The sequence below is a fragment of the Daphnia carinata genome, chromosome 7 (assembly GCF_022539665.2).
Source record: "Daphnia carinata strain CSIRO-1 chromosome 7, CSIRO_AGI_Dcar_HiC_V3, whole genome shotgun sequence".
Taxonomy (NCBI): domain Eukaryota; kingdom Metazoa; phylum Arthropoda; class Branchiopoda; order Diplostraca; family Daphniidae; genus Daphnia; species Daphnia carinata.
Genome location: NC_081337.1, coordinates 1,137,769 through 1,276,455, shown reverse-complemented (window position 1 = coordinate 1,276,455; position 138,687 = coordinate 1,137,769). Strand labels below are relative to the sequence as shown.

The 138,687-nt window shown below is 41.5% G+C and overlaps 3 protein-coding genes and 58 non-coding genes across 61 annotated transcripts; 16 read left to right on the top strand and 45 right to left on the bottom strand.

Annotated features, from left to right (window-relative positions):
- Positions 1 to 44,491: 44,491 nt before the first annotated feature.
- On the top strand, positions 44,492 to 45,559 carry LOC130698699 (uncharacterized). The gene has a single exon (XM_057521384.1). It carries the CDS (start codon positions 44,492 to 44,494, stop codon positions 45,557 to 45,559), a length of 1,068 nt encoding a protein of 355 aa, XP_057377367.1.
- A 19,927-nt stretch (positions 45,560 to 65,486) lies between these two features.
- On the bottom strand, positions 65,487 to 65,558 carry Trnad-guc (transfer RNA aspartic acid (anticodon GUC)). The gene has a single exon. It is a non-coding gene; the product is annotated as a tRNA-Asp (tRNA).
- An 866-nt stretch (positions 65,559 to 66,424) lies between these two features.
- Positions 66,425 to 66,496, bottom strand: Trnad-guc (transfer RNA aspartic acid (anticodon GUC)). Its single transcript has one exon. It is a non-coding gene; the product is annotated as a tRNA-Asp (tRNA).
- A 7,204-nt stretch (positions 66,497 to 73,700) lies between these two features.
- Trnad-guc (transfer RNA aspartic acid (anticodon GUC)) lies at positions 73,701 to 73,772 on the bottom strand. The gene has a single exon. It is a non-coding gene; the product is annotated as a tRNA-Asp (tRNA).
- An 860-nt stretch (positions 73,773 to 74,632) lies between these two features.
- On the bottom strand, positions 74,633 to 74,704 carry Trnad-guc (transfer RNA aspartic acid (anticodon GUC)). The gene has a single exon. It is a non-coding gene; the product is annotated as a tRNA-Asp (tRNA).
- A 7,775-nt stretch (positions 74,705 to 82,479) lies between these two features.
- Positions 82,480 to 83,790, top strand: LOC130698700 (serine/threonine-protein phosphatase 6 regulatory ankyrin repeat subunit C-like). The gene has a single exon (XM_057521385.1). It carries the CDS (start codon positions 82,480 to 82,482, stop codon positions 83,788 to 83,790), a length of 1,311 nt encoding a protein of 436 aa, XP_057377368.1.
- Positions 83,791 to 85,059: 1,269 nt separating this feature from the next.
- On the bottom strand, positions 85,060 to 85,131 carry Trnad-guc (transfer RNA aspartic acid (anticodon GUC)). The gene has a single exon. It is a non-coding gene; the product is annotated as a tRNA-Asp (tRNA).
- An 867-nt stretch (positions 85,132 to 85,998) lies between these two features.
- Positions 85,999 to 86,069, bottom strand: Trnad-guc (transfer RNA aspartic acid (anticodon GUC)). Its single transcript has one exon. It is a non-coding gene; the product is annotated as a tRNA-Asp (tRNA).
- Positions 86,070 to 86,936: 867 nt separating this feature from the next.
- On the bottom strand, positions 86,937 to 87,008 carry Trnad-guc (transfer RNA aspartic acid (anticodon GUC)). The gene has a single exon. It is a non-coding gene; the product is annotated as a tRNA-Asp (tRNA).
- An 868-nt stretch (positions 87,009 to 87,876) lies between these two features.
- Trnad-guc (transfer RNA aspartic acid (anticodon GUC)) lies at positions 87,877 to 87,948 on the bottom strand. The gene has a single exon. It is a non-coding gene; the product is annotated as a tRNA-Asp (tRNA).
- An 867-nt stretch (positions 87,949 to 88,815) lies between these two features.
- Trnad-guc (transfer RNA aspartic acid (anticodon GUC)) lies at positions 88,816 to 88,887 on the bottom strand. The gene has a single exon. It is a non-coding gene; the product is annotated as a tRNA-Asp (tRNA).
- An 869-nt stretch (positions 88,888 to 89,756) lies between these two features.
- On the bottom strand, positions 89,757 to 89,828 carry Trnad-guc (transfer RNA aspartic acid (anticodon GUC)). Its single transcript has one exon. It is a non-coding gene; the product is annotated as a tRNA-Asp (tRNA).
- An 867-nt stretch (positions 89,829 to 90,695) lies between these two features.
- Trnad-guc (transfer RNA aspartic acid (anticodon GUC)) lies at positions 90,696 to 90,767 on the bottom strand. The gene has a single exon. It is a non-coding gene; the product is annotated as a tRNA-Asp (tRNA).
- Positions 90,768 to 91,634: 867 nt separating this feature from the next.
- On the bottom strand, positions 91,635 to 91,706 carry Trnad-guc (transfer RNA aspartic acid (anticodon GUC)). The gene has a single exon. It is a non-coding gene; the product is annotated as a tRNA-Asp (tRNA).
- An 867-nt stretch (positions 91,707 to 92,573) lies between these two features.
- On the bottom strand, positions 92,574 to 92,645 carry Trnad-guc (transfer RNA aspartic acid (anticodon GUC)). Its single transcript has one exon. It is a non-coding gene; the product is annotated as a tRNA-Asp (tRNA).
- An 868-nt stretch (positions 92,646 to 93,513) lies between these two features.
- On the bottom strand, positions 93,514 to 93,585 carry Trnad-guc (transfer RNA aspartic acid (anticodon GUC)). Its single transcript has one exon. It is a non-coding gene; the product is annotated as a tRNA-Asp (tRNA).
- An 867-nt stretch (positions 93,586 to 94,452) lies between these two features.
- Positions 94,453 to 94,524, bottom strand: Trnad-guc (transfer RNA aspartic acid (anticodon GUC)). Its single transcript has one exon. It is a non-coding gene; the product is annotated as a tRNA-Asp (tRNA).
- Positions 94,525 to 95,391: 867 nt separating this feature from the next.
- Trnad-guc (transfer RNA aspartic acid (anticodon GUC)) lies at positions 95,392 to 95,463 on the bottom strand. Its single transcript has one exon. It is a non-coding gene; the product is annotated as a tRNA-Asp (tRNA).
- A 2,862-nt stretch (positions 95,464 to 98,325) lies between these two features.
- On the top strand, positions 98,326 to 98,397 carry Trnae-cuc (transfer RNA glutamic acid (anticodon CUC)). The gene has a single exon. It is a non-coding gene; the product is annotated as a tRNA-Glu (tRNA).
- A 203-nt stretch (positions 98,398 to 98,600) lies between these two features.
- Positions 98,601 to 98,672, bottom strand: Trnag-ucc (transfer RNA glycine (anticodon UCC)). The gene has a single exon. It is a non-coding gene; the product is annotated as a tRNA-Gly (tRNA).
- Positions 98,673 to 98,737: 65 nt separating this feature from the next.
- Positions 98,738 to 98,855, bottom strand: Trnal-caa (transfer RNA leucine (anticodon CAA)). The gene is made up of 2 exons: positions 98,818 to 98,855; positions 98,738 to 98,782 (listed from the first exon to the last, which is right to left on the bottom strand). It is a non-coding gene; the product is annotated as a tRNA-Leu (tRNA).
- A 548-nt stretch (positions 98,856 to 99,403) lies between these two features.
- Trnae-cuc (transfer RNA glutamic acid (anticodon CUC)) lies at positions 99,404 to 99,475 on the top strand. The gene has a single exon. It is a non-coding gene; the product is annotated as a tRNA-Glu (tRNA).
- A 203-nt stretch (positions 99,476 to 99,678) lies between these two features.
- Trnag-ucc (transfer RNA glycine (anticodon UCC)) lies at positions 99,679 to 99,750 on the bottom strand. Its single transcript has one exon. It is a non-coding gene; the product is annotated as a tRNA-Gly (tRNA).
- Positions 99,751 to 99,815: 65 nt separating this feature from the next.
- Positions 99,816 to 99,933, bottom strand: Trnal-caa (transfer RNA leucine (anticodon CAA)). The gene is made up of 2 exons: positions 99,896 to 99,933; positions 99,816 to 99,860 (listed from the first exon to the last, which is right to left on the bottom strand). It is a non-coding gene; the product is annotated as a tRNA-Leu (tRNA).
- A 548-nt stretch (positions 99,934 to 100,481) lies between these two features.
- Positions 100,482 to 100,553, top strand: Trnae-cuc (transfer RNA glutamic acid (anticodon CUC)). The gene has a single exon. It is a non-coding gene; the product is annotated as a tRNA-Glu (tRNA).
- Positions 100,554 to 100,756: 203 nt separating this feature from the next.
- Trnag-ucc (transfer RNA glycine (anticodon UCC)) lies at positions 100,757 to 100,828 on the bottom strand. Its single transcript has one exon. It is a non-coding gene; the product is annotated as a tRNA-Gly (tRNA).
- Positions 100,829 to 100,893: 65 nt separating this feature from the next.
- On the bottom strand, positions 100,894 to 101,011 carry Trnal-caa (transfer RNA leucine (anticodon CAA)). Its single transcript has 2 exons — positions 100,974 to 101,011; positions 100,894 to 100,938 (listed from the first exon to the last, which is right to left on the bottom strand). It is a non-coding gene; the product is annotated as a tRNA-Leu (tRNA).
- A 548-nt stretch (positions 101,012 to 101,559) lies between these two features.
- Trnae-cuc (transfer RNA glutamic acid (anticodon CUC)) lies at positions 101,560 to 101,631 on the top strand. The gene has a single exon. It is a non-coding gene; the product is annotated as a tRNA-Glu (tRNA).
- Positions 101,632 to 101,834: 203 nt separating this feature from the next.
- Positions 101,835 to 101,906, bottom strand: Trnag-ucc (transfer RNA glycine (anticodon UCC)). The gene has a single exon. It is a non-coding gene; the product is annotated as a tRNA-Gly (tRNA).
- A 65-nt stretch (positions 101,907 to 101,971) lies between these two features.
- On the bottom strand, positions 101,972 to 102,089 carry Trnal-caa (transfer RNA leucine (anticodon CAA)). Its single transcript has 2 exons — positions 102,052 to 102,089; positions 101,972 to 102,016 (listed from the first exon to the last, which is right to left on the bottom strand). It is a non-coding gene; the product is annotated as a tRNA-Leu (tRNA).
- A 548-nt stretch (positions 102,090 to 102,637) lies between these two features.
- Trnae-cuc (transfer RNA glutamic acid (anticodon CUC)) lies at positions 102,638 to 102,709 on the top strand. Its single transcript has one exon. It is a non-coding gene; the product is annotated as a tRNA-Glu (tRNA).
- Positions 102,710 to 102,912: 203 nt separating this feature from the next.
- Trnag-ucc (transfer RNA glycine (anticodon UCC)) lies at positions 102,913 to 102,984 on the bottom strand. Its single transcript has one exon. It is a non-coding gene; the product is annotated as a tRNA-Gly (tRNA).
- Positions 102,985 to 103,049: 65 nt separating this feature from the next.
- On the bottom strand, positions 103,050 to 103,167 carry Trnal-caa (transfer RNA leucine (anticodon CAA)). Its single transcript has 2 exons — positions 103,130 to 103,167; positions 103,050 to 103,094 (listed from the first exon to the last, which is right to left on the bottom strand). It is a non-coding gene; the product is annotated as a tRNA-Leu (tRNA).
- A 548-nt stretch (positions 103,168 to 103,715) lies between these two features.
- Trnae-cuc (transfer RNA glutamic acid (anticodon CUC)) lies at positions 103,716 to 103,787 on the top strand. Its single transcript has one exon. It is a non-coding gene; the product is annotated as a tRNA-Glu (tRNA).
- A 203-nt stretch (positions 103,788 to 103,990) lies between these two features.
- Trnag-ucc (transfer RNA glycine (anticodon UCC)) lies at positions 103,991 to 104,062 on the bottom strand. Its single transcript has one exon. It is a non-coding gene; the product is annotated as a tRNA-Gly (tRNA).
- A 65-nt stretch (positions 104,063 to 104,127) lies between these two features.
- Trnal-caa (transfer RNA leucine (anticodon CAA)) lies at positions 104,128 to 104,245 on the bottom strand. Its single transcript has 2 exons — positions 104,208 to 104,245; positions 104,128 to 104,172 (listed from the first exon to the last, which is right to left on the bottom strand). It is a non-coding gene; the product is annotated as a tRNA-Leu (tRNA).
- Positions 104,246 to 104,793: 548 nt separating this feature from the next.
- Trnae-cuc (transfer RNA glutamic acid (anticodon CUC)) lies at positions 104,794 to 104,865 on the top strand. Its single transcript has one exon. It is a non-coding gene; the product is annotated as a tRNA-Glu (tRNA).
- A 199-nt stretch (positions 104,866 to 105,064) lies between these two features.
- On the bottom strand, positions 105,065 to 105,136 carry Trnag-ucc (transfer RNA glycine (anticodon UCC)). The gene has a single exon. It is a non-coding gene; the product is annotated as a tRNA-Gly (tRNA).
- Positions 105,137 to 105,201: 65 nt separating this feature from the next.
- Trnal-caa (transfer RNA leucine (anticodon CAA)) lies at positions 105,202 to 105,319 on the bottom strand. Its single transcript has 2 exons — positions 105,282 to 105,319; positions 105,202 to 105,246 (listed from the first exon to the last, which is right to left on the bottom strand). It is a non-coding gene; the product is annotated as a tRNA-Leu (tRNA).
- Positions 105,320 to 105,867: 548 nt separating this feature from the next.
- On the top strand, positions 105,868 to 105,939 carry Trnae-cuc (transfer RNA glutamic acid (anticodon CUC)). The gene has a single exon. It is a non-coding gene; the product is annotated as a tRNA-Glu (tRNA).
- Positions 105,940 to 106,142: 203 nt separating this feature from the next.
- Positions 106,143 to 106,214, bottom strand: Trnag-ucc (transfer RNA glycine (anticodon UCC)). Its single transcript has one exon. It is a non-coding gene; the product is annotated as a tRNA-Gly (tRNA).
- Positions 106,215 to 106,279: 65 nt separating this feature from the next.
- Positions 106,280 to 106,397, bottom strand: Trnal-caa (transfer RNA leucine (anticodon CAA)). Its single transcript has 2 exons — positions 106,360 to 106,397; positions 106,280 to 106,324 (listed from the first exon to the last, which is right to left on the bottom strand). It is a non-coding gene; the product is annotated as a tRNA-Leu (tRNA).
- A 546-nt stretch (positions 106,398 to 106,943) lies between these two features.
- On the top strand, positions 106,944 to 107,015 carry Trnae-cuc (transfer RNA glutamic acid (anticodon CUC)). The gene has a single exon. It is a non-coding gene; the product is annotated as a tRNA-Glu (tRNA).
- A 203-nt stretch (positions 107,016 to 107,218) lies between these two features.
- On the bottom strand, positions 107,219 to 107,290 carry Trnag-ucc (transfer RNA glycine (anticodon UCC)). Its single transcript has one exon. It is a non-coding gene; the product is annotated as a tRNA-Gly (tRNA).
- Positions 107,291 to 107,355: 65 nt separating this feature from the next.
- Trnal-caa (transfer RNA leucine (anticodon CAA)) lies at positions 107,356 to 107,473 on the bottom strand. The gene is made up of 2 exons: positions 107,436 to 107,473; positions 107,356 to 107,400 (listed from the first exon to the last, which is right to left on the bottom strand). It is a non-coding gene; the product is annotated as a tRNA-Leu (tRNA).
- Positions 107,474 to 108,021: 548 nt separating this feature from the next.
- Trnae-cuc (transfer RNA glutamic acid (anticodon CUC)) lies at positions 108,022 to 108,093 on the top strand. The gene has a single exon. It is a non-coding gene; the product is annotated as a tRNA-Glu (tRNA).
- A 340-nt stretch (positions 108,094 to 108,433) lies between these two features.
- Positions 108,434 to 108,551, bottom strand: Trnal-caa (transfer RNA leucine (anticodon CAA)). The gene is made up of 2 exons: positions 108,514 to 108,551; positions 108,434 to 108,478 (listed from the first exon to the last, which is right to left on the bottom strand). It is a non-coding gene; the product is annotated as a tRNA-Leu (tRNA).
- Positions 108,552 to 109,126: 575 nt separating this feature from the next.
- Trnae-cuc (transfer RNA glutamic acid (anticodon CUC)) lies at positions 109,127 to 109,198 on the top strand. The gene has a single exon. It is a non-coding gene; the product is annotated as a tRNA-Glu (tRNA).
- Positions 109,199 to 109,401: 203 nt separating this feature from the next.
- Trnag-ucc (transfer RNA glycine (anticodon UCC)) lies at positions 109,402 to 109,473 on the bottom strand. The gene has a single exon. It is a non-coding gene; the product is annotated as a tRNA-Gly (tRNA).
- A 65-nt stretch (positions 109,474 to 109,538) lies between these two features.
- Trnal-caa (transfer RNA leucine (anticodon CAA)) lies at positions 109,539 to 109,656 on the bottom strand. The gene is made up of 2 exons: positions 109,619 to 109,656; positions 109,539 to 109,583 (listed from the first exon to the last, which is right to left on the bottom strand). It is a non-coding gene; the product is annotated as a tRNA-Leu (tRNA).
- A 548-nt stretch (positions 109,657 to 110,204) lies between these two features.
- Positions 110,205 to 110,276, top strand: Trnae-cuc (transfer RNA glutamic acid (anticodon CUC)). The gene has a single exon. It is a non-coding gene; the product is annotated as a tRNA-Glu (tRNA).
- Positions 110,277 to 111,975: 1,699 nt separating this feature from the next.
- On the bottom strand, positions 111,976 to 112,047 carry Trnag-ucc (transfer RNA glycine (anticodon UCC)). The gene has a single exon. It is a non-coding gene; the product is annotated as a tRNA-Gly (tRNA).
- A 65-nt stretch (positions 112,048 to 112,112) lies between these two features.
- Trnal-caa (transfer RNA leucine (anticodon CAA)) lies at positions 112,113 to 112,230 on the bottom strand. Its single transcript has 2 exons — positions 112,193 to 112,230; positions 112,113 to 112,157 (listed from the first exon to the last, which is right to left on the bottom strand). It is a non-coding gene; the product is annotated as a tRNA-Leu (tRNA).
- Positions 112,231 to 112,779: 549 nt separating this feature from the next.
- On the top strand, positions 112,780 to 112,851 carry Trnae-cuc (transfer RNA glutamic acid (anticodon CUC)). Its single transcript has one exon. It is a non-coding gene; the product is annotated as a tRNA-Glu (tRNA).
- A 203-nt stretch (positions 112,852 to 113,054) lies between these two features.
- On the bottom strand, positions 113,055 to 113,126 carry Trnag-ucc (transfer RNA glycine (anticodon UCC)). The gene has a single exon. It is a non-coding gene; the product is annotated as a tRNA-Gly (tRNA).
- A 6,082-nt stretch (positions 113,127 to 119,208) lies between these two features.
- On the bottom strand, positions 119,209 to 120,859 carry LOC130698702 (uncharacterized). Its single transcript, XM_057521386.1, has 2 exons — positions 120,716 to 120,859; positions 119,209 to 119,976 (listed from the first exon to the last, which is right to left on the bottom strand). The coding sequence occupies exons 1-2, from the start codon at positions 120,857 to 120,859 to the stop codon at positions 119,209 to 119,211; spliced, it is 912 nt and encodes a 303-aa protein (XP_057377369.1).
- Positions 120,860 to 122,573: 1,714 nt separating this feature from the next.
- Positions 122,574 to 122,691, bottom strand: Trnal-caa (transfer RNA leucine (anticodon CAA)). The gene is made up of 2 exons: positions 122,654 to 122,691; positions 122,574 to 122,618 (listed from the first exon to the last, which is right to left on the bottom strand). It is a non-coding gene; the product is annotated as a tRNA-Leu (tRNA).
- A 549-nt stretch (positions 122,692 to 123,240) lies between these two features.
- Trnae-cuc (transfer RNA glutamic acid (anticodon CUC)) lies at positions 123,241 to 123,312 on the top strand. The gene has a single exon. It is a non-coding gene; the product is annotated as a tRNA-Glu (tRNA).
- A 203-nt stretch (positions 123,313 to 123,515) lies between these two features.
- Trnag-acc (transfer RNA glycine (anticodon ACC)) lies at positions 123,516 to 123,587 on the bottom strand. Its single transcript has one exon. It is a non-coding gene; the product is annotated as a tRNA-Gly (tRNA).
- Positions 123,588 to 123,652: 65 nt separating this feature from the next.
- Trnal-caa (transfer RNA leucine (anticodon CAA)) lies at positions 123,653 to 123,770 on the bottom strand. The gene is made up of 2 exons: positions 123,733 to 123,770; positions 123,653 to 123,697 (listed from the first exon to the last, which is right to left on the bottom strand). It is a non-coding gene; the product is annotated as a tRNA-Leu (tRNA).
- Positions 123,771 to 128,824: 5,054 nt separating this feature from the next.
- On the bottom strand, positions 128,825 to 128,896 carry Trnag-ucc (transfer RNA glycine (anticodon UCC)). The gene has a single exon. It is a non-coding gene; the product is annotated as a tRNA-Gly (tRNA).
- Positions 128,897 to 138,687: the final 9,791 nt, after the last annotated feature.

Sequence of the window (138,687 nt, the reverse complement as noted above, 5' to 3'; positions counted from 1 at the left end):
TTAGCGATGTTAACATCTTCTTTTTCCATCTTCACGACGTTCGAGGGAATAGCCCATTCCTTCCCTGGTTTGGAACACGAATTAAATTTCACTACTTCCGTACCCGAAATCCCTTCCGAAACCCTTCCTTTCAAAAACACAAGCGAATTTCGCGGAATAGCTTGAAGTCCGTCTACTTTTACCGGAACCCAACTACGTTGCTTGAAAGGTGATTGTTCTGCTGGGGACCCTAAAAGCTCTTCGCTGACTTCCAGCACATCTTCTATCTTCTTCTCCCTGTCTAAAGTACTTCCGTCTACCTCTTCTTCTTGCATACTAACATTACTATCTTTGACCTTCTCTTTTTCCATAGCGACTACACTTCTTCCGACCTCCTCTTCTTCCATACCGACTTCACTTTCTTCGACCTCCTTTTCGTCCGTACCGACTATGTTTCTTGCTTCACCCATTCGACAAACGTTTTCCTCTTCTTTTTTTCTTCCTCTTCTTCTTTTAAGACTTTCTTCCTCCCTTCCCGCAACTATTTCAATTCTCCCTTCCCTTATTATTATACTAGTTTTACTTTTAACAATCCAATCTACTCCTACTATTAGTGCACATGGTACCTTTCTCAGAACGTTACTTTCTCTAGTTTTACAAATTGGCCTCCCCTTCCATTGAATATTTAGAATATAGAATAATATTTGAATATTAGAAGCGCTATGACTTCACCATTTTTTTCGATCCATACCTTGATTAGGGATAAAGCGGGGCGATGTTCGGAACAAAAATATCCCTGACGTGCCTTTGCGTCTTTTTTTTTTTGTCTTTATATTATGGGACAATCACGCGCAATATGTCCCATTCTATTGCAGCCATGACGTGTTTGCGGTGGATCTCTTGGAAATGTTGTTCCGCTACCCCTAGAATATGCCGGTCCAGCGTAACGAGTACCATTGCTCGAGCCCAATGTAAGTTGTGACATTGACGAGGATATCTGGCTTACCAAATGACCCCCTAGATTTTGAAAGAGCGCCGCGAAATCTGGCGTTGCTGGAATAGTCGTTGTAGGTGGTGGGTGTCCTTAAAAAATCAATTTCTGGAGTTGGAGCAAACAAGACGTGTTTCGATGGCGACGGCAATTCCAACTGATCTAAGTCTCGGATCCGTGTAAAAAAATCAGCAAAAGTGGCTGGTAAATTAGCAGTCAATGCGGCTATATGAATAGGGTTTGCGAGTCCCCTAATAAGGCCCTAACTACGTCGGCTTCTGGGAGTTGGACTGGACACCGAAGACAAACTCTGCGCTTGCTAAGAGCGTATTCCATGCAGGACTCCCCAGGCTTGTGAACACGTGCTTCAACCTGTAGGCTCGATTCCAGGAACGAAAGAGGGCGTGCGAAATTCGCTACTAGGACTGCCGACCAAAGAGGCCAAGTTGTATAGTTGTGACACTGTTGAATGTGCCACTTCGAAGCTGTTTCGTCAAGACGTGTTACGGCTACTAATAATCGATTGTTGTCATTCCAATTTTCAAGAACTGTGACTCGGCTGATATTGTCGATGAACCCCTGGACGTCTTCTTCTACTCCCCCCCTCCCAAAGCGTGGAATTGAATTCACCGCAATCGTCGACGGACTACCCGTGCGATCTGAGCGATTGGTGCAGCAGCAGCTAGTGCTTGTAGAGCAGTGTTGTTTTGTTGCTGTTGCATGTTTATGACTTCTACTAGCTGCGTGATTTGATTTTGCATAGCTTCGCTGTCAGTTCTTGTTGCGTCAGTAAAGTTCCCTATTGCTACGATCAAGTCATTGTTAGCCATGTTTGCTGTCGTTAGTGGTTTCGGTGACGAAAGCTTAAATTCTGTTTTAGTGCTCTTCCCTACTTTCAGTGGTGGTCTAGTCACGGGACGCACTATACGAGCTCTTACTAGGGCTGGCGGTGTCTTCCTGTTTCGATCCCTTAAATTATATTGGTGCTCAAACCTGTAACGAGCACGGCTAACTAAAGGAAGCTCCGCCCCTTACATCCCTCAAGCATCCAACAAGTTAAAGTGAATGTAATCCCTCCCATTTTACCTTGATATTTGTGTCTTGTTCTGGTATAAATGCCGCATGTTTGTACCCTGTAATTCGGAGTTGTTTTGGCAACCCACTGACAATACACGGGAACTGAAACAATTAGAGGTCCCAACGAGATTAACACTTGTTGTCCAGTAAAAAGTTTCTTACCCGTACGATATTTCAGTGTTGTGCTCTAAACTTCCCCAACGAGTCTCCAACAATACTACCACACCCGAATGCCGTTTGATTATCTTACACCGGAGACTACTCGTGAAGAGAATACTTTATACCTAAACATTGTCGACGAACTATCTCCACCTTTGTACCCCATACTACCCGAATTCGACACAACCAACAAAAATCCCAACAGTCTCCGAGAAAAATTTTGGAGCACTGGAAAACTCTCGTGGACTTACAATTTGAACAAGAGTCAGACCGGAACAAGCCCTATCAAACCATCTCGACAAAAGCGAACATCCAACAAATAAGAGTCAAAGAAACAAGAAGTTAGCAAGGAGGCACGTAACGCATTGCAATTGTATTCATATTTACTGTTAGAACAAACGTTGCAAGTACCAAGTGGTATAACAGCAGACACTATTACAAGTACCACAAAGACACTTAAAGATCACGTAGAATCCCTCGATGGCAACATCGAAAACCTTGACAGTTTATTGCAACAGATAAGCATTGAGCCTGGTAAAGAGAAAGAATTTCTGTTCTGAACCATCAGTGTTTTGCAAAAAGAAGTAGTACTTGCGCAGATTGAAGAGAAAAAAATTCGTTTGACCTCAACTCTGAGCTACAGAACTTGTGAAAACAGCTAGATAGCAACAAGAAAAAGGCAAAAAATTCCAAATACACCTTAAGTAGTTCACTTGAGCAACTCCAAGAAAGTAACGAAGCCCTCCAGAACTCTTTTGAGAAAAAGAGAAGACAACAACGCAGCTGTTGAGAGAGAAGGGAAAGAAATAATTAGTGTAAAGGAGGACACGACGTTGTCATGTTGCCTCCAATACTGAAAAATAAAGCTAAATGCGGCGCTGCTACTCACAATGTCGTGCATAAGTAAGCGTAAGACACTACGTGTATGATAGAATAATCCTGTATTAAAATACCACAAGTAGTCAACCGAATGGACAGATCAGAAGATAAAGAGCCTACAAGTTACTTGGGCATATGCTACGAAGAGCGACTAAGGCAAGCTTCGAAGTGACATTAAGAGGGGAACTTACGCTTCAGCTGGCGAAGATGAGGTAGCGGCTCGAAAGGAACATCAAAGGTCTACTCAAGATAGTTCTCTCAGGGGTCAACTAACTACTGCGAGTTGTCGATGGCTTCTTATGTTAGCCATCGACCGTGAGAGCCATACGGCACAGTGTTAAAGGATAGGCGGCAAATTCGGGCGGTATCGAATGAATTTGGACGATAGTTAAAAATCGGTCGGACGGTTTTAGACCATTTCGAGCAATCTCAGACCAACCGAAATAAATCTATTCTTAGCCAGCGTGCCTAGACATGTCTTCGTTGTTTATTATATTCTTAAGGGAGTTTTAAAACCAGGTTAGTAAATGAAGGCTGTGAGTAACAAGGGGCTACAGGTATAAGATTCTAGTCTATTTGAGAAAGAAGGTAAGAAGGGGCTTCGCTAGACGATTCGTTACATTAGCAAGCTTGAAGGTGAAAGAAAACAACTGATTGCAAGGTTAGAAACCGCAGAACACCAGACAAAGGTAGCCTTGGAAACAAGCAATCAATTTCAGAAAGAAACAAAGGAAACAAAAGAAATCCTTGAAGAAACCTTAACTGAAAATGACGGGTTACGGAGAAGCCTGATAGATATTACTACAAAGAATGAAAATCTTGAAAAGGAATTGCAGGAGATCCACATACAGGTTGGAGACCGAGAAGAAAAAATTAAGTATCTAGAGAACGAAATAAAAGAATATAGGAAGCAACAAATAACATTCACCGAAACTGAAGATTTAGACGTCTCCAACGAACGAGGAGAAACAACGAAGCTAGTGAGCTAACGGTTGTAGGAGACAAATCCCTCCACTACGAGTTGGAATCAGAAGAAATCGCTGAGCTACAGAAACTCAACGACGAGCTAAAAAACCAAATCGAGATAAAAAACGATAACCTCCTTCAACTAGAACAGGAGTATCAGACTCACAAACAAAAAATCAAAATGGGATTTCACACAAGGAAACTTCGAGAATTGACGCGACACAACAGATATCGATAACATCGATACAACCACAACCCAATCAATTGTAAAAGCGTTAGGAGAATTATTCTCAACAGAAGACAAAAAGTCAATTCCTATTTTCAAAGGGAAAAGTACTGGTAAACTAATAACAGAATGACTGAAGGACGCAGAACATGTAGCACTTAACAACGACTGGGATGACAACCAAAGAATGCGATTCTTCTACGACAGACTAAGAGGCGATACCCTAGTATGGCACGGAAACTACGTAGAAGAGCAGGCTGACGAGTTAAACTATGATGAGTGGAAAACCGCAAACATTGCAAGGTTCCAGGATGCATATGACATAGCAGCACTAAGAAAAAAATTGCTAACGCTGAAACAGAAACCTGAAGAAAAATGCAAAGCCTTTATCTCAAGAATCAATAGCCTATACGATTCCATTGAAGGCAAAGAAGAAAGGTCGGACCAAAACCAAACCTTCGTTTTTACAGTACCAATGAGAGATCAAACTGCCCAAACAATTGCTATAGCCTTGGTTAATGATATTTTTACCAAATATGGATCCCATGAAGTCGTCCCAACAGATCAAGGGACTAACTTTCTGTTGAGCCTAATCCTACAAATTTGCAAATTATTCGATATCAAGCAAATAAGAACTGCATACCATCTCCGGGTTAGTAGAACGATTCAACACAGTGAAGCAATCACCACTACAAAACAGCCCATTCTTCCTATTTTTCGTGAGACAACCAGTGCTCCCAAACGACATCAAAATAGTCAGACGATAAGAAACATACGAAGACACCAGTGAAATGTACTCACATCAATGGAAGACGGCTCAGCAACTAGCGAAAGAACACCTATTGCGAGCACAGACAGATAAACAAAAAAGATATTACGACGAGGGAACAAAAGCAATCAAATACAACATTGGCGACTTTTTGCTATTGAAAGCCCCACCAACTGCCGGTAAATTCATCAACAGGTGGAATGGACCATTCAAAATCACCGGAAATTTCTCAGGTCTCACTTACGAAATCCAACACGCCAACAATGAAAAACAAAAATCGGTAGTGCACGTCAACCGCCTAAAATTTTACGTCCCAGGAAACTTAGAAACAGAAGGAACAGCACAAGCACCACACCCACCTAAAACTGAAACAACACGACGAGGACCAGGAAGGCCGAAAAAACAATTCAATACCAACCAAAGACCGTTTTCCACTGGAACGTGTGAAAATCGAGCAACCGGAAACAGAGAAGAGGCATATACACACGTCGTACCAGATTCTACCTTTCCCATTCCAAATGAACCTGCATACACTAGAATGACGAATCCACGATACAACTTACGGCAACGCCTCGAAGTATCGGGATTCTAAAAAACCTTCAAATTTTCTTTCTCACAGATGGAACTGATACTATTATTCATCCACCTACTCACCATGATTCCATCCACGTACTCCATTTATTCAACCGTATGCGACTGTAACAATGTAAAGATAAGAGGGATTTTAGATATAGAGGCACCATACTACTGCACCAACAAGGAAACTGATACATCACACTTACCCAGAATATCCATTTTATACACTTTGAAGAAAACGCAGAAACCAGCAGCTTCTCGGAAAGATTGGACATGTAAGCAATGGACAAAAACGAAGAAGATAACAGGATCATTTTGGATCGGATCCTTGGACACAGTAATTCACAAGAAACTAAACTGATAACTCCCCTGGAATGCTGGAGAATGGTAAACGACAAGAAGTGTGGCGATAAAAACATGCAGACCGGACCATCGGGCCTTAGTTTCACAGTTACCCCGACAGGCGAAGAGAAATGGTATGCCATAAAAAAATACCATACCCTCAACTGTGTAGCAGAACAGGTCCCGCTACGACAGGAAAAACCAGACGAACCCAATTGAAAGCCTTTTCGGACCGTTCAATACCACCCAGCAAGAAGGACACTTCATCCAGAACCCGAACACAATTGTGTGGGGAGATAGAACAACGAACAATTAATACACACAAACGTTGTTAAAAGGAAACGGACACTTAGTACTTTTTACAATTTACATTTTTGCTAAACACTCCTCTCGAAGATTCAGACACCGGTAAACGCCTATACAGCATCTCGTACGCCTGGGGACCAATAAGAATGGGATATCAACAAGCAATCGGAATCGAGGAAAAAGGACGGTTAATAATACACAACGCCACGATATACGTAATCTACACACCTGGAGAAAGCAACCATTTAACTGCTCACTTTCATCTAAAAAACGATGATCCACTTCCAGACTTGCCGCGCCGATCAATTTTCCGATCTCGATCTCCGATCCGATCTTTTGAGTTTGATCGGATCGGAGATCGAGATCGGCCGATCATTTTTAGCGATCGTTTCGGTGCGACATCTAATGGTGAAAATTGATACTTTTTATGCCAACTACGCGAATTTCGCAAATTGGCAACGTTTAAGCAAAGCGTCACCCTTTGTTCTCAGTGTTCCTTGTCGTTTAGTTGAGTTGAGAACTCCATTTTTGTGCTCCTGTTTTCGGGATATTTTTTAGGAATATCTCTGTTGAAAATTTTAATAGGAAGCCATCGAATGAAGAGCTGATGCTGTCATGTCGCTTAAAGACAAATTAATGATGAATGTATTTGATGGATGGGGTCTTAGCCTTTTGAATCTGAAATGAAAAATCAACAAGTTAGAATCCTTTGATTATTTCATTGTCTACCGAACACTTAAGTGTTTTGAAACACAATCTGCAAATTGAAAAGGCGCAATTGCGCTTTTTAGCACATCGAAAAGATGAAAAGGACTGTCCCGTTGGGCAATAGCCTATATATAGGCATCTGATATACTGAAAGAGACGAGATATTTTTCTATTCACTAGTCGGTCGATTCTAGAAGAAACGGAACAGACGGAAGAGTGAAACGAATAGTTGAGACAATCAAGCCCATAATGACGAAGGCGTTTCGAGGGACCTGATTCAAGAACACCAACTGCTCCTTGCTCCAGAACGCATTCTCATTAATGTTGGATAACAACAGCGAATCGTTGAAATCGAATTTCGTCGAGTTTCCCATACCGTCGATGCTATTGGCGACTTTCCTGCTGAAATTCATTTGTTCGGCAGCTGAAATTTGTCTCGAATTGTAAGCCGCGGAAAACCTGCTCCTTCTGTGAAAAAGGTATCAGATAGTCCATTTGTGTAATTCATATGGTTCTTATCTAAGATAATCCTTATTTGACGAATGAATACCACTTCGTGATTTAGATGTAAAGTACCAGAAAGGCAAAAAAAAGGAAGACGTAGTTACGGTTTTGCCTTGCTGCTGTCCATAGCTAGTCCATAGCTATCCAGTTGAAAAGTTTGTAGAAGCTTTACAAGAGCGGCTTTGTCACCGCCTGAAATCAATCGTGAATGGTAGCGTATAATTCGCATCGAGTTTGAAAGGTTTCATTTATTTCGGTTGATGAATATATATCAGATTGGCATGAATGCATTCATGCCAATATGATAATTATTCAACGTTTCAATGCAATTCGTATTGTGAAAGTCCATGAAGCCTATACAGTAAATTATTATCACTTCATAGTTGAAAAAGAAATGAAGGTTATTTTAAATCAGCTATAGTACCTTCATAAACAAGTATGGAGTTCTTGATATTTTTCATACCAGCAGTCAGATTTAATGATTTCATAATTTTTTTAGGTTAAAGTTTTTAAAGATGAAACACGAGAACACTGGTGGAGGCTCGTTGTCAACTGTGGGAAGTGTATTTTGCGACTAACTGCCCCTTGCCCTCTCTTGCGAGACGGCCAGTAGGCCTAGGGCGGGGCTTACATACAGAAAAAAGGGGAGAAAAATGTACAATGGTGGCCCTCTAACGAGGACCACCCAATTCAAATACGCTGAAACGGCTGGGCAGCCTCGTGCGGCGTCCAGACCGCGTCGTCTGCTGTTGGGAACCCAATATATTCCCAACAGTTAAAGCAAGCCTGACTCTCTACGTCTGTGTACAGTTAGTTATTTTAGAAATGTAAATAAGTATTTAGAAATTTACGTTTTACGTGTTATGTATTTCGACTGAAAAGTTTAATTTAAAAATGAGTCACCATTCATTAAATACAGACGCATTTACTTTTAAAAATAGCAACATCTCGAAGTGTTTGTCGGTTAATTTTAATCTCTTAGCTGAATAAATTAGACCACCCTTACTAAATAGCCTCTCCACAGTTGCGGAAGAAGGAAGGTTCACATAATGGAATAGATGGAAGATAGATGGAAGATCCCCTGGAAATAAGGATATCACATTATTTGAGCGGAACGTTTTTAACATTAAGTAAATTAAAGTAGTAAATATAATAATAAAAAAGTAAAACTTACTTGGAAATTAATTGAATGGTTGAATATTCGCTTAACTGCTCTAAATTATGACAGAACTTTAGATAATTTTCTACTTCATCTTAAGTTTGTTTTTTATTAATTTTTTTTGTAATGGAAGAGAAGAAGTTGTTCTTTTTTCTTTTTTGTGGGCTTGGGTCGGATCGAGATGATAATGTACCATCGCTGCTTTCTTCTGAACTGTAAAAAAATGAAATGTTATTCGACTTAGATTAAATTTACACAAAAGGTATCTAGTTACTTACGAGTCAGATGTGTCCGCAACACCCTGTAAGCGTTGATATTCGCACTTTAATAATGATTTGGCTCTTTTCATTTCTTCATCATTTTCAAGCCACGATAGTTTGAATATCGGATTAGATACTGTAGCAAATCGCAGTTCATTATCGGAAAACATTTTCTCAAACCTAAAGATAGTATAAGCAGTTTTTATAATAAACAATTAGTAAGCTTAGAAATTAAATACCGAAAGTTACTGGAATCCAACAGGTTGGTTACTAAAGTCTGGCAGTGAATGATAGAGGCATCATCTTTAAGCAATTTCAAGTTGTTTTTCAAAACTGAAACAGTTGGTAACAAAAATCCCATGCCAATATTTTTTTTGGCTTGAAGAATATCAAGGGCTTCAGCGATGGACTTCATTACGGTAACACATTCTTTCAAAAATTGCTCTTCGTTTGGAGTAAGAGGGATAATGCCTGTCTGAATTTAGGGAATTGGAATTTTGTTTATTCCAAATTTTCTGAAGCTTCTCCATGGAACTTGTCCTCAGTTGCTGGAACATATAATCTTGAATCTTCTGTACGTCAACTTTAGAAACTTTTTGTGTCCAACAAACTGGTAAAAAATGTTCGCCCACGTAATTGTAAATGCGCCACCAAACTCAAACAAGGGTTTTAAAACCAATTTTCTCAACAATATGCAAGGGTAAAACGTCTTGTATTAGAAAATTCTGTTTCACAAAACCATAATTGGTGAACAACTCTGAGTTTTTAATTAATAATACATATTACCATAACCCAAAGTCCGTTTGGGTGGCAATACGTTTTACAGTTGGATTATTATTTTTAGTTGGAGTCTCACAATTTCCCTTCAATTTGTCCACAGCAGCTCTCCATTTCTCTATATGGCCAAGTGAATTATCAGGATCGTGAGACCATAAAAATTTTAAAAAATTAATGAATGAAAATGGTATAGTTAAATGATTACATAGTACATACCAAGTAGTGTCTTTTGGCATTAAATCTTGTATCATGAAAACTAATAGGGGTTTCGGTGTGCCATCTTTTTTCCACTTCAGTTTGCAACCTTCCAATAGGCACCTGTACATCCTTGCATTCTTTCTCTCAGCATCGCCCACTAATTCAAAGAATTCAGTTGGCAAATCCAATTTGTTTCCATAAACCCTGTAAAAAAAAATTCTAGTGAAATGAAATCATTTACTGCAGTAGCGTAAAGGTAGGTACTTTGTTGTAATTACATGGAAAGAATAACAATTTATTGTTAAAGCGATTATACCTTGTATTTCCAGAAGCTTCCTTCGGGTCTACATTTTCAAGCGAGCCACAATCTGACATCTTCAGTCTCTATAGCTCTATATTGTTAAAGTAAAGAAAACCTGTTAAAAAAATGTTCCGACAGTGTATACAACAAAAAAAATTCATACCTTGTTCGATGTAATTTCAAATTCTTATGTCACTTGACCAACTAAAGGAACAGTGGCTAAGTAACGCAGCAGTAATGGGACGAAAACCTACAGTAACCAAAATAATTATAGTAAGTTAATTTTAATAAGATTATTATTGTGTGTAATACCTTTGTTATGTATTGTAAGTTGTTTTAATGCCTTTTCACTGCCTATAAATAGAATTCAGTTGAACAAGACAAAGGACAGTCAGACACTAGGTTCGCAATCCTATTCAAAAATACTAATAGAAAATAAATAAATTCTAAAATTATTGTAGTCTACATATGACAAAATAATTTAGAAAACCACTACATATACCTTACCTTTAGATAAACTACCTTTCAATTTCGAGTTAGATGTTAATAGTATAATAAAAAAAAAGCCACTGACAAGTGACAGCTGGAAGTCACAACGACAATCAATGACAGCCAATGAGGGTCAATACTAAAATATTTTCCCTCAATTGACATTTGACAGAAATAGAAGTAAAAGACATCCAAGCGATTGCAAAATCGACAGCTAGATGGCGAAAAGTTTGATCGCTCAAAAAGATCGGATCGCCGATCCGATCTCCAATCTTTCTCAAAAGATCGGATCGCCGATCAATTTTTGATCGCGATCGCGGCAAGTCTGTCCACTTCCACAAGGATCAGAATTCGAATACATTGTTGACCAAACGATACGATTACAGAACAGCGATATCTGTATCACGGAAAGAGAAGCAGGCCGACTGGTTGTAGCCACATGTTTGTAATATTCAATACGATGGATCCTCCATCAACAAAATTATCAATTAATTTCACAAGAATCGTATCTATGCATTACACTAGGACCAAACCGAGTTATCGTACTGGCAGAATGCAGAGACGAAGAAAACAGCACAAAACAACAATGGATCTTCAAAACATTAAACACCAATCCTGAAATCCTAGAAAATTTTCCAGATACAACATTAGCAGAAATGCAGGAACTTCAGCAAGAACATCGAAGGGCAATCACAACCACAATTAATTCACCGCTATTCGGGGGAATTTTAAAAACTAATCACGGCAGCGGAAATATAATCTGGGACATGATTGCCTGGGGATTATTGGAAAATGGTAATGCGCCGAATGAAAACTGTCTAACACACCACGGAGTAAACAAAAAAATGACACTGAGCGGATGAAATGTCAAGAAGAACTAAGAAAACTGGTAAGCAGTAATGGTCCATTAATGCAAACACAAACTGCGGTAGCCAACTGTATAAAAACAACGGAATGAGGACAAGCTTACGAATATAGGTCTGACTTTACCATCAGACCCTTCAACACAAACACCTGTGTCAAAGCCAACACGACAATGCTAGTCCTTCAGGAATGTGCTAACACTAGCTCAATCTCGGGCACATTCGAACACACAGGACAGCTCATGGCAACAGACAGAGCTGGGTTACACTCACCTGCATCAGATAGAAAGTGTCTAACACAAAGAGTAGGTCGAGTGAGCCTGGGTTATTGTCACGGCTCCAGCCAGAAACAACATTTTAGCTTCGAGTATCGGAATCCACATCAGCCAAGAACACTTTCAGCGGCAGCCATCATAGCACTACACACTCAAGAGTCATTGGACGGGAAAACAGTCCCATCTCCAACATCCATCCCAACCAATATCAACATTGCGATGATGGGTGGAGAAACCGTCTTACATTACCTGGCCCAGTATGGCTTAGAAGATTTAGCCATCCAAATTTGTGCGCAACAAACAACCAACATAAACAAACAAGACAAACTTGGCCACACCGCCCTACACGTTGCAGTTGTATACAACCGTGTTGATATGATAGAGCTATTTCTTCGACATGGAGCAGATGAAAGAATCAAAGATTCCCTAGGACGCACGCCTCAATCAGGTAAACTAAATAAAAAAGTGCATGCCATATTTCAAGAATGGGAACGAAACAAAGAATAAAGAAGGAGACACCCTAATAACTACAGTATGAGGGGTAATTTCCTAACCAAAAGCAACTCTTACTGATTTCATCATTTTACCCGGTGAAGGAAAATACAAACTCTTTCGGTGGAGGATCAACTCACATTATTCGTCCGTAGCAGCAACTGTAGCCGGTGATAGAGAAACAAAATACAAATTGGAGGACCAATTCTTTTTCATCGAAGAGGGTAAGGAATGTAACGAGCCCAAAGGCTAACTAAAGGAAGCTCCGCCCCTTACATCCCTCAAGCATTCAACAAGTAAAAGTGATTGTAATCCCACCCATTTTATCTTGATATTTGTGTCTTGTTCTGGTATAAATACCGCGTTTGTACCTTGTAACTCGGAGTTCTTTTGGAAACCCACTGACAACAAAAATTCCCAAAAAAACGTTCGTTCCGTGTCCACACTGGAGCAGTCAACAATAAAAATGAGGACGCGAGAACGACAAAGCCAGGAAAAACAAAACAAAAATTGATGAAGCCAATCAATGGCTGACCACGGAAAAACATTTTTAGCACGAGTTGTGCAAAAGAAAGAAAAAAAACTTATAATGAAACTATATGAATGGCGTAGGCCAAAGAGGCAGAGGATAAGAATCCCCCCAAAAAAACGACCAGCACACCCAAAAAAAAAGAAAGAAAAAAAAAAAAGTAGCCCTCAAGTAGACCACTCGTCAAAGCAACACACACACACTAAAAAAAATCTAACTACTGTACAGTGCCGGTCCACTTATAGAACCGCCTAGCTATGGAACCGGCTCGGTTATCGAACCGATTTTCCTATGCCGTGTTTCAGCGCCGCCATTGGCTGTATTTTTTAACTAAATCTATATTTTTTGGTGGGAATGAATGGATTACGCACTTTAAAACGTACAAACACATGTTACTGAAATTGGTTTTAGCAATTTTAGACAATAGTACAAATTGGTTTAATGACTCTACGTTAAATAATAGCCTTCCAAACGAATTCAGGCGGAAAACAATAGAACAAAATGGTTTATTGTGCTACTATTTCCTTTGCCTTTTAATGTTATCAGAATTTTTAAATATACTTTTCGTGTCGTTTTGCTCGTCGTGTCGTTTTTTCCCATTTATTAATTATGGGCACTGAAACACGGCAAAGAAAAATCGGTTCGATAACCGAGCCGGTTTCATAGCTAAGGGTTTCTCGAAGTGGACCAGCACTGTATCTAATATATTGACCAATCTTTGATGGGGCATCCTCTTTGTGGTAGAACCCGATTGTTGGTAAAAATAATGCAGGAATTGTTGAGGTATTAAATTCTAATATGATAATGCCCTTCCCCCTATTCTGGGTAGTTGCATAGAGATCAGCACTATCCCTATGTTATTTGCTTTTACATTCCCATACTGTCAAAATTTGTGTGATGAAAGAACCGACGATAAGTGGCTCTGAGATCGGCTGCTCGGTTATAGAACCATTCAGTTATAGAACCGCTCACAGGCCGGTTCTATAACTGGACCGGTACTGTAGAAGAAAGAGAAAAAAAACGAGCACGGCGGAGAAAGAAAAAAAACCGCGCGAACACACAAAAAATGAACTGTACTGTTCCACGCCGAACGAGAGCGAGAGATTGACGGAGGAGCAGCGAAGACGCGGTCTTCAGCTCTTACCGAGGTTTGATCACTGTTTCGCGATATCTGGGACAAGTTGATATCGCTGCCCATACCATTGACACTGGTAACGCTCGACCAACATACCAACCGCCATATGCTAGCTCATTTAAGCAAGGGGAGTTAGTAAGGGACGAGGTCGAGGAGATGCTTCGAAACAACGAAATAGAGCCAGCCTTCGGTCCATGGGCCTCACCGGCCCATGGGTGAGGTGGTCTTAGTCAAGAAATCGGATGGTACATCGCGATCTTGCGGGGATTACCGTAAGATCAATCAGGTAACTGTGGAGGATCGATCTGTTGGAAAGTTCCACCTATTTCACGTCCTTCGATATGCAGTAAGGTTTTTGGCAAATCAAAGTTAAAGAGGGGGATAGGCCCAAAACCGCTTTCATAACTACGGATAGGTTATTTCAATTCAAGGTCTTGCTGTTTGGGTTGGTAACAAGCCGAGGACCTTCCAACGCATTATGGACGTTTTGCTAGCAGGTTTGAAATGGTGCACTTGCCTAGTCTACATCGACGACATCGTAATTTTGGCCCGTACGTTTGAAGAGCATTTCCAAAGATTAGAGCTAGTATTGCGTTGTGTATCTGAGGCGAAGGTTAAATTAAAGTTCAAAAAATGTTACTTTTTCGAGCCGAAGTTGCTAATATTAGGTCACATAGTAAGGAGAAGATTAAGGCCGTATCCGAATTCCCGACGCCAACTAACTTGAAGGAGGTGCAACGGTTTATTGGCACATGCTCTTATTATAGACGCTTTATCCCATGATTTTCGGAAATTGCGTGGCCGATGAGCAACTTGTCGAAGAAGGGGGTAAAGTTCAGGTGGGGACCCGAAACAACGCAATAGCTTTGAGCATCTAAAGAGAGCCCTGAGTACCGAGCCTGTCCTCTGACATCCCGATTACAATTTGCCAATGGAGATATATACATAGTGATGCGTCGAGGGAAGGGTTAGGTGCCGTGTTAGTTCAGCGCGTGGAAGGGAAAGAACATGCAATTGCGTACGCCTCACGATTGTTAAAGGAATGCGAGAAGAATTACTCGATAACTGAATTGGAATGCCTAGCTCTAGTTTTCTCAGTACGTCGTTTCCAAGCGTTTGTCTGGGGAATGCGAGTTCGTGTGGTCATTGAACACATGCTTTATGTTGGCTCCAGAAGGAGAGAGACTCAACAGGGCCATTTGTGCGATGGAGTTTGAGTCTACAGGATTTAGACATAGAGATTGTTCATAAGAATGGGAGGTTGCATCGGGACGCTGATGCCCTATCGAGAGGCCTTGTCGATGAGCTGGAGGATGAGGCGGACGCTCCGCTTTATTCTGCCCAGCTATTAAACACTAGGGATACAACTCAAGTTGAGATAGAGAACGCGCAAGAGAATTATCCGTTCTGTAGGGCAATTAGACAGGCATTAGAAAAATGACCGGTACCGGAGAACGAGGCCAAGGTAAGACGACAGTATGTAGTTCAGGATAGGTTATTATACGTCGCACAATTAGAAAGGGAAGGGAGAGACTACAGCTCTGTGTACCCAGGACTTTGGTAAGACAAGTGCTACTAGCCTGTCATGAGGATATAACCGCAGGACATTTAGGGATTGGTCGAACGGTAGATAAAATCACTAGTAGGTACTACTGGCCAAAAATGTTATCTATGATTATCAAAATATGTGAAGAGCTTGGCGATTGTCAGATGAAAAAGCGACCACAAACGAAAGGGGTAGGATTCCTAAAATCAACCAACATCAACCATCCTTTCAAAATGGTGGGAATGGATGTCCTATGGCCTTTCCTTTGAGCGACTTTGGCAATCGCTATATTCTTCGTAGTTGTAGACTATTTCACGAAATGGGTTACTGTTAAAGCCATACCCAAAATAGTAAGCGAAGAAATAGTAAAATTTTTCATCGAGAGCGTAGTCTTACAACACGGTGTACCATCGAAACTATTGACAGATGTTGGGCGATACGTTACTTCCAAATTTTCCAAGCAGCTATTTTCCGATTTGAGAAGCAAGCATATCACGACAACCGCATATCATCCACTATGTAACGGCTCAGTGGAGCGCTATAACCGAACCCTCGCCCAAATGCTATCAATGTACGTCTACACTAACCAAAAGGAACTGGGGCCAATTATTAGCGTACGTAACTTTCGGGTATAATACCAGCCTCCAGGACTCGATTGGTTGTAGCCCCTTCTATTTATTGTACGGACGTGAGGCAAATCTACCGATACACGTGGAGTTAAGAAATCGTTTCAATTAATTTGACCATCACCCCGATGTCCCTTCGATATTTCGGTACGCCACCCGAATACAGTCCCTACAGGAAGACGTGCACCGTAAGTTAGCGATCGTCCGTGCAAAACAGCGCCACCACTATAATCAAAAACGTATACCGATGTCCTATGATCCTGAGGAATTAGTATTAGTTTTCACTCCACTCGGACGGAAGGGTCGTTCCGAGAAGCTAATGAGTCAGTATTTTGGCCCACTTAGGGTAGTTAGATTTAAATTATTTCTTAACAAGTTGCCGCAGGAAGGAGGGATTATGTGACGTTGTCCACGTTAGTCGAATGAAAAGATTTTTTGTTAGAAACGACCTCGGAGCCGGTTCTGTTGTCAGCCCCCATAGTAGCAAAAAAATGTCTGTAACCGGGGATCGCGGTCGGGTTCGACGGCAAGGGGGTACAATGGACCCGCTCGTGGATACGCAGACGTCTGTGGGATATAGTTCTGGTGTCGCGGAGGGAGAAGGACCCGTAAGGTCAGTCGGATCACGGAGCGATATGCCGGAGAGTCTGGGTGCTGGGTGGAGTAGCGCCAGCTATGATCAAAGTTTCGGGCAGGCAACGGACGGCGAGAGCAAAAATAAACGGCAACTGTGAAAAATAATCCCTACTACCTGCGGAGCCATGAAAAATGTACTAAGTATTGTCGGTGATCGGGTCGATCACTTTGTGGGGCGGGAATATTTGTAACGATGTTAAATTACATAACCCAGAAAGGATAAATAAAGAAATTAAAGGAATGACGTTGCTCGTATGTCGCCCTAAAACCCCCGAGACTAGACGAGACTATTCTTGAATGACCTACTCAAGACTGGTGCAGGGATGATTCTTGCATCAGCCAATCGTGAGTCTTAGGAAATTCAGTACTAAAAGAGAAAAGGGAGTAGCAGAGGAGTAAGTCAGTTAGTTAGTAAGTCAATTAGTCAGTCAGTAGGTCAGCTAGTGAGTTACCCCACACGGCACATCTCCTTCCTGGGAACCTCCTAAAAGGCTCTTAGCCTCCCCAAGGCATCAATCATACCGTTGAGATGTACTGAGGAGGGCCACAAGAGGCTGGAAAATTAGGGAGAAACATGCCAATATTTTCAATTCAAGAAATCGTTGGTGATATGCTCAGGTGTGCTTTAGGAGATCCCTTCTTGAAAGTAAGACTCGTGAGTTTTAAAGTATCACGAAGACATTTGGCTCAAGTAGAATTGTTAGATAATGTAAATTTTTGGGTTTACCATTTCAAATTAGAATTAAAAATTAAAATTTAGAATTAGGTAACGATAGAAGTATGAAATAGTAAAAAATTTATGAAATTGGAAAAGTTTGTTATGACCACTATAAAGTGCAATACAAGTAATAAGTATTTCTGATTTTGCTCTAATAGTATTTTGTTAAATGAACACTATTAAATACAATATAGTTCATGTTCTCCTGTAATTTTAATTAAAATAGCATAAGAAAAAATGGTTTTGTGAACCATTTAAATAATGGGTAAACACCATCGGTATTTTAAAAAGGAAAATACATATAAACCGACGTTTTTTACGCGATATATTGCCTACCAAATTGGAAGGTCATCGTTCCAATTGGAACAATTTTTGAAAATATTCCTATCTCTATATAGAAATAGAGCTAATGCCTTGGTTAAATAGGACTGACCTAAAATATTTTAAGAGTCAATCGTATTTCATCTAGGGCTCGGCCCCGATCGTCGTTGATTGGGGGCAAACCGCGGTTTTTCATTTAAAAATCGTTAAACCGTCGGTTTGGTTTAGCCATTTTTGACTGCGGTTCGGTTTTCGGTTTGCAACTGGGCCAAACCGGTATGAACCGCTATTAAATTTTTTTTTTTGAAATTTTGCTAAAATTACAAATCAAGTAATTATCACTAATTGATATGAACGTAATGGCGGTCTGAAACTTGCTTGAAATAAAATTTCCGATCAGACTTGTAAGTATCGCGATCGAAAATTGGTTCGATCTTTCCGCCATCTAGCGGCAAACTCTATTACTGATGTATTGTCCTATGCAAACTGGAAATTCATAGTGCAAACCCTGCAAAACCGTAAAGGGATACAAATTTCGTGTCAAACCGCGGTTCAATCGGTTTGGAAAAATTGGCAAACCGAACCGCACCGGTTTGTCCTTTAAAAAAAAAAACCGCGCGGGTCGGCCAAAATCGTGCCCGATCGTCGTGGGGCCGAGCCCTAATTTCATCGCCAATTCCAATTAAAGATCAAGCTTTTGAATGTGAATAAACCATTTCAAATATTCTATTGTCCTTTAATTTTCTTTTTTATTTTAATTACATTTAAAGGCTTGGTTCTATAATTGGTTCTGTATTGGTTCTATTCTATATGCTAATACCATGGGAGTTTATTGGTACTACCTGAGGATGATGCAAGAGGGACTGAGGAGGCTGCCTGGCAGCTACCAGGTAACCAAAAAGAAGGCTGTAAGAGGAATCGAGGACGGTTATGGGGAAGACTGGGGAGGATAGCAGGATATTCTGCGGAGGTAGGTACCTAGGAGCCAGTTGTGCCGTGTGGGACTTGTGAAGTGTATTATAACCCTATTGTGGAAAAAAGGCTTGTGGTGGTTGTAATTATTCGGTGGTGACGGTGTGTGAAGACATAACCTAACTCTAGTGCCCTGTGTGAGTGTGATTGGGTTAGTGATTGTGCCGCGGCCCGGCGGCCTGACGCGTTAGCCTACGGATCTGTGTTGGTGCATGGCCAGACCGAGGGCTAACTACTAAGACCAACTGGTGGCCTAGTGCTTCAGCCCTGTTACATATTTACCGACCCCATGCGATAGTGCTTGCATGCTAGTGCTACAGTGTTACTGGTTCTTGTGTGTCCAATGTTACTGCTACAATATGTTTCGCATAAAATGCCCTATAACACTCACCACATTATATTATTTTTTTGACTCCTTATTTTTCCATGTCCACCCTGGTAGAGTACGTCCTTCAGTGGCATATTTGTTTATACACTTAAATGTATAGAAAGTGGGGAGACAAAAATTCCAGCAGCCACACTAGATCTCTCTATTTGATCTTCTTATTAAAGCCAGTTTCCTTATGTTACATGTTTTTTTATTAATCAAGATATGTTAAACTGTTTGTAATTCACTTCATTCGAAGCGCATTTATCGAAATTCAGAAGTAAATTTTCAATAAATTTTCAATACCAAGAAATGCACCCCCGCCCCTTGCTCTATGTTACATGTTGCAAAGGGCAACCAAGAAATTTTAGTTTTTTTTGTATTTGACAATAACGAGTAAACAGTAATGCTTCTTTCAAACTACACCTTTTTCGCGCGTATATTAAAAATAAAAAAAGCTGGTAAAATAGTAGGATAAAAAGTTGGAAAGAGGTTTAATATGGTGGAATAGATGGAATGATATGATGGAAATAGAAGGAATATAGTAGTGTATGTTCCCTGGTAGTATGGTCTAACAATGCGAAATTTTCGGTTGGTAGACGTATTAGTAACGGCTCTTCTTTTCTCCACCTTTTCTCTACTGTATAAAAATCGACGGCTTTTCTACCAAATGGTAGCAAGTACTACAATTTGGTAGCATGTTTCATTCCACCACCAAATGGTAGCCGAAAGTAGTGAAAAAGTAGATCACATATTGAGAATGTATTTAAGGCATGAAGGCAGTGACATAGGCCTATTCTTCACTCAACCATCAAACCATAATATTGTGCAATATCATCGTTTGCAATAAACGTAGGGGATTAATGCCGTGATTTAAATTAGAAGTTTATTTGAGTATGAACCGTAATTCTTAATGTTGGATGTGACATCCCCATTTTTTAAACAAAGGTAAACAAGGGAACCTGTCTTTGCTTAAAGTGTTTGCTCCAGATAAAAGTCGCTGCTGTTTGAGAAAACTTATATAATCTAACGTCATCATCACATTTAAAAACCATTAAAATGAGTTTATCTGAAAGTGCGGAAAAGAAACCCACCACAAACGTATTTGAAAGCACAACGCTTGAAATTTGTTCTTATTAACATGTTAAACAGGGCATGGGCCCATCACACGGTTGGGGAACCATTTTCTTCTTTTTTGTAGAAAGCTTTTCTCGGTTACGCATAACCAGTCTTAGCACGTGTGGGCGGTGGAAGCTGATTGTTGTTCAGGTGAACAAATTAAACAAGACGTAGTCGTTTCACACCGTTGCGGAGCCAAAATAACGTTTTTTCGATTACGCTACAGAACGAGCCTTAGTACGTATGGACGGTGGAAGCTGCGTAATGCTTTCACTAGCAAATTCAACAAGGGATGGTCGTGCCATACGGTTCAGGAGCCATTTTGTGATTAAATATAAGATTTCAAAGACAATTCATACTTCCAGTGGTGGAAGTGGTTGGTGCTCAGCGTGGCAGGTCAGGTCACGACGGACGTCGGAAATATCCGCACAGCGGTTTGAAGGCTTTCACCGTGATCAGGAGCTCCTTCTACACCTTATGATGGCAATTTGTCATATCGATTTTAGCCGAAAAGGCAGACCGCTAGATAGCCATTTTAAATGGCACGATCCGTCTACGAACACCCTGTGACTAATCGTAACTTTGTTTGCTGAGTTCGAATATGCATAGCTCGACGCCCCTTAATGAGCATGAAAACGCTACATAGATGCCCAGAATGACCGCACAGCGGGTTGAAGGCTATCACCTTGATGGGGAATTCCTTCAACATCCTTCAACGGCCAACATGACCTACTCCGATCTGCCACCTAGTACAATTTTATACGCCAAACCCAAATAGGTCAACGCCTCTTAACGAGCACCTCCCTTGTTTTTTGCTATTTTTGGCCTGGCAGAAACTTAAAAATCAGTATAAAATAGAAGAAGTGAGCCTTCGCTTCATGGTTTTGCGGGTTTCTCCCTACTCTTTAAAGACAAAAACCCCTGATCTTCTCGCTGAGCTAAGCCTTACCAAGGTGGCACCGCTCCAGGGGAACCACCACCCGATGCCGACGGGCGTATTCCGGCAGCGGGTTCACCCTTTTCGTCTAAACGCAGCCGATGCGCACAAAGGGCCACACGGTGCGCCCTTTCCTCTCACTCCACCGAATCCGGCGCAGCCCACAGATCGGTTCGTTGCCACGGTCGGCCCGAGCGAGCGCTGCCATGTCCCGTACGCTATGGCATATATCCCGCAGCCCCCAGGGTAAACGGTAATGCTGGGTCACTCAGGCAATCTCCACCTGTATCCTCGCGGCTGATCGGAGCTCCACGCAATATATCCTGAAATGGTATCTTAGACGAAGATACGAATTTCGCAAATGGTAACCGGGCGATGAGCGTACTCATCCCCCGGTGCCACCGTGCAATTCGGGCTGCGTATTTGTCGGCAGGCAAAGTCCCGAATAACGGACACACTTCGGTAACGGAATTACCCCCGACCCTCATAGTGGTAGCAGTGGTTACCCGAGATGTCTATCCACATCCGGGACCCGAAAAGGTCCTGAATGCTGGTAAACTCCCCGCCGTCCTCCTCCGCGTGGTCCGGTTCCTCGTCCGAACTCATGCCGTAAGTTTAGAAACTTTTTCTGAAAAAGTACGGGAGTAAGACTGAGCACCTCCACCCTGTTGGAACGATTTGAAGCGACTGACAACAGATCGAATTCGCTAATCACTTAAATAAATTTTGAACTTCACATGTTCTTGTACAGCTTTCACTACGAATGGACACTAAGTTCATAATTTCCTTCACCCAAAAGGGGCAGGACCTCGGATCGCCATACTTATATAACGGATTATGATATAGAATATCGCACCGAATTGTTAAGGCCGGTTCCGACGAAGGAGCATATTCCCAATTAAATTTGTTTGTATGCATAAATCGATAAGGCTGATGTCGGCGAATGGGTACACTTCCAATGACATTGCGTATACGCGTGGACTGTTAAAGCCCTAACAAATTCACACACACAAGTTCAATTTGAGCTATGCTTATTTGCCGACACTGGCCTTAACAATACATACATATACACCGACAGAATGCATACCCACCGACAACGGCCTTAACGATCCATACACATACGCAGATATAATTGATAATATTCCTACTCGCCGACACCGGCCTTAACGATTCATGATATACGTAATGTTAATTGGGAATATGCACATTCGCTGAAAACAGCCTCAACAAATCTATGCATACAAACGATGTTAATTGGAAAAACGTCTCTCCGCCGACACCGGTCTCAACAAATCTATGCATACACATGAGGTTAAGTTTAATATCTATTCACCGACTCCGGTCTTAACACTTGATGCATATATGCAAAACAAATTGGGAATATGATCATACGCCGACCCTGGCTTTACCATTATGCGCCTATTTCCTGCCGGTCTGACTCTGGCCTTAACGATATTATGTACAGTATGTCCTCCAGAAAAAAGAGGCACCCCTGGTCGCCGATAATAAAATAATATATTATTAGCGCTAGATGGTATTTTATTTTTGCAACATACAAACAAAGAAAGAATGCGTCTTTTTTGTTCGTTTGTTTTGACGGCAAAATTCCAGACGGTTGCCGATTTCCGAAGTTTTTTTAAATTTTGCTTCGAGAAAAATAAAGAAAACGGAAAAGTTGAGAAGTCTGGAGAAAGGCACACATTGTCTGAATCGTAACCTTTCCCCACACTTTTTTTTCCAAATTTTCCATTGTCGTATTTTTACCCGCAGGAAATATTAGGAAAACTTATTGGCCAAAGGCGATTTTAGAATGCAGACAGTATTATTATAGGTTTTTTCAATGAATCTAAATTAGAATTCAACAGAAAATTTTTAAGAAGACTATTATTTAATTTAAGCAAACTGGCGAACGAAATAAGATTTAGTATTTCGTTCATCAGCCATTATCATCAATTCATAATTGAAGGCTTTTTGTAATCGATAGATTTGAGCTTAAATTAGATGGAAAACTCCTGTTTAATTCTAATTTAGATTCATTGAACAAAACCTAAAATAGTCGCTTATTTATAAAATGTTTCTTTTCTTTGCGATAATCTCTTCTGCCATACCGTCAAGATTTTCACATTTCAAGAGCTCTGTTTCCGTCAAAGGTACTGTAACGTATGAATGCATTGTATAAAAGTATTGAATTTCTGAAAACAGGGCATTTTATTTTCCGATTCTCCTTCAAAATGAGCGTCTTTACAGAAATCAAGGGAAAGGTTGTTAATTCATCAACAAACAACAGCAGAAGTATAAGTACGTAGATATTGCTACCTATTCCCTGCATGCAATCACTGCATTGCGATAGCTTTGGTCTGGAATGAAGCCATAGTTAACCATCGAAGGACGGTGATCATCGCTTTCAAAAGTTGGTTGAAGAAATGACACACCCTTTTCTGTCGGCTACATAAACTCGTTTGATGTTGATTTAAGACATTAGCTGTTCAGCTCACCAAAAGTACACAACATGAAACGAGTAAAAGGCATTTCTATTAAATTTATCGGCCTACAATGCCACTTATTGAAAAATTTCGATTTCTTTTTGTAGTTTTTCATCGCCGGCTATCACTGCAGCTGCACCTTCCAGTCACAAACCGGAATACAAAGTTCCCAGTTACCCTACATCAAGCTATATCGCACAAAAGTATCCTACACCTAGCTGCACCGCACCAGCCTACCCTACCCCCAGCTACAACAAGGATAACAAGTACGATGGTATTACTATCACCTACAATCTGATGAGCGAAACCTCGATGGCAGCAACCAATGGAAGTAATTGAATTGAATTTTTTACATCAAAACCAAAGGGATTAATAATAGTGAGATTTAAAAAATATTTATTTGTTCAGCCTGCAGGTTTGACCAGCCTGACTACACTACCCGTGAGGAGTCTGAGGTCCAGAAGAAGATGCAAGGAATTACCTATGATTCTTACGCAAAGAATCATACAGTGAAGACCTAGGCAACACCAATAAAGGATCTGTTACGACTTGTAGTCGATCTCGATTAACCAAATCTTTGTATTTACTTCAGTGCTTGAGACGTGCACTCAACTACACAGCAGGATGTGTTGGGGTGAACTGCCCTGCAATCTGGAGAGGGCGCCGTAGGGCAAAACAAGAAGGGATAGACGTTGCTGTGACGTCATTACATGCCATTTTTATTTTTTTTTCTTTCTTTCTTTGTAAATGCATTTCGGCTGGGGAAACACAGGTTTGAGGGAACAATCAACAAACAACATTATTTTTGACACTGCTGTGTCATTTTGTCCAGTTGTAGGCTGGATACTTCGGTGATGGTTTTTGCGTCGGTGTGAGCGTCTTGGGATCTCGGGCTGATCAGCAACAGGGATTTCGGCTATCGGTTGTTCAGGGCCACGGCTTGTGGCAATGGGCCTTGGTGGCGGTCCGCCAGGCATTACAGTGGTTCGGCAGCGAAGGAAACGGCGGTTTCGACGGAAAATGCGACCAGCTGGTCTCTGGATGAGGTAGTCCCGATGTTGACCCATTTCCACCACCACACCAGGGGTTTCCAAGCACTTGGTGATCGCATGTTGGGTGAGGATATGATTTCCTACAGCTAATGGCGAAGGAGGATGGGCTTTTCGATTGTAGTTTTCCGTGCAGAGGTCTGATGTGCGGCGTGCTCTCTTTTTCAGCACGTCAGCTGCGCGTTGCCATTCTGGGGCGAAAGAACAGCGGTAAGCTGGTAGGCAATCTCGAACTGGACGTTGAAAGATGAGCTGGGCTGGGGAGAACGCTCCAGAGCGGGGAGCATTTCTGAAGAGAAGGATAGCTTTGGCGAACTTGTCTTCGTCTAAAGATCCATCTATCCATGATCCTGCAATTAATTTTTTCGTTGATTTGATGCCTGTTCGGTGATTCCATCGGATTGGGGATAGTGCGGCGATGACGTGCCAGCTGATATGCCCCAGTCGGAGAGAAAATTTGTGAATTCTGCTGCAGCAAACTGTGGTCCGTTGTCAAACCAAAACTTTACGGGCGAACCTACGTTCGAGGAATACGCGCGTACAACGTCAATGACACTGCAGGTGGAAGTGTTACTGTTGGGAAATGCGACGACATGTGGCCATCCTCTGAACTGGTCGACGAGTACTAAAAATTGTCTGCCCCTGACGGAAGCCAGATCAGCGTGGATCTGCTCGAAAGGGAGCTGAGCGGGTTCGTGCGGGCGAAGGGGTTCAGGGGGGTGAGACGGCAGACGAGCCGTACATTCATCACAAGTTTTTGCCGCGTTCTCTATGTCTACGTCCATGGGCGGCCAGCACAAGGAAACGATGAGCTACAATATTTTATAAAAAAACGGAAATTTTTTTTTCGAAGCATTTAGAGTGTTAGAGGTGGGCGCGTTGACGGAGCTTAGTAGCTCCTTGATGCATCCGGAGGAGGTCTTTAAGTATGTCCTTGCGATTTGCTTTAGGGATGACTATGCGTGATCCGACTACGATCATGCCGTCGGTGTCATCGATAGCTAGTCGATCGCGTACGCACCAGGAGGGCCTAAAGAAGGGTGAAAGGTTGCATTTGTTGGGCGGAAAACCTTGCATGATGGTTTCGCGTAACTCTGTGTGAGTCGGGTCTGATGCTGCAACTTTTTTAACTCGTTCGAGTACTGGGTCCAGAATGGTGGTGTCTGAACCACCGATTGTGTTAATGATGGCAAGGCGAGCGGAGTTTGATGGAACGCCTTCATCGATTTCGTCAGATGGTCTGGCTCTGTCGACTGGTGCCCGGCTGAGCGCATCAAACTCGAGGTTAGTTTTCCCAGGGATCCATCTGGTTCGGAAGTGGTATCGTTGCATTTTTAGACGGAGACGCAACAGGCGCGGATTATCCACTTTGTCCAAGCTGTATTCGTTCAGGATGCGGACAAGTGGCTGGTGGTCGGTCACTAGCTCAAATTGGCAGGTCTTCAAGGAACTGCCTGCATTTTTGCATGGCCTATGCGGCCCCCAAGCATTCAAGCTCGATCATTGCGTATCGGGCTTCCGTGTCTGATAAAAATCGCGATCCAGCTTGCATCATCTTCTAGCTGCTGTCGGTTCTTCGTTGTTTCAGGACGAATCCAATGCCCTTGAGACGGCATGCGTCAATATGCAGTGCTGTTGGACGGGAGGGATCGTAAAAATGTAGATCAGGAACGACCGAGAGAGCGGATCTCGCCTCTTTGAAGGCCTGGTCATGGGTCGCAGTCCATTCCCATTGAAAACCCATTTTTATTAGTGGAAAGAGATGGGCTAGTGAGGTGGCTATTTTGTCGGAAAAGTTGCCAACTTGTTGACAGAGGCCGAAAAATGATCTCAAATCGGTGACGTTTCCTGGTTTCGGGAATTGACTAATGGATCTCGTCAGCTCAGAATCAGGTCGGAATCAACTGCCATCAACTATATATCCGCCGAACTTTACAGAAGGTTGGGCGAATATTAGTTTTTTCTTATTCAGTGCCACTTTGTGTTCAGCAGCGCGAGCGAATAATGTGCGCACCAGTTCTAGGTGCTCTTCGTAAGTGGCGGAAAATACAAGAATGTCTTCAACGACCCGACGGGTATTTGGGATGTCGTCAAAACGTCTGACACACGGCGAGAGTAGTCATCACCTGCACAGGTCACGCCGAATGGTAACCGTAGGTATTGGTACCGGCCAAATGGGGTGGAAAAGGTCGTGAGTTCGATCGACTCCTCGTCCAGTAACACTTGGTGGTAGCCTTTCAACGCGTCCACCACAGTAAAAAATTTCATTCCAGTTGGCTTTGTACGGACGGCTTGAAACAGTGTCACGGTCTCCAATCGCGGGCGGATAATGCACTTGTTTAGATTCCTGACGACTACACAAGGGAGGATGTTTCCGTCTGGCTTGATGACTGGGACCAGTTTTGCCGCGATCGCGATCATCGATCACCGATTACGATTTAAAAAATGATCGCCGATCAAATCTTTTGATTTTGATTTGGATTTGATCGGCGATCAAGAAACTCGGTGATCGGCAGCGAACTTTTTTTTCGATTGAATTTCGCGCCACCAAACGTAGGAGTTTAGAACTCATATAAATTTTTGTGAAACGTTTTCCCTGAGGAAGCTGTTTAGCCCTCATTCACAGTACTAGAGCTTGTAAAATTTAGTTGGTGATGACGCTACTTCACATCTTGAAGGTAATTATGCAATAATTTTGATAGTGTATATATAATTTACTAAATTTTAAGTTTGCTAGGAAGTTTAAAGAATATTATAGTTGCTTACTAGAGGTGGTGACTGACTAGGCTGTTCAGTGCCATTCAATGTTCGTTTTTTAAAATTTATTTCATCAGGATTCTTTCTAAGGTAATAGAATACAATTATTACATTATTACAGTATCAAAGCTTATATTTTAACTATGTGGCAGTGGGACGTTGTATCATTAACTTCTCTGACGGCTACCTACCAATTCTGAAGAGCGAAGTAGTAAGCACTTCTGCGGTGGTTACTACACTTATACAATGTCAGAACGTCACCTTGAAGAAGTTATTAGTTCTATCACAAGTTTGGATTACAATAAAAGGTAAAACCAACAATTTTAAGAATAACATAGATAAACTTCTAATGAGTATTAAATTTAAGGTCTTCATACCTGTTTATTTACAAGTAGCTCTTCCAACATTCTTTTTTGTTTGTCTTTCCCTATAGCAGAAGAGAAAAAAGACTTGAGCTGCCTAGTGAGTATTTTGAGCTTGTAGGAGTGGCACATGGAAAAAAGGCCAGTATGTATAAATGCGTAATCGAGTGCTGCAAGGAGAAGATAAGAAAAGATGGATCTCGAAAACTACTTTTGGTTTACCATAACACAAGATGCAATGCGAAAAGGCATTTCCTGGTATTGTATTGAGTAGGTATTTTGAAGTGTTTTATTACATCTAATAATATTTTTCTAGTCCCATGATCCGGACAATAAACTTGGCCACGAAGAAAAGTGGAGCGCAGCTGTTAACAACTTAAAAGAAAAGGAAAACTTGGATAACTCAAACATACATCGCGGTTATTCGTTCACATAATTAAATTTTGAACTTTTCACTAATTTTCTCTCTTACACAGAATTTCCGCATCGTAGACGTGTGCCCGCTTCACATAGTCGAAAAACAAGGATTTCAGCTACTTATCTCAAGCTTGGCCCCGCAATTGAAATTGCGGAGAAGAACATTTTTCACTGATATGCTTTAAACTAAATACTATACAATGAAACTGCAGCTAAAGGATGCGCTGTTAAACTGAACTGATGCGGCCACGACGGTGGACGCGTGGACCTGTAGAAGGAAATCCTACCTTGGCGAAACTGTCCATTGGTACGATAGTAAATGCCTAATCGCATTATTGGGCATCACACGTTTGATGTGTTGTCGAAACCAATAGAATCCATTCACGAGGAATAACAAGTGAAAGGAAAATTACGAGGATTGACAACCGACAATGGATCGAATTTCATCAAATGTTTTAAAGAAAAGAGAGCAAGATGAACTCTTCCCAACTACGTATGCCAAACTCCCGAGGAAGAAGAAGATGAATTCCTTAATGGTGAATCCGAAAATGAAGAAATGATTTTCTTGGAACTCGGTGAAATATTGGACGACCATTTTCTCGACTCGGAGGAATCATTTTTTGAAATCACGACCTTGCCTGTTCACAGAAGATGCGTTTGTCATCTACTGAATCTTGTTTCTAAAGTAGATGTCCAAAAAATTCAAGACTACCATTTCCAGAAACTAAAAACCGGCGTATTCGAAAAATTGCACTAGCTGTGGAACAAACAGAGTTCAAGTTCTTTGAATTCTGACACTGTCATTCGCCACTTGGGTAGGCTATTAGTGCTAAAAAACGAAACGCGATGGAATTCCCAGTATTCTGCAATCTGCTGCTTTGTTGGACTTCACAACAAAAAAGGTCGTGCAATGCGAAAATTATTTATCAATCATGGATCGTTACAATATTATGTACGCACCATACATCTGAACGAAAAGATTTTTATAACTAAACAGCTAAGTGAAGTCTAGAATACTGATCTCCCGATCCGCAAGCCGATACTCACCGCTAACGCTGGTGACAATGTGTTTATTAGCTATTTTTCATCTTGGCCTGGGAAAGGGGGTTGGCGGTCCAACAAAAAAGAGTATACACTACTTTTTTCGTAACACCTGGGGCATTAACAAAAGGTGTCTGGACTTAAACTACCCTTCCCAACTTATAGCGTTTTTGCGCCAAACTGTCGCCTGAGAAGCTACGCAGCATCATCGACATATCCAATAATTTCACTTCATAAATCTTTTTCACGAAAATTGACAAGAGTCAAAACCAGCTACTACTCGTGGCAGACACTAGTCCATCAACCAACGTTAGCAAATTTTGTTTGCGGGTTCCGAACTCGTATTTCCGGAATTCAGCTCAGCAGTTATCTGCTCCTATCGTACGTTATCCCCCCCCAGTTATTTATAAAAAACATGAATTAATATTACTACTGCGTTCTCACACACTCCCAATTTCTGCTTTCTACTTTTTCTAACCTTGCGTCTACCATGTGTGGTAGAACTGAAAAGATAAAAGAAAAAGATCTGGGAAGAACAAAATACCCTAGTATGACTATTGTCCGCCACAAAAACAAATTGGCCCAGAATGAGATGTGGTCAGGGTCTTAAAACATAATTGGAACAAATCATAATACTTACAAGAGAAAACTATACAATGTTCTCTGAAAAGAAAAGACATCGAAACCGATCGCAACAAACGTAAACCGTTTTTCTGAGCAGCTGCCTTTATTGAAACGCGTTACCACGGAAACCCTGACAGCTACGAGTTTGGACCAGTTCAACAATTGTTACGCCACTTAATTTAAAAAGTAGTATACAAAATTGTATTCCCACTTATGTTATTTTCAACGGTCTACTTTATTGTATCAAATCGTTCTTGGCTTGAGCTACTTTAAAATATTGCAATGCAATTATTGTTATAGTGCTGCCCTCTGTCACTATTATTTGTCCCCATGCTGTTCCCGTCTTACTCTGTAGATGACTGGTCAGTAGTAGCGGGCAAGCAGACGTTTTGAGCCTTGCAGAGGCAGTCTATTTTTGCGCCCGTCTACGGCGCTTTACTTTCATTTTGTGGCATTTAGTCCTTTTTTTCGTTTTTTTTGCATTTTATGGTGGTTCTGCAAGTCGGATTTGAATTCCGACATTATAGACCCCTTTTACGGTTTCGAACCCGAATACTATCTTCGGACCCTGAGAGGAACTGCTCGTGATCCATCCGCAAGAGCTCGTATCGTCCGCCCAATGCCGCGTCCGCCTACAACGAAAACGAGTTGTCAGAAATCCGAATTTGTTCTCACGAGAGCAGAGCCGCCACCGATAAACATAGCAGACAATGCAGAGCTGACTGTAGCTCTCAATCGGTTTGCGGAAGTCGCAGGGGCTGATGGTGCGGCGAGGAAAGATCAAGTTGCCGAAATCGTCGGCATCATCCACGCACAACAACAACAAAACAACGAGGCTATCCAAGCCCTTGCTGCCGCGATACCAGCTGCGTCAAATGCCCTCCGGTCGACAATTGCTGTCGGTTTGGTACCGCGCTTTTCGGGTGCTGTAGGTGAGTAGGTACAGGGCTTCATCGACCATGTCAGAAGGGTAGGCGGTCTAGCAGGCTGGACTGAGGAGAATCGTCTCCTAGTGGCTGTGACCCGCCTTGAGGGTACCGCCTTCCAATGGCATGTATAGACGGGCCATCTTTATGCTACCTGGGGGTATTGGTCGGCCGCTTTGGTGACCAATTTCGCACGTGCACTCTCGTTTTTAGAGTGGAGCTCGCTTGTGGAAGCAAGAACGCAAAAATTGGAAGAGTCGTGTCTTGAGTACGCGTTGGACAAGCGTCGGCTTTGCCTTCGTTGACCCGTCCCACTACCTGAGGGGAATGTCATCAAGTTGTTGTTCGGGGTCTCGCACACCCCATCCACGTCGCAGCCCTAGCGTCACCGGTACCGGTAAGCTTCACGGCTTTCCTAGCGCGACTCCAGGACCTCGAGCAACTTGGTTTGACCCCCGCAATGCCAAGCGTACCCGCCCAATGTTGATGACGGGTGTGCAAACAACGCGGCCTGTTTTGTCAGTGCCATTATCCGCGGCCCCTACCATTATCCATCAAATGGAAAGACAATTTTGTAACTCTACAGTCCGTAACCGTTCTAAGGACCGCTCCTTTCGCAATAATCTTGGATGTCCACTGGATTGTAAATAGTAAAACCAACATGGTAGTAAGGGGAGGGAGAATTGAATTAGTCGGGGAAGTGTTCCGTGAAGAGGAAAATAAGGAATCGAAGGCGCAGGAAATTAGAGAGGGATGTAAAATAGGGGAGAAAAGTAATGTAGAAGAAAAAGATGTAAAAAAGGAGGATATAGATTTAGTTGACGGAGTTGTACATAAACGCTGCGGGACAATCGAAGAGATTGAGGTGGTGGAGCCGTGGTCGGAAGAAGTGTATATAATTAAAGAATATCTTGACGTCAGCGATGGCCTCATAGAGTCCTTCGCGGAGAAATCGCCATGGTTCAATTCCCCGCCGGGGAGAGGATGGGTTGCGGTGCTCTATTGCCAACGATTTTGTTTCAGACACCTTTAAAATTAAGAGAGGGAAACCAAGCACGCTTTTCTCCTACATGCAGTTTTAATGGTCTTGCTCTCGTGGAAACAACTATACACGATTGAGCATTGGTTTCTTAAATTTCGACAATTACACACGTTCTTCTCGCCCACGAAACATAAGATTTTCACTCGTCGAATCTTGTATGACGCGCCACCTGCTGTTTGCTTTTTGAATCCTGCGGTGCAGATGATTGATATAGAGCCTAGCCTACGCCATCTGCTATTTGTTTCGCTTACTAAAAGTGAAAAGAAGTGTGAGAGGGAGCGGATAAAAGTCAACGAAGAAAATCTCTCCTCACTTGCTGCGAAGTGTTTGAATAGCTTCAGTGTTCAAAAGGAAGGGAAAGTGAAAAGAAGTGGGAAACGAAGTTGATGAAAGTCAAGCGTTTGCGATACCACTAGTGAAGAAAATATAGAAAGAGAGGGACGTTGGCGTGTGAGGAAAAAGAAGTTTTGTGTGTGAAAAACAATTTTGTGCATCTATAAGAAAAGTTTTGTTTCTACAATATTGATAGTTTTTATGTTTTGTGTTATTGTTGCTAATGTAATTCAGTGAGATGAAGGTATAATAAAATGTTCTAAACTACTTTAAGTACGACGTTAATGGTTGTTAATAATGTTATATTTTAATAAAAATGGAACACGGAATTTCACAGTATATAATTTCGAAGAAACACATATTGCAAAACATTACTTTTATAACATTGTATAATATGGGTGAAAACATATTTCAGGTTAATACCCCTTTTTTTAACATTGGTGTATGAGACAGAAAACAAAAGTGAGTAGTAGAAGTATAAAGATTATTAAAGAATATTACATTGATAATATTAAAACAAAACAACGTAAAACATGCATAATAGCAATAATGTAGTTATCATTCTCTTATCCTTTCTCTTTTTTTTAACAGGTGATTTTTTTATATATATACATACGTCATGACGTATGACCATCTTTATGTTTGTTCTCTCTTTTTTTCCAATGATTGAGAGAATTAAGACAACACAAATGCAAAGATCAAAAGTTTATATATAATGGTTAACAAAACTACAAAAGAAAACACAAGTGCATTTACAACAGAAAACACAAAGTAGTTTTAGTCCGATGGATTCAGAAATCTTGGTCCTTGAGGGCACCTTCCCGTTCGTTCGCAGGTAGGGCATACGTCCTGCACCCAGCATTTGGATAGAACCCACTATTGTGGTGGAGGCATGCGATTCTGAGGATCAAGCTCCAGAATTTCTTGTAGTTTTTCTACAGGTTTTTCCCAATTTTTTTCATTTAGAACTTTGTTTAGCTCTAACTTCAAGATCGCTGTGCGAACATCGAGTTCGCGTTCGTGGAGGGCATGTCGAGTCGGCCAGGTTGGGTCCGGGTAAGAAAAAACAGGTTCCGGAGAAGTAGAGAAGAAGAGAAGTAAGAAAACCCTTTTATCATTACCGTAATGTAATAACAAAATTAACAATAAAAAAATTATACCAAATTCGGAAAATTAAATGGTAAATATATTGTTTGTCGGACAAGCGAATACAAGAGATGCCATAACATATAAGTTGGACAAGGATAACAAGAATAAAACATGAATATAAGAAAATATGACCACAAAAACACAAAAACAAGAGGATAATATGACACATAACACGAAAGCACTACAATAAAGAAATAAATTGTAAAGACGATAAAAATTTCAGGCGTCTTTTTTCTTCAATCCTTTTTGCAGAATCGCCAGCGATAATCTGGATTCCAATCCTCAGGGAACCATCCATAGAGAGGTGGGCTCCTATTTTCTGGGTCCAGATCCAGAATTCTTTTTAGTTTCATCACTGCTTTCTTCCAGTTCTCTTGACGAATGTGTACCTGGAGCTCTTCGGCCATATCCCTTGTTCTCCTCCTCATCTCCCTGTTGAAGCGCCTCTTCTCCTTACGCCAGGCGTGTTCCTGATCCGAATCCTCAGAATGGGGTCCTGGGCTCCTGTAGTTATCCCAGATCACGTAGTACCTTTCCATGTCGTCGTCTCGCTTCTTTTGTTCTTCCTTGGTAAATGTGGGTTGGTGCACCCACTCGTCGATGGCCTTTTCCAATTCTTTTTAGCTTCCTCATCGGTGCTTTCCAACTCTCCTTCTTCGAGCTTACGTCGTTTGTTTGCCGGTTCTTCCTTTTCGATGAGCGATTGCGATGTCGTCGCCACTTCAATGTTTTGAGCGACGTCCCACACGTTCAATTCAACCGTGTCTTCGGAGTCCATGTTAGAACAAAACCAACAAATACGAACTGTTGAATATCTGCCACTATGTGTCGTGAGCTTATATGGTCCCTTCTTTCCATAATTACAGCAAAGACGAAAAGTTTCAAATTAAAATCCAGCGGTGTATCGAATAGGTTTTCTGCGATTCCTTTGTGGACGTCCGGTGTTCGCGACTGTTTCATGATCATCCTTTTTCAAATTTTCATGCTAAGTTTCAGGTTGTATTTCGATTGGCGGACACATTTCTGGCGTGTCCTTCGTGCAATGTTCAGAATCTTGTAAATTCATATCGGAATTAAAATGGGTAGAGCCAGTGATTTAACAGTGCTAGAGAAATATAAAATTATTGACATGTGACAAGGTGGTTCCAGTCTCCGTGATATTGCTAAAACTTTGGGCCGCAGTGCAACAGCTGTCAAACGTGTAGTGGACCGTTTAAAATCTGAAGAAGTTAACTTAGTCCGGAAAAGAAAATACAATAAAAAGCCAAAAATTTCTACGACAACTGAACGGAATTTGCACATTTTATCTAAAAGAGATCGGCGTAAGACATTGCCAGTGTTAGCGGAAGAAATCAATCTTGCTGTCGATTCACCCGTCTCGTTGTCAACAGTCAGAAGATCTTTAATTAATAGTGGTATCAATGGACGAGTGGCCTGCAAAAAACCTTTACTTCGGAAAGCCAACATTGAGAAGCGTTTAAAATTTGCGAAGGAACATGTTCAATGGACAGTCAGCCAATGGAGTAAAGTGTTGTTTACCGATGAAACAAAAATAGAAATTTTCGGCTCTCACAGGGGCACGTTTGTTAGACGGAAATTGGACGAACGCTTTAGAAAAGAATGTTTTGTTCCTACAGTAAAGTTTGGCGGGGGTTCTGTTATGTGTTGGGGGGCAATATCATCAAAGGGAGCTCTACCTTTGCATGAAATTGAAGGAAAGATGACAAAAGAAACCTACCATCAAATTCTTATTCGCAAAGTATTTATGAAGTTAAATATTTCTGTGACAGTTATCTAATTTTTAAATTCTTAGGCAGTTCCCGGTGGTGTCTCTTTGCTTGGAGAAGGGTTCACCTTTCAGGAAGATAATGATCCCAAGCATTCTTCTAGTCTGTGTCGCTCTTATTTAGACAAAAAAGAAAAATTAGGTATTGATTGATTCTTTCGTATTTTTGGAATAAAAATTGACTTTTATAGCGTTCGTTAAAAAGGAATTTTAAAAAGAATGATTTGGCCACCACAAAGCCCGGACCTTAACCCAATTGAGCAAGTTTGGGATTTCGTAAAATCAAGATTGGAAGAATCTCATAAAATAACCAAGCGTACGATATGGAGAGAATTAGAAAACGCGTGGCATCAAATAACACCTGAGCTTTTGCAGAAATACATCGACACAATGCAAGATCCTTGTAAAGCAGTAATTTTAGCCAAGGGTGGCCATACTAGATATTAATTTTTTTATTGCTTGAACACCATGCATTTAACACAGGATCTAAATTCTTTGTGATATTTATTTTCTTTCTAAGAATTCTTAATAAACAAATAAACAATAAAGAGTGAATAAAACTTCGTCTGCTCTTATTGATAGCCGTTATGTTTTTTAAACACCCCCCCTCCCAATTTCAAACATTAACGGCAAAAAGGTGCATTGCAGCGCCTCTGGTGACCAAGTGTGAACTACACTTTCCGTCCAAAAAATGAAAAGAGAGTTAACTTCAAGGGATAGGGAGGGGTATTGAGAAAATTTATTTTTGAAAAAATAACATCAAATCTAAATTAAGTAAGGAATGCTATATCTTTTGGGAAAAAAGAATTTTTTTAGCTAAACTCTAAGTATTTTATTTAAAATTTTAAAAAACCTAGTCTTAGCATTACGCTTATGGGGAAAAACCGGGTGTGCCTATTTCGTGAACGAGGACCTACAGCCTTAGCGGTAAGTTTTACAAAAAAACTAAGTGTTAGTGAATTGTAGATCACGACCTAATCTGATCGGCAAAAATTTTTTAAAAAATCTAGCTGTATCCATTATATAGCAATGGGAGTTTAAAAAACACCGTAGCGCCATAAGAATACACGTAAATGGGGGAGGTGTGCCTAATAATTTGGTGGGTACTGTACGTCTGTGAAAAGTAAAAATTTTTCATTGAAATTGGGTAAACTAATACTAGAGAGGTTCGCAATTTTTCAAAGGCAGCTTGTTCCTTAGTACCCCAAACAAAAGGTTTTTGCTAAGGTCCTTATGAGTTAATCTGGTCAATGGCATCGCTATTGATCCAAAATTTTGAATAAATCTTCTATAATATCCGACTAATCCCAAAAATGATCTCACTTCGTCTACAGAAGAAGGTGTATTATAATTCACTATTTTATCGATTTTCTCTGGGTCTGGCTTAATCCCTTCGGTCGAAATAACATGGCCTAAACAATTTACCGATTGTTTAATAAACTGGCATTTTTTAAGTTTTAATTTTAAATTTGTATCCTTTAGCAATTGAAAAATTTCCCGAATATCCCTCAAATGTTCCTCGAAATTATCGGAAAAGATTATCACATCATCCAAATAAACTAATGCCTTACTTCCCAAAACGTATTTCAGTACATAATTCATTAGTCTTTGAAAGGTAGCAGGTGCAGTGCACAAGCCAAATGCCATACGCTTCAATTAGTAAAGATTATTTTCTACAACAAATGCTGTTTTTTCAATAGCTGGCTCATCTACCTGAATTGGCCAATAACCAGAAGCTAAATCGAGAGTAGTGAAAAATTTCTTCCCATACAATTTATCCAATGTTTCATCTATCCTTGGCATAGGAAACGAATCTTTCTTTGTGATACTATCTAATTTTCGATAATCTACGCAAAATCTGACTTCTCCACTTTTCTTCTCAACGAAAACCACAGGTGAAGCCCATGACGAATGCGAATACCGAATTACGCCTGCATTGAGCATTTCTTGTATTTCATCCTCCAATAATTGTCTTTGATTATTTGTAACTCTGTAAGGGCGTTGTCGAATAGGGCCTCGTCCTTGTGTATCAATTGTATGTTTTATGAGATCTGTGTTGCCTAATTCTGAATCTTTTGCAGCGAACAAGTCGTGAAAGTCATTTAATAATGTAGCGAGCTGTGTTTGAAATTCATGGTCGACTTCCGGAATTACAATAGGCTCTTTTACTGCGTTAGGCCTGTCCTCAACTTTACTTAAAGCAATTTTCCCAATCACTCGAGTAGTAATTTAGATGCCACCTAACTTAGTGTCCCTAGGAATTTTAACTTGATTTAACGAATGATTTTTAACCAGGATGTTATATGTTAATATATATATCTCCCGATACATTTCCAACAAACTCCTCAATAAAAACGCATACCGGCAAATCTTCTGCTGGGGTAAATATAAAAGGTGTATTAGGTGGAACAAACGGAAATGACCCTTTCATTTGCGTTGCAATTACTAGCGACGTCTGACGAGATAACGTCGTCTTTTTGACCGTTGTAATTGCCATGTCTGGTATGCTAGAAATAGCTGATCCCAGCCTATCTCTTGCTAAATAAATACTCTTGGCTTCTCCATCAAGGCGAAATCCGTGTTTCTGGATTGCGTCCCATCCAAGGAGACAGTCCTCAGAAACACCATTTGTAACAATAAACTCCTGTTTCAAAACTGACTCTCCGTATCGTACGGGTAAAGTAACTCTTCCCAGCGTATGTTATTTTTTTCTCCCCTACATCGTATTAATCAAAATCAAGTTGACTGCAGATCACTTGACCTTTTTGGGGTAACTTCCTAAATAATCTCTCGTGAATAATACTTTTAGACGCGCCTGTATCGAATAATGCTTGAAATGGGAACTGAAAAATTTTCAACGGAATTCTCGGTGTCGATTCATTTGTTATAGTTGTTAATTTTGCGACTTGTCGGGAATTAAACGGAGGCTCCCTATCAACTGACGTTACAGTTGATACCTATTGGTTTCCCTGACGCGGAGGAGGACCTGGAATGTTAGGCCTATTCGGGTTTTTTGCCTTTGGACAGTTGTTTGATTTATGGCCAATTTCCCGACATGCATAGCATATTGGTGGCTGAGCTTGTTCCAAACTTTGCCGTTGATATTTACGACAATCAACCTGAGAATGAACCCGAATTCCACAAAAATTGCAAGTCAGGTGTGGCGATGTAGGCCTATAGTTATAGTCCCCAGCTGGTTTTGAAAAAGAGGGTCTAGGAGCTGTAGGCCTATTTGGAAATTTATTGCAAGATTGTGCGCCGTTGTAAGTATTAACCTGCGAAGGAGGTCTCCAATTTCTATTCTGGTTACTGTTACTAGCTTGGAACGAAACCTGTTTCTTATAGGGTGCACTCGACACGTTATCTTTTTTATCAAATTGCAATTGCCGTACCGCTTGCGTTAGCTCGAGAAGGGCGCTCTTGATTTCCCCCTTCTCAGTTTTAGGGTCATCTACTTGTTTGCTTTCCTGTCTAATATTTCCTACGGCATTATTGGCGAATTCTATTTGCCCCCTTAGTATTTCTTTGAGTTCTTTTAATTCTGCGTCCTTGGTGTGAGACGGCTCAGTCACTGCCCTAATAAAATCGTGTTTTTCCATATCCGTTTCCATGGCTTCCAGTCGCAATGCATACACTCGTGTTGCAGCAATAAGATCATTGAAATTCTTGAATGCTTTTCTATTTAACTTTCAATTGTAATTTGGAATCTAATCCCTCTATACATTTTTGCATAAGGATTATAGCAAACGATGCTTCCGAATAGCCTATAGGATACGCGCGTTTAAAGATTTCCTGCAATCGATGGGCATATTCTCTGTTCTTTTCCCCTGGCTTACGCTTAGCTTTATTAATTTTCTTTTGATAAAGATCTGCATTTTCGTCCCCATGAAATTATCAAGTATAGCTTCTTTAATTAAAGCATAAACATGCGGATGAGCTTTTAAAATTGCCTGAATAACCGAGAAAGCTTTGTCTACTAATTTGGCCCTGAACATCTGGATAGTTTTCTCTTCTGACCAACCTGAGCCATCTACAATACTTTCGAAAGATTTTAACCAGGAGTCAAAACGTGCAAGGGGATTTCCAGAAAAAGAAGGAAGTAGCTGTAAACGGGAAAAGGTGTGTTGATTATTTTGGAAATCGTTCAAATCATTGACCGTTGCCGCTCTTGAAGGAGATAAACCTTCCGCCATGTTTAGATTAAATCTGGAAAAACTTAAAGTTCTTCCCTGTGGATTCTGAGGGTGTTCTGAAATGTCGTTCGTAATTGCCTTAGATTCTCTAGCGTTATATCCGATTGGCTGAATGGGTGGGCTCGAGGACAGTGTAGAGTGTGTGACTGATTGGAACGATGTTATCTTCTGCGTGTCCGTCTCCTCTTCAGAATGCTTCTCGACAGGGGCGATGTTTGTTGGCTTAGCGTGCTTTGCTGCTGTGTTGGTCTCGTTTGTATGAATGTCAGCGATTGTCTCAATCTTATTTCCGTTTGCGTGATTATTGGCTTGACGTCGCTCGCCTGCTGTGCGAAAAATGGGTTGTTGGCTTCTGGAAAATTGTTCAGTTTATCCAAAAGGAATAAAATTTCCGGCTGTAGCACCTCCAAATTGCTGATCAACTGTAGTTTCTTTAGGTATGACGTTAGGTTGGCTACTTCCTTCAGGAACGTTCGTTGCGACGCCAGCAAGACCTCTTCCAAATGAATTGATGTATCACTCACCACTGTGATTATTTCCACGTATCTCCCGTCCTCGTCTCTGTCGGTTATGTCCCGTCTTGGAACGAACCCGAATAGTTCCCGCTTTCCTGTTGGTGTGATCTCTTGCAGGTATATTATGTTCTAAATTTGTCCGTGCAGGCAAGTCAGAACCTGTCTCGCGTGTCGTGTGAAAATTTCCTTGAGCTTCGTCACGATTACCTCCGTCGGGTTCTTCGTCTTCTTCGTGATCGGTCCACTGGCTTTCACTTCCCTAATGGATGTCAGGTACTTCAGAAGCGTCTTCGGTTGTTTCCAATCCGTCTGTGTTGGCTGTTCGACGTCGTAATTCCTCTGTATGTCGCGCATCAACTCAACAAGGTGATCCCAGATTTTCGGGTCGCTCGATTGGAAATCCTTCTCCCTCTCCTTGAGGTTCTTGATGGCTAGCAGTAATAACGGTAGCTGGTTGCTCGGTAGCTAGAAGATGCTGTCCTCTTTCTTCTTGACCTCTTGAAACAGATGCTGGAGGCTGACGTTGAGCTGGTCTTCCATTGGTTGTCTTCTTTTTTTGAAAAGACTCGAAACGGTGTTCGAAAAAACGTTTGTTGGGGAAGAGGTTGTGGAAGCGGTTTTCTTAAGTGAAAGTTGGAACACTAATTTGGCTAGGAAGGAAGGAGAGTTTCTTACAGTCGAGGTGTTAGCTTTACTTTGGGCTCGTGGTTTGCGAACGTTTGAAAGGTCAACTCCCGTTACCAACTCATACACAGAGTTTGATCTTAACTTTCTTAACTGGGAATTATCTGGAATTGCACTAGGCTTCAAAACAGGAGAAGCAGATTTCCTAATAGCTTATGTTGCCCTTTTCGAAGTCTTACAACCCGTAAACGTATCAGATCCAGCAAGATTTGAAGTGGAAGTCTTATCAAAATTAATAGATTTGGCTACAGCTTCGTCAATTTGTATAGCTGACTCAATAGGACTTTTAGTAGCGGATACAGAGGTACGAGAAAGTTTAGGCCTACAAGCAAAAATATTATTCGTCATTGTGGGTGAGTTTGATAGATTGCTGCCACCATTATGTAAAGCATTCTTCTTGTAGAAAGAATGACTTTACGTTATTAACACAAATAGTAAAAAAATGAACTCGGAAGGCGTTACCACAATGTCATATATATTGTTACGTTTCAGTCCTCTTGATTGTCTGTATTACTTAGCATTTAAATTCTAAGAAACAAATAGCGAGCCTAGTCGGACGTCTTGACCAACGTCCTGCTCTGTCCACCTTGGTTACCAGTACCATGAACAGGTACAACCAAGAAACAATACCCAGATCGTCCGTACCAACAACATACATACCCGGACGACCTGTACAAACAACATAACACGATCCACCAGACCGTCCGTCCCAACGACATAAATACCCGGACGGTCTGAACACTAACACAATACAATAGAATAATAGTAACAATAGAAATACAGGTTTAACCTTTAAGATTACAAGGGACTTCTTTGGGACATCCAGACTCAACACTCTACTACCATGAACTAACTAACTCTCCCTTAAGTCTTCAACAATTCCCTCTCGGTCTTCCTCGATACGGAAGCTATTCGTTGATATCGTCGGTTAATCGACGATTCCGTAACAATATTTCATTCTAATAGGCCAAATGGATAACAAAGGAATACACAGTTATAGGGTATAAATGGGAACCAGAAATAGAAAATAGAGTTATGCGAAATCAATCTTACCGTCACCGCTGTGGCGAAGATGGAATAAGGATGTCAAACGTTGGAGAAAAATATAAAGATAGTAGAGCTTGTCGGTCGCACAAGAAGCGATAAGAAGCACTCACAATAGTTATTAAATGAGATTAAGAAAAACAAAAACAAAAACAAAAACAAAAACAAAAACAAAAACAAAAACAAAAACAAAAACAAAAACAAAAACAAAAACAAAAAAAAAAACAAAAACAAAAACAAAAACAAAAACAAAAAAAAAAACAAAAAAAAAAACAAAAACAAAAACAAAAACAAAAACAAAAACAAAAACAAAAACAAAAACAAAAACAAAAACAAAAACAAAAACAAAAACAAAAAAAAAAACAAAAACAAAAACAAAAACAAAAACAAAAACAAAAACAAAAACAAAAACAAAAACAAAAACAAAAACAAAAACAAAAACAAAAACAAAAACAAAAACAAAAACAAAAACAAAAACAAAAACAAAAACAAAACCAAAAACAAAAACAAAAACAAAAACAAAAACAAAAACAAAAACAAAAACAAAAACAAAAACAAAAACAAAAACAAAAACAAAAACAAAAACAAAAACAAAAACAAAAACAAAAACAAAAACAAAAACAAAAACAAAAACAAAAACAAAAACAAAAACAAAAACAAAAACAAAAACAAAAACAAAAACAAAAACAAAAACAAAAACAAAAACAAAAACAAAAACAAAAACAAAAACAAAAACTTTGTAACTAATTAGTTCAATCTGTTGCCAAAAGGTGGCGCGATTTTCAATTATATTATTTTTTATTGCAAGATATGAGTTTTGATTTGTATATACCTTCCTTAACTTATTCAGTTATTTATTTCTTATGATTGATTACTACACCATCTACATGTATTGTTTAATTCCCCGATTCTGTAATAACTGCATGACAACCCCTGTAAAACACACACCTATACCAATAACACGAACACAAGACATAGTCAGGGTTCCTTTACCTCTCCCTCCATCCATTCGGTGTGGAAATCACTCTTGCAAAGGAAAAAGGGGGAGCGGGCCATGGACAGGAGAAGACCGAAAGAAAAACCTTTTCGACCACCTCAAGATTCAGCATCCTGGGAAAGGTGCTCTTACTCCGGTTTTCTTCTGCACCAAATGTCGCCTGGAATTTAACAATTTCATTACTGCCGGGAGACACGGAAGAAAATGCTCTGGGGAAGCCAATTCAACATCGTTCTCCCTTGATCTGACTCTCAGGTCAGTGGGCGCGTTTTCTATGTCTTCCGATAGGCGAAGTTCTACTCGCAGAGTGTTTCCTATTCCGGAAATATTTGGTGACAAACTCATCCTGTTCTACCCTGGGGTGCCGTCTCAGTGCCCTAGGTGTGGTTGGGTAACACTTGCAAGCTACTGCAACACCATGCACTCGATGACGCGCCATCTGGAGACAAAACATTCACTTCGACTTGAGAAGTTTTGGAGATGCTCGAAGTGCGGGATTATTGATCGTCAATTGATCGTCAAAGGAAAAAGTCAACACCCGAAGAGGCAAGCCGTATTCAAAGGCTCTTCAACATCTATCCAAGGAGAGCCGTTAGGCAGGTACTTGGCGAAAAGTTTTCCCTCTCTACTGGCACCACTGAGGCTGCGGACCGACACCTTCAACGTACATACGTCCGTCCTCATCTGCCGGCAGAAGAATGCACTAGGGCTAGACGACTCTTCGACGCCTGCAACTGGTCAAGCCCGACAGAAGATCAGTTAAGTTTTTTGAATCGGCCACCATCCAGGGAGGAAATTGAACAAAAACTGTGGCGCGCTACCAATTCTGCCCCGGGAGCTGACGGTATCGAGTATCGTCACATAAGAGCCCTCGATCCTCAAGGCCATCTACTCGAAGTTATCTATGAAAAGGTGTGGCAGTTTGGGATTCCAAGTGCTTGGCGGAAATCTCGAACGGTTCCCATTTTCAAAAAAGGCGACCCCAGTGACTTCTAATTTCAGGCCAATCTCCTTTCTGTCTACACTCTACATGATCTACTCTGGCATCCTTAGCCATGGAATTACCACCATCGCAGTAGAGTTAGGCTGGTTATCCCGGGCGCAAAAAGGATTTCTACTAGGCGTTCATGGCATCTAAGAACACACACAGCTTCTTCAGACTGCCGTGGAAGAAACAATGTCCAAGCGCAAGCGCCAGTGCACGTCCATGGCTTGGCTGGATTTGTGCAATGCGTTTGGTTTAGTTCCACATGAGGTACTGTTTGAGTGGTTTCTCTCCCTTCCACTGCCGAATGATCTGAAACGCATGCTTTCCTATATATACTCTGGAAACATCATGAACTTCGTTGTCGGAAAGGAGTCTATATCTATATCACCTTCAGCGGGAGTTCGGTAAAGTGATTCTCTCAGCAGCACCGCCTTCAACCTTGCCGCCGAACAGCTGATTAGAGCAGCTCTGTCGGAGAGGAACCCTGTAATCGAAGTCTTCGGAAAAATTGTCAAGGCTACAGCCTACGCCGATGATTTAGCGGTAGTGTCCAATACAGCCCAAGCACTTCAAGAGACACTTCACCACTTATCACGGGTAGCTAAAATGCTGGGGCTTAAGTTCAATGCCGAAAAGTGTGCCAGTCTGTTGATATTAAATAAATATGACAAACCATTATTTTATCTTCTTATTTTATTTTACCAATATTGCGCATTAGCAACGGGGCGCTGTTTAGCCTCGGTATCTTTTATGTCGTCTGCTTGAGTCAATTGTAAAGAGCTTCTCATCACTCACTTCTCTTTATATAATCTTTGCAGCAAGTGGTAAGTTATAGCGTGGGTAATATATAATGACATTAAATATAATGTATTAATTCATGAGCTCTAAATAATAATGTAATGAATGCATGTTTGAATAGTGCATCTCAACTTTGTTTTCAACACAGTCTCAACTTCAACAGTGAGAAAGCTTTTCAAGTAGACCTTTTTGTTGAGGGGAGACCAATTATATCTTTGGGTCAAGAGGATCAAGAGGTCTATTTCGGCACTACAGTCGGTGCTAAACTTTGGAACTACCCTCCAAATCAGCTCACCAGTAATCTCGACAAGATCGCTACATCACTACTAGCACCATGGCAGAAACTTGAGGTATATCGGAGTCATCTTGTTCCATCGCTGTCTCATCATTTAGCGTGTGAAAGAGTCCTAAAGGATGCTCTCACCTCCCTCGACACCGACTGCAGCAAGTTTCTTGGACACATTTCCATGGTTCCGAACACTGCCACGACACCGTTTTTCTACGCTGATCGGCGAATAGGTGACCTCGGTACTTTCAGTCTTACTGATGATGTTGACATCTGGACCCTCGCAAGAGCTCTTTACCTGCTCACTAGCAAGGACCAGTTGGTGAAGGACATCTTCACGGAACAGCTTAAGGATACCATTCTGCAAGGGTTTAGAGAGGAAGCCCCAGCAACTATCCTGATTGGGGAATACCTTTCCGGGTCTACGGAGGACGGTCTCTACAGACTTCGCTATAAACCGGCTGGTACCAACCTGTGGACCCTCGCTCGTGGCGCTGCCAAACGCCTAAGAGCACAGATAGATGTATCCGGCGACGGAACCTTTAGAATTATCGCCGACGACGTCTTTGTGCTCCCTGCAAAGGCAGTTCGTGGACTTCGACAGGTGGTACGAAAACGCCACACCCGGAAATTTACATGTGGAAAACATCAAGGAAGAGTTGCTCAAGCCTTGGCAATGGACACAACATCCAAAGACATTGCCCGCCTCACCTCCTGCAGGACTAATCTACTACATGACGACTGGAGATACCTCCATCGAGCAAGGCTTGACCTTCTACTTCTACGTGGGTACGCCTTGTCGTCTTCCCACAAGTCCGGTTGCCACTGCGGTGAAAGCTCAGAGAACGGTTTTCATGTCCTCAAGTTTCAGGTTCTCGTCTGATGATTGACGTCGTGGTTTCCTACGACCTAACTGAAAATCTCGAAGCAGCATACAATCGGAAAGCCAACGACGACATCCGATCTCTTCGAGGTATTGACCAACGCAGCTGATCGTCATTCAGGAGAAAATCCAGATTGGCGGCGATTAAAGGATCCATGGAGATGGTAAAGGAACACCTGGCTAACACAATTGATCCCGACACAGAAATATAACACGCTATCTCCGTTTAACGCTCTGTAAATATTATTGAAAACTGTACACTGAACTGTATTGTATTCTATTTTACATCTTATATTTTACATTTTATAGCGTTTTCATGTATGTAATCCTATCATCTACTTGTATATCTGTTTTATGTGCAATATTCTTTATGGCAGTCTTTGCCCTTCTTATGTTACATGTGCTATATACGGTTGTTCTAGGAAGGAAAACAAAAATAAGTCATTACCACTTTACCACCATCGCCTGATATTGATCAAAAGTTTTGTATCACAAATCCATTTCATAATCACATCGCCTTAGAGAAATTCACCAACCAAATGTTTAATATTCTGCGATGGCCGAGAATCGAACTCGGGTCGACTGCTTGGAAGGCAGCCATGCTAACCACTATACTGCCTTCGCGTTGTACTACTCAACAGATTTGAATAATAAATCCATTCACAAGGACTTCGCCCAAGAAAAAAATTTGCCAGAAGTGCGATTTGAACACACGCCTTCATTGAAGACCAGAAATCTTATGCTTGTCTCGGAGAAGTTAAAAGTTTGATGCCAACAGCATATCGTATTCCCAAGCGGTAAACCATCTAGTGACTAACGGAACCCAACGTAGCTTAACCTCTTTTTTGTTTTTTTCCCCGCTAGGTGGCATTATTTAAATCTGGTTTGTTTTAATTATAAGCTATTCCGTTTTTCACAAGGTTGTACTACCTAAGTTTAGTTTGTTTTAATTATAAACGATTCCATTTTTCACTAGGGGACACTTCCTAAATTAATTTCTTATAAATATTATTGTTTACTCTTCAAACCATTTTTCTTAATTAGGATGTTTTCTTATTTCATTTTTTGATTTCTTTAATGAATTGATAAAATTATGAATAAAATTTGGTTTCTTCCTTTTTTTCACTTCTATTAGACTAAGATTTGCAGCTAAAAACATAGCTAGATTTTGACATTTTTTAGGTTTAGCAGGAAAATCAAATAAATAAAGTTGTTTTGTCGTGGGAGAAAAGGTATTCTGGTAAAGTTTGGAAATTCTTCTGGTAATTATTTTCAATACAGGTATTGTTATATTACAATTGTATAAGTGATTTATATTTTCTGGCTCATCACACTGGTCGAATTTTGGGTTTATATCTTGTTTACATTTTATTAATCTGTCTTTTGTTGGTAAAACGTTATGTATTTGTAAAAACATGTGTTCCTTTAGCTGCGGGGATAAAAATGGTTTTGTTATGGCTCTAAAACTAGGTTTGAAGTCAGTATTTGGAAATTTTAAAATAATCTTACGAGTTTATTGTTCTTTAGATATTTGACTATTATAAATTTCTTTGGTTGTAATATCCTTTATTAACTTTATCTTCCCTTTTAAATGTTTTATAGATTCTATAGATTGCAATAAAAGTGATGGAGTTATTTCAGAATTCGGGCCTGGATTCACCGGGAAAATTATCCTTAACCTTAGCCCAATCCAATACTTTAAAACTTTACCATCTTCGATACTAATTGTTTCTGACAGATTATACAAAATGATTTTTTTAAAATAAGGAGTTACACGTCACTTGAGCACTGATAAGATTTAATCCTCCTTCTTGTTTCGGCACATAAAGCTGAGTTTTTGCTATTTTTTCTAGTTGATGTCGCCATATTAAATTGTGTCCTAATTGCTGAACTCTATCTGTATATTTTTCTGGTAAAGATAAAATTTTTGCTACATGTGAGAATTTTGGAATAATAAAATTGTTGAAAAAAATTACTTTTTGTTGGATCGTAAGTAATCTGTTAAAAGGGTTTTGAACGCTTTGTTGTATTTTGTTAATTATGCTAATGCAATTCTGGTCAATGGTTTTAAAAGTATTTTCATGCCAATGAATTCCGAGCGCTTTTATAGATACTGCTGATTTTATCCAAGTGGCTGGACATTGACGTTCTTCTCTCCATCTCTCAAATTTGAACAGTTGTGATTTTGCTCTATTTACTTTTGAGTTTGTTGCATGTTCAAGTAAATCAATACAGCGTTCGAGTTCTAGGATGTCTTGCGTATTTGCAATAAAAATTGAAACGTCGTCTACAAAGGCACTGATGTGATAATTTGTTTGGAATATTGTAATAGGTTGGATTCGATTTTTTATTAGTGTAAAAAAAGGTTCAATAAAAATTATGTACAAGTACAGCGCTAATGGGCACCCTTGCCTTACCCCTCTTTTTTAAATAGATGTCTCTTCCAAAGGCATTATTTTAAAAACTTTTACCATCATTTTCCGTCCGTCATTTTCATATAAAATTTTTATATAATTGATAAATTTTTTATCTAAACCCAGTTTATCAAAGACTTCGTATAAAAACATCCTATCAACCATATCATAAGCTTTTTCAAAATCAAGACTTACTATTGCTATTCCTCTGGTTTTGTTTCCCCAATAAAATTCGTTCACTCGTTTGTTCTCATATTCTTCTTGTGTTGAGAAATGTTCAATTACGTTTCTGTAAGCTATTAAGTTCTGGGTTATATCTCTATTTTGTATTCCACCTGTTTGTTCTTCACTTATATAATACTCATTCTCATAATATTGGGTAAAATATTTTTTAGTCTGATGGTTAAAATTTTGGCTAGGATTTTGTAGTCAGAACATGAAAGACTAATCGGTCTATAGTTTCGAAGTATCTTTTTGCTACCTCCCTTGCGTAAAAGGGTTATGATTCCGGTGGACTGGGTTTTACTAAGATTTTGCGAGTTTAAAATAAATCTATACGTGTTTGTTATTTCCTGCTTTAAAAGTGGCCATATCTTTTCATGAAATTCGATGGGTAATCCATCGATACCAGGAGACTTTTTTTTCCTGGAGTGAGTTAATTGCATTAAAAACTTCTTCTTCTGAAATGTCCTTTACAAGTTCTTGGTTTATTTCTTTACTTAAGACTGAGTTGATATTTTCTAAAATTATTTCTCTTTGTTCTTGAGTATGGGTTCTAAGTGTGTATAATTTTTCGTAAAATTGACATTGACTTTCTCTTTAATTAAATTCGCTACTGTGAATAGTTCGTTATTTATCGAGTATTACAATTTTCCCCGAATTTGCTTTCCTTCTTCCTCTGCCTTATGAATACTTTTTAGTTCATATTTAAAAAAATAGTATTCATCCATGTTTTTCTTTCCTTTTTCTATTTCTTCCTTGGATTGATCCAGGCATGTGTTGTAAAATTTTCCCATTGCATTTATTTCTCTAGATTTCATCTTGCAATGTTTTTTACATAGTTTTTTTTAAATTCCCTTTAATTTCACACTCCCAACAATATATTATAGAATTATATTCTTCCAATTTTTTTTTGGCAGATAAGATAAAACTTTCTAATTCTTCTTCAAAATCTGGGTTATCAAGGACACCGGTATTGAGTTTCCATGGTTTGTTTGTTTTTACTAGCCTACAAACAGGCCCCTCTAGTTCTAACAGTAACGCTGCATGGTCGCTGAATGGGAAATTAATATTGGTGCAATTTTTAATATTGCCTGAGTGTTTTACAGAGATATAAATTCTATCTATCCTGGATTTCCCATTCGGACTGATAAAAGTATATGAGCTTATATCTGGGTTAAGTGTTCTAAAAGCATCAGTATATTTTAATCTGTCAATCAAATTTTTTTAGCTGGAGGTTAATTTTCTTCTTAGTTCCTTCCCTATCTCTTGCATCTATTATGCAGTTAAAATCTCCTAATATAATTGTATTGTCGTCTTCTGCTTTTAAATATTTTGGTAAGACGTGGAGAAAGAACAAGTGTCTGTTTGCTGCTGCTTCATTTTGTGTTGGGGCATAAATATTAACAATGGTCATATTTTTAAAATGTGCTCTAATTAATCTTTCTGATTCTTCTTTTCCCATTTTAATTATATTTATTTCTTTTTTGTATATTATTATTGTCCCAGATCTTTGGTTTTCAATATTGTTATTAATTATTGCTAGGTAATCCTTGTGAAGTTATTAAAATGGTTAATGTTTGTTTCTTGTAAGGATAAGAAATCTGGGTTATACTGGTATAAGAATTTATTTAAAAATTCTTGTTTGCTTTTATCTTTAATCCCATTTATATTAAGCGTTATAATTTTTACCATATTAAATTAACCACGAATTAAAAAACTTAAAGTATTGGCATAAAATATGTATTTTGATTGATTGGTTCTTTTTCTTCTATTTCAACGTCTGGAGGTATGTCAAATTTATTTTTACTATTGCAAACTATGGCGTCTTCTTTGGAGCATTCCAAAAAAATTTGGTTTTCTTCCTCCTCCATCAAATCCTTCTTGTCATTCCACTTTGTGGGTTTTTGCTTTTCAGAATTCATTGTGTCAGGAAATATTTCAGTAACTCCATTTTCAGCCTGTGATAATTCTTTATTTAGAACTTCAGGCCATTCATTGTTTATCTCGTTTTCTGTTGGGGAGTTCGCCTTCTCCTCTTGTGGTCGAGAATTTGGTGTCATATTCCCATTTTTCCGTTTACCATGATGAACCCTTGCTGCATTAATGTTAGGTTTTGTTCACTTCTTGAATCTTTTTAATTGGTCATCTTTTTTTATTTTATCTGAATCCGCTGATCCTTTCCTTTCTCTTTTCTTTTGACGTCGATCTTCTTCTTCACCCTCTGATTCTGATGTTTCACTTAAATTTCCTGTTTCAGCCTCATTTACAATTTCTTTCAGTGTCAATTGCCAATGTGATTGCAGGGCTACTTCCCACTGGTTGACTATAGGATTTTCTTCCAAGCTCGCACTGTCTGGCTTTGCAATTTTCGAATCCCATTTTGTGCAGGTTTTTATTTGCCTTGGGTAAGACACAGCAAATCTGTTGCCCATAATTGGAATGAAAGAAGGGATGTTTTTCGTTACAACCATTTCAATTGTAAGTTTTTTCTTTTTGTCTTAAGAAGATAACGCTGACGTTTCATACTCAACTTTCTTAATTTTCCCATAAGGTTCTAAAATCTTTTTGAAGAGATTTGTATGCATTTCGCCCGGAACGTATTTAATTTGAATTTTTTCCATGTACTTCCTGGCATGAAAATTGGAATGATATGTATCTTCCCATTTTTCTCAAAAGGCATTTCTTGGAAGTGTCGTTTAAAGAAACTTTCAAATTGATTTTGGTACTTAAACTGTGCTACTACATTTTTGGTATGGTAATGGAGGTCTATGACAGTGAGCTGCTCATCAATAATGCCTAATTTCCTAAACCACCTGTGTACTTCAATTTCTGGTGGGACAAAATCAACTTCTATGAAGCTGAAAAACAGCGTCCTTTCCCTTTTTATTTCCATTTTCGTTCAGGTTTGAGTAGAATGATATTGTGCAATTTTTCTGATCGAAAACATAATTAAATGTGGAGATGACAATAGGGTAAAAGGTGAGTAATAATTAAAGATAAAGTGCTATTTTAATGGAGAAGTTTGGAATATGTGTAAGGGATAACAAAAAATACAATTGTGCAAAGTGAATTATTTTTTTATAAGTGCAAGAAAATCTGAGTAGTAACAGAAGCAGGGTTGGATTACCGCGATAAAAAAATACCGCGATAGTACCGCGGTAATGCGGTATTACCGCTACCGCTACCGCTACCGCGATATTTTTTCCCAATGGTTACCGCTACCGTTACCGCTAGTAGTAAATACCAAAAATCGGTAACGGTACTTTTACGCCATCTAGCGATATGACTATTAATTTTTTCCTGTTTTTAGCAGACTGCATTTCAAGTAAATATTTCAAAACGTTTTTTATTCCTATTTCCCTAGTTGTTCACAGGGTTTGAAGGACCTCGATCAATCAAATACGTTTAAATTTCGGACAAATGCTTCTATGGTACCCTTCACAAGTTGCATTCTCACTTTTGCAGGTTTATCTAGGCTAGTACTAGGAATGTTTTATGGCTGCTATTGCAGCAGTATTTAAAATTTTGAAGTATTGCAGCCATCCATAGAATATTGTAAGAAATGTTGCTATTATTTTGTGTGTACTTCAAGTTATTAAAGAGAGATAGAGGCTATGATGGTCTAGTTTATTTTAGCCTTATGTTTAATCAATTTTTGATGACCAATGATAATTATATATCCGAAGTTGATTCAAGTATGGATATTGTCTCTGAACCATCTCTTGACATATCCACCAACATTGCTGAGGCGAAAACTAGTTCTACACGTTCAAAAACAAAAGGGAAAAAATTAAATTAATTCACATCATAAATCCAAGTTCAATTTTAGATGGCAAAAAACGTATCATTCTCTATCTTGAAACGCTTATCAAATAAGTTGGACCAGGCAAGAGAAGGGGAACTTCGTATGATGAATGCCTTATTGGACAGTGCAAAGTAAAGCCAAAGGCACTATCAGCAGTAGACAATTTAAGAGGCAACATCACAAAACATCTTTCAATCAAACATAACAAAGAATATTTTGAAAATTTCAATTTTCTATGCAAAGAAACTGACATTACCAAGTGAAACGAATTTCAAAGTGAAACGCAGTAGTTCTTTCCTGAAAACACAAGGAACTGCAGCAACATTAAAAGAAACTCAAACAAAACTATCGTAAAGTGGCAACCTACGAATTTTAGGTCTTAATTACATTACGAGACCGAAATTTAAATTTTTCTTGTGCATGCTATGCACTCGTCTTGGAGTCAAAACAAAGCGATACTGTGAGAAGTGCGATCAGTGTTTCCTTCGAAAGAAAAAGATAAGGCTCAAAGGAAACCTGAATGAAGCAAATTGGCTCTGCAGTATGACTGGTTTAAGGGCAAACAGTTCGTTATAGTAAAATCACGTCAATACAGAAGCAATTTTCATGAAGTTTGATCGTATTATGCAAAAGAAAATTTTACCGCTACCGTTACCGTGCGTTACTTTATAAAAGTACCGCTTCCAGCCCTGAACAGAAGAGAAAAAAAACTTGACAAGAGAAATTATAATGCTATTTTCACTATTTCTATTGAAAATGGAAAAAAATGAAATGGATTTGTGAGAGAAAAAACTAAAGAGGGGATTTAGGGGGTGCTAAATGTAAATGACAGACGATGAAAAATATCAAAATTAATAAAATTTTCACTTGAAAAGTAAAAATAATATTTCAAACACATAATATTCCAAAAAGGGGGCTAAGTGTAGCTAATTACTGTTAAACGGGTTAATGTTAAGTTATGCAGATCGTTGCAACAATAAATTACTTAATGCCATTTGGTCTAGTGGTAAGTTTTTAAAAGGGTTTTCCAGTTGAAAGTAAACTTGTCTCGGGCTGGTGCTTTTAAAATAAGTAAAAATAATCAAAAGGCATTACAATGCAAGAAAAGAGAAATAGATATTTAAAAGGGCATGCCAATCTACTGGGTAAGAGGTAAATACGTGGAGAGAGGGTTTTCCTCGTCTTTAGGGTTTGGGTGCACCGTAGTGGAAGTGGGCAAATACCGTTTCCGTAGATCCCCTCATTGCCCTCTAGGGGAAAAAGCGCGTAAATGTTAAATTATGCAGTTTTGTGGCACAATAAGATAGAATTCGCATATTACCGAGTGGTTAGGATTCCTGGTTTTCACCCAGGAGACCCGGGTTCAATTCCCGGTATGGGAACGTCTATAAGATATCTTCATTAATGCTATATAAGTAATAGATGGATTTCTATGAATTTTCGACATGATTGCAAATTCGTAATACGCACAACATAATACTCTAATTTCCTCTTTGATTTTTCATTTCATTGCTTCCTCTGCGTTTGTGTAACTTTGGACAAAAGTTAATAGTTGTTACTGATTTCGCTAATTAAATATTTAATATTATGCGCGAGAAAAAGCTCTTATGTTAACTCGGTGTTAATTTCAGCGCCGTTGACGGTGATTCGGAAATGTAAGTTTTCGTTTAAGTATATTGTGATTTTCTGCTAATTCGAAGCGGCTGTGTTATGATTTCTAATAATTTTTATTAACTTGTTTTGTTTAAGGATCGCATGGGAGCATCGAAGAAACTTCGTCTTCAAAGTCCAATATCAGTCCTGCCAAACATACAAAACCTGTGAAAAATTTCTTTGCAGTGGTTGATGTGTTCTTGAAAGACTGTTCAAGCTTAGGGGAGCTGCAGAAGTACCCAAGATCCTTACAATTTAGAAGTCTTTAATTCTTAAAAGGTTTTGAAATAACAATATCATTATCATCGGCTTTTTGGATTGGCATTGTTCACTTAAACGTTTTGACGCGGCGCTTCCATCTTCTGCTTCAGTAGAGAGACTTTTTAGTCAAGGGGGCCTCTTATTTACTCCAAAACGACCAAGCTTAAGTGGTACGCATTTTGAAATGCTATTATTTTTAGAAGTGATCAATCCCGTTTTTATAACTTGGTACAGCGCTGATTTTTTATTAACAACTGGTTCTTGTTGGGAAATGCATTTCTTGGATAACTTTACTCTTTTCGTGTATGAGAAATTTTGTTAACGGATCATTTTATAATAACATGTATTTGCATTCCATTCTTATTAATTTGTTTTTATTCCTTATTGTGTTTTTATTCCATGCCGTTTATAACGTGCTTGCCATGATAAGTTATTTTCTTACTGCTAGATGGCGTCTAAAAACAGAAAAACAATCGGTAAAAAAAATAATGGAAAATCAAATTTTTTCAATAGACGAATGATCGCCGATTATTTTCTATCCTATTATCGGCGGTTGCCGATAATCTCCCAAGAAATAATCGAACGGGAAGCCTGGCTTTAATGTTTACAGGTAGGTGGAAGAGAGAAAGCAATGGGTGTTTAATGGATGACTTAATTCTAGGCTTAATTGCTACGGTGTTGATGCGTCTAAGCTTATCTTGGTACCATTAAGCATGAGCCACGGGATTGTGGTATGGGTATTTATACCAAACGGTGAAAGCATTTTTTCTCTATTACGCTTAGAAACGACCCTTACGGACGAGGAATGTACGGGCGATGGAGGCCGAGTGTTGTTCTTATTCACAAATTGAACAGAGCATGGGCGCTTTATACGGTTGGGGAGCAACTGTGCCTATAGGAAGCGTTTCTCGTTTACGCATAATAATCCTTAGTACGTACGGACGGTTGAGGCCGAGTGTTGTTTTTGCGAACAAACTGAACAAGGCATAGTCGTTTCACACGGATGGGGAGCCAAAATAGCTTTTGGTCGATTACGCTAAAAGAACGAGCCTTAGTACGTATGGACAGTGGAAGCCGAGTATTGCTTTCACTAGCAAGTTCAACAAGGCATAGTCGTACCATACGGTTGGGAAGCCATTTCGTGCTTAAATCTAAGATTTCAAAGACAACTCACATTTCCAGCGGTGGCGGTGTTTGATGTTCAGCACAGCAGGTCAGGTCACGAAGGAGGTCAAACGAGGAAAGGGGCTGACGCTTTCCTGCTGCTGTCTTATAAAGGCTATATCTGTTGTCAGTTTTCCGAATTATTTTTTCATTCGCACAGTTTTTCAAGGTGGCAGCCTTGCTTGCTTTCCATTTCATTGCCCGGATTCTGTTGAAATCGAGCGTTTAGTTACGTATTTTCAGATTGTAGTTCTAACGAAGGCTTCCAGCCGCCATTTTTTTTTCTTTTGAAGGCGGTCGCCATTTGATATTAAGGTCGGGGTCGGCTGGTAGGTTTTATATATTGTGATTGGGTCGGCGAAAAGGCATATGCCCATTGGTGATGCGTATATGCAAAATGATGTTTGAGTCCCGGTCGGTTAATGGGTATATCTTGGTGTGGCCAGGGTCGGCAGATATGCATGTTTCCAATGGCGTTTTTTGCATATATGCATAAAGTCATAAGGCCAGGGTCGGCGGATAGGTGAAATACCTTGTGCCCGGGGTCGGATTGGCACTAAATTATAATTCTGGGGTCGGATTTGTATTTTAATACCAGGCCCGAGATCGGCGAGTAAGCAAATTTTCTGTGGTGATTTGCATATATGCATATATGTGATGAGGCCCGGGTCGACCGAAAGAGTTATCGATCTAATAGCCAGAGTAAGATAGATGTCAGCCCGTAGGGCCGAGGGCGGAGCGGCATTAACTCCGAAGGCCAGGGTCGACGAATATGCATATTTCTATTGGCGGTTTGCATATATGCATAATATCGTTAAGGCCGGGTCGGCTGATAGGTCAAAAATCGTACAACAGAGGTCGGATCCTAAGTCCAGGTCGAGTAGGTATTTTGTCGTTAGGCCGAGGTGGGTCGATATGCCCCTCTTTTTAAAACCGATTAGCATATATGCATGATTTCTTAAGGTTGGGGTCGGCAGAAAATAGGCGTATTACGGTAGAGTCGGGCTCGGCGTATGAGCATATTTCCAATTTGTTTTGCATGTATGCATCAATTGTTAAGGCGGGAGTCTGTGAATAGGCATTTTTCAACTTAACCTTATGTGTATGCATAGATTTGTTGAGACGGTGTCGGCGGATAGGCGTTTTTCCAATTAATATTGTGTGTGTGCATAGATTTGTTGCGGCCGATGTCAACGAATGTGCATTAAAATTAAAATTGCGTATATCGCGAATCATTAAGGCCAGGGTCGGCGACTAGGCATATTACCAATTATATTTGCGTATATGTATGGAACGTTAAGTCCCGTGTCGGCGGATATGCATAGCTCAAATCGACCTTGTTTGTGTGTATGAACTTGTTAAGGCCGTCGGCGGGGATGCGTCGACACCAGCTCATGTCGCAGAAGTTCATCATGTTTCGTCAAGAACTTCGTGCTTGTGTCTTCTCAACAAAGTTTGTGCTGTTTCTCTGGTGTTTCCGGTGTTGTGTTCGTGACGCCGCCCCTGTTTTCTATTCCCTAGTTTAACCTACATGAAACGCTTAGTTTGGCAGCGATTGCGTGTGACTCTCGTGTACACCCCCTTCGTATGTGTCCCTATCCATAGTTTCCGTTGGCAGACAACCAACGGTTACGTATCCTAATACATCCGTTCACCATAATTTAATCTAACATTTGTTTTTCGCTTATATTTTCCCTTTTTCACCCCGCATGAAGAGCCTACATTTGGTGCATCGACCGGGAATTCGAAACCCGGCACGGCGAAATCCCCACGCAGTCGGCATTGATTCTTAACCACGTTTACTAAGACGCTGCTAACCTACCAGGCCTTTTATCCCAAATTGATCAATCTCATCCGTAGAAAAAGTCCCGCATAGCAGACGACCGATGGGAGCAATAGACCGTCCGGGCGCAGCTAACCGAAAACCTGGTCCAGCAACCGAGCAACCTGAACACGTGCTCCCATTCATATTACTTTACATTATTACATTTACCTTTGATTTGAGTGCGTGCAATATAAAACAATTGTTGTATTGTATGTCGATTCGTTGTTCTGCTCTCAGTTGAGCGGCCGCAAATTTCTGTTCGCCCGTGTTGAACCTCGTTGGACTGCTCTTAGTAGAGCGTCCACGAATCCCTTGTCTTCCATTACCAGCTGCCCAGCCTTACTGGACCATCAGCTGGGCCTCCCTACACCAGCTGTCCAGTTTGTCCAGCGGTACTGGCCCGACAGCTGAGCTTTCCTACACTAACTGCTCAGTCTACCCAACCTTTACTGGCCCATCAGATGATTCTTCTTTATTCGTCACTGCTCGTCTAGTATGTTCAACGTTCCCGACCCGTCATGTGATCCTTCATCACCAGTTGCCCAGTCAGACTGGTCTTCGTGACCAGTAAGCGTCCAACCAGCAACTTTCCAGGCAAGTTAAACACCGCTAAGAGGCAGAGGGTGGATAAGTTATTACGTAGTAAAAGAAGGGTTGCGGAAGCCCTTCAACGTTCACACGGTGAATCCCGACCCCGTTTAGTAGACTGCGTACCGCCATCAAAACCTAGGCAGTTTTTTTTCGTCTGTACGGTCCGTGGCCAGTTCCACCAGTAATTTATCCACCTAAACCCCGGCTCAACCGGAAACCAAAGAAGACGATTTCATCTCGAACCTCTCCGATTATGAAGTCATCAGTTAGGTTCGGCCTTCTTCAGAGGACTAAGCACCTCCACCGGAACCGGCGCCACTCTCGCATCCCTCTAGACTGGTTTGGGTACGGAACACTAAGAGGAACGGAACGCGTTACATTGGTTTGAATCAATTTTTCCACCCCCTAAAGGGGGGCTGTTTTGAGTTGACCTCCTACATAGGAGACGAAAAAATGAATCACGTATACGTATACGTATACGTCCCAGCGTTCTATCATAGCGGCAATGGGACAAACTTCATTGGAGCGCAGCGGGAATTGGCAAATATTCTAAAATTTTAACTAGGATGCTATGCTACAACTTTTAAGCCGGGAATCGTCCAAATGCGTGTTTAATCCTCCAACTGCCCCACATTTCGGAGGTATCTCGGAGGGAATTGTAAGAGCCGCAAAGATCGCGTTGTGAACTGTCTTAGGAAACCAACGCTCCAACGACGAATTCTTGTTGACCGCCCTCACTCTAACCGAAAAAATTCTCAACAGCCGTAAGCTTACACCGATAAGCAATGATCCGAACAATACAGATTGTCTGACCCCCAACCAATTACGGCTTGGTCGCGCAACTCCGAATCTCTCACCCGATGTCTTTACAAAGGCTTATTTAACAGCCAAGCAGAGGTGGCGCATAGCACAAGCGGTCGCAAGACCAGTTCTGGCGTCGCTGGATAAAGGAGGTACTTCCGAGGCTCACTAAACGGGGTAAATGGTATCCTAAACAGCCCAACCTCAAGGTAGGAGATATCGTCGTCATCATTGACCCAGCTATTCCACTTAGGAACGCCGACTGGGAGGATTATTCAAACCTTTCAAGGCAACGATGGAGTCGTCCATTCCGATGATTTACAAACAAACGGCACTGAACGTCACTGCCCAGGTAATGTGTTATTCCTTCTCGAATCTGTTACAGTAGCTACAAAACCGAGGTGAAACAGTCGATTGGTTTACTTCTTTGTAGTAACTTTATTTGGAATTCGCAGACAACAGATCTGATCAGTGGTACCACAGCGGTCCAACAGGAGTGAACCAACCATAAACATTCACAAAAAAGAATGAGATTGAAACAGGCAAATATCCAATATTTTAACACTCCCCCTCAATTAATACTTCACAAGACAAAAATTCTTTTCTTTTTTTTTCACTCCGATTGCTTCTCGTGTCATATTAAATCTTTGAACGGGGAGTGGTTTGGTGAAGAAATCTGCCAATTGTTTGGCGGTACTGATGTACGTAGTACCGATAACTTGACGGCGTTGTTTCTCGCTGAGGTAACGTAGCTTTACGTAAAAAAAAAAATGAATGCCTGGTTCGTCTATGTGACTCAAGGTAAAGAGAGAGCTTCATCGCTCACTGGTTCTCGCAATTAAGAGTAGTAGGCCTTTCTTGCGATATTCTGATTTCATTGAGGAAACCCTTCATCCAAACGGCTTCTTTTGAAGTTTCAAACAGCAGTGTACTCGGCCTCTGGAGTGGATGTGGTCACAATTCCTTGAAGGCGACTGCGCTACCCCATGGGTCCATTCAGTTGAAGGAAGCACCCAGTAATGGAACGTCGGGTGTCGGCACACCTGGCGAAGTCGGCGTCGCTGTAGGCCCAAAATCTCTGCGTTGTCTCCTTAGAAGACAATGCCATAATCGACGGTCACTTTGATGTAAGCCAGAATCCACTTGACCGCCTTCCACTTCACGGGACCACGGATCGAGAAATTGCGAGACTTGCCCAAACAAGTAAGCAATATCTGGGCGAGTCGTAATTGTAGCATACAGCAGAGCCCCTACTGCTTCTCAATAGGGTAATTTTTCCATCGAAATTTTCTTCTCCGTTATCACTTCTCAATACCTTGATATCTTGGCCAGTGTCGCCTTTCAGTTTATGGAGAAAAGTTTTGAAGTGCGCTGGAACTTCCGGTTTCCTTTTCATAAAGTACAGAAATTGCTGTAATCGTCTTTGAAAAGAGCGTAGTAGAGGCAGCCTCCTAGGGACGGACGATCCATCGGACCACATACATCTGCATGTATAATTCCACCAATTACTGACGCTCTTTCACGACCACACTATGGAAAGGGAATTATATGGTTCTTACCCAGTTCACACCCAGTACATGGTTTCTTGAAAGAGAGTTTCCACGCTTACACCGCATACCGGCTTATCAGTCATCATTTTTTCATTGTGTGACCGAGTTGACATTGACAAGTCTACGGTGCCAGATTTCAAGCGGCTTTTTCGTAGCCGATACAAGAGCAAACGTCGATTGGATTTTCCTCTTTGGAAGTAATGGGACTTAACAATCCTTTGATGAAAAAAAAGATCATGATTAATTTTTAGCAGACTTTGTCTGGGGCCATAACCTCTAAAAGTAGATGCAAAACCGAGACGAAACTGTCGATTGGTTTTTTTCTTTTTAGTAACTTTATTCGGAATTCGTACACACAGAAAAGTACGCTGGTTTTCATTAAAAAAAGAATGTAGAGCAAACGACACATCTCATCAGTGGTAGCACCCCGGTTCAACAGGAGTGCACCAACCATAAACACACAGAAAAAAGAATGAGATTGAAACAGGCACCTATCCAGTATTTTAACGAATCCGTGCAGATACGGGAAGGTGCGCTAAGCACGGCAAACTACAGGGCCAGCGATGTTGGCGAGATAGAGCTCACTAAAATGGTTTCCATTAAATCCGATCTGGCAACGCCGCACCAGGAGTTAGGGAATTGGGAACGAAAGGGGGGGGGACTTCAAGGTCTCGATCTTACTCTCGACCTCGCTGGCAAGTGAAACACACATCAACTCCGTTTCATCCTGTTTCTTCCTCCGTACATCGAATGTCGCACAAGTTCATCGTGTTGCGGCAAAAACTTCGTGCTTGTGTCTTCTCGACAAAGTTTGTGTTGTTTCCCCAGTGTTTTCGGTGTGTGTTCCTGACGAAGCCCCAGTTTTCAATTTCTTAATTTTTCCTACACGAGACGCTTGATTTTGCCGCCTTTGCGTATTGCTCTCGTGTAGACCACCCCTTTTCGTGTTTTTTACCCCCCTTTTTCTTTTCATCCGCGTGAAGAGGCAACATTTACCTTTGAATTGTTAGGAAAAATCCGTTCGGCTCACAAAAAAAAAAAACGTGAACTTGCACGACCCCCCAAAAAATCCAGTAGGTTTTTTTTCACTAAATTGGAACTCAAATTAAGCATCTCGGAAAAAAAAGAACTCCATCCACAATCAACAATCATGCAAATTTAGAAAACGCACACGCTTTTAGTTGCAAAATGCAGAACACATCAAACACTCGTTAATATACAAAACTTGAGTCACGAGCGACAGTAGTTCCTTTTAAAAACTTAATGACTAATGAAAACTAATTTAAAAAACCGTTATCAGGTTGACCATACATATCCCCTAGTTCTACGTCAAACACAATCTAAATCTTTTATACGTAAATATTTTACACAATAATGTTGTATGTTGGGAGGCTCGCACTCAATAAAAATAAGACGGCCCGAGCGGCGAGTTCGAATCACAATATGTATATTTTACACACACTCACGCACACACAGTTTAACACGCGAAAACAATAGGGTACAAACACACGATGCGCGAAGGGAAGCCCGCTTACGCAAGGCACCTTCTTGTAGGTCTTCCTGTAGAAGGGCGCCAAAGTAGACTGCCTCGGCTAGGCTCAAAATATCTGCTTGCCCGCTACTATCGACCTGCCATCTACAGAGTAGGATGGGAACAACATGGGGACAAAAAATAGTGACAGGTGGCAGCACTGTAACACTCGGCCCTTCCTGACTCGAAGTTACTCGTGCCAGGGCAGAACAGAGCGAAACAATACCAAAAGAAGAAACTTCGAAAAGACAAAACACACAAACAAACAAAAAAAAAAGAAATTCGTATCAAAAGAAATCGGAGAGGCACACGAAAACTGGGAATGTGGGCAACCTTAAGCTTAAACTTACTCTCTGATTAACCTTACATACTAATAAAATACAAACAGACACATAAAGAAATAAAAACAAACAAAAAATAATTTGTCAGTGAAAGAAGGTGTGTTATGGTCAAGGGTAGTAGTCCTTCAACCACCCCGGGCGTTTTCTCCTTCTCCCCACTCTTGTCGTGGTAGTGGGCGTAGTTGGCTTGGGCTACTCTTCCGAGTTTGAGAGGGTGGGTCGCTCGAGGAAGACGGCGATGATGATTCATCGGCTTCCACGCTGCTTGACCCATCCCACTCAGCATTAGCCCTACCGTGAAAGCGACGCAACTGGCAGCTATGCGCGTTGAAGCTTCTGTACGTAAGTCGTGTTTGCTGGTAGGTCTTCGACGAGATAGGTTGTGTCGAACACTCTCTGTACAATTTGGAAGAGACCAACGAACATGGGGAGGAATCTCTTCGTTGCATTCTTCTTTCTGGGTTTCGACGCACGAGAACGAGGACGCAGCGGTGAAGCTCAGGTTCTGGCCTTCGGGTAGGATCAACTCGTTCTTTCGTCTTGCGGTGCTTCTTCAATATGCACAGCCGTACCCACATTCTCAAATATAAGACACGCGATATAAAAACATTGTGTGCCTCTTGCTGCTCCACTGGCCACGGAAAAAGATTTTCGATGGCTAAGACAGGGGCGCGACCATTCACCAACTCGAACGGAGGGGTTTCGGTTGTGGCTTGGCGAGCGGTGGTGCTAGGTTCGAATCCCAGTCATTATGGTCCGCGTTGACAAAGACACAAAAAGCTAGAGTTAGGGTGCGGTTTGCTCGCTCAATCAGTCCATTCGTCTCCGGGTGTTCTGCAGTGGCCAAAATGTGCTTAACGTTCCACCGGGCTATCCATTCGGCAAACCTCTGTGATGTGAAGGCCGATCTTGGTCACTGATGAGGCGCCGCGGTGTTCCATGTCGAAAAACGACGTTCGTTTCGAGGAACGAAGTGACAAATTTCGTCTTAGTCGCTGATACGAAGACGTATCCGGAACGGCAGCGACTTCGACCCACATGGATAAATAGTCGATCGCGACCATGATGTGGTGATGCCCTGAAGCAGTAGGCTTAAACGGTCTAAGTGGTCGATTCCAATCAGCTCGAATGGCGAAGATGGTGGTTCGATAGGTTGGAGTTTGCCAACCAACTAACCGATCACCTGTTTATGTGTTCGGCGGAAAGAACAAGACATCACGAAAATTTTTACACTATTTCTCAGCCGTGCCCACCAAAACCTACTCTTAATTTTTCCTAAAGTTCTTTCAATACCCTGGTGCCCAGATGGGGGGAATCATGGCACGCTTCTAAAACTGTCTACGGAGGATGATGGGAACGACAAGGAGGAATTTTTTGCCAGAGCGCTTATTTCTCTTAAATAAAACTCTACCGCGTATAACGAACTCTTGGGAAATTTTACAGGGGGTTGGGGTGTCTAGTGCTACAAAAATTTTTCTCAGCTGGCCGTCTTGGTTCTGCAAGAGGGCGAGCTCACGTGAGGCAAAGCCCACTTTGGGCTCTCTTACGGTAGCACAGAGTGTCTCGGAATCACGGGCTGCTGGCAGGACTTCGACCGGACTTCTAGACAGCGTGTCTGCGACAATATTGTTGGTCCCTTTCAGGTGTTCGGTCGTGAAATTGAAATCCTGTAGTTCGAGAACCCACTTCGCAAACTTCCCCTTCAAATCTTTCTTCCCCATCATCCATTTGACGGCGGAGCTATCCGTCTTGACCAAAAAGTGTCTGCCATAGACATACGTGCGCAACTTTTTCAGCGCCCACATCACCGCCAAGCACTCCAACTCATTGGCGTGATAGCGCGTTTCGGTATCCGACAGCCTTCTACTAATAAAGGTCACTGGTCGGTGTCCTTCACCAGCATCTTGCGTCCATACTTCTCCAAGTCCAGTCTGACTTGCGTCGGTCTTAATGATGACTTCCAGAGTTTCATCGAAATGAGCCAGAACAGGGGCAGTCGTGAGAAGCTCAATAATTTCTGTTCTTTGCGCCTTAGTGACGCTCCGTCCACCTCCACTCAGAATTCTTTTTGATGAGTGCGTGCAAAGGTTGAGCCAATGACGCAAAATTTAAGACCAAACGCCGATAGTACAACGCGAGTCCGAGGAATCCTCGTAGTGACTTTAAATTCGAAACGGGGCATACACGTCACGGCGCGCACCTTCTCTCCTTCAGGACGAATTCCTTCCGCATCGATAACATGTCCTAAATAGTTTATCTTGGGGGCTCCAAAAACGCATTTTTCGATGTTGAGGGTCAAATTTGCTCGCTCTAGGGCGGTTAATTCCAGCTCTAGGCGTGCCAAGTGCTCCTGTAACGTTCGGTCAAACGCCAAGATGTCGTCTAGATAAACTAGACACATGGGCCACTTCAAGCTGGTCAAAGTACGATCCATCAAGCGTTGGAACGTCGCGGGAGTGTTGCTCAAACCAAACGACAAGCGCGTAAATTGGTAGAGACCATCGGGAGTGACAAACGCTGTCCTCTCCCGGTTCTCTAAGGCTACGAGCACCTGCCAATATCCAATGGCTAGTTCAAACACGTGAAAAATTGAGCGCCGGCGAGTCTGTCCAAGACGTCCTCAATCCGAGGCATTGGATAGACCTCGGTGGTGTGACCAATTTCCTTTTTGGACGGCGGGAAGCAAGCTCGCTTACGCTCGAGCATTTTCAGCAACGCATTCCGTAGGGAAGGATCTAATCCTACCCCAACTCTCACTTGCGAGGCGAGTTCCACATCTCGCTCTTCCGGATGCACGGTGGCGCATTCCTCCGATACCCTGTCTGTAATTGTAGACAGCACAGCGTCTTCATCCACCTCAACGGCACAAAAGAAATGCCGTCTTTTCAGGCGTAATTCCACGGGGGAATAATTGACAAGGGGAATTTCCGTCAGCCGACTATTGACAGAGGCAGCGCTCGCGGGTGTCACCCATTCCTTCCCGGGTTTTGCGAAGCAGTTAAATTTAACATATGCTGTCCCGGAGATATCCGCAGATAACCTCCCCCTTACGAAATCGAGCGAGTTCGGTGGGACTACCAGGAGTCCATCAGGTTTTACAGGAATATAGCCCCGTTGTTTGGATGGTCTCCCGCGTGACAGGCGAGGATACTGACCACTATACTACCGAGGACGTGATGAGTTATCACCAATCCCTCGCATTATCTCCAAGCAGCATAAAGCGAATACTTGTATATACTTGTAGTGTGTGGTTTCGAAGCGCTTTTAATATATTTTCCGTTTGTTCTCAGACATGGTTACATAGCGTTCTATCGCAAGAGAAAGAATAGGTATCAGAACACTATGATGCCGAAGGCGACCTTAGAGATCAAACGATAATCATTGGCGTTGAAAGCGATATCGCTATCAGCCGGTTCATAGGTCGGCAAAGGAATTTTTAAGTCAAATGTCCTATATAGTAAGCGAAACAAATAGCAGATGGCGTAGGCTAGGCTCTATATCAATCATCTGCACCGCAGGATTCAAGAAGCAAACAGCAGGTGGCGCGTCATACAAGATTCGACGAGTGAAAATCTTATGTTTCGTGGGCGAGAAGAACGTGTGTAATTGTCGAAATTTAAGAAACCAATGCTCAATCGTGTATAGTTGTTTCCACGAGAGCACGACCATTAAAACTGCATGTAGGAGAAAAGCGTGCTTGGTTTCCCTCTCTTAATTTTAAAGGTGTCTGAAACAAAATCGTTGGCAATTGAGCACCGCAACCCATCCTCTCCCCGGCGGGGAATTGAACCCCGGTCTCCCGCGTGACAGGCGGGGATACTGACCACTATACTACCGAGGAAGTGATGAGTTATCACCAATCCCTCGCTTTATCTCCAAGCAGCATAAAGCGAACACTTGTCAAGTACCAACTGCTAGTCATTGACCACTGTAGTTGGTCTACATTCAGGAGCGAATCAAAATAGGCAGTGATCCACGTGTAGACTGAAATGGCAAGGAAACACCCTACTGACCCTACAGATTAAACACAACAAACGAACGTGAATATGTCGTTCTTATTTCCGAATTCTAGTTTTGGTTTTATCTAACGTATTACGTGATTTTCTGGTATTTGATATTTAATACGTATATAGTCCCCTTGGTAATGTTGTCGTGTTTTAGCTCTTTTTTATATACTTGTAGTGTGTGGTTTCGAAGCGCTTTTAATATATTTTCCGTTTGTTCTCAGACATGGTCACACAGCGTTCTATCGCAAGAGAAAGAATAGGTATCAGAACACTATGATGCCGAAGGCGACCTTAGAGATCAAACGATAATCATTGGCGTTGAAAGCGATATCGCTATCAGCCGGTTCATAGGTCGGCAAAGGAATTTTTAAGTCAAATGTCCTATATAGTAAGCGAAACAAATAGCAGATGGCGTAGGCTAGGCTCTATATCAATCATCTGCACCGCAGGATTCAAGAAGCAAACAGCAGGTGGCGCGTCATACAAGATTCGACGAGTGAAAATCTTATGTTTCGTGGGCGAGAAGAACGTGTGTAATTGTCGAAATTTAAGAAACCAATGCTCAATCGTGTATAGTTGTTTCCACGAGAGCACGACCATTAAAACTGCATGTAGGAGAAAAGCGTGCTTGGTTTCCCTCTCTTAATTTTAAAGGTGTCTGAAACAAAATCGTTGGCAATTGAGCACCGCAACCCATCCTCTCCCCGGCGGGGAATTGAACCCCGGTCTCCCGCGTGACAGGCGGGGATACTGACCACTATACTACCGAGGACGTGATGAGTTATCACCAATCCCTCGCATTATCTCCAAGCAGCATAAAGCGAACACTTGTCGAGTACCAACTGCTAGTCATTGACCACTGTAGTTGGTCTACATTCAGGAGCGAATCAAAATAGGCAGTGATCCACGTGTAGACTGAAATGGCAAGGAAACACCCTACTGACCCTACAGATTAAACACAACAAACGAACGTGAATATGTCGTTCTTATTTCCGAATTCTAGTTTTGGTCGAGCATTAAGCGATGCCCCGATTTAAGCCACAACAGTATTTAAAACTTGATCACTGACGACACTATTTCCGAGGGTCACTTTCATAGCTCTTTTGCACGATTGCACGAGCCTCTCCCACACTCCCCCGAAGTGAGGTCCACTTGGCGGAGAGAAACGCCACTCGATGTGTCGACAAGTTAACTGTGCTTCCAGGTAGTCTTTGCTGTTGTTCAATTCTTCAACTGCCTCGTTCAACTCCTTTTCTCCAGCTTCAAAATTTGTGCCGTTGTCGCTATATACAACGACTGGCTTTCCCCTCATGCTGGAGAATCGGGAAAAGGCCATTAAGAATGCCTCGGCGCTGAGGCTTGCAGTCACTTCTAGATGGACTGCTCGGGTTGTGAGACACGTAAAAAGGCAAATCCACCTTTTCTCGTCTCGTCGCCCTCTCCCTCCTACTTTGACAGTCAGTGGACCAAAATAGTCGACTCCTGTATGGGCGAATGGAGGCAAGAACGGCGTTATGCGATGGACTGGTAGCTGAGCCATGAGTGGTGCAACTGGTTGTGCATCTCTCCGCTTGCAGGGAATGCACTTGTTGAGTATAGACTTGATTGTCCTTCGTCCAGAGGTTATCCAATACATTTTTCGAAGTTCGCACAATAGGCGGTCGGCCATCATGTGGTAATTTCGAACGTGAGCATCCCAGACGATCAGGCTTGTGATGCGTTCCTCTGGAGATAAAATCACTGGGTGTCTTGTGACGTAGTCAATAGGTGCTTGTCCAATTCGCCCGCCCACTCGCATCAGGTGTTGTTCATCGATGAATGGTCGAAACTGCTTGAGTTTTGACCGGTTTGGCAGCTCTTTCCCCTTTTTTAAGAACAACACATCTTCGGGGTATGCCACTTCTTGTGCACGTTGAATGCACCTGTTAGAGCCTTTTCAGTTTCGACTGGCGTCAGTTCTCCTGAAGTTAGTTTCACCCTTTTTACTTTGGCACAACAGTTTGCAATAAACCGCAAACACCATGCAAGCACTCGTTCCAGGCGCACTTTGTTCGAATAATATTCCACGCACTGGTCGATCACATTGTCACTGGGCTCCGTTTTCACTTTGTAGACGTGAATGGCTTCGGGATCTTGATGGTCATCTTGATCAATCTGGTTCCACTTTCGCCATGATGGGGGTTCCAACAACAGGAAGGCTGGTCCTTGATGGAACTGCTGCAATTCCTTGAGGTTGCTGGGATCCAATCCTCTGCTGCAAACGTCTGCTGGGTTCATGACTCCTGGGACGTGACGCCATTGCCGACAGTCGGTGTTCATTAGAATCTTTCCGATTCTGTTGCCCACAAACACTTCGTATTTGACGTTTGCAGAATGGATCCATCGAAGTACGGTTTGGGAGTCGACGTGAAACGTGATTTGGCTCAGATCCAGGTTCATCTCATGGCAAACCAGTATGGCCAAGTGTAACGCTTCGACGGCTTCTTGGAGTTCAAGCCGAGGGATCGAGAGCTGTTTCAACGGTGCGACGTGCGTTTTGGCTATGATAAAAGACACGTCGATCCTTTCACTGGCGTACGTTGTTCTCGCGTACGCGACTGCTCCAAAACCTAGTTGACTGGCGTCGGCAAAGATGTGTACTTGCTGTGTTGTTGGGCGCTCTTCGTTTACTAAGCATCGCGGAACTGTGATGCTTGCTAGGTTCGACAAGCTTTGACACCACTTTTGGAATGGGTATTTCATAGGTTCGGGCAACTCTTCATCTCAGTCTAGCTTAGCTCGCCATACTTCCTGAATTAGCACCTTCATGGCGAACACCATTGGAGCAACGAATCCTAGCGGATCGTATACTGTAGCTACCACACTTACGAGATTTCTTTTCGTAGGTGTGGTGTGTGACTGGACCTTTTCTCCCACCTTGAACGTGAACGCGTCGATTTCACTGTCCCAAAGAATCCCTAGAGCTCGATCCATAGGCAATTTGTCCAGGTCTAGATCCAGTTTTGGATTGGCCAAGCCTAAAGGTTTGAGTGCTGTTAGGACCTTTCTTGACGACGACGACCACTTAGTGAGATTAAAACCCCCCAGCTGCAACAAGTCTTTTAGCTGGCGGGCCCGTTCGATTGCCTCGTCTTCCGACTCGAACGAATCCAGATAGTTGTCGACGTAGAAGCTTGTTTTTACGCTGGCAGCTGCATCTGGAAATTTCGTCTTGTGGTCTTCAGCTGTTTTGTTTAAGGCAAACAAACAAGTTGACGGCGACGAGACGGCCTCAAAGACATGGACTGTCATCCTGTAGGTGAGCGGGGATGTCGTGCAGTTGGGTAACCGGTACAAAAATCGGAAGGCATCTTGGTCCTCTTCTGGAACTAAAACCTGGTGATACATCTTCTCGATGTCACTACTGATGGGAATTTGGTGTTTGCGAAAGCGCAAGATTATTCCAAGTAGGTTTAGGAGGTAGTTCGGGCCACGAAGAAGATTTTTGTTCAAGGAAGTACCTTCGCATTCTGCTGAACCGTCGAAGACCACTCTGGTTTTTGTCGTCAGACTGGTCGCACTTTGAACACCATGATGAGGCATGTAATTTGTCTTTGGTGTTCTCCCTTTAGCTTCTTCTGTTGATAACAGATGAGCATGGCCAAGGTTGATGTACTCTTGAATGACGTCGTCGTAAGGTCTGGCGTAGCTGGGGTCTCTTTTGAAGCGACGTTCAATTTGAAAAAGGCGGCTAAGCGCCATACTTCGGTTATCCGGCAATTCCGGATTGTCGACCTTCCACATTAGACCAATTTGATGGTGATTTCTGATGTATCTGGAGGTCCTCTTTAAAATCTTTTCTCCCCGTCGGTCTTCTGCTGACATGAGTGTAGGAGGCTGTACAGAGTCTTTCGACTCCAGCCTCCAAAACCGCTCGACGATTTCAGAAAGGTTCTTTTCCTCTTCTCCCGATGTGATGTGGGCTACATAATGGCTTGGTCGCTCCTGTTCGCTTTGCGGGCCCACTTTACCTCCCAGGCACCATCCAAATGGCGTGTTGAAAGCTACCGGTCCGGTCGACCCATCCATCGGTTTGCGTGATTCGCTATGGTCGTGAGCGTCTGCTACATCCAGGCCAATTAAATTCGTAACTTGGTCGGATTGGACTTCTGGGAGATTCAGGCCTTGTAGATGAGGGAATGCCTTTGCTTGTACGTCCGAAAAGGTCGGGTTTTGAGCGACTTGTAGGTTTTCTACTGCGTACGCTCTTCTTGCTTGGAATGAAGTCGACCCGTCTCGCGAACTGATGACGAAGTCCACGATGTGAGCATTGACTGGAGTAACTCCCCCGTCATAAGATGTCACGTTGATCTTCGTTGTTGGCCCTGCCAAACCTAGTTGAGTTTTGGCCACGTCACTTCGGATTAAGGTGGAGTCGCTTCCGCTGTCTAAGAATCCAAAAGTATCGAAGACCTTTTCTCCATGGTGTAGACGGACAGGAACGATTTTGAAAAGCACTCGACGTGGTGTGTCCAGTCCAGTGCGTGATACTGCGCCAAGGAAGGCTTCATCGACTTTGTCGTCGAAAGTCAATCGACGCGGTGGTTTCGATTCTGGTGTGGTCTTGTAGTCACTAGAGGTGCTTGCATTGTTTCTTGTGGAAAACTCGGAACCATGAAGCAACGTCGAGTGTCCTGGATACTTGCATCCTTCGACCATACATCGAATCGATTTGACTCTGCAAGCTCGGCTGGTGTGCTTTCCTGTAAGGCATCGGAGACACCTGCCTGCTTTGAAGACTGTCTCCGCTCTTTGCATTGGAGACATCTGCTTGAATGCGTTACACTCCTCGATTTTGTGTATCGCCCCTCTGCAAACAAAGCACGTTGAGTTGCCTCTTGTTTGGCTAAACGAGGTTGTATTGGGTGGGCTCACCCGCAAACCTCCTCCTTTTGATTGCGGCAAGATTGTTTCAGGCGTCGAGGTGGTGACGTGGTTGATGGTAGAGACATAGGAAGTTGGATATCCTTTCCCATTTCTCTTGGGCACGACTTGTGGAATAGTTAGAAGTGTTGACGGCCCCGCCATTAATTTAGCAAAATCAGAACCCTTCGACTGGAGGGTTAACCAGTCATCCAGATCGACAATTGAAGGTACAGCGGGATGCATCTTCATCACCCTTCCTCCCCATCATTCCCTCAAGGTCTTCGGCAGTTTGGTGACAACATGCATGAGGTTGCCCAGCGACTCTAATTCGCTCGCTAGTCCAGAAGTTGACAGAGCAGAGACCGCACCGTGAAGCTTGTTGGAAAATGTTTTCAAGCTGGCGCTGTCGTTTGGCTGCATAGATAGAAGTCGAAGGAGATTATTCAGATGGGTTTGGGCCATGATAGTGGTGTGGCCATATTCTTGATCAAGTCGATGCCAGACCACTTCGTATTTACTTGGGTCGTGAACACAATCAGCTACCGAGTTGAGAACATGAGCCGAAAGTAGCTCCTGCAGATGCGCTAGCCGAATTCCATTGTCGCTGCACCGGTTGTGATACAGCGTCATGAACTTCGACTTAAACATCTGGTAGTTCAGAGGGTTCCCGTCGAACTTGGTGATGGTGAGAGGTGGAAGTGATGACATTGTCAAAGAATTGACAAGTTTGCAGATGAGACTAGAATCAGATTTTAGATCGCCCTTTGGCTGTTGCTGGCAGCTAAACGATGGATCGTTAGACATGTCGATAGTTGCCCCTATGCTGTCCATTTGCTCGCCCGTTGTCCCGGCTCTTCTGCATTGCTCCAATAGGTTGGCTGCCTGTGGCGGTGAGGATGGGGTAATGCCTTGCGGCCATCCTAAAGCTTCGCGGCGTTGAGACAACATGCTTTGTATCGACGTGTCTAGACGAACTTGGGATGAGACATTTTCACCCTCGGGCCATTTTCTAGACATTTTTGCACACGTCTGTTGTACAAGGCATTTTAACCTTTCGAGTTCTTTGGACTGCGACTCACTATTTTTCTGAATAGCTTCTAGTTTCTCCTCAACTTTCTTAGAACTGGACTCGTTTTCTTCCACCATTTGGCCCATCGCAGACTTGAGTCAAATGTCCATCTTCTTTTCTACGGTTACTAAAGATTTCTCGTTGACCTCGTGGATCGATTGTAGAATTTGCTCGATCGCAAATAACGCCTCACTTTGCCGTTTGGCTTGCAGAGATGACTTCTTGATGTCATTTACAATGTCTGATAAAAGCTCCCCATGTCGATTTAGGACATCTTGAGTCTGGCGAGCTTGAGTTTCAAGCTGTTGGATCCTTAAAGATACAGTCGAATTTTCTTTTACACTTGCTTTCGCCACTGTTGAATTGATAGTGACTGACGATGCAAGTGATGATGATGCAATCGACCGCGATGCTAGGTGTTGGTCGATTTCTGACACTACACTTTGGTGGTCTGTCGTGAACTGCACTTCCCAGCGTTCACACTCGGCTCGGCGTTTACCAGGCAGATTGGTAACTGTCTCCACGTATTTCTCGTGGAGTTCCATGGTGCTATCGAACAGGCGGACGAGTTCGATGCGCCAGATGCTCAATTGGCCCTTGCTGAGACGAATGCCTTGACGATGTTGGCGGATACATTCGTGGATCCTGGTCGACAGCGTGGTATGCTCCCTCTTCCGTAGACCTCGTGATTGAGTGAGATTGGGAATTGATGGGTCGTGACTCAAATTTCCACCATGGTGATTGGGCCCCGCCTCGGCGATTTGTAAGGCCATTTCAGCTTCTTCCTTGGTGGGTCTTGAGATGACTCCTATACTTCCTCCATCATGAACCGGCCCCGACTCAGCGGTTTTTATGGCCGTTGTAGGTTCCCTTTTGGTAGGATCTTCGATGATTCCTTGGGTCTCACTCATCTTGCAATTGAAGTAAGGTAGCACAAATGCTTAACAGACGCAGGATGTAGACGATATCAACGGATACAGTTCGAACGGTTGGTCGACCAGCGTGGTTACGGAACGTGAACAACACGAGGTCGCTAAAGTACAAAGTTGGACAGCTGGAAATGGAAATTTACACTATTCGATTTCCAGAGTCCCGGGTTTCGGCACCATTTGTTGCTTATCTCAAATTAGAGAGTAGCAATAGCTTTTATTTTGTCAGTCTCTTTACCTTTGCTTTCTTGTCTTGTCCAAAATTATAACTGACGAAGTTTGCTATACTTGTATTGACTGAACAAGGAACACTTCGACGGACAAGAGGGTATTTCGACGTGATTGTCGACTTGAAAGGAGGTACAAAGGGAAGACAACGAGACAGAAAACAGACTCGTAGAGACTGTATATCAGACTTAAACTTACTGCTCCGGTTCGACCCGCTCGGGCAACCAAGAAAACAAAAAAAAGGGGAAGGGAAACAAAATAGAGTGTGGCGAACAGGGAGCCCTCTACCGGGTTCTAACCCCACCGATCAAATCGGTGACAGTGTGGTTTCGAAGCGCTTTTAATATATTTTCCGTTTGTTCTCAGACATGGTCACATAGCATTCTATCGCAAGAGAAAGAATAGGTATCAGAACACTATGATGCCGAAGGCGACCTTAGAGATCATACGATAATCATTGGCGTTGAAAGCGATATCGCTATCAGCCGGTTCATAGGTCGACAAAGGAATTTTTAAGTCAAATGTCCTATATAGTAAGCGAAACAAATAGCAGATGGCGTAGGCTAGGCTCTATATCAATCATCTGCACCGCAGGATTCAAGAAGCAAACAGCAGGTGGCGCGTCATACAAGATTCGACGAGTGAAAATCTTATGTTTCGTGGGCGAGAAGAACGTGTGTAATTGTCGAAATTTAAGAAACCAATGCTCAATCGTGTATAGTTGTTTCCACGAGAGCACGACCATTAAAACTGCATGTAGGAGAAAAGCGTGCTTGGTTTCCTTCTCTTTATTTTAAAGGTGTCTGAAACAAAATCGTTGGCAATTGAGCACCGCAACCCATCCTCTCCCCGGCGGGGAATTGAACCCCGGTCTCCCGCGTGACAAGCGGGGATACTGACCACTATACTACCGAGGACGTGATGAGTTATCACCAATCCCTCGCATTATCTCCAAGCAGCATAAAGCGAACACTTGTCGAGTACCAACTGCTAGTCATTGACCACTGTGGTTGGTCTACATTCAGGAGCGAATCAAAATAGGCAGTGATCCACGTGTAGACTGAAATGGCAAGGAAATACCCTACTGACCCTACAGATTAAACACGCACAAACGAACGTGAATATGTCGTTCTTATTTCCGAATTCTAGTTTTGGTTTTATCTAACGTATTACGTGATTTTCTGGTATTTGATATTTAATACGTATATAGTCCCCTTTGGTAATGTTGTCGTGTTTTAGCTCTTTTTTATATACTTGTAGTGTGTGCTTTCGAAGCGCTTTTAATATATTTTCCGTTTGTTCTCAGACATGGTCACATAGCGTTCTATCGCAAGAGAATATCAGAACACTATGATGCCGAAGGCGACCTTAGAGATCAAACGATAATCATTGGCGTTGAAAGCGATATCGCTATCAGCCGGTTCATAGGTCGGCAAAGGAATTTTTAAGTCAAATGTCCTATATAGTAAGCGAAACAAATAGCAGATGGTGTAGGCTAGGCTCTATATCAATCATCTGCACCGCAGGATTCAAGAAGCAAACAGCAGGTGGCGCGTCATACAAGATTCGACGAGTGAAAATCTTATGTTTCGTGGGCGAGAAGAACGTGTGTAATTGTCGAAATTTAAGAAACCAATGCTCAATCGTGTATAATTGTTTCCACGAGAGCACGACCATTAAAACTGCATGTAGGAGAAAAGCGTGCTTGGTTTCCCTCTCTTAATTTTAAAGGTGTCTGAAACAAAATCGTTGGCAATTGAGCACCGCAACCCATCCTCTCCCCGGCGGGGAATTGAACCCAGGTCTCCCGCGTGACAGGCGGGGATACTGACCACTATACTACCGAGGACGTGATGAGTTATAACCAATCCCTCGCATTATCTCCAAGCAGCATAAAGCGAACACTTGTCGAGTACCAACTGCTAGTCATTGACCACTGTAGTTGGTCTACATTCAGGAGCGAATCAAAATAGGCAGTGATCCACGTGTAGACTGAAATGGCAAGGAAACAGCCTACTGTAATGAGTCAATATACACTTTCATGTATACTTGACGGTAGCCTATGCTATCCTTGTCGTAGGTGCGACGCGTAGTGTACACACTACGTCACCACCTATCGAATAGGAGCCGCTCTGAGTATGTTTAGCGCAGCGCCTCCATGACACGGAATTGGGTATGGCGCGTGGTATACAGCCATCGCGCCATGATCTTGTCACGCTCCCGCCGTCTAAGCGTGATGCTAATTATCACCATGACGTGCGCTGCTGTAGCCCCTTACTGGTATATAAACCCGTGTTTCTTAATCATTAATCGGAGTTGCCTTTGCTCTGTCACTGTGTGCACTTGTACTGGGGTATAATAAACGGTTATGAGAACCTTACATTTAGAGGTCCCAACGAGACATTCAGATATATAAAAGGTTCACCGTAATAAACCCTAAAAGTACATGCGTACCACATGAAGTAAGAGCAAAATATACGAGTCCGAAGTTGACGTAGACGAGGTAAGCGAATGTATAGCACTTTTAAAGATATACAAGTAGTGGCAACTCTCGAAACCAACCCGATCTACCCAGACTTACCCGTCGTAACATACCTCCACTATATCCTACCTTACCAACACAAAACTCTGAGACACAAACCCTCAAAGAAAATTTTGCTATAAAGTGGAAAGAGCTCGTAGAGCTAGAATATAACTATCTCCTCGAGAAAAATAAAACATACCAAACAACTTCAACAACAACAAATATAAAACAATTGGAAGAAAGGAGAAAACTCTCCCACAGAGAGCTAAACAACGCTCTACAACTATACACTCACTCACTAATAAAGCAAAATCTCGAGACAAAAGACGACACCACCTCACACGAGTCAATCAGCAAGACCACTGAAGCCTTAAAAAGTCAACTAGAGAAATCTGGCGAAGAAAATAATTTCGTCGACACTCTTATCCACCAGTTAAAAACAGTCCACGGCAAAGAAAAAGAATTCCTCAGCAAAACGTTAGCTGTCCTTCAAAGTGAAACTCTACACCAGCAAGTAGAAGAGCAGCAAGCAAAAGATCAGATTACCGCAGAAAATACCAATCTACGAAAACAGATCGAGAGCAACAAGAAAAAGGCAAAGAGTTCAAAGTACACGCTCAGCAGTTCCCTAGAGCACCTGCAAGAAAACAACGAGTCCTTGAAAAATTCACTTGAAAAAGCAAATACCCGAATTGCAGAATTGGAGAGTGACTTACAAAAATCACAAGAAGCTGAAAAATATTTCGAAGACCGGCTGAAAAAGAGAGAAGAAATTACCGAAAACGTTGAAAGAGAGGGTCAAGAGACAATTAATAAACTCGAAGCAGAAAATATCCAACTACAAGAAAAACTAAACAGTACCAGAAAACAGATAGCAGTAAACGTTGAAAGGATAAAAGAATTAGAAGCAGCTACAAACGAAATAAAAACTCAGCTAGACAAGTCAAAAGCAGAAAAAGTCACGCTAACTAAGACGCAAGCAGAAACTGTTCTTAAAAATAAAGACCTTGATCGAGCACTTCAGCAAATAAAAAAGCAGACAGCAGAACAAGAAAATAAAATATCCCGCCTGGAGAATCGTGCGCTGAAGAAAAAACTAATGAAGCTAAAGCAGAAACCTGAAGAAAATTGCAGAGCTTTCGTGTCAAGATTAAACAGCCTATACGACACCATAGAGGGAAAGGAAGAAAAACTCGACCACGACAAAACAATAATAGAGGATCAACTATTTAATAAAGTAAAGAAGATGAGAGATACGACAAAGATAAAAATATTACTTCAAGGGATCTTACCCAAAGTAAAAGCGGAGCTATACCTCAGAATGCCAGAAAAATCCGACGACTTCGATTCGCTTTGCAAACAACTGTTCATATCAGAACATATATTGCACGAAAAGGAAAATAATGAAGATAGAGAAATAACGGCGGTAATTGCTGGAATTACAGACCGTGAGAAAGAACAAGATCACGAATTGTCTAAACAAAAAACTGAACTAGAACAACTTAGCCAGAGATTATTAGAGTTGGAATGTTTTAATAAAGATCGTGAATCATCACAGGAAAACAGTGTACAGATTGCAGCCACCGACCGTTACGGCAACAGCGGACGGCAGTCGAACATACGCCAAGGTAGACCAGGTTACTCCAGAGAACAGTACCCAGGCAGAGTCCGTTTCCGAGATACCTTAGACCGCAGCAGAGCGTCAAGTTATTCACGCAGTAGAGAACCGAGTTTTTCAAAAAGCAGAGAAGCGAGCCCGTTTAGGAGAAACGAACCTACACAACGTTGGAGGCATAACGCACCAATAAGGGATCGTGAGCCAACATATACAACAGGCTTCCGACACCAACGAAACCACCCCTATACACATCAACCGGGAAGATACCAACAACCTTTCAGGACTAACAACCACGCAGATATCAGGTACCCGCAGCAAAACGATAGCAATCGCCAATATCGCAGTACAGGAGTCCGTACCCCAGTAAACAGAGATATAATTTGTCATAAGTGTAACAAAAAGGGACACATAGCAAGAGAATGTTGGACCAATATGGCACTTATGAATTATGCGAATCACCAACAAATAGAATAGATAAGGCACTAACCCGCAGTAGCATAAAATCGGATAAATTAGATTCTAACATACCCCAACTAATACGCATACCCATTAGAATTTATGGAATAGTACTTAGAGCTTTGATAGACACTGGAGCAGCAGCCAGTCTAGTTTCCGCGGATACCTTACTCAGCATAAATGAAAAAGAACTAAAACAAATAAAAAATAAAAATACACCCACGTTTAGGACCGTATCCGGTCAGACACTAAAATCAATAGGGCAATATGAACTAACAATTACCATAAATAATAATCATTTAATCAATCATTACTTCTATGCCATAGAAAAGCTGAACGAAGATTGCATTTAAGTAAAGTTAATAAAATTAAAACGCTAAGTTCTTTTTTTTGGGTGAAATTTATATAAAAGAACAAATAATCTTGTGGCTTAGATTTTCTATCTAATAATAACGTGAAAATTAATACTAGAAATAGAGAAATATGCTATGACCATTTAGGCGTAGAACATAGCTATAGGCAGAATATACCGTTATATAACCTAACCTTCGAGAATGCGGGAATTAACATACCAATAATACCAGTACTTACTAACAATCAAGAGGGAAAACTAACAACAAAAGATCGCCGTAACTTAGGACCTTTTAGCCAGTGTGATATCTCGAAACAGGACAAGACGAAAGCGCTAGATAGCCAACCACCACAATTCAATATCCCAGAATTTGAAACTGAAGTCTTAACAAAAGTAAAAAACTTACTTAACAAACATGAGCAATTATTTGCGGACAAGGAATCAGACCTTGGTCTCGTATCACGAGTAAAACATTTTATAAATACCGGACATGACATCCCGATTAATCAACGACTCCGTAGAACACCCGAAGCACTGAAAGAAACCGTAAAATCTAAAATTGAAGTAATGCTAAAAAATAAGATAATAAGGGAGAGCCACAGCCCGTTTGCCGCAGCCATCGTAATGGTACCCAAAAAGGATGGAGAGATGCGTATGTGCATCGACTATAGGCCGCTAAATAAAATAACAATTAAAGATAAATACCCTTTACCAAGAATTGACGATACTGTGGATGCATTGTGCGGGTCTATGTATTTTTCATCATTGGATCTTTTGAGCGGATACTGGCAAATCGAGATTGAAGAAAAGGATAAATATAAAACAGCTTTCATTTGCGAATTTGGACAGTACGAATTTAACAGAATGCCATTTGGGTTAACAAACGCACCAAGTACGTTCCAAAGAGCAATGAATAACATTCTGAAAGACGTGCTGTACAAATTCGCCCTAGTATACTTAGACGATATAATTATATTTAGTAAATCGATTAAGGAACATCTATCGCACCTAGATAAAGTTTTCGAGCTTCTGGAAATTGCGGGACTTAAGCTAAAAAGAAAGAAGTGTGAATTTTTTAAAGAAGAATTGGACTATCTCGGATACATCGTTTCTAGAAAAGGGATAACACCAAATTTGAAAAAATTAAAAGCAATTATAGATTACCCCGCTCCCAAAAATACAAAAGAATTGAGTTCATTCTTAGGTTTGGCTAGTTACTACAGGAAATTTATCAGAGCTTTTGCTGATAAAGCTCATCCATTAACTGCACTTACGAAAAAGTCAGCAGAATGGAAATGGGGAGAGTCAGAAGGGGACGCCTTTAATTGTATAAAGAACTGTCTCATCACTAGACCTATCCTGAGTTATCCGGATTTTTCGCGCGACTTTATCATCTATACGGATGCCTCTGGGTACGGGATAGGTGCAGTCTTGGCACAAATACAATCTCTACCTCAATCAGCGGATTCAGGTGAGACTAACGAACCAGTTCTCAGTGAATCAGACGACACAGAAGTCGTCATTGCATACAGCTCCAAACATCTGAATGACCGCGAAGCCAAGTGGTCCACCACAGAGAAGGAAGCTTATGCGATCGTTCATGCAATCAACGTATTTCGAACCTACCTATACGGACGTAAATTTACAGTATACACCGACCACCGACCGTTAGAATGGTTAATGAGTAAAGCGGAACCAGCAGGACGACTAGCTAGATGGGCACTCAAAATCCAAGAATATGATATCGTAATTGGATATCGACCAGGTAAATCGCACCAAAATGCGGATACCCTTAGTCGTACCCCAGTAGCAACTATAGCTAGTGTAGACGCAAGAGCGATTAAAAGCGAAATTAAAGAGGAAGAAAGCGAATGGGTTCGACTACAGCATAACGATATAAATTGCAGAAGAATTATAGGTAATTTAATGAAAAAAAAAGAAACAGGGAACCAGAAAGGAAGAGAATATAAATGGATATAAGATAAACGAAAAAGGTGAATTAGTAGACAAATATGGAAGACTAGTGGTACCAGGAAATACAATAAGAGAAATAATGAAAGAAAATCATGATCACATGTTAGCAGGACATTTAGGAATAGCGAAGACTTTAGCGAGACTACAAAGACAATATTTTTGGCCAAACATGAGAACAGATGTTACGACATACGTTAACAGTTGCTTAAGATGTGCAAGGCGTAAAGCCTTCGGCGCAACGATAGCACCATTGCAACCTCTGCCACCAGTTGACAGAGTATGGCAACGCATTGCAATGGATATAGTAGGACCAATTCAAGAAAGTGTTAAGGGATATAAATATGTTCTAGTTCTGTCTGATTATTCCAGTCATTCCGTTTTTGCATTTCCAATGAAAAACCAGACCGCCCAAACAATCGCATCCATTATGGTAAATAAAGTGATAACGAAATATGGAGCACCCGAGATTGTGCTAACCGACCAAGGAACGAATTTCCTTTCGAGTCTTGTTCAAGAAATGTGTAAACTTTTTAAAATCAAGCAGATAAGAACTACCGCCTACCATCCGCAAACCGACAGACTAGTAGAAAGATTCAACAGAACTCTGTGTGATATTCTAGCTTGCTACGTAGTAGATGAACCAGAAGAGTGGGACAAATACCTACCATTTGTCACCTTGGCGTACAACACATCACAACAAGCTACGCTAAAGGACACCCCATTTTACCTTTTTTTCGGAAGAGAACCAATTCTACCTAACGACATAAAAATAAATCGGAACCTCGAGCACGACGAAGGCAGTAGTGGATTATACTATCAAAAATGGAGAAACGCTCAAGACCTGGCAAGAAGTCACCTCTTCAAAGCACAAACTAAACAGAAAGTACTACGATGAAAGAGCAAAAGGAATTGCGTATAAAATTGGTGACTTAGTAATGCTAAAAGCTCCACCATCAGCAGGTAAATTCATTAACAGATGGAACGGACCGTTCCGAATCACACGAAACTTCTCAGACATAACTTACGAGGTCGAAACATTGAAAACAAAAAACAAAAAGCAACAGTTAACTCTAATCGCCTGAAACTCTATATCCCTCGAGAAAGTGTACCAAACACCACAGAAATACTAAATCCAAACGTGAAAATCGAAAGTAAAATCAAAAGAGGCCCTGGAAGACCACGTAAAAATGTAACAACAGAGATTGGCTCATTAAATTTGAAAACAGAAAAAAACTCCACGAATCCTGTACCCCTGATCAAAAACCAAAGAATGTCCTATGCCGAACCAAACACCCCAACCAATTCGGGAAATGCCCGCTATAATCTTAGGAAAAGAACTAATTAAGCAAAACTAAATAAAAAAAAAAACAAAAAAACCTGTAGTAATAAAATTACTATTTTTTTTATGTAACAGATGGAGATAATCCTACTAGTAATTTGCATGTTAGCTACCCTTGAAACTTCCCAAACGATTTACGTGTCCGTATGCGATTGTAAGAATGTGAAAACAAGAGGCATACTGGATATAAATTCACCCTATTATTGCGATAAAGAAAATGTCGGAACCAGGCTACATTTCCCACGTTTCCCCACTAGTTATACCCTAATGACAAAACAAAAACCCATTAAAACATGGAAAGGATGGACTTGTAAACAATGGATAAAAACAAAAAAAATTACAGGATCCTTTTGGGTTGGATCATTCGACACGGTTTTCTCCCAAGAAACAAAACTGATTTCACCGTTAGAATGTTGGGAAATGGTTAACGATAAGAAATGCGGAGGCAATATTATGCAGGCCACCCCAACCTCATTAAGTTTCACAGCAACCCCAACGGGAGAGGGTGCGTGGTATGCCATTAAAGAATATCGCGTCCTAAATTGCCTTGCAGAAGAGATAACATTAAGACAGGAAACCCTTGAAAGCCCAATTGAAAGCCCTTTTGGATATTTAAATGCTACCCAACAAGACGGTCAAATCATTCAAAATCATAATACAATAGTATGGGGAGATAAATCTAGTAATGTTTCCAATTCCCAAATAATCCTTAAAGGTATAGGATATCTAGAATTGACCCAAACCACAGAAATCGTAAATACCAGTAGACTCTTAGATACCAGTAGACAAATTGAAATATCATTCTTTAACACCCCTGATAATAATAATAAAGAACTAGCTCAACCCAGCTTTAAAGTAAACAAAAGAAATACAAACACAGCAAGTCAAACAGTAATAGACAAAAACAATAAATAAAGCTTATAGTAGGATAGTTCTGCTCTAATAGACACCTAATATGATACCCCATTTAAAAGATAACCCAAATAAAAGGCCGAGCTAATGATGAAAAGCCGACAAACCAAATGGGTTCTATAAAAGATGATGTACACTAACACTAACTTCAGTTTGGAAACAAATCTTAACAAGAGTCAACAGACACTTCAAACAACTCCTGACTTTCTATCCCTAAAACCAAGATGTCGTCTACAATCAACAACGAACGGGATCCAATCAAACAGGAACGCCAGTGCTGGGTTGAAGATCTAGTAAACGACTGGATAGGAACCGATGAAACTCAACAAGCCATAAAAATCGAGAAAGGTCCGACGTCTGACATAGGGCCTGAATTGTGCACCGAAGTAGAAATCGCGAAACACGAAATAGAGGAAAGTGGTGACGATGACCCAAATTAGCTAAGAAAAATGATTGAGCAGATCAAGAAGGACGGAGATATCGCGGACAGCGACGCAACGACAGTAGAACTGCCAGACATGCACCGCAATCGGGACGAGAAACAGTCAAATTGCAATCACAGTAAAGGTGAACTGCCCCAAGAAAACACAAGTGAAGGTGAAGAATCCATTAGTAGCGAATACGATGATGGACACTACACCACGTCAATGGAAGACAGTAGCAGCGACAACGACGACGTGTATCATACGACCGGAAGCTTTGAAAGTACTTCAAACGCTGGGCCGTACGAATATGACGACGAAGAAAGTGTGTTTCACAGTGACGACGATCGGAGTAAGATGGGACACAGAGGTGATTACTACGACACACCCGCAAGCAACGAAGAAGGAGGACTAAACCACGCCCAAAAAGAGCACATCACTCGCAGTTGCCGTAACTGCATGCTAAAGACCTTCCCTCCTTTAGTGGCCGGCGATGCAGCCAATCAACGCATCGAGAGGCTAGCCACCATAGCAGCCGAACGAGGACAGTTCGTCTTCGAAATAATCAACGCCCCTCGAGAAACGCTTAGAAAATTTCTGAAAGGAAAAGAAGAGGAGGGAAGTGCAACAGGAAGGAGCGTGGGAAGCCTGTTGGATACGAAATTCCCAAATGGAAGAACCATGCTCCACGAAAGTGTAAATAAGAAAAGATACGACGTCACGGAACTATTATTGACTTTCGGCGCAAACATCGACATCACAGAAAAGTCTGAAACAATAGCTCACCGAGCCGCCGCAGACAACAACGAACACATACTCGGAACGCTGTCATTCCACAGGTGTCAGTTTAGCGAATGGAACTGTCTAGGGGAAACTCCCCTAATGGTGGCCATCGCATTAAAAAACGAAGAAAGCATCGGTTTTCTGTGGATAACTCCACTGATAAAACAGTTAAGTCGCGATGGAGAAACGATCTTACACTATGCAGCGAGATTCAACAGCAAGAAAGAATATGTCAACAGTGCATGCATGCACGGTGTAAACGTCAACCAAAAATCTCTGACGCGCCGTGAAACGGCCCTTATTGCAGCCGTACGATATGGGAACCCCGAGATAGTTGAAGTGCTGTTAAGGAACGGCGCAAGATATGACGAACCAGACTATCTTGGAAATTATGCCACGGATTACATCGGCGAGAGAGAAGAAATAGCTAAAGTATTCCTTAACAGAAATATAAAACCGAGAAGAAAAGGCCAGAAAACGCTGATAATTCACTACGACCGAGAAAGGAGCTGCAAGAGGAGGAGAGGAGCCGGTTCACCATCGGAAGAAGATTAACTACAAGAATCGCCGCACCCACCAAGTAGAACTCAGAGTACAATATTAAAATAAATACATCCTAGATATCTTGGAACGTTCGGGACCCTAGATTAAGCCTCAAGAAAAAATGTAACCCAAGAAAGCTTATTCGTATAAACAATGTTGAAGTGTGTAGTTCCATTTGTACACGCCTAGGGCATAAGTAATATCTAGTGTGTAGTATGGAGTTGGAGGACCTACTCTTATCGATAAAGGGGGGAGGAATGTAATGAGTCAATATACACTTTCATGTATACTTGACGGTAGCCTATGCTATCCTTGACGTAGGTGTTACGCGTAGTGTACACACTACGTCACCACCTATCGAATAGGAGCCGCTCTGAGTATGTTTAGCGCAGCGCCTCCATGACACGGAGTTGGGTATGGCGCGTGGTATACAGCCATCGCGCCATGACCTTGTCACGCTCCCGCCGTCTAAGCGTGATGCTAATTATCACCATGACGTGCGCTGCTGTAGCCCCTTACTGGTATATAAACCCGTGTTTCTTAATCATTAACGGAGTTGCCTTTGCTCTGTCACTGTGTGCACTTGTACTGGGGTATAATAAACGGTTATGACGTGAATATGTCGTTCTTATTTCCGAATTCTAGTTTTGGTTTTATCTAACGTATTACGTGATTTTCTGGTATTTGATATTTAATACGTATATAGTCCCCTTTGGTAATGTTGTCGTGTTTTAGCTCTTTTTTATATACTTGTAGTGTGTGCTTTCGAAGCGCTTTTAATATATTTTCCGTTTGTTCTCAGACATGGTCACATAGCGTTCTATCGCAAGAGAAAGAATAGGTATCAGAACACTATGATGCCGAAGGCGACCTTAGAGATCAAACGATAATCATTGGCGTTGAAAGCGATATCGCTATCAGCCGGTTCATAGGTCGGCAAAGGAATTTTTAAGTCAAATGTCCTATATAGTAAGCGAAACAAATAGCAGATGGCGTAGGCTAGGCTCTATATCAATCATCTGCACCGCAGGATTCAAGAAGCAAACAGCAGGTGGCGCGTCATACAAGATTCGACGAGTGAAAATCTTATGTTTCGTGGGCGAGAAGAACGTGTGTAATTGTCGAAATTTAAGAAACCAATGCTCAATCGTGTATAGTTGTTTCCACGAGAGCACGACCATTAAAACTGCATGTAGGAGAAAAGCGTGCTTGGTTTCCCTCTCTTAATTTTAAAGGTGTCTGAAACAAAATCGTTGGCAATTGAGCACCGCAACCCATCCTCTCCCCGGCGGGGAATTGAACCCCGGTCTCCCGCGTGACAGGCGGGGATACTGACCACTATACTACCGAGGACGTGATGAGTTATCACCAATCCCTCGCATTATCTCCAAGCAGCATAAAGCGAACACTTGTCGAGTACCAACTGCTAGTCATTGACCACTGTAGTTGGTCTACATTCAGGAGCGAATCAAAATAGGCAGTGATCCACGTGTAGACTGAAATGGCAAGGAAACACCCTACTGACCCTACAGATTAAACACAACAAACGAACGTGAATATGTCGTTCTTATTTCCGAATTCTAGTTTTGGTTTTATCTAACGTATTACGTGATTTTCTGGTATTTGATATTTAATACGTATATAGTCCCCTTTGGTAATGTTGTCGTGTTTTAGCTCTTTTTTATATACTTGTAGTGTGTGCTTTCGAAGCGCTTTTAATATATTTTCCGTTTGTTCTCAGACATGGTCACATAGCGTTCTATCGCAAGAGAAAGAATAGGTATCAGAACACTATGATGCCGAAGGCGACCTTAGAGATCAAACGATAATCATTGGCGTTGAAAGCGATATCGCTATCAGCCGGTTCATAGGTCGGCAAAGGAATTTTTAAGTCAAATGTCCTATATAGTAAGCGAAACAAATAGCAGATGGCGTAGGCTAGGCTCTATATCAATCATCTGCACCGCAGGATTCAAGAAGCAAACAGCAGGTGGCGCGTCATACAAGATTCGACGAGTGAAAATCTTATGTTTCGTGGGCGAGAAGAACGTGTGTAATTGTCGAAATTTAAGAAACCAATGCTCAATCGTGTATAGTTGTTTCCACGAGAGCACGACCATTAAAACTGCATGTAGGAGAAAAGCGTGCTTGGTTTCCCTCTCTTAATTTTAAAGGTGTCTGAAACAAAATCGTTGGCAATTGAGCACCGCAACCCATCCTCTCCCCGGCGGGGAATTGAACCCCGGTCTCCGCGTGACAGGCGGGGATACTGACCACTATACTACCGAGGACGTGATGAGTTATCACCAATCCCTCGCATTATCTCCAAGCAGCATAAAGCGAACACTTGTCGAGTACCAACTGCTAGTCATTGACCACTGTAGTTGGTCTACATTCAGGAGCGAATCAAAATAGGCAGTGATCCACGTGTAGACTGAAATGGCAAGGAAACACCCTACTGACCCTACAGATTAAACACAACAAACGAACGTGAATATGTCGTTCTTATTTCCGAATTCTAGTTTTGGTTTTATCTAACGTATTACGTGATTTTCTGGTATTTGATATTTAATACGTATATAGTCCCCTTTGGTAATGTTGTCGTGTTTTAGCTCTTTTTTATATACTTGTAGTGTGTGCTTTCGAAGCGCTTTTAATATATTTTCCGTTTGTTCTCAGACATGGTCACATAGCGTTCTATCGCAAGAGAAAGAATAGGTATCAGAACACTATGATGCCGAAGGCGACCTTAGAGATCAAACGATAATCATTGGCGTTGAAAGCGATATCGCTATCAGCCGGTTCATAGGTCGGCAAAGGAATTTTTAAGTCAAATGTCCTATATAGTAAGCGAAACAAATAGCAGATGGCGTAGGCTAGGCTCTATATCAATCATCTGCACCGCAGGATTCAAGAAGCAAACAGCAGGTGGCGCGTCATACAAGATTCGACGAGTGAAAATCTTATGTTTCGTGGGCGAGAAGAACGTGTGTAATTGTCGAAATTTAAGAAACCAATGCTCAATCGTGTATAGTTGTTTCCACGAGAGCACGACCATTAAAACTGCATGTAGGAGAAAAGCGTGCTTGGTTTCCCTCTCTTAATTTTAAAGGTGTCTGAAACAAAATCGTTGGCAATTGAGCACCGCAACCCATCCTCTCCCCGGCGGGGAATTGAACCCCGGTCTCCCGCGTGACAGGCGGGGATACTGACCACTATACTACCGAGGACGTGATGAGTTATCACCAATCCCTCGCATTATCTCCAAGCAGCATAAAGCGAACACTTGTCGAGTACCAACTGCTAGTCATTGACCACTGTAGTTGGTCTACATTCAGGAGCGAATCAAAATAGGCAGTGATCCACGTGTAGACTGAAATGGCAAGGAAACACCCTACTGACCCTACAGATTAAACACAACAAACGAACGTGAATATGTCGTTCTTATTTCCGAATTCTAGTTTTGGTTTTATCTAACGTATTACGTGATTTTCTGGTATTTGATATTTAATACGTATATAGTCCCCTTTGGTAATGTTGTCGTGTTTTAGCTCTTTTTTATATACTTGTAGTGTGTGCTTTCGAAGCGCTTTTAATATAATTTTCCGTTTGTTCTCAGACATGGTCACATAGCGTTCTATCGCAAGAGAAAGAATAGGTATCAGAACACTATGATGCCGAAGGCGACCTTAGAGATCAAACGATAATCATTGGCGTTGAAAGCGATATCGCTATCAGCCGGTTCATAGGTCGGCAAAGGAATTTTTAAGTCAAATGTCCTATATAGTAAGCGAAACAAATAGCAGATGGCGTAGGCTAGGCTCTATATCAATCATCTGCACCGCAGGATTCAAGAAGCAAACAGCAGGTGGCGCGTCATACAAGATTCGACGAGTGAAAATCTTATGTTTCGTGGGCGAGAAGAACGTGTGTAATTGTCGAAATTTAAGAAACCAATGCTCAATCGTGTATAGTTGTTTCCACGAGAGCACGACCATTAAAACTGCATGTAGGAGAAAAGCGTGCTTGGTTTCCCTCTCTTAATTTTAAAGGTGTCTGAAACAAAATCGTTGGCAATTGAGCACCGCAACCCATCCTCTCCCCGGCGGGGAATTGAACCCCGGTCTCCCGCGTGACAGGCGGGGATACTGACCACTATACTACCGAGGACGTGATGAGTTATCACCAATCCCTCGCATTATCTCCAAGCAGCATAAAGCGAACACTTGTCGAGTACCAACTGCTAGTCATTGACCACTGTAGTTGGTCTACATTCAGGAGCGAATCAAAATAGGCAGTGATCCACGTGTAGACTGAAATGGCAAGGAAACACCCTACTGACCCTACAGATTAAACACAACAAACGAACGTGAATATGTCGTTCTTATTTCCGAATTCTAGTTTTGGTTTTATCTAACGTATTACGTGATTTTCTGGTATTTGATATTTAATACGTATATAGTCCCCTTTGGTAATGTTGTCGTGTTTTAGCTCTTTTTTATATACTTGTAGTGTGTGCTTTCGAAGCGCTTTTAATATATTTTCCGTTTGTTCTCAGACATGGTCACATAGCGTTCTATCGCAAGAGAAAGAATAGGTATCAGAACACTATGATGCCGAAGGCGACCTTAGAGATCAAACGATAATCATTGGCGTTGAAAGCGATATCGCTATCAGCCGGTTCATAGGTCGGCAAAGGAATTTTTAAGTCAAATGTCCTATATAGTAAGCGAAACAAATAGCAGATGGCGTCGGCTAGGCTCTATATCAATCATCTGCACCGCAGGATTCAAGAAGCAAACAGCAGGTGGCGCGTCATACAAGATTCGACGAGTGAAAATCTTATGTTTCGTGGGCGAGAAGAACGTGTGTAATTGTCGAAATTTAAGAAACCAATGCTCAATCGTGTATAGTTGTTTCCACGAGAGCACGACCATTAAAACTGCATGTAGGAGAAAAGCGTGCTTGGTTTCCCTCTCTTAATTTTAAAGGTGTCTGAAACAAAATCGTTGGCAATTGAGCACCGCAACCCATCCTCTCCTCGGCGGGGAATTGAACCCCGGTCTCCCGCGTGACAGGCGGGGATACTGACCACTATACTACCGAGGACGTGATGAGTTATCACCAATCCCTCGCATTATCTCCAAGCAGCATAAAGCGAACACTTGTCGAGTACCAACTGCTAGTCATTGACCACTGTAGTTGGTCTACATTCAGGAGCGAATCAAAATAGGCAGTGATCCACGTGTAGACTGAAATGGCAAGGAAACACCCTACTGACCCTACAGATTAAACACAACAAACGAACGTGAATATGTCGTTCTTATTTCCGAATTCTAGTTTTGGTTTTATCTAACGTATTACGTGATTTTCTGGTATTTGATATTTAATACGTATATAGTCCCCTTTGGTAATGTTGTCGTGTTTTAGCTCTTTTTTATATACTTGTAGTGTGTGCTTTCGAAGCGCTTTTAATATATTTTCCGTTTGTTCTCAGACATGGTCACATAGCGTTCTATCGCAAGAGAAAGAATAGGTATCAGAACACTATGATGCCGAAGGCGACCTTAGAGATCAAACGATAATCATTGGCGTTGAAAGCGATATCGCTATCAGCCGGTTCATAGGTCGGCAAAGGAATTTTTAAGTCAAATGTCCTATATAGTAAGCGAAACAAATAGCAGATGGCGTAGGCTAGGCTCTATATCAATCATCTGCACCGCAGGATTCAAGAAGCAAACACAGCAGGTGGCGCGTCATACAAGATTCGACGAGTGAAAATCTTATGTTTCGTGGGCGAGAAGAACGTGTGTAATTGTCGAAATTTAAGAAACCAATGCTCAATCGTGTATAGTTGTTTCCACGAGAGCACGACCATTAAAACTGCATGTAGGAGAAAAGCGTGCTTGGTTTCCCTCTCTTAATTTTAAAGGTGTCTGAAACAAAATCGTTGGCAATTGAGCACCGCAACCCATCCTCTCCCCGGCGGGGAATTGAACCCCGGTCTCCCGCGTGACAGGCGGGGATACTGACCACTATACTACCGAGGACGTGATGAGTTATCACCAATCCCTCGCATTATCTCCAAGCAGCATAAAGCGAACACTTGTCGAGTACCAACTGCTAGTCATTGACCACTGTAGTTGGTCTACATTCAGGAGCGAATCAAAATAGGCAGTGATCCACGTGTAGACTGAAATGGCAAGGAAACACCCTACTGACCCTACAGATTAAACACAACAAACGAACGTGAATATGTCGTTCTTATTTCCGAATTCTAGTTTTGGTTTTATCTAACGTATTACGTGATTTTCTGGTATTTGATATTTAATACGTATATAGTCCCCTTTGGTAATGTTGTCGTGTTTTAGCTCTTTTTTATATACTTGTAGTGTGTGCTTTCGAAGCGCTTTTAATATATTTTCCGTTTGTTCTCAGACATGGTCACATAGCGTTCTATCGCAAGAGAAAGAATAGGTATCAGAACACTATGATGCCGAAGGCGACCTTAGAGATCAAACGATAATCATTGGCGTTGAAAGCGATATCGCTATCAGCCGGTTCATAGGTCGGCAAAGGAATTTTTAAGTCAAATGTCCTATATAGTAAGCGAAACAAATAGCAGATGGCGTAGGCTAGGCTCTATATCAATCATCTGCACCGCAGGATTCAAGAAGCAAACAGCAGGTGGCGCGTCATACAAGATTCGACGAGTGAAAATCTTATGTTTCGTGGGCGAGAAGAACGTGTGTAATTGTCGAAATTTAAGAAACCAATGCTCAATCGTGTATAGTTGTTTCCACGAGAGCACGACCATTAAAACTGCATGTAGGAGAAAAGCGTGCTTGGTTTCCCTCTCTTAATTTTAAAGGTGTCTGAAACAAAATCGTTGGCAATTGAGCACCGCAACCCATCCTCTCCCCGGCGGGGAATTGAACCCCGGTCTCCCGCGTGACAGGCGGGGATACTGACCACTATACTACCGAGGACGTGATGAGTTATCACCAATCCCTCGCATTATCTCCAAGCAGCATAAAGCGAACACTTGTCGAGTACCAACTGCTAGTCATTGACCACTGTAGTTGGTCTACATTCAGGAGCGAATCAAAATAGGCAGTGATCCACGTGTAGACTGAAATGGCAAGGAAACACCCTACTGACCCTACAGATTAAACACAACAAACGAACGTGAATATGTCGTTCTTATTTCCGAATTCTAGTTTTGGTTTTATCTAACGTATTACGTGATTTTCTGGTATTTGATATTTAATACGTATATAGTCCCCTTTGGTAATGTTGTCGTGTTTTAGCTCTTTTTTATATACTTGTAGTGTGTGCTTTCGAAGCGCTTTTAATATATTTTCCGTTTGTTCTCAGACATGGTCACATAGCGTTCTATCGCAAGAGAAAGAATAGGTATCAGAACACTATGATGCCGAAGGCGACCTTAGAGATCAAACGATAATCATTGGCGTTGAAAGCGATATCGCTATCAGCCGGTTCATAGGTCGGCAAAGGAATTTTTAAGTCAAATGTCCTATATAGTAAGCGAAACAAATAGCAGATGGCGTAGGCTAGGCTCTATATCAATCATCTGCACCGCAGGATTCAAGAAGCAAACAGCAGGTGGCGCGTCATACAAGATTCGACGAGTGAAAATCTTATGTTTCGTGGGCGAGAAGAACGTGTGTAATTGTCGAAATTTAAGAAACCAATGCTCAATCGTGTATAGTTGTTTCCACGAGAGCACGACCATTAAAACTGCATGTAGGAGAAAAGCGTGCTTGGTTTCCCTCTCTTAATTTTAAAGGTGTCTGAAACAAAATCGTTGGCAATTGAGCACCGCAACCCATCCTCTCCCCGACGGGGAATTGAACCCCGGTCTCCCGCGTGACAGGCGGGGATACTGACCACTATACTACCGAGGACGTGATGAGTTATCACCAATCCCTCGCATTATCTCCAAGCAGCATAAAGCGAACACTTGTCGAGTACCAACTGCTAGTCATTGACCACTGTAGTTGGTCTACATTCAGGAGCGAATCAAAATAGGCAGTGATCCACGTGTAGACTGAAATGGCAAGGAAACACCCTACTGACCCTACAGATTAAACACAACAAACGAACGTGAATATGTCGTTCTTATTTCCGAATTCTAGTTTTGGTTTTATCTAACGTATTACGTGATTTTCTGGTATTTGATATTTAATACGTATATAGTCCCCTTTGGTAATGTTGTCGTGTTTTAGCTCTTTTTTATATACTTGTAGTGTGTGCTTTCGAAGCGCTTTTAATATATTTTCCGTTTGTTCTCAGACATGGTCACATAGCGTTCTATCGCAAGAGAAAGAATAGGTATCAGAACACTATGATGCCGAAGGCGACCTTAGAGATCAAACGATAATCATTGGCGTTGAAAGCGATATCGCTATCAGCCGGTTCATAGGTCGGCAAAGGAATTTTTAAGTCAAATGTCCTATATAGTAAGCGAAACAAATAGCAGATGGCGTAGGCTAGGCTCTATATCAATCATCTGCACCGCAGGATTCAAGAAGCAAACAGCAGGTGGCGCGTCATACAAGATTCGACGAGTGAAAATCTTATGTTTCGTGGGCGAGAAGAACGTGTGTAATTGTCGAAATTTAAGAAACCAATGCTCAATCGTGTATAGTTGTTTCCACGAGAGCACGACCATTAAAACTGCATGTAGGAGAAAAGCGTGCTTGGTTTCCCTCTCTTAATTTTAAAGGTGTCTGAAACAAAATCGTTGGCAATTGAGCACCGCAACCCATCCTCTCCCCGGCGGGGAATTGAACCCCGGTCTCCCGCGTGACAGGCGGGGATACTGACCACTATACTACCGAGGACGTGATGAGTTATCACCAATCCCTCGCATTATCTCCAAGCAGCATAAAGCGAACACTTGTCGAGTACCAACTGCTAGTCATTGACCACTGTAGTTGGTCTACATTCAGGAGCGAATCAAAATAGGCAGTGATCCACGTGTAGACTGAAATGGCAAGGAAACACCCTACTGACCCTACAGATTAAACACAACAAACGAACGTGAATATGTCGTTCTTATTTCCGAATTCTAGTTTTTGGTTTTATCTAACGTATTACGTGATTTTCTGGTATTTGATATTTAATACGTATATAGTCCCCTTTGGTAATGTTGTCGTGTTTTAGCTCTTTTTTATATACTTGTAGTGTGTGCTTTCGAAGCGCTTTTAATATATTTTCCGTTTGTTCTCAGACATGGTCACATAGCGTTCTATCGCAAGAGAAAGAATAGGTATCAGAACACTATGATGCCGAAGGCGACCTTAGAGATCAAACGATAATCATTGGCGTTGAAAGCGATATCGCTATCAGCCGGTTCATAGGTCGGCAAAGGAATTTTTAAGTCAAATGTCCTATATAGTAAGCGAAACAAATAGCAGATGGCGTAGGCTAGGCTCTATATCAATCATCTGCACCGCAGGATTCAAGAAGCAAACAGCAGGTGGCGCGTCATACAAGATTCGACGAGTGAAAATCTTATGTTTCGTGGGCGAGAAGAACGTGTGTAATTGTCGAAATTTAAGAAACCAATGCTCAATCGTGTATAGTTGTTTCCACGAGAGCACGACCATTAAAACTGCATGTAGGAGAAAAGCGTGCTTGGTTTCCCTCTCTTAATTTTAAAGGTGTCTGAAACAAAATCGTTGGCAATTGAGCACCGCAACCCATCCTCTCCCCGGCGGGGAATTGAACCCCGGTCTCCCGCGTGACAGGCGGGGATACTGACCACTATACTACCGAGGACGTGATGAGTTATCACCAATCCCTCGCATTATCTCCAAGCAGCATAAAGCGAACACTTGTCGAGTACCAACTGCTAGTCATTGACCACTGTAGTTGGTCTACATTCAGGAGCGAATCAAAATAGGCAGTGATCCACGTGTAGACTGAAATGGCAAGGAAACACCCTACTGACCCTACAGATTAAACACAACAAACGAACGTGAATATGTCGTTCTTATTTCCGAATTCTAGTTTTGGTTTTATCTAACGTATTACGTGATTTTCTGGTATTTGATATTTAATACGTATATAGTCCCCTTTGGTAATGTTGTCGTGTTTTAGCTCTTTTTTATATACTTGTAGTGTGTGCTTTCGAAGCGCTTTTAATATATTTTCCGTTTGTTCTCAGACATGGTCACATAGCGTTCTATCGCAAGAGAAAGAATAGGTATCAGAACACTATGATGCCGAAGGCGACCTTAGAGATCAAACGATAATCATTGGCGTTGAAAGCGATATCGCTATCAGCCGGTTCATAGGTCGGCAAAGGAATTTTTAAGTCAAATGTCCTATATAGTAAGCGAAACAAATAGCAGATGGCGTAGGCTAGGCTCTATATCAATCATCTGCACCGCAGGATTCAAGAAGCAAACAGCAGGTGGCGCGTCATACAAGATTCGACGAGTGAAAATCTTATGTTTCGTGGGCGAGAAGAACGTGTGTAATTGTCGAAATTTAAGAAACCAATGCTCAATCGTGTATAGTTGTTTCCACGAGAGCACGACCATTAAAACTGCATGTAGGAGAAAAGCGTGCTTGGTTTCCCTCTCTTAATTTTAAAGGTGTCTGAAACAAAATCGTTGGCAATTGAGCACCGCAACCCATCCTCTCCCCGGCGGGGAATTGAACCCCGGTCTCCCGCGTGACAGGCGGGGATACTGACCACTATACTACCGAGGACGTGATGAGTTATCACCAATCCCTCGCATTATCTCCAAGCAGCATAAAGCGAACACTTGTCGAGTACCAACTGCTAGTCATTGACCACTGTAGTTGGTCTACATTCAGGAGCGAATCAAAATAGGCAGTGATCCACGTGTAGACTGAAATGGCAAGGAAACACCCTACTGACCCTACAGATTAAACACAACAAACGAACGTGAATATGTCGTTCTTATTTCCGAATTCTAGTTTTGGTTTTATCTAACGTATTACGTGATTTTCTGGTATTTGATATTTAATACGTATATAGTCCCCTTTGGTAATGTTGTCGTGTTTTAGCTCTTTTTTATATACTTGTAGTGTGTGCTTTCGAAGCGCTTTTAATATATTTTCCGTTTGTTCTCAGACATGGTCACATAGCGTTCTATCGCAAGAGAAAGAATAGGTATCAGAACACTATGATGCCGAAGGCGACCTTAGAGATCAAACGATAATCATTGGCGTTGAAAGCGATATCGCTATCAGCCGGTTCATAGGTCGGCAAAGGAATTTTTAAGTCAAATGTCCTATATAGTAAGCGAAACAAATAGCAGATGGCGTAGGCTAGGCTCTATATCAATCATCTGCACCGCAGGATTCAAGAAGCAAACAGCAGGTGGCGCGTCATACAAGATTCGACGAGTGAAAATCTTATGTTTCGTGGGCGAGAAGAACGTGTGTAATTGTCGAAATTTAAGAAACCAATGCTCAATCGTGTATAGTTGTTTCCACGAGAGCACGACCATTAAAACTGCATGTAGGAGAAAAGCGTGCTTGGTTTCCCTCTCTTAATTTTAAAGGTGTCTGAAACAAAATCGTTGGCAATTGAGCACCGCAACCCATCCTCTCCCCGGCGGGGAATTGAACCCCGGTCTCCCGCGTGACAGGCGGGGATACTGACCACTATACTACCGAGGACGTGATGAGTTATCACCAATCCCTCGCATTATCTCCAAGCAGCATAAAGCGAACACTTGTCGAGTACCAACTGCTAGTCATTGACCACTGTAGTTGGTCTACATTCAGGAGCGAATCAAAATAGGCAGTGATCCACGTGTAGACTGAAATGGCAAGGAAACACCCTACTGACCCTACAGATTAAACACAACAAACGAACGTGAATATGTCGTTCTTATTTCCGAATTCTAGTTTTGGTTTTATCTAACGTATTACGTGATTTTCTGGTATTTGATATTTAATACGTATATAGTCCCCTTTGGTAATGTTGTCGTGTTTTAGCTCTTTTTTATATACTTGTAGTGTGTGCTTTCGAAGCGCTTTTAATATATTTTCCGTTTGTTCTCAGACATGGTCACATAGCGTTCTATCGCAAGAGAAAGAATAGGTATCAGAACACTATGATGCCGAAGGCGACCTTAGAGATCAAACGATAATCATTGGCGTTGAAAGCGATATCGCTATCAGCCGGTTCATAGGTCAAATAGCAGATGGCGTAGGCTAGGCTCTATATCAATCATCTGCACCGCAGGATTCAAGAAGCAAACAGCAGGTGGCGCGTCATACAAGATTCGACGAGTGAAAATCTTATGTTTCGTGGGCGAGAAGAACGTGTGTAATTGTCGAAATTTAAGAAACCAATGCTCAATCGTGTATAGTTGTTTCCACGAGAGCACGACCATTAAAACTGCATGTAGGAGAAAAGCGTGCTTGGTTTCCCTCTCTTAATTTTAAAGGTGTCTGAAACAAAATCGTTGGCAATTAAACAAAACAAAACAAAACAAAACAAAACAAAACAAAACAAAACAAAACAAAACAAAACAAAACAAAACAAAACAAAACAAAACAAAACAAAACAAAACAAAACAAAACAAAACAAAACAAAACAAAACAAAACAAAACAAAACAAAACAAAACAAAACAAAACAAAACAAAACAAAACAAAACAAAACAAAACAAAACAAAACAAAACAAAACAAAACAAAACAAAACAAAACAAAACAAAACAAAACAAAACAAAACAAAACAAAACAAAACAAAACAAAACAAAACAAAACAAAACAAAACAAAACAAAACAAAACAAAACAAAACAAAACAAAACAAAACAAAACAAAACAAAACAAAACAAAACAAAACAAAACAAAACAAAACAAAACAAAACAAAACAAAACAAAACAAAACAAAACAAAACAAAACAAAACAAAACAAAACAAAACAAAACAAAACAAAACAAAACAAAACAAAACAAAACAAAACAAAACAAAACAAAACAAAACAAAACAAAACAAAACAAAACAAAACAAAACAAAACAAAACAAAACAAAACAAAACAAAACAAAACAAAACAAAACAAAACAAAACAAAACAAAACAAAACAAAACAAAACAAAACAAAACAAAACAAAACAAAACAAAACAAAACAAAACAAAACAAAACAAAACAAAACAAAACAAAACAAAACAAAACAAAACAAAACAAAACAAAACAAAACAAAACAAAACAAAACAAAACAAAACAAAACAAAACAAAACAAAACAAAACAAAACAAAACAAAACAAAACAAAACAAAACAAAACAAAACAAAACAAAACAAAACAAAACAAAACAAAACAAAACAAAACAAAACAAAACAAAACAAAACAAAACAAAACAAAACAAAACAAAACAAAACAAAACAAAACAAAACAAAACAAAACAAAACAAAACAAAACAAAACAAAACAAAACAAAACAAAACAAAACAAAACAAAACAAAACAAAACAAAACAAAACAAAACAAAACAAAACAAAACAAAACAAAACAAAACAAAACAAAACAAAACAAAACAAAACAAAACAAAACAAAACAAAACAAAACAAAACAAAACAAAACAAAACAAAACAAAACAAAACAAAACAAAACAAAACAAAACAAAACAAAACAAAACAAAACAAAACAAAACAAAACAAAACAAAACAAAACAAAACAAAACAAAACAAAACAAAACAAAACAAAACAAAACAAAACAAAACAAAACAAAACAAAACAAAACAAAACAAAACAAAACAAAACAAAACAAAACAAAACAAAACAAAACAAAACAAAACAAAACAAAACAAAACAAAACAAAACAAAACAAAACAAAACAAAACAAAACAAAACAAAACAAAACAAAACAAAACAAAACAAAACAAAACAAAACAAAACAAAACAAAACAAAACAAAACAAAACAAAACAAAACAAAACAAAACAAAACAAAACAAAGGCGCCTTAGATCGCTCGGCCATCCTGACATGTGTTTATCCATGCCCATGGAACCACACAATTTCGATAAATCATGTTCCGTATTGCTTATCTGGCCTTGAATCGAAGTGCACCACAGGATCATCCGTCGACGTTGGTATCGAGCAGTTGTTTTCGTTACTGCGTTGTATTCCAAAAAGGGGGCTAGGTGTGGCTAATTACTGTTAAACGGGTTAATGTTAAGTTATGCAGATCGTTGCAACAATAAATTACTTAATTCCATTTCGTCTAGTGGTAAGTTTTTAGAGGGGTTTTCCAGTGGTAAGTAAACTTGTCTCGGGCTGGTGCATTTAAAATAAGTCAAAATAAGCGAAAGGCATTACAATGCAATAAAAGAGAAATAGATATTAAAAAGGGCATGCCAATCTACTGGGTAAGAGGTAAATACGTGGAGAGAGAGTTTTCCTCGTCTTCGGGGTTTGGTGCACCGTAGTGGAAGTGGGCACATACCGTTTCCGTAGATCCCATGATTGCCCTCTAGGGGAAAAGGGCGTTATTGTTAAATTATGCAGATTTGTGCAACAATAAGATATACTAATCCCATATTGTCTAGTGGTTAGGATACCTGGCTCTCACCCAGGAGGCCCGGGTTCAATTCCCGGTATGGGAACGACTATAAGATTTCTAAATTAATACTATCAAAAGTAATAGATGTATTTCTATGAATGTTCGACATGATTGCAAGTTCGTAATTCGCACAATACTATACTTTCCTCTTTGATTTTTCATTTCTTTGCTTTCCTATGCGTTTGTGTAACTTTGGAAAACAGTTTATAGTTGTTACTGATTTCTCTAATTAAATATTTATTAGTTTGCGATGGCCGAGAATCGAACTCGGGTCGACTGCTTGGAAGGCAGCCATGCTAACCACTATACCACCATCGCGTAGGACAACCCAACAGTTTTGAATAATAAATAAATTTACAAGGACATCGCCCAAGAGAAAATTGTGTCAGGAGTGGGATTTGAACCCACGCCTTCATTGAAGACCAGAAATCTGATGCATCTCTCTGAGAAGCAAGTTTGTACACTTGAGTCTGGCGCCTTAGACCGCTCGGCCATCCTGACATGTGTTTATCCATGCCCATGGAACCACACAATTTCGATAAATCATGTTCCGTATTGCTTATCTGGCCTTGAATCGAAGTGCACCACAGGATCATCCGTCGACGTTGGTATCGAGCAGTTGTTTTCGTTACTGCGTTGTATTCCAAAAAGGGGGCTAGGTGTGGCTAATTACTGTTAAACGGGTTAATGTTAAGTTATGCAGATCGTTGCAACAATAAATTACTTAATTCCATTTCGTCTAGTGGTAAGTTTTTAGAGGGGTTTTCCAGTGGTAAGTAAACTTGTCTCGGGCTGGTGCATTTAAAATAAGTCAAAATAAGCGAAAGGCATTACAATGCAATAAAAGAGAAATAGATATTAAAAAGGGCATGCCAATCTACTGGGTAAGAGGTAAATACGTGGAGAGAGAGTTTTCCTCGTCTTCGGGGTTTGGTGCACCGTAGTGGAAGTGGGCACATACCGTTTCCGTAGATCCCATGATTGCCCTCTAGGGGAAAAGGGCGTTATTGTTAAATTATGCAGATTTGTGCAACAATAAGAAGTATTACTCCCATATTGTCTAGTGGTTAGGATACCTGGCTCTCACCCAGGAGGCCCGGGTTCAATTCCCGGTATGGGAATTTGTATTAGATTTCTAAATTAATACTATCAAAAGTAATAGATGTATTTCTATGAATGTTCGACATGATTGCAAGTTCGTAATTCGCACAATACTATACTTTCCTCTTTGATTTTTCATTTCTTTGCTTTCCTATGCGTTTGTGTAACTTTGGAAAACAGTTTATAGTTGTTACTGATTTCTCTAATTAAATATTTATTTAATTGCGATGGCCGAGAATCGAACTCGGGTCGACTGCTTGGAAGGCAGCCATGCTAACCACTATACCACCATCGCGTATTTCATCCCAACAGTTTTGAATAATAAATAAATTTACAAGGACATCGCCCAAGAGAAAATTGTGTCAGGAGTGGGATTTGAACCCACGCCTTCATTGAAGACCAGAAATCTGATGCATCTCTCTGAGAAGCAAGTTTGTACACTTGAGTCTGGCGCCTTAGACCGCTCGGCCATCCTGACATGTGTTTATCCATGCCCATGGAACCACACAATTTCGATAAATCATGTTCCGTATTGCTTATCTGGCCTTGAATCGAAGTGCACCACAGGATCATCCGTCGACGTTGGTATCGAGCAGTTGTTTTCGTTACTGCGTTGTATTCCAAAAAGGGGGCTAGGTGTGGCTAATTACTGTTAAACGGGTTAATGTTAAGTTATGCAGATCGTTGCAACAATAAATTACTTAATTCCATTTCGTCTAGTGGTAAGTTTTTAGAGGGGTTTTCCAGTGGTAAGTAAACTTGTCTCGGGCTGGTGCATTTAAAATAAGTCAAAATAAGCGAAAGGCATTACAATGCAATAAAAGAGAAATAGATATTAAAAAGGGCATGCCAATCTACTGGGTAAGAGGTAAATACGTGGAGAGAGAGTTTTCCTCGTCTTCGGGGTTTGGTGCACCGTAGTGGAAGTGGGCACATACCGTTTCCGTAGATCCCATGATTGCCCTCTAGGGGAAAAGGGCGTTATTGTTAAATTATGCAGATTTGTGCAACAATAAGATCAATTTATCCCATATTGTCTAGTGGTTAGGATACCTGGCTCTCACCCAGGAGGCCCGGGTTCAATTCCCGGTATGGGAATCCACATTAGATTTCTAAATTAATACTATCAAAAGTAATAGATGTATTTCTATGAATGTTCGACATGATTGCAAGTTCGTAATTCGCACAATACTATACTTTCCTCTTTGATTTTTCATTTCTTTGCTTTCCTATGCGTTTGTGTAACTTTGGAAAACAGTTTATAGTTGTTACTGATTTCTCTAATTAAATATTTATTAGTGTGCGATGGCCGAGAATCGAACTCGGGTCGACTGCTTGGAAGGCAGCCATGCTAACCACTATACCACCATCGCGTTGGACAACCCAACAGTTTTGAATAATAAATAAATTTACAAGGACATCGCCCAAGAGAAAATTGTGTCAGGAGTGGGATTTGAACCCACGCCTTCATTGAAGACCAGAAATCTGATGCATCTCTCTGAGAAGCAAGTTTGTACACTTGAGTCTGGCGCCTTAGACCGCTCGGCCATCCTGACATGTGTTTATCCATGCCCATGGAACCACACAATTTCGATAAATCATGTTCCGTATTGCTTATCTGGCCTTGAATCGAAGTGCACCACAGGATCATCCGTCGACGTTGGTATCGAGCAGTTGTTTTCGTTACTGCGTTGTATTCCAAAAAGGGGGCTAGGTGTGGCTAATTACTGTTAAACGGGTTAATGTTAAGTTATGCAGATCGTTGCAACAATAAATTACTTAATTCCATTTCGTCTAGTGGTAAGTTTTTAGAGGGGTTTTCCAGTGGTAAGTAAACTTGTCTCGGGCTGGTGCATTTAAAATAAGTCAAAATAAGCGAAAGGCATTACAATGCAATAAAAGAGAAATAGATATTAAAAAGGGCATGCCAATCTACTGGGTAAGAGGTAAATACGTGGAGAGAGAGTTTTCCTCGTCTTCGGGGTTTGGTGCACCGTAGTGGAAGTGGGCACATACCGTTTCCGTAGATCCCATGATTGCCCTCTAGGGGAAAAGGGCGTTATTGTTAAATTATGCAGATTTGTGCAACAATAAGAAGTATTACTCCCATATTGTCTAGTGGTTAGGATACCTGGCTCTCACCCAGGAGGCCCGGGTTCAATTCCCGGTATGGGAATGACTATAAGATTTCTAAATTAATACTATCAAAAGTAATAGATGTATTTCTATGAATGTTCGACATGATTGCAAGTTCGTAATTCGCACAATACTATACTTTCCTCTTTGATTTTTCATTTCTTTGCTTTCCTATGCGTTTGTGTAACTTTGGAAAACAGTTTATAGTTGTTACTGATTTCTCTAATTAAATATTTATTAGTGTGCGATGGCCGAGAATCGAACTCGGGTCGACTGTTTGGAAGGCAGCCATGCTAACCACTATACCACCATCGCGTTGGACAACCCAACAGTTTTGAATAATAAATAAATTTACAAGGACATCGCCCAAGAGAAAATTGTGTCAGGAGTGGGATTTGAACCCACGCCTTCATTGAAGACCAGAAATCTGATGCATCTCTCTGAGAAGAAAGTTTTTACACTTGAGTCTGGCGCCTTAGACCGCTCGGCCATCCTGACACGTGTTTATCCATGCCCATGGAACCACACAATTTCGATAAATCATGTTCCGTATTGCTTATCTGGCCTTGAATCGAAGTGCACCACAGGATCATCCGTCGACGTTGGTATCGAGCAGTTGTTTTCGTTACTGCGTTGTATTCCAAAAAGGGGGCTAGGTGTGGCTAATTACTGTTAAACGGGTTAATGTTAAGTTATGCAGATCGTTGCAACAATAAATTACTTAATTCCATTTCGTCTAGTGGTAAGTTTTTAGAGGGGTTTTCCAGTGGTAAGTAAACTTGTCTCGGGCTGGTGCATTTAAAATAAGTCAAAATAAGCGAAAGGCATTACAATGCAATAAAAGAGAAATAGATATTAAAAAGGGCATGCCAATCTACTGGGTAAGAGGTAAATACGTGGAGAGAGAGTTTTCCTCGTCTTCGGGGTTTGGTGCACCGTAGTGGAAGTGGGCACATACCGTTTCCGTAGATCCCATGATTGCCCTCTAGGGGAAAAGGGCGTTATTGTTAAATTATGCAGATTTGTGCAACAATAAGATATACTAATCCCATATTGTCTAGTGGTTAGGATACCTGGCTCTCACCCAGGAGGCCCGGGTTCAATTCCCGGTATGGGAATGACTATAAGATTTCTAAATTAATACTATCAAAAGTAATAGATGTATTTCTATGAATGTTCGACATGATTGCAAGTTCGTAATTCGCACAATACTATACTTTCCTCTTTGATTTTTCATTTCTTTGCTTTCCTATGCGTTTGTGTAACTTTGGAAAACAGTTTATAGTTGTTACTGATTTCTCTAATTAAATATTTATTAGTGTGCGATGGCCGAGAATCGAACTCGGGTCGACTGCTTGGAAGGCAGCCATGCTAACCACTATACCACCATCGCGTTGGACAACCCAACAGTTTTGAATAATAAATAAATTTACAAGGACATCGCCCAAGAGAAAATTGTGTCAGGAGTGGGATTTGAACCCACGCCTTCATTGAAGACCAGAAATCTGATGCATCTCTCTGAGAAGCAAGTTTGTACACTTGAGTCTGGCGCCTTAGACCGCTCGGCCATCCTGACATGTGTTTATCCATGCCCATGGAACCACACAATTTCGATAAATCATGTTCCGTATTGCTTATCTGGCCTTGAATCGAAGTGCACCACAGGATCATCCGTCGACGTTGGTATCGAGCAGTTGTTTTCGTTACTGCGTTGTATTCCAAAAAGGGGGCTAGGTGTGGCTAATTACTGTTAAACGGGTTAATGTTAAGTTATGCAGATCGTTGCAACAATAAATTACTTAATTCCATTTCGTCTAGTGGTAAGTTTTTAGAGGGGTTTTCCAGTGGTAAGTAAACTTGTCTCGGGCTGGTGCATTTAAAATAAGTCAAAATAAGCGAAAGGCATTACAATGCAATAAAAGAGAAATAGATATTAAAAAGGGCATGCCAATCTACTGGGTAAGAGGTAAATACGTGGAGAGAGAGTTTTCCTCGTCTTCGGGGTTTGGTGCACCGTAGTGGAAGTGGGCACATACCGTTTCCGTAGATCCCATGATTGCCCTCTAGGGGAAAAGGGCGTTATTGTTAAATTATGCAGATTTGTGCAACAATAAGATATACTTATCCCATATTGTCTAGTGGTTAGGATACCTGGCTCTCACCCAGGAGGCCCGGGTTCAATTCCCGGTATGGGAATGACTATAAGATTTCTAAATTAATACTATCAAAAGTAATAGATGTATTTCTATGAATGTTCGACATGATTGCAAGTTCGTAATTCGCACAATACTATACTTTCCTCTTTGATTTTTCATTTCTTTGCTTTCCTATGCGTTTGTGTAACTTTGGAAAACAGTTTATAGTTGTTACTGATTTCTCTAATTAAATATTTATTAGTGTGCGATGGCCGAGAATCGAACTCGGGTCGACTGCTTGGAAGGCAGCCATGCTAAACACTATACCACCATCGCGTATTTCAACCCAACAGTTTTGAATAATAAATAAATTTACAAGGACATCGCCCAAGAGAAAATTGTGTCAGGAGTGGGATTTGAACCCACGCCTTCATTGAAGACCAGAAATCTGATGCATCTCTCTACACGGCAAGTTTGTACACTTGAGTCTGGCGCCTTAGACCGCTCGGCCATCCTGACATGTGTTTATCCATGCCCATGGAACCACACAATTTCGATAAATCATGTTCCGTATTGCTTATCTGGCCTTGAATCGAAGTGCACCACAGGATCATCCGTCGACGTTGGTATCGAGCAGTTGTTTTCGTTACTGCGTTGTATTCCAAAAAGGGGGCTAGGTGTGGCTAATTACTGTTAAACGGGTTAATGTTAAGTTATGCAGATCGTTGCAACAATAAATTACTTAATTCCATTTCGTCTAGTGGTAAGTTTTTAGAGGGGTTTTCCAGTGGTAAGTAAACTTGTCTCGGGCTGGTGCATTTAAAATAAGTCAAAATAAGCGAAAGGCATTACAATGCAATAAAAGAGAAATAGATATTAAAAAGGGCATGCCAATCTACTGGGTAAGAGGTAAATACGTGGAGAGAGAGTTTTCCTCGTCTTCGGGGTTTGGTGCACCGTAGTGGAAGTGGGCACATACCGTTTCCGTAGATCCCATGATTGCCCTCTAGGGGAAAAGGGCGTTATTGTTAAATTATGCAGATTTGTGCAACAATAAGATCAATTTATCCCATATTGTCTAGTGGTTAGGATACCTGGCTCTCACCCAGGAGGCCCGGGTTCAATTCCCGGTATGGGAATCCACATTAGATTTCTAAATTAATACTATCAAAAGTAATAGATGTATTTCTATGAATGTTCGACATGATTGCAAGTAATTCGCACAATACTATACTTTCCTCTTTGATTTTTCATTTCTTTGCTTTCCTATGCGTTTGTGTAACTTTGGAAAACAGTTTATAGTTGTTACTGATTTCTCTAATTAAATATTTATTAGTTTGCGATGGCCGAGAATCGAACTCGGGTCGACTGCTTGGAAGGCAGCCATGCTAACCACTATACCACCATCGCGTTGGACAACCCAACAGTTTTGAATAATAAATAAATTTACAAGGACATCGCCCAAGAGAAAATTGTGTCAGGAGTGGGATTTGAACCCACGCCTTCATTGAAGACCAGAAATCTGATGCATCTCTCTGAGAAGCAAGTTTGTACACTTGAGTCTGGCGCCTTAGACCGCTCGGCCATCCTGACATGTGTTTATCCATGCCCATGGAACCACACAATTTCGATAAATCATGTTCCGTATTGCTTATCTGGCCTTGAATCGAAGTGCACCACAGGATCATCCGTCGACGTTGGTATCGAGCAGTTGTTTTCGTTACTGCGTTGTATTCCAAAAAGGGGGCTAGGTGTGGCTAATTACTGTTAAACGGGTTAATGTTAAGTTATGCAGATCGTTGCAACAATAAATTACTTAATTCCATTTCGTCTAGTGGTAAGTTTTTAGAGGGGTTTTCCAGTGGTAAGTAAACTTGTCTCGGGCTGGTGCATTTAAAATAAGTCAAAATAAGCGAAAGGCATTACAATGCAATAAAAGAGAAATAGATATTAAAAAGGGCATGCCAATCTACTGGGTAAGAGGTAAATACGTGGAGAGAGAGTTTTCCTCGTCTTCGGGGTTTGGTGCACCGTAGTGGAAGTGGGCACATACCGTTTCCGTAGATCCCATGATTGCCCTCTAGGGGAAAAGGGCGTTATTGTTAAATTATGCAGATTTGTGCAACAATAAGATATACTAATCCCATATTGTCTAGTGGTTAGGATACCTGGCTCTCACCCAGGAGGCCCGGGTTCAATTCCCGGTATGGGAATGACTATAAGATTTCTAAATTAATACTATCAAAAGTAATAGATGTATTTCTATGAATGTTCGACATGATTGCAAGTTCGTAATTCGCACAATACTATACTTTCCTCTTTGATTTTTCATTTCTTTGCTTTCCTATGCGTTTGTGTAACTTTGGAAAACAGTTTATAGTTGTTACTGATTTCTCTAATTAAATATTTATTAGTGTGCGATGACCGAGAATCGAACTCGGGTCGATTGCTTGGAAGGCAACCATGCTAACCACTATACCACCATCGCGTTGGACAACCCAACAGTTTTGAATAATAAATAAATTTACAAGGACATCGCCCAAGAGAAAATTGTGTCAGGAGTGGGATTTGAACCCACGCCTTCATTGAAGACCAGAAATCTGATGCATCTCTCTGAGAGGAAAGTTTTTACACTTGAGTCTGGCGCCTTAGACCGCTCGGCCATCCTGACATGTGTTTATCCATGCCCATGGAACCACACAATCGATAAATCATGTTCCGTATTGCTTATCTGGCCTTGAATCGAAGTGCACCACAGGATCATCCGTCGACGTTGGTATCGAGCAGTTGTTTTCGTTACTGCGTTGTATTCCAAAAAGGGGGCTAGGTGTGGCTAATTACTGTTAAACGGGTTAATGTTAAGTTATGCAGATCGTTGCAACAATAAATTACTTAATTCCATTTCGTCTAGTGGTAAGTTTTTAGAGGGGTTTTCCAGTGGTAAGTAAACTTGTCTCGGGCTGGTGCATTTAAAATAAGTCAAAATAAGCGAAAGGCATTACAATGCAATAAAAGAGAAATAGATATTAAAAAGGGCATGCCAATCTACTGGGTAAGAGGTAAATACGTGGAGAGAGAGTTTTCCTCGTCTTCGGGGTTTGGTGCACCGTAGTGGAAGTGGGCACATACCGTTTCCGTAGATCCCATGATTGCCCTCTAGGGGAAAAGGGCGTTATTGTTAAATTATGCAGATTTGTGCAACAATAAGATATATTAATCCCATATTGTCTAGTGGTTAGGATACCTGGCTCTCACCCAGGAGGCCCGGGTTCAATTCCCGGTATGGGAATGACTATAAGATTTCTAAATTAATACTATCAAAAGTAATAGATGTATTTCTATGAATGTTCGACATGATTGCAAGTTCGTAATTCGCACAATACTATACTTTCCTCTTTGATTTTTCATTTCTTTGCTTTCCTATGCGTTTGTGTAACTTTGGAAAACAGTTTATAGTTGTTACTGATTTCTCTAATTAAATATTTATTAGTGTGCGATGGCCGAGAATCGAACTCGGGTCGACTGCTTGGAAGGCAGCCATGCTAACCACTATACCACCATCGCGTTGGACAACCCAACAGTTTTGAATAATAAATAAATTTACAAGGACATCGCCCAAGAGAAAATTGTGTCAGGAGTGGGATTTGAACCCACGCCTTCATTGAAGACCAGAAATCTGATGCATCTCTCTGAGAAGAAAGTTTTTACACTTGAGTCTGGCGCCTTAGACCGCTCGGCCATCCTGACACGTGTTTATCCATGCCCATGGAACCACACAATTTCGATAAATCATGTTCCGTATTGCTTATCTGGCCTTGAATCGAAGTGCACCACAGGATCATCCGTCGACGTTGGTATCGAGCAGTTGTTTTCGTTACTGCGTTGTATTCCAAAAAGGGGGCTAGGTGTGGCTAATTACTGTTAAACGGGTTAATGTTAAGTTATGCAGATCGTTGCAACAATAAATTACTTAATTCCATTTCGTCTAGTGGTAAGTTTTTAGAGGGGTTTTCCAGTGGTAAGTAAACTTGTCTCGGGCTGGTGCATTTAAAATAAGTCAAAATAAGCGAAAGGCATTACAATGCAATAAAAGAGAAATAGATATTAAAAAGGGCATGCCAATCTACTGGGTAAGAGGTAAATACGTGGAGAGAGAGTTTTCCTCGTCTTCGGGGTTTGGTGCACCGTAGTGGAAGTGGGCACATACCGTTTCCGTAGATCCCATGATTGCCCTCTAGGGGAAAAGGGCGTTATTGTTAAATTATGCAGATTTGTGCAACAATAAGATATACTTATCCCATATTGTCTAGTGGTTAGGATACCTGGCTCTCACCCAGGAGGCCCGGGTTCAATTCCCGGTATGGGAATGACTATAAGATTTCTAAATTAATACTATCAAAAGTAATAGATGTATTTCTATGAATGTTCGACATGATTGCAAGTTCGTAATTCGCACAATACTATACTTTCCTCTTTGATTTTTCATTTCTTTGCTTTCCTATGCGTTTGTGTAACTTTGGAAAACAGTTTATAGTTGTTACTGATTTCTCTAATTAAATATTTATTAGTTTGCGATGGCCGAGAATCGGACTCGAGTCGACTGCTTGGAAGGCAGCCATGCTAACCACTATACCACCATCGCATTGGACAACCCAACAGTTTTGAATAATAAATAAATTTACAAGGACATCGCCCAAGAGAAAATTGTGTCAGGAGTGGGATTTGAACCCACGCCTTCATTGAAGACCAGAAATCTGATGCATCTCTCTGAGAGGAAAGTTTTTACACTTGAGTCTGGCGCCTTAGACCGCTCGGCCATCCTGACATGTGTTTATCCATGCCCATGGAACCACACAATTTCGATAAATCATGTTCCGTATTGCTTATCTGGCCTTGAATCGAAGTGCACCACAGGATCATCCGTCGACGTTGGTATCGAGCAGTTGTTTTCGTTACTGCGTTGTATTCCAAAAAGGGGGCTAGGTGTGGCTAATTACTGTTAAACGGGTTAATGTTAAGTTATGCAGATCGTTGCAACAATAAATTACTTAATTCCATTTCGTCTAGTGGTAAGTTTTTAGAGGGGTTTTCCAGTGGTAAGTTTTTAGAGGGGTTTTCCAGTGGTAAGTAAACTTGTCTCGGGCTGGTGCATTTAAAATAAGTCAAAATAAGCGAAAGGCATTACAATGCAATAAAAGAGAAATAGATATTAAAAAGGGCATGCCAATCTACTGGGTAAGAGGTAAATACGTGGAGAGAGAGTTTTCCTCGTCTTCGGGGTTTGGTGCACCGTAGTGGAAGTGGGCACATACCGTTTCCGTAGATCCCATGATTGCCCTCTAGGGGAAAAGGGCGTTATTGTTAAATTATGCAGATTTGTGCAACAATAAGATATACTTATCCCATATTGTCTAGTGGTTAGGATACCTGGCTCTCACCCAGGAGGCCCGGGTTCAATTCCCGGTATGGGAATGACTATAAGATTTCTAAATTAATACTATCAAAAGTAATAGATGTATTTCTATGAATGTTCGACATGATTGCAAGTTCGTAATTCGCACAATACTATACTTTCCTCTTTGATTTTTCATTTCTTTGCTTTCCTATGCGTTTGTGTAACTTTGGAAAACAGTTTATAGTTGTTACTGATTTCTCTAATTAAATATTTATTAGATTGCGATGGCCGAGAATCGAACTCGGGTCGACTGCTTGGAAGGCAGCCATGCTAAACACTATACCACCATCGCGTATGACAACCCAACAGTTTTGAATAATAAATAAATTTACAAGGACATCGCCCAAGAGAAAATTGTGTCAGGAGTGGGATTTGAACCCACGCCTTCATTGAAGACCAGAAATCTGATGCATCTCTCTGAGCGGAAAGTTTATACACTTGAGTCTGGCGCCTTGGACCGCTCGGCCATCCTGACACGTGTTTATCCATGCCCATGGAACCACACAATTTCGATAAATCATGTTCCGTATTGCTTATCTGGCCTTGAATCGAAGTGCACCACAGGATCATCCGTCGACGTTGGTATCGAGCAGTTGTTTTCGTTACTGCGTTGTATTCCAAAAAGGGGGCTAGGTGTGGCTAATTACTGTTAAACGGGTTAATGTTAAGTTATGCAGATCGTTGCAACAATAAATTACTTAATTCCATTTCGTCTAGTGGTAAGTTTTTAGAGGGGTTTTCCAGTGGTAAGTAAACTTGTCTCGGGCTGGTGCATTTGAAATAAGTCAAAATAAGCGAAAGGCATTACAATGCAATAAAAGAGAAATAGATATTAAAAAGGGCATGCCAATCTACTGGGTAAGAGGTAAATACGTGGAGAGAGAGTTTTCCTCGTCTTCGGGGTTTGGTGCACCGTAGTGGAAGTGGGCACATACCGTTTCCGTAGATCCCATGATTGCCCTCTAGGGGAAAAGGGCGTTATTGTTAAATTATGCAGATTTGTGCAACAATAAGATATACTTATCCCATATTGTCTAGTGGTTAGGATACCTGGCTCTCACCCAGGAGGCCCGGGTTCAATTCCCGGTATGGGAATGACTATAAGATTTCTAAATTAATACTATCAAAAGTAATAGATGTATTTCTATGAATGTTCGACATGATTGCAAGTTCGTGCACAATTACGTATCTACAATTTACTAACACTTCTTTGATTTTTCTAATCTTCCTCGTTCACAAAATCCGGTTTTTATGCGTTTGTGTAAAAACTTTTGGCTAAATAAACAGTATCATTCTTTTTAATAGATGTAATTTTTTTTTTTTTTAAATAAATTTTCTCAGTAACCCTCCCTATCCCTTGAAGTTAACTACCTTCTAAGTTTTTGGGCGAAACGTGTACTTTCACACTTGGTCACCAGAGGCGGTGCAATGCAGCTTTTTCCCGTTAATGTTTGAAATTGCGGGGGGTTTAAAAAACATAAAGGCTATTAATCATATCAGACAAAGTGTTGTTCACTCTTAGTATTTTTTATTAAGAATTTTTATAAATAAAACAAATATCACGAATAATATGAGATCCTGGGTTCAATGCATGGAACTAAAATGACTACAAGATCTTCATGTACTTCTAACTTGAATATTCTTCCAATCTATCTTTTTAAAAAACGAAACTCTATAAAAGTCAATTGTTATACCAAAAATACGAAAGAATCAATCAATACCTAATTTTTCTTTTTTGTCTAAATAAGATAGAACTGCCTAATAATTTAAAAATTTTCACAGTAATATTTATCCATATGGATAAATACTTTGCGAAAATTTGATGTAGGTTTCTTTGTTATCTTTCCTTTGCAAAGGAAGAGCTCCCTTTGATGATATTGCCCCCCAGCACATAACAGAACCCCCGCCAAACTTTACTGTAGGAACTAAACATTCTTTTCTAAAGCGTTCCAATTTCCGTCTAACAATACGTTCATCGGTAAACAACACTTTACTCCATTGGCTGACTGTCCATTGCACATGTTCCTTCGCAAATTTTGCTTTTGAATGTTTAGTAAGAGGTTTTTTGCACGGCCCATTCATACCACTACTAATTAAAGAACTGTTGACAACGAAACCGGTGAATCGGTAGCGAGATTGAGTTCTTCCGCTAACACTGGCAATGTCTTACGTCGATCTCTTTTAGATAAAATGTGCAAATACTGTGCACTTTTCGTAGAAATTTTTGGCTTTTTATTGTATTTTCTTTTCCCTAAGTCGGTACACGTTTGAAATTCAATATCCGGTGGAACCACCTTGTCACATGTCAATAATTTTATATTTCTCTATGACTTTTAACTGTACACGAAATGAGATTTTGTATTGTTTTGTTATTTGAAATGAGTTTTAACTCAAGGTCATATTTGGTGCACGATAAAGTAATAGAAAAACGAATTCGTTTCCTAAAAAAAAATGATTGTCTAGCAAAAAGCTGCATTGCACCGCCTCTGGTGACCAGTTATGAAAGTAGTATTTTATCTATATTAATATTGTCTAGTGGTTAGATACCTGGCTAAAACCAGGAGGCCCGGGTTCAATTCCCGGTATGGGAACGACTATAAGATTTCTAAATTAATACTATCAAAAGTAATAGATGTATTTCTATGAATGTTCGACATGATTGCAAGTTCGTAATTCGCACAATACTATACTTTCCTCTTTGATTTTTCATTTCTTTGCTTTCCTATGCGTTTGTGTAACTTTGGAAAACAGTTTATAGTTGTTACTGATTTCTCTAATTAAATATTTATTAGTGTGCGATGGCCGAGAATCGAACTCGGGTCGACTGCTTGGAAGGCAGCCATGCTAACCACTATACCACCATCGCGTTGGACAACCCAACAGTTTTGAATAATAAATAAATTTACAAGGACATCGCCCAAGAGAAAATTGTGTCAGGAGTGGGATTTGAACCCACGCCTTCATTGAAGACCAGAAATCTGATGCATCTCTCTGAGAAGCAAGTTTGTACACTTGAGTCTGGCGCCTTAGACCGCTCGGCCATCCTGACATGTGTTTATCCATGCCCATGGAACCACACAATTTCGATAAATCATGTTCCGTATTGCTTATCTGGCCTTGAATCGAAGTGCACCACAGGATCATCCGTCGACGTTGGTATCGAGCAGTTGTTTTCGTTACTGCGTTGTATTCCAAAAAGGGGGCTAGGTGTGGCTAATTACTGTTAAACGGGTTAATGTTAAGTTATGCAGATCGTTGCAACAATAAATTACTTAATTCCATTTCGTCTAGTGGTAAGTTTTTAGAGGGGTTTTCCAGTGGTAAGTAAACTTGTCTCGGGCTGGTGCATTTAAAATAAGTCAAAATAAGCGAAAGGCATTACAATGCAATAAAAGAGAAATAGATATTAAAAAGGGCATGCCAATCTACTGGGTAAGAGGTAAATACGTGGAGAGAGAGTTTTCCTCGTCTTCGGGGTTTGGTGCACCGTAGTGGAAGTGGGCACATACCGTTTCCGTAGATCCCATGATTGCCCTCTAGGGGAAAAAGGGCGTTATTGTTAAATTATGCAGATTTGTGCAACAATAAGATATACTAATCCCATATTGTCTAGTGGTTAGGATACCTGGCTCTCACCCAGGAGGCCCGGGTTCAATTCCCGGTATGGGAATGACTATAAGATTTCTAAATTAATACTATCAAAAGTAATAGATGTATTTCTATGAATGTTCGACATGATTGCAAGTTCGTAATTCGCACAATACTATACTTTCCTCTTTGATTTTTCATTTCTTTGCTTTCCTATGCGTTTGTGTAACTTTGGAAAACAGTTTATAGTTGTTACTGATTTCTCTAATTAAATATTTATTAGTTTGCGATGGCCGAGAATCGAACTCGGGTCGACTGCTTGGAAGGCAGCCATGCTAACCACTATACCACCATCGCGTAGGACAACCCAACAGTTTTGAATAATAAATAAATTTACAAGGACATCGCCCAAGAGAAAATTGTGTCAGGAGTGGGATTTGAACCCACGCCTTCATTGAAGACCAGAAATCTGATGCATCTCTCTGAGAAGCAAGGTTTTACCCTTTTTTTTTTTTTGTGTAAAAATTACCTTTTATTATCGATTAATATTCATCATTGCTCAGCATAAGAAAAACAAAACAAAATAAAGTAAACAAATAAATATGTTCTTAGATGCAGACGTTGTCGGGGCAATAAAGAAAAATTTGGCAATGTTGGGTTTATCATAACAAAAATAAGCAAATGTATGGTGAATTTATGGTGGGATAATAAAAGAAAACAAAAGTAAACAAAGGCAATTAACATTTGAGGAAAATTTACAATACACAAAAATAAACAAAAATTTGACATATTGGGATAGAAATACAAACAAGAAAACCAAAATGATACTAAAATATGGAGCTTAATTAAAAGAAAAGGAAGGTGGAGGACTCATCTAGGGTTACAAAGTGATTTCCATAGGCTCTCTACTTCTTCTTGACTTGGGATCCTTAGGTGGCTTCTTGCTTTCCAGGTGATGAAGAGGTATGCAGCCAGAAGAGTAAAAGTTTGCCGGAGATTACCTATCGGCCCAAAATGGCCACGAATCAAATCTTCGTTTGTCGAACTGCAGCCCATTCGACGCATAGTTCCTTCCAACCAGCTCCAAACGGTGAGGCGTGCAGGACACTGGAACATCAGATGCTCATCGGTTTCGGGGTGTTGGTGGCAGATGGGACATAAGGCGTCCTTGGTGGGGTCTAACCGATGGCATCTGGTCCTGGTAGGGAGAAGTCGCTGGTTGAACAGGAACATGGTTTCTCTGATGTTACTTGGAAGGGCTGCAGTCTCCTTCCAGATTCGTGGCCAATCCAGATTAGGCCTCAGGATCTCCAGCTTTCCCGTTGTGGTCACCTCCAGGATCCAATGGTTATATGTTTTTCGGTGAACCATTGGATTCCCCTGCACCAGGACTGAAGAGGCGAAGAGTTGCTTGATTTGATGCAGGGGTTCCTGAAGGTAAAAGGGCCTCTTCATGACTGCTACAGGTAGGGTGTTGCCTTTGTAGAGTGGTAAGATGGTCCGGAGAGGGAAGGACATCCAATAACGAAGTAGAGAGCTTTCTGGACTAATGGGGCCTACAAGGATTCTATACAGGGGGCACAAGAAAAGGGAACGGTAAAAGAGTTGTGTGTGGACCATTCCCAGTCCCCCTTGGATGACAGAACGATAAGTTACAGTTTTCTTCGGCCTTTCTACTTTACCCATCCATAGAAACTTCCGGACAGCCTTTGAAATCTGGTCAGCCATACTTTGGTTACATGGTAGAACGTGTGCAATGAACACAGTTCTAGAGAGAGCCTTCGACTTAATGAATATCACCCTCTGGTAGAGGTTAAAACGTCGACAGGCATTCTCTCGCAGAATACCATTTAGAGGGCCGAATGCATCATTCCAGACCCTGTCAGCTGTCTCGGCTATAGAGTGGGAGAAATTAATTCCTAACAGGGACAATGTTGATGCCGACACAAGCCACTCAAGAGGCCAAATCAATCTAGAGCTCCAAGTCCCAAGTCCCAGGGCTTTCGTTTTCTTATTCATCCTTGCCTTTGTCCACTGACAGAATAAGTCAAGAACCTGTCCTGCCCTGGTAAAATCTTCGTCACAAGAAATGAAAATGGTGACGTCATCAACAAAGGCTCTGACAGTGAGTTTTTCATTAAATAATGATACGCCCTGGAGAACTTTAGATAAGCGCACTAGTAACGGCTCAATGTATAGCACGAAGAGATGAACAGATAGGGGGCATCCCTGGCGAATCGACTGAACATCATGAATCACCCCAGCCACCTCCGGTCCGTTGAGGATTGACATTCCTGTTACAGAATACATAGTCTGTAACCAACGGACGAAAGTGGTGGGATAGCCCATGACATCCAAAATCCTCCAGAGGACTTCCCTGTTAACCAGGTCGTAGGCCTTTTCAAAGTCAACTCCAACAATGGCAGCGCCCATACCCCGAATCGAAAAGTTGGAAGAGTCATGGCATCCCCGGTCCTCAACGTATTGGATGATATCTCTATAAAGACTTAAATTATCAAAAATCAATCTACCAGGTACCCCACCTTTTTGGTGAGGCCCTATGGTAGATGATAGTGTCTGCCTCAAACGTCTCGCTAAAACAGATGCCATGACTTTGTAGTCACAGTTCAACAGAGAAATTGGCCGAAAATTAGAAATTCCGCAAAGCCCTGATGACTTGGGAATTAGCCTGATCGCCGCTTGTCCCTGCGATGACGTCAGGTTTTCCCTTTCAAGTGTTGAGTATGAGTAAGTATATTAGACATGTTATTTGTACTTTGCATAACTGAGATGTATTATTTTGTTATAGAGAATAACACCACAAATAACTTCTTGAGGAAATACAGATAAATTAATATTCTTACAGTGATCCAGTCTTGACAGATAGAGAGAGAGAGAGTTAGAAATAAGAAATTACAGATGTATATATAGTAGTGAGGCAAAGGGTGAGTCTAAACAGCATCCTTTGTCTTGAGTCGGTTTCGGCAACTTATCGGGTTCCTTGGATTGCGCATTTATATTTCAACATCTCCTCTCAAACCAAGGAACCTGGGATTCAATGATTATTTTCACACATACCAAGACTTTCACGCATTTTCTCAAAATCGGGCTTTGGAAGGGATTTGGTCAGGATATCAGCTCTCTGTTCTTTAGAGGGTACAAACAAAACATTGATAACACCATCTTCTTGAAGGGAGCGGACAAAGTGATATCTAATGTCTATATGTTTAGTTCTCTGGTGGAATTCAGGATTATGAATAGAGCGGATCGCACTTTGATTATCACATAGAATAGGGACAGGTTGGTCTTCAGTTTCTCCAATTTCATACAGCAAGCACTTGAGCCAAACAGCCTCCTTGGAAGATTCTGATGCTGCGACATATTCGGCTTCTGTTGTAGACTGAGACACACATTTTTGTCTGCGGCTGCTCCAGGATACAAGACTACCATATACAAAGAAAGTGAATCCAGATGTAGAACAGCGACTGTCTATATCACCACCAAAATCGGCATCTGTATATCCAACAAGAGGTTGGTCTGAGTTTTCGCCAAGAAGGATTCCAAATTCGGTCGTTCCTGAAAGATAAGAAAGAATTCTTTTTACTGCACTCCAGTGTGCCCGGCCTGGATTTTGGCAAAATTTCGCGACTTGATTAACGGCATATGAGATGTCTGGTCTACAGGTAATGGACAAATAGAGAAGACATCCGACTGCTTCACGATATGGCACATGTGACATGTCGAGTTTCTCCTCTTCGGATGTTGGCGACATTTCTAAATTGAGACGAGTGCATGGATCAGCAGGAGTAGACATGGGGTTGCAGGTATCCATTTTAAACTTGACAAGGATTTTCTTGATAAATTCTGGCTGATTAATCAAGATTTTTCGTTGTTCTTGATCACGATGGATATCAAGGCCGAGGAAGCGGGTTGCTGGTAGACAGCGCATATCAAATTCCTTGGAAAGAAAGTCAATGATATGCTTTACATTGGACAGGCTGGATCCACACATCCCATCGTCTACAAAGATAGCAACAATTAGAATATCCTCTCTTCTTCGCCTATAATAAACGCAGGGATCAGATTCACATCTTGAGAGTCCGAATTCGACAAGAAACATGTTGAACTTCTCATTCCAAACTCTTGGTGCTTGTTTTAAGCCATAAAGACTTTTCTCCAGCAGGCATACATGATCTTCTTTTCCAGCTACTGCAAAACCTTCAGGTTGTTCCATGAAAACTTGCTCTTTCAGCTTTCCGCAAAGAAAAGCAGTTTTTACATCCAGCAGAGTGACTTCTAAGTTTCTGACTGCAATGATGGCGTAGCTTTGGGCAAAACCTTTTGCCACTAGTCTGGCTTTGTATCTTTCAGATACACCAGGATACCGGGTTTGATCTTGAACACCCATTTGCAGCCAATGATGTTTCTCTCCGTGGGCCGTTTTACAAGTATCCATGTTTCATTTGCCATAAGTGACTTGTATTCTTCTTCGATAGCCTTTGTCCATAGTTCAGCTTCATCACTTTTCATAGCTTCTTTGTAGTTTTTCGGCTCAAGGTTTTCAACTGGAGAAATAGAGATTGCCGCTTCCATCCCAAATGACGATTTCTGATTTTTCTTTGCTATGTTCCTCCTCCATTCTAAGAATTTTTCGTTGTGGACTGGAACTCGAGATGACTGACGTCGGGGTAGGGCTATTGCTTGCTGATCGGATCTTGATTCTGCTGAAATGCTTTCTTCTGTGTTTGAAGATTTTTCTGAACCCGTAGTATGTTCAAAACTTGCAGTTTGTTCTGAACTTGCGGTTTGTTCCAAACCCCTAATTGGCTCTGAACTTGCAGCCCGCTCTGCACTTGCAGGTTGTTCCGTGTCCACCATCTCCTCTGCAGACTCCATTTCCTCGACTTGACATTGTTGCTCTACAATTTCGGCCGGCTCGCCAGCTGTATTTGATGTCTCCGTCTGTTGAGTTTCAGCTTCTTTGATGTCTCTGGAAACAAGATGGTCAAAAGGCGTAGATATTTGTTGTTTGTTTACCTCGGGAATGATCCCATTTGACTCATCTACAATGACGTTTCGACTGATTTCGACTTTTCTCTTTGATGGGATCCATATTCGATAAGCTTTTGTGGACACACAGCAACCAACAAAGATGCCTTGCACAGCCTTAGGATCAAGTTTTCGTCGTAACGCATCAGGAATATGTACAAAGGAAACAGAACCAAAGATACGCAGGTGCGATACATCCGGCTTTACTCCATGCAGAATTTCATAAGGAGTTGCACTTCCAGTTCTTGATAGGATCCGGTTCTGTATGTAGACTGCGTAGGCGACTGATTCAGCCCATAGGTGATCAGGAACGTTTCGTGCAAGATACATACTGCGTGCTGCTTCCATTATAGTACGATTTGCCCTTTCGGAGACACCGTTCTGTTCTGGAGTATATGGGGCACTAAGTTCATGGTTGATTCCCATTTGTTCAAGCCATTCTTCAAATTCTCGATTCACATATTCTCCGCCATTGTCGGATCGTAGTGTGCAGATCTGTCGATTATGTTGATTTTTAAAAATGGCTACAAACTTCTTGAATTGATTGAGGGCTTCGGACTTATGTTGAAGAAAATATACCTCCGACCAGCCACTGAAGTCGTCCTTGAATAAAACGAAGTAACGAGATTTGTTTGGAGACATCGTTTGCATAGGTCCACAAATGTCAGAGTGTACCAGATCGCCTACATTGATACCTCTTCTTCTTCCACTTGGAAACGGCAGACGATGCATTTTACCAAGAATGCATCCTGTACATAATGATGATGGGAAGTTACTATGATTAATGTGGAGACCGCAAACTGCATTTTGACGTTCCATTTTCATGATGGTCTTGTTGTTTGTATGTGCGAGTCTCTGATGCCAAGTAGAGATTGACAGGCTGGTGGCGGCGTGTGACGTTGTTTGAATTTTTACAGTGAGATCAAGATAATATAGCTTTTCGTTGGCGCGTTTGCCAGTCATCTCTAACTTTCCGTGGCGAAAGAAAGTTACCATATCATCAGAAAAAATGGCTTCTATTCCATGTGCTGTGGCAGCACTGATAGAAAAAAGATTTATTCCTAAGCCAGGAACGTAAAGCACGTCAGTAAGTAGGAGGGATATTCCGATACTGTTAGTTACTTCCACATCACCCTTTCCTTCAGCTTGTAAACAAGTGTTTCCGATACCGAGGACCGAATGAGTTCCTTTCTTGATTGATTTGAAGTTAACAAGGATTGATCTTTTATCAGTCATGTGTTCAGATGAACCAGAGTCGGCAACAAAACCATAGGTCTCGAAGTCAAAGCTAGTTGACGATAGATAACTGTGATCTTGATCTGCTGGTTGGACTAGAAGTGAGAGATTCGCGTTTGCTTGATTTTGCTCTGCTTCATGCCTCAATCTCACTCTACAGTTTGAGACCTTGTGTGGACCAAGACCGCAATAACCACAAAGTTGCTGTTGATATGGTGGAACTCCCTCGTCCTCGATACGTTCCTCGAAATCCGCGACTACCTCCTCTTAAACCTGGGTATCCACCTCTTCTCGTTCCGCGTGGAATGAAGTAAGGTTGAGGTCTGCCGATCTGCTGATAAGGAAAGTATGCTGCCTGAGGAAGATTTCCGAATTGACTGGGATGGCTGTAGCTTTGAAAATTAGTTGCTGCATAGGCTCCGCCTTGTTGAGATGCATTCCCGTCTTGATTCGTAGTAAAGGCTTGAGAGATTGCTTCTTCTTCCTGAAGCTTTGCGAGAAGTAGCTTGACAGTTCTGCCTTCCTCGGGTGAGTTGTTCCATGTTGTGTAGAAATGACGATAGGTAGATGGGAGAGTGGACAGAATTTTCGACATTACTTGTGTCTCTAGTATTTGTTCACCTACTTCTTTGAGTCTTGACCACAGGAGTTCAATAGCAGTGACATGGCTTGTCATATTGTGTCCTTGTTTGTATTTATACTCAGTGAATTGTTGAAGTAAGATGAGCCTATTGTCAGCTGCATTTCGAGCATGTTGATTTCTGATCCTGTCGTACATATCCGCAGCAGTAAGAGATGTGCACAAGGTGTCACGAAGTTCGTCATCGGTCGTAGCGAAGAGATAATTCCTTGCAGTGACATCTTTCTCTTTCCATTTATTGATGAGATTGGCGTTTGTGACTATACCATTTTCTCCTCTAGTCTAAAATTTGTAATACAGTTTTTGGTTATTATTGTAATCTGTTTTAATAGTTTAACATTTGTGATGGTTGAAGTACGTAGATAATTACAAACTCATAGTCAGGTTTAAACAATTAAGTGAGTGATAAAATAGTTCAAAAATTTTTTTTTTTTTTTTTTTTTTTTTTTTTTTTTTATGTTTACTTGTATATAAAAGAAAAAAGGTTTAATTATCTGTTTTTCTAAAAAAGAATAGAAATATTTTCAAAATTGTTTTATGAGTTATAAATGCATTGATTGATTTGAATATGAGTGCATGAGTAAAGTCAAATTTATCTGTTTAGGTAATATTATGTTGTTTTCTACTCTTTGGAGTGCATGAGAAAAAAAAATCGAAATATCTGATTTTCTCGAAGTTACTATATTCTTTCTGATCTTTAAAGTCCATGAGTAAAATCGAAATATCTGATTTTTCTCGAAACAGAAAAGAAATAAGGATATGGTAACGTTTCTGTTTTAACTATTGAGCATAGTAATGATTGTTTGTATGCAAGTTAATTTCACAAAAATAATGATGTTCTGCATTAATATACTATTGACCAAAAAAAAAATTCCTGAAATATACAGCTACTGCAAAAAAAATCAATTTTACGATGAAAAAAAAAATTTTAGTATCATTTAAGTTTGCAATAGAGAATATGTTTTAACTTAAGATGTGTAATTGTTTTTGGCTCGCAATGTAAATTACTGTACAATATTACCTCTGCGGGTTTGAGTTCCACTCCATCAATGATGTCTAAGAGACCATGTTGTTCCAGAATTATCAAACCACACTTCCAACGGGGAAAATTGCTTCCATTGAACTTAGTTAGATGTCCAATATCCTTAAGAGATGAAGATTCCATTTCAATGTTACTCTTTTAGTCAGTGAGAGTTCTGGGCCCATAACCTGTTGAGTATGAGTAAGTATATTAGACATGTTATTTGTACTTTGCATAACTGAGATGTATTATTTTGTTATAGAGAATAACACCACAAATAACTTCTTGAGGAAATACAGATAAATTAATATTCTTACAGTGATCCAGTCTTGACAGATAGAGAAGAGAGAGAGTTAGAAATAAGAAATTACAGATGTATATATAGTAGTGAGGCAAAGGGTGAGTCTAAACAGCATCCTTTGTCTTGAGTCGGTTTCGGCAACTTATCGGGTTCCTTGGATTGCGCATTTATATTTCAACATCAAGGATATGATTAAGCATATCCAAGAAATGGGGTGCGATCACGTCCCAAAATTCTACGTAAAACTCGTAAGGAATGCCATCGGTGCCAGGGGATTTGTTTGACTTCATTGCTATTAGAGCAGCTCTAATCTCAAGAAGGGAAATTGGCGCTGTTAGGTTTGGGGTTGGCTTAAAGCAATCTCTTACTCCCTCAAGGAACTCAGTCTCTGCCAGTGTGTCAGGAGAAGGTTGATTTTTAAAAATCCTCGTAAAATGGGAAACAATCTCGGCTGAAATATCCTCCTTGGTCGATAAGCATGTGCCATTAGGGGCAATGATTTTATCAATGCGACACTTACTATAGTTTATTCTGGCTCTATTTACGTGAAAAATATTTGCTTCCTCAACTTGTGGCCCTTCGAAACAGCGGGAACGTATCCCATACCCTTTAAGTGTGCTCTCCTCCCAAGACTTTGAGAATTTCCTCAACTGGTGAAAGGCAACCCAATCAAAGGTGTCTGCTTCGGCCAACTCCTGAATGCAAGACTGATAGAAAAACTTAGTTTCTCTAATAAGTCTAGCTCTTTGCCTAGAATAATCTACCGAAATGCGCCTGATACCTGGTTTCAGGACACTCTCCCACCAATTTGCTACATTACTTTCCCTAAGAGGATGATTAGTGGATTCCTGTATGAAATGAATAACGTATTTCTGATAACCTTCTTCTGATAATATTGAAGTATTTAGTTTCCACGACCCGACAGAGGGTCTGCTACGATTCGGGAGATCGAGATTGCAAGTAAGCGTGGACTGTACTGACTGATGGTCGCTAATCGATAAGGATTGCAAACAAATATTTGAAAAATGTTCTGCAAATGATCGAGTAGCATAAATCCTATCAAGTCTAGAAGAACCGGAATGGTAATGAAAAGTGTGGCCCGGTTCACTATGATTTAGCTTTTTCCAGATGTCTACCAGATCAAGACCGGTAACCATCTCTTTTAAAGCATAGCTAACGACATTACTTGGGACAGGGGTGGATTGGATATTTTCCCTATCTTGGATGTCGTCAACGCAGTTAAAATCGCCCATCAACACGAAGGGCAGTCGAGTGGTAACTGAGTAGGCAGGAACGGTTTGACGAAGAAAGTTGTTTCTCTCGTTCTTAGCTTGCTTACCAGACGGGGCATAGATATTAATAAACGTAAAACATTTTACGTCAATGGAGATAAGCCTTCCGTCAGGTTCAAGAAGCAATCGAGAATATTCCAGACCATGCCTAATATGGACTGCTTGGAAGGCAGCCATGCTAACCACTATACCACCATCGCGTTGGACAACCCAACAGTTTTGAATAATAAATAAATTTACAAGGACATCGCCCAAGAGAAAATTGTGTCAGGAGTGGGATTTGAACCCACGCCTTCATTGAAGACCAGAAATCTGATGCATCTCTCTGAGAAGCAAGTTTGTACACTTGAGTCTGGCGCCTTAGACCGCTCGGCCATCCTGACATGTGTTTATCCATGCCCATGGAACCACACAATTTCGATAAATCATGTTCCGTATTGCTTATCTGGCCTTGAATCGAAGTGCACCACAGGATCATCCGTCGACGTTGGTATCGAGCAGTTGTTTTCGTTACTGCGTTGTATTCCAAAAAGGGGGCTAGGTGTGGCTAATTACTGTTAAACGGGTTAATGTTAAGTTATGCAGATCGTTGCAACAATAAATTACTTAATTCCATTTCGTCTAGTGGTAAGTTTTTAGAGGGGTTTTCCAGTGGTAAGTAAACTTGTCTCGGGCTGGTGCATTTAAAATAAGTCAAAATAAGCGAAAGGCATTACAATGCAATAAAAGAGAAATAGATATTAAAAAGGGCATGCCAATCTACTGGGTAAGAGGTAAATACGTGGAGAGAGGGTTTTCCTCGTCTTCGGGGTTTGGTGCACCGTAGTGGAAGTGGGCACATACCGTTTCCGTAGATCCCATGATTGCCCTCTAGGGGAAAAAGGGCGTTATTGTTAAATTATGCAGATTTGTGCAACAATAAGAAGTATTACTCCCATATTGTCTAGTGGTTAGGATACCTGGCTCTCACCCAGGAGGCCCGGGTTCAATTCCCGGTATGGGAATGACTATAAGATTTCTAAATTAATACTATCAAAAGTAATAGATGTATTTCTATGAATGTTCGACATGATTGCAAGTTCGTAATTCGCACAATACTCTACTTTCCTCTTTGATTTTTCATTTCTTTGCTTTCCTATGCGTTTGTGTAACTTTGGAAAACAGTTTATAGTTGTTACTGATTTCTCTAATTAAATATTTATTAGTGTGCGATGGCCGAGAATCGAACTCGGGTCGACTGCTTGGTAGGCAGCCATGCTAACCACTATACCACCATCGCGTTGGACAACCCAACAGTTTTGAATAATAAATAAATTTACAAGGACATCGCCCAAGAGAAAATTGTGTCAGGAGTGGGATTTGAACCCACGCCTTCATTGAAGACCAGAAATCTGATGCATCTCTCTGAGAAGCAAGTTTGTACACTTGAGTCTGGCGCCTTAGACCGCTCGGCCATCCTGACATGTGTTTATCCATGCCCATGGAACCACACAATTTCGATAAATCATGTTTCCGTATTGCTTATCTGGCCTTGAATCGAAGTGCACCACAGGATCATCCGTCGACGTTGGTATCGAGCAGTTGTTTTCGTTACTGCGTTGTATTCCAAAAAGGGGGCTAGGTGTGGCTAATTACTGTTAAACGGGTTAATGTTAAGTTATGCAGATCGTTGCAACAATAAATTACTTAATTCCATTTCGTCTAGTGGTAAGTTTTTAGAGGGGTTTTCCAGTGGTAAGTAAACTTGTCTCGGGCTGGTGCATTTAAAATAAGTCAAAATAAGCGAAAGGCATTACAATGCAATAAAAGAGAAATAGATATTAAAAAGGGCATGCCAATCTACTGGGTAAGAGGTAAATACGTGGAGAGAGGGTTTTCCTCGTCTTCGGGGTTTGGTGCACCGTAGTGGAAGTGGGCACATACCGTTTCCGTAGATCCCATGATTGCCCTCTAGGGGAAAAAGGGCGTTATTGTTAAATTATGCAGATTTGTGCAACAATAAGATATACTAATCCCATATTGTCTAGTGGTTAGTTTTTGGAGGGGTTTCCGTTTGGGAAAAAACTTCTATGTTTGGGAGTGCAATTAAAAAATACATTAAAAACAAGAAGAAATTTAAAATGTGCTAAAACGGGAAATTTTTTAAAAGGGGTTCCTAATCTACTGGGTAAGGGGTATCTACGTTGAGAGGGGGGTTTTCCTCGTCTTCGGGGTTTGGTGCACCGTAGTGGAAGTGGGCACATACCATTTGCATAGATCCCTGGATAGCTGCTAATCGGGCCTTGAATCTAAATGCACCCCAGGAACGTCCGTCGATGCCAAGTACCGAGCGGATGTCATCGTTCCTGGGATACCACGATCCAAGTGACCCGACTACCAGGGGAAGAACCCTACCAAGCGAGGAATATTTTTCAAGCTTCCGTTGGTAGGCATTCTCCATACTCCCTGGTTGGTCATAGCAGACCACGACGTCAACCATCACCCGGGAACCAGATAGTTGAAATTCAACATCAGGTCTTAAACGTTGCCCGGGGATGGCTTTGTTAACAGTGACATCGTGGCCCTTCTTGACTAGCAGACTTTCCAGAAGATCTTGTATGGCATTGTGCCGCTTGGTGGCTAACTGGAGACCTTCTTCACAATGATTCAGTACGTGGAACCCAGTCTCATTTTCCCTCCCACATCGTCGGCAACTCGTATCTTGCTCCTGAGAGCAAAACCACGAATGCCCTCGAAGTGGAAGGATGTCGAGACGGGCCCTATGAAGGTATCTCCAGTCGCGAAAGGAGAGGGGCGTACGACAGGATACCAGGCGAGCCATGTCTTTTGACGAATCTTCCAGGGAGAGGCTGGTGGCAACAACTCCCTGGTGGCTCTTGTCAATCAGCAGGTCCCTGGTATAGCGCTGCCGTGCTACTTTCCGAAGTCCACGGACTGCCTTAACTGGGCTTACGGAGACGTCATCGGCGACAATTCTTAAATTTTCGTCGCCGGATACATCAATCCGCACTCCCAGTCGTTTGGCAGCTTGACGGGCAAGGGTCCAGAGGTTAGACCCTGCCTCCGCGTACCTCAGTCTGTAGAGCCCCCCATCAACGGATCCTGAAAGATATTCCCCAACTGGTAACACTCCTGGATGCTCCGTTCTGAACCCTCGCCGGATGGTGTCGTGGAGCTGCTCTCGGCAAACGTTCCTCACTGTAGTATCTCTACAAGTGAGAAGTTGAGCAGCTCTGGCGATGGTCCAGATATCAGCATCATCCGTGAGGCGGCATGTCCCTAGGCCTCCAACCCGCCGATCCGCATAGAAAAAAGGGACCGTTGCGTGGTTGGGTAAGTTGCATATATGGCCTAGGAACTTCCTGCACTCAGTGTCCAGTTGGGTAAGGGAATCTTTCAGGACCCGACCCGAAGCGAGGTGATGGGAAAGGGAAGGAAGGAGGTGACTACGGAAAATTTCAAGTTTTTGCCATGGTGCAAGGTGGGAGGCGGCAATCTTGTCGAGGTTAGGGATAAGGTCAGTGGGAGGTCGGAACCGCAATTTTCCGCCGATCGGTGTACCAAGATATGTCTCTTGGTCATCTGGACCCAAGCACCGAATTGATTGATTACCGATTCGGCACTGAGCGTCAGACAGCTTGCCTTTGTGAAAGACCAGGCAAGCACACTTCCCGGCATTAAATTGCAGTCCCAGGGTGTTTGCGGTGAGGGATAAAACGTCTAAAATATTTTGGAGCTCATCAGGAGAATTTGTGACCACGGCAATGTCGTCAGCATATGCCGTGGTTTTGACGAGCGAGCTAAATAATAAAAACCCGGGGTTAATGTTGGACTTTCCGGCCCTGACGAGGGGCTCGGAAGCCATGTTAAAAATAGGGGCACTAAGAGCGTCACCCTGGCGAACACCTGCTGTCGGAAAAATGCGGATGGATTCTTCACCAACGGCGAAATCCAACCGATTTCCCGAATAAATGTCCACCAGGATTCGCCGGAGGTCTTCTGGTATTGGGAGAGAACTGAACAGCTCTCCCAGAACGTCGTGAGGCACAGATCCAAACGCATTGCACATATCCAGCCATGCTATAGATACGTGCCTACGCTTGGTTTTTGTCTCCTCAACAACCGTCTGCAAGAGCTGCGTGTGCTCCTGGATACCATGGACCCCCGGGAGGAAACCCTTTTGCTCGGGAGATAACCAGCCAAGGTCTGATGCAACCTCCGTCAATCTCTGGCTGATCACTCCCGAGAACAGTTTGTAAATAGTCGGAAGAAGGGATATTGGTCTAAAGTTAGAATAATCGCTAGTGTCCCCTTTCTTAAAAATGGGGACCGTTCGCGATGTCTTCCAACAATTAGGAATCCCCAGCTTCCAGACCATTTTACAAACTGTTTCCAGCAGAATGCAGTTGGGGTCGATGGCTCTAAGATGACGGTATTCAAGGCCATCCACCCCTGGTGATGTGTTGGTAGCCCGGCGAAGTTTGGCTTCAAGCTCTTCTTGGCTGGGCGCACGATTTAGGAAGTTCATCTGGTCTTCTGATGGTTGGGACCAGTCGCAGGTGTCGTAGAGTTCCCTCGCACTTTGGCACTGATGTGGAGATGGTCTCAATCGGTCGTAAGTCCTCTTGAGATATATCTCCGCATCATGTACAGTACCATTGTACGAGGGTGAACGGTCTTCGAGCACCTCTCGAACGGCTCTTCTGGGGAAGACATTGAAGAGCCGCTGAATCTTCCTCGCCTCGTACGCCTTGCTCTTGATCTGTCGCCGGGCCTTTTGCATCTGCCGGTTTTGATTTCGATTTCGTTTATCAGGGTTTCCTCGGGGTTTTTCGGGGCTAGGGTCTTGTAAAATCTGTGCTTTAGGTAACCAGTCAGCTGTGCAACGTTCGAGGACTTCTTCTAGGTCTTGAAGAGTCTCACAGCTCGAGAAGGCAGGAACCCAGAGACTAACAAAATCGCAGTCTCTTTGGCTCTGCACTTCTGAGCTATTTTGACTGCGTCCTCGATGGTTTTGCTGACTGGAGGTGATGGTTGAGGATTCAGGGTCAGGTAGGGGGAGTAAAATTTTCGGTGATAAAATGGGTGGGGTGCCTATTTCTGGAGGAGGGAGCTCATAAAGCCAGCTAAAATTTTGTGTATTAAAAGATGTTGAGAACTCCCTCTCAATATCTAAAATTGGGCTGGTGCTAAAATTTGCCGGAGTTAGGACATTACCAGGGACCACTTCCTCGATTGCTGGGATTTCCACCATGGATAGCTCTTCGCGTTCCTCCTCCAATGCAGCGACCTCCTCTGGTGAAATCTCTGCATCAGAAGAATCACGGTCAGAGGTATCCATGCCGGAAATCCCTGTAAATCGGACTGGGGGTGATGGTTGGGTATCAGAATGTAGCCTTTGGTAATGTCCTTTAAGGGTGGGGCCATCTCCAGCAAATCCACACACTCCGCATTCCCAATACTTTTCAAGTCGGAGTGTGTGGGCTGTCTCTAGGTGTCGATGGATACTAGCCATGGCGCGGGTGTTTGTTGCCAGGGTAATCCATTCACACCGAGGACATTTAGTTGGTCTCCCGGGGTATTTTAAAATAATTTTATCCCCCTCTATTCTGCAAGGGGGAAAAGTGGGGAAAGGAGTGTCAGGGGAGTTTGGAGACAACTTCGAACCACCAATTTGCGAAGAAACGGTGAGTTCGAGTGATTGGCGGAGAATACTTGCAGAGAGAGACTCAGTGCATGGTCTGGCATGCCTGCCGGCCGAAATAAAGGAATTAAATTCCTTCTTGCAGCCAATGCAGACATACTGGGTCGCGAACTGAACCCCTCTTCTGGAATGGCGTTCTTTGATGTGTTTCTCCGCCAATTGTCTCCTACGTTCCCCTGACCAGGGCCCGTTTCCCCTCTCACCTTGGCATGTAGGCTCCCCACATCGTAAAATGTTTGGCAGAGGAACAGGAATTTTTATTTTGCTTCCATGGAGTCTTACTCTAGTAGCATTTCTACTACTAGATGCTCCATCCTCTGCCATTGATAACTACCCCAGGGAAACAGTTACATAAAAGAGATACTTTAAAATCCAGAAAAAGCCCAATACTACTAAGAAAACACCCCAAAATAAATATATATGGATATGTAAAAATCAAGAAATGGATAAAATAGGAATACTTGATAAAATAACCCCGATTATGACGGATAAAATGTAAATATATTTTCGGGGTCTAATGTAAACAAATCTAAAATCTAAAAAAAAGTCTATTGGTTAGGATACCTGGCTCTCACCCAGGAGGCCCGGGTTCAATTCCCGGTATGGGAACGACTATAAGATTTCTAAATTAATACTATCAAAAGTAATAGATGTATTTCTATGAATGTTCGACATGATTGCAAGTTCGTAATTCGCACAATACTATACTTTCCTCTTTGATTTTTCATTTCTTTGCTTTCCTATGCGTTTGTGTAACTTTGGAAAACAGTTTATAGTTGTTACTGATTTCTCTAATTAAATATTTATTAGTGTGCGATGGCCGAGAATCGAACTCGGGTCGACTGCTTGGAAGGCAGCCATGCTAACCACTATACCACCATCGCGTATGACAACCCAACAGTTTTGAATAATAAATAAATTCACAAGGACATCGCCCAAGAGAAAAATGTGTCAGGAGTGGGATTTGAACCCACGCCTTCATTGAAGACCAGAAATCTGATGCATCTCTCTTTTTTTTTTTTTTTTGTAAAAATTACCTTTTATTATCGATTAATATTCATAATGGCTCAGCATAAGAAAAACAAAACAAAATAAAGTAAACAAATAAATATGTTCCTAGATGCAGACGTTGTCGGTGCAATAAAGAAAAATTTGGCAATGTTGGGCTTATCATAACAAAAATAAGCAAATGTATGGTGAATTTATGGTGGGGATAATAAAAGAAAACAAAAAGTAAACAAAGGCAATTGACATTTGAGGAAAATTTACAATACACAAAAATAAACAAAAATTTGACATATTGGGATAGAAATACAAACAAGAAAACCAAAATGATTCTAAAATATGGAGCTTAATTAAAAGAAAAGGAAGGTGGAGGACTCATCTAGGGTTACAAAGTCATTTCCATAGGCTCTCTACTTCTTCTTGACTTGGGATCCTTAGGTGGCTTCTTGCTTTCCAGGTGATGAAGAGATATGCAGCCAGAAGAGTAAAAGTTTGCCGGAGATTACCTATCGGCCCAAAATGGCCACGAATCAAATCTTCGTTTGTCGAACTGCAGCCCATTCGACGCATAGTTCCTTCCAACCAGCTCCAAACGGTGAGGCGTGCAGGACACTGGAACATCAGATGCTCATCGGTTTCGGGGTGTTGGTGGCAGATGGGACATAAGGCGTCCTTGGTGGGGTCCAACCGATGGCATCTGGTCCTGGTAGGGAGACGTCGCTGGTTGAACAGGAACATGGTTTCTCTGATGTTACTTGGAAGGGCTGCAGTCTCCTTCCAGATTCGTGGCCAATCCAGATTAGGCCTCAGGATCTCCAGCTTTCCCGTTGTGGTCACCTCCAGGATCCAATGGTTATATGTTTTTCGGTGAACCATTGGATTCCCCTGCACCAGGACTGAAGAGGCGAAGAGTTGCTTGATTTGATGCAGGGGTTCCTGAAGGTAAAAGGACCTCTCCATGACTGCTACAGGTAGGGTGTTGCCTTTGTAGAGTAGTAAGATGGTCCGGAGAGGGAAGGACATCCAATAACGAAGTAGAGAGCTTTCTGGACTAATGGGGCCTACAAGGATTCTATACAGGGGGCACAAGAAAAGGGAACGGTAAAAGAGTTTTGTGTGGACCATTCCCAGTCCCCCTTGGATGACAGAACGATAAGTTACAGTTTTCTTCGGCCTTTCTACTTTACCCATCCATATAAACTTCCGGACAGCCTTTGAAATCTGGTCAGCCATACTTTGGTTACATGGTAGTACGTGTGCAATGAACACAATTCTAGAGAGAGCCTTCGACTTAATGAATATCACCCTCTGGTAGAGGTTAAAACGTCGACAGGCATTCTCTCGCAGAAAACCCTTTTAGAGGGCCGAATGCATCATTCCAGACCCTGTCAGCTGTCTCGGCTATAGAGTGGGAGAAATTAATTCCTAACAGGGACAATGTTGATGCCGACACAAGCCACTCAAGAGGCCAAATCAATCTAGAGCTCCAAGTCCCAAGTCCCAGGGCTTTCGTTTTCTCTTTATTCATCCTTGCCTTTGTCCACTGACAGAATAAGTCAAGAACCTGTCCTGCCCTGGTAAAATCTTCGTCACAAGAAATGAAAATGGTGACGTCATCAACAAAGGCTCTGACAGTGAGTTTTTCATTAAATAATGATACGCCCTGGAGAACTTTAGATAAGCGCACTAGTAACAGCTCAATGTATAGCACGAAGAGATGGACAGATAGGGGGCATCCCTGGCGAATCGACTGAACATCATGAATCACCCCAGCCACCTCCGGTCCGTTGAGGATTGACATTCCTGTTACAGAATACATAGTCTGTAACCAACGGACGAAAGTGGTGGGATAGCCCATGACATCCAGAATCCTCCAGAGGACTTCCCTGTTAACCAGGTCGTAGGCCTTTTCAAAGTCAACTCCAACAATGGCAGCGCCCATACCCCGAATCGAAAAGTTGGAAGAGTCATGGCATCCCCGGTCCTCAACGTATTGGATGATATCTCTATAAAGACTTAAATAAATTATCAAAAATCAATCTACCAGGTACCCCACCTTTTTGGTGAGGCCCTATGGTAGATGATAGTGTCTGCCTCAAACGTCTCGCTAAAACAGATGCCATGACTTTGTAGTCACAGTTCAACAGAGAAATTGGCCGAAAATTAGAAATCTCTCTGAGAAGCAAGTTTGTACACTTGAGTCTGGCGCCTTAGACCGCTCGGCCATCCTGACATGTGTTTATCCATGCCCATGGAACCACACAATTTCGATAAATCATGTTCTGTATTGCTTATCTGGCCTTGAATCAAAGTGCACCACAGGATCATCCGTCGACGTTGGTATCGAGCAGTTGTTTTCGTTACTGCGTTGTATTCCAAAAAGGGGGCTAGGTGTGGCTAATTACTGTTAAACAACAAAAAATATAAATAAACAACAGAAAACTCACAATTTGGTGAAAATAGAGGACATCACAAAAAGACGTCTGCATCTAGGTACTAACGGAACCCGACCAGAAATCTGATGCTTCTCTCTGAGAAGCAAGTTTGTACACTTGAGTCTGGCGCCTTAGACCGCTCGGCCATCCTGACATGTGTTTATCCATGTCCATGGAACCACACAATTTCGATAAATCATGTTCTGTATTGCTTATCTGGCCTTGAATCGAAGTGCACCACAGGATCATCCGTCGACGTTGGTATTGTAACGAAGCCAATATACATCTTCAACTTATATGCCCTGTCTGTAGTATCTTTAATAAGTGATTAGTATAAAAACATGTCTATTGCAACAACATATATATGCAACACGGGTTACCTAGATGAACACCTGCTAGCTAACTGACGCATCCATGTGTCATCAGCATCACGCCACTTATAAAACATCTTTGATTGGCGGCACGGGCGACGCCCATCATCGCACCATTATCACGCCATTTTAAACATCTTTGATTGGTGGCAAATACTCGCACAGCAACTCACCAATTTGCCAATATGCTAAGAGTAATCGTGAACCCAAAATATGGGAAAGATCAGACAAGAACTTGCATCTGAGTAAGGTAGTCGCCTGAGTTTATTCTTGTTGCTCTTATCCTTTGGTTAGTAGTATTGCGCAGTAAATTGTACTTTTACTGTGAATCTTATTTGATTAACTTGCCTTAATTTGCGCCTGTGAAAACTTAGTTAGTCTTGGACAGTGCATTTGTCCTTTTCTTAAACACTTGTTCAATCTATTTGATTGTGAATTGACTTCGTGAGCGTGAGGTTTATCTCGTTCGCTTCCGTTTCGATTTTTTTTTTTTTTAGTATGCTTAATCTAGGATAATAAATCCATCATTGTGGGAAATACGCCTCCGAGCTCGTTATTATTTCATTTTGTCTTAATACAGTAAGGTCAGTCTTCCCACACGGGAAGATGCTTTACACCATTAAAAGTGTGGTTGCTAAAGCACCGATGGTGATAAAGTTGTTATTGGTTGAAGGTTCAAAGAAAACCAAGGCGTCTCATGTTGTTAGGAAAAATCATTTCCTAATATTTGGCATCGATGCTTTTGTCCCAGCGTGCTATTTATTTATGCATTTTAGTAACACAACAGTTACAAATGCTACGTAAGCCATAACTGGGACTCCGTAATACAGCGATCAGTTTCGTTGAGCAGAGTGGCGCAGCGGAAGCGTGCTGGGCCCGTAACCCAGAGGTCCATAGATCGAAACTACGCTCTGCTACAGTAGGATAGCTGTTAAGTTATATGTAACACAATAACGTAAACAAAAACTATGTTTATTCCGTAGCCATATAAATAGGCATTTTAATTTATCTTTAATGAATGCAATTGTTAAAAGAAGAATTTCATCAACAGCATCGATGGTTCAGTGGCAGTGGTAGAATGCTCGCCTGCCACGCGGACGGCCCGGGTTCGATTCCCGGTCGATGCATTTTGCGTCTAAAATTGACCCTTAGCACCCGTAGCAGATACAAGTTGTGCATGATCAGTTATCATAGTTCATCGATTAGTAACCGTTACGTCATCACATTCGAGAACCGCGGGTAATTTCTGACATGGTATTGGCAAGATTCTCGTCTCTGAATAGTATCAAACTTTTTGCTAGCTCTCTAACAGCTTGCGCATTTTAATATGCCTTTTACAATAAAAGCCATGATAAAAGTATTTAGTCACGGGTTTTTACACGCACTGAAAATATCAGTATCGATGTTTAATATCGAAACTATGATCTGCTAACAAAGGATAGCTTTTACGTTATATGTAACACAGTAACGTAAACAAAAACTTTATTTATTCCGTAGCCATATAAATAGGCATTTTAATTCAAACAATAGGCATTTAATTAGTCAACCAGCAGGTCCCTGGTATAGCGCTGCCGTGCTACTTTCCGAAGTCCACGAACTTCCTTAACTGGGCTTACGGAGACGTTATCGGCGACAATTCTTAAATTTTCGTCGCCGGATACATCAATCCGCACTCCCAGTCGTTTGGCAGCTTGACGGGCAAGGGTCCAGAGGTTAGACCCTGCCTCCGCGTACCTCAGTCTATAGAGCCCCCCATCAACGGATCCTGAAAGATGTTCCCCAACTGGTAACACTCCTGGATGCTCCGTTCTGAACCCTCGCCGGATGGTGTCGTGGAGCTGCTCTTGGCAAACGTTCCTCACTGTAGTGTCTCTACAAGTGAGGAGTTGAGCAGCTCTGGCGATGGTCCAGATATCGGCATCATCCGTGAGGCGGCATGTCCCTAGGCCCCCAACCCGCCGATCCGCATAGAAAAAGGGGCCCGTTGGGTGGTTGGGTAAGTTGCATATATGGCCTAGGAAATTTCCTGCACTCAGTCTCCAGTTGGGTAAGGGAATCTTTCAGGACCCGACCCGAAGTGAGGTGATGGGAAAGGGAAGGAAGGAGGTGACTACGGAAAATTTTAAGTTTTTGCCATGGTGCAAGGTGGGAGGCGGCAATCTTGTCGAGGTTAGGGATAAGGTCAGTGGGGGGTCGGAACCGCAATTTTCCGCCGATCGGTGTACCAAGATATGTCTCTTGGTCATCTGGACCCAAGCACCGAATTGATTGACTACCAATTCGGCACTGAGCGTCAGACAGCTTGCTTTTGTCAAAGACCAGGCAAGCACACTTCCCAGAATTAAATTGCAGTCCTAAGGTGTTTGCGGTGAGGGATGAAAAGTCTAAAAAGTTTTAGAGCTCATCAGTAGAATTTGCGAGCTCAGTAATGGCGTTAGCATATGCTGTTGTTTTGACGAGCGAGCCAAATAATAAAAATCAGGGGGTGATGTTGAACTTTCCGGCCCTGACGAGGGGCGCGGAAGCCAGGTTAAAAATAATGCCACTTAGAGCATCACCCTGGCGAACACCTGCTGTCGGGGAAATGCGGACGGATTCTTTGCCAACGGCAAAATCCAAATGATTTTCCGAATAAATATCCGCGAGGATGCGAAGGAGGTGTTCTGGTATAGGGAGGGAACTGAACAGCTCTCACAGAACGTCGTGAGGCACAGATCCAAGCGCATTGCACATATCCAGCCATGCTATAGATGCGTGCCTACGCTTGGTTTTTGTGTCCTCAGCAACCGTCTGCAAGAGCTGTGTGGACTCCTGAATACCATGAACCCCCGGGAGGAAACCCTTTTGCTCGGGAGATAACCAGCCAAGGTCTGATGCGACCTCGATCAATCTCTGGCAGATAACTCCCGAGAAGAGTTTGTAAATCGTAGGAAGAAGGGATATTGGTCTAAAGTTAGAATAATCGCTAGTATCCCCTTTCTTAAAAATGGGGACAGTTCACGATATCTTCCAACTATGAAGAATCACTATCTTCTACACCATCTTACAAACTGTGTCCGGCAGAATGCAGCTAGGGTCGAAGGCTTTAAGATGACGGTATTCAAGGCCATCCACCCCTGATGAAGTGTTGGTAGCCTGGCGAAGTTTAGCTTCAAGCTCTTGTTGGCTGGGCGCACGATTGAGGAAATTCATCTGGCTCTCTGATGGTTGGGACCATTCGCAGATGTCGTAGAGTTCCCTCGCACCTTGCGTGATGCAGCGGTATATCTCAAGTGGATTTACGACCGATTGATACTGTAAAGCATCTTCTCTGTGAGAGGATGTACTTTACGGAATTAAGACAAATTGAAATGAATCGAACTCGGAGGCGATTTACCCACACGATGATTTATATTTATCCAAGTAGGGCTAAGCGGTACAGAAGTCAGTTGGGATAAGACAAGAGGAGTCAGACTAAAGAAAGAGAAGTCGGAGTGTAATATGATACTGTAGTATAAGCTTACCGCGGTGGCTTGAACGGAGCACGGGCGAGGATATAAGAGAAGGCAGCGTTAACAGGAGTTCGTCGGCACGTGGGTAAACAATATGGGTGAACCGAACACTCAGACAAGCACGTGACACAGCTCAATTCACTTGCACCAATTTATCAATGGGGAAGCACTAGCTGAACTTGAACTCCGCCTGTAAGAGTCAGAGGCTCATCGACAACTGAATTTACTCAGATCTTGGTTCACCACGAAACCTCGCATATTGCACAGCAATTAACAACTGCGCAATTACATGTCGCAACTAATGAAATTTGATATATTAAGTTGATGGTGCAATACAGATCAACGCCTAAGCAGCCAATCACAAATGTTGCTAAGCGGCAAGGTGCCGATGTAATATAATACACTACTGCGCAGTTTATATGGCGTAACACATGAGTCATATATAAAGAATAAACGGGAGGGCATATCGAATAAAAACATTTATTTGCTTCTTTACATCACTCCCGGCGGCGTGAGATTACGTCTCGTAATCAGACTTGATGCATGGGGATGGATCCGGAGGATGTTGAACGTTTATGAGGGCGACGGCATATAACCCAGAAGATCTTGAAGAGACCGCAACAGTAGCAGATGCGTAGGAAGAGTAATACGAGGATGCACATGATGCCGATGAAGAAGTAATTTTTTATTGTTTCCCACCAAGATGTGTAAGCTCCGACACTGGAGGCCGTTATGAAAATATTTGTGGCGCTGGGTTTACCGTGCGACGTAAATTCGGATGATGGATGTTCGTTGATCACGGCTGCTATGTCGGCCATGATGTTCATGTGGTTAAGCATATTGTCGGTGTATGCCGGGTTACTTTGGTGTTCGTAGTCGAAAAATTCGACGTTCTCGTAGCGGAAAGAGTGTGCCAGCGTTTGCTCAGGCAATACAATTGTGGCTTCGAGTTGTTCCCACGTATTATTACGGAAGGCATAGGGTTTGTTATTGAAATTGACAAATCCATTTGTCCAATAACAAGGAGAATATTTTACGAGTTCCCAGCCATCGAGGTTAATCGTATAATTTTGGAATTTTGGTTGCGGTCCGCACGAAGTCAATACAGTCTCAAATGTGACATTTAAGGCCTGACATTGAATTAATACGACCGTCTTCCCGAATGCTTGTAATTTCGTGCACCGGGGTAAGTTTGATTGTGAGGCCGCTAGCCATCCATTATATTGGGCGGTTGTGACGGCCCTTTCATGTTTGGCTTTACGAGCTTCACATTGAAGTAGTTGAACCTGTCGTGCCAATTCATTCTCGTGGTCGGTGAGTTGATCACGGATGTATTGGATATTGGCCGGAATATTTAAGTTTTCGGCGCTGAGTGGCGCTCGGGTCTCCACTGGGGTTGCTTTTTCCATTATGGCTGCCGTCGTGACGAAGAGTTTTGATTGGCCGACGATTTCATATGAAGAAGTTCTATTGCAGCAATTTTGTTGTACTGAAACGCAGCGCAGTACTGGTGTCAGGTGGAAGTCCAATTGGTTTTTGTCATCTTGGAGTCTAAGGAGTGGTTTTTCTCCTGGCAATCGGGTCAGCATACCGATGCCGTCTTCGACGAGTCTGGTAGTTACTTTGGTCTTCTGTGTGTAGGTTTTGTCCCAAATCAGTGTTAAGTGATTGTGTGACAAATTGCCGGACGTAGCAGAAGCAATTCCGATGGGTGTTGAGAAGTCTGCATCCTCCTTTTGCTGGAAAAGTTCGACTTTCTCGAGAACGCAGTTTATGATTGACTTATCAATTGTTTGTAACCAGTATCCAGAGATATCTGGTTCATTGTCGAACACAAATTTTCCGTCGACAAAAGTCATCCGGTTATCAGTGCACCTCTTGTTGTCAATCATTTCGTTGCAGTCGGCGGGGGTAGTATCAATTGGGATTTTATCCGGCACAACAAATAGTTGCCCGAAGAAGGTCATTGTGATGTGTCGGATATTTTTCCAACGGGCACAGATGTAACCCGGGAATTTAGTCGCGGCGCGTTCTTCACTATACACGGCGTATTTCACCTTGGTGGCTTTAATATCGGTGGATGTCGGTTGACAATTTTCATCGGAGAATTGAAGAATTCCCACCTTCACTGGTTCCGCGCAATTGCATACGGTAGTCTCGAAGGCCTGGGAATGTAATCCGTACACGCATAATAGCAGCAGGAATGCAGAGGGGGACATTTCTATATCCGGCCGGTACATATAGACAAAAGAAAATATGTGACTTAACAAAAGAAAAATGTCATCGTGTGGGCTTCTTAACTAAGTAACACAAAACAAAACAAAAACATACAAGAAGAAGTGAGGAAGTGAAAAATAGCCTACGGCTGTCGCAAGGTCAACGGCTTTTCCCGTCGGCTTTATTAGTAGGCTACGGAAAAGAGAAAGGAAAAAGGGAACTAGAATAAAGTTTTGTTTTGAGGGGGAAGGACAACTTGTTTTTTATATTATTTAGTATCGTTGGAAAGAGAAAAAGATGACCATAATTATCGGAAAGGGAAAGTAAGAAAATACAGGACAGTTGATCAGGGAAGACGAGAAAAGAAACGTTTAAAAGTTTGCGACGGGAAGGGATTTTGCCGCGAAGGTCCAAGGTCCAAGAGTAGTATTAGTTCCAGGAAAAGGGAGGCGGCGCTAATACTGTATTCTTGATGTTGGCTATGGCCAAGCTGTAGTGTACGAACGAAAGGGAAAGTGAACAGTATTGCGTGGCATATTGGAATGAGAGTATAAAAGTTACGGCTACGATTTGGACCTATTCGTTGAAAAATAACGAAAGTGACGTGTAGGAGATAGGAAGGGAAATAGGAAACGAAATTTGACATTGCGGTTCAGAAAATCATTTGTGTGTTATATATGTGTTTTTGACAATATATAAAGGTATTTCTTTTCTTTCTTATCCTTTTTTTTTTTTTTTTTTTTTTTTTTTTTTTTTTTGTGTGTTGTTTTTGTTGGTTAGTATGGTAATGTCTCCACATCTACCGTGTTAGTTTGGCAATAGGAATCTACAAAGGGGAGCTACTTAATTTGTGACTACTAAATTGTTATTTTGTGACACTCATTTACGGGTCTTGATGAAGGTATGATCAAGCTAAAATTTTTTTTTTCTGAAGCAAAAGATTTTTTGTTATTTTATTTTTTATTTTATTTTTTTTTCTCTACTTAAAAGGCTCTACTTATCAGAATCTATGTGGACTTATACTATGGGCTGTCAAACAAGGGAATGACTACGGGGCGTAAATTGAGAAAGTTAAAGTGTACGACGTGAAAAACAAGATACATGTTGTAACCGATAATACGTTCATAGAAATTGTTGTTTGTTAGCCACTAAGTGT

Coding starts and splice junctions, on each gene's coding strand:
- LOC130698702 (XM_057521386.1), bottom strand. CDS start 120,859: ATGGAATCTTCATCTCTTAAGGATATTGGACATCTAACTAAGTTCAAT. Junction 119,977..120,715: donor TGGAACTCAAACCCGCAGAG/GTAATATTGTAC, acceptor TACAAATTTTAG/ACTAGAGGAGAAAATGGTAT.
- LOC130698699 (XM_057521384.1), top strand. CDS start 44,492: ATGAATGCATGTTTGAATAGTGCATCTCAACTTTGTTTTCAACACAGT.
- LOC130698700 (XM_057521385.1), top strand. CDS start 82,480: ATGATTGAGCAGATCAAGAAGGACGGAGATATCGCGGACAGCGACGCA.